The sequence below is a fragment of the Thamnophis sirtalis genome, unplaced genomic scaffold, assembly GCF_051295495.1.
Source record: "Thamnophis sirtalis isolate CommonGarterSnake01/CBP01778 unplaced genomic scaffold, rThaSir2_p1.2 scaffold_2, whole genome shotgun sequence".
NCBI classification, from domain to species: domain Eukaryota; kingdom Metazoa; phylum Chordata; class Lepidosauria; order Squamata; family Natricidae; genus Thamnophis; species Thamnophis sirtalis.
In genome coordinates, this window is record NW_028261382.1 from 51,512,295 (window position 1) to 51,647,286 (window position 134,992).

The 134,992-nt window shown below is 45.1% G+C and overlaps 5 protein-coding genes across 18 annotated transcripts in view; 4 read left to right on the forward strand and 1 right to left on the reverse strand.

The window, feature by feature from the left end:
• KNTC1 (kinetochore associated 1) overlaps window positions 1-12,395 on the reverse strand; it is a 63,505-nt gene extending 51,110 nt beyond the window's left edge. The window contains exons 1-10 of the mRNA XM_087703468.1: window positions 11,562-12,395; window positions 9,961-10,081; window positions 7,658-7,773; window positions 5,997-6,069; window positions 5,660-5,737; window positions 4,461-4,495; window positions 3,366-3,476; window positions 2,032-2,125; window positions 652-704; window positions 12-127 (exon numbers count right to left, since the gene is read on the reverse strand). Of these exons, the coding sequence (XP_087559594.1) occupies window positions 12-127; window positions 652-704; window positions 2,032-2,125; window positions 3,366-3,476; window positions 4,461-4,495; window positions 5,660-5,737; window positions 5,997-6,069; window positions 7,658-7,773; window positions 9,961-10,081; window positions 11,562-11,693 (929 nt within the window). The 5' untranslated portion in view covers window positions 11,694-12,395. The remainder of the gene's footprint in view (window positions 1-11; window positions 128-651; window positions 705-2,031; window positions 2,126-3,365; window positions 3,477-4,460; window positions 4,496-5,659; window positions 5,738-5,996; window positions 6,070-7,657; window positions 7,774-9,960; window positions 10,082-11,561) is intronic.
• Window positions 12,396-14,285: 1,890 nt separating this feature from the next.
• Window positions 14,286-26,380, forward strand: RSRC2 (arginine and serine rich coiled-coil 2). Of its 4 annotated transcripts, none has more exons than XM_087705482.1 (10): window positions 14,286-14,436; window positions 17,094-17,247; window positions 17,617-17,660; window positions 20,240-20,455; window positions 21,578-21,721; window positions 21,849-21,971; window positions 22,576-22,655; window positions 22,883-23,115; window positions 24,017-24,106; window positions 24,918-26,380. In XM_087705482.1, the coding sequence occupies exons 2-10, from the start codon at window positions 17,170-17,172 to the stop codon at window positions 25,104-25,106; spliced, it is 1,197 nt and encodes a 398-aa protein (XP_087561608.1). In that variant the 5' UTR covers window positions 14,286-14,436; window positions 17,094-17,169; the 3' UTR covers window positions 25,107-26,380. The 4 variants fall into 4 exon arrangements, with proteins under 4 accessions (XP_087561608.1, XP_087561607.1, XP_087561609.1 ...); XM_087705481.1 differs by having other exon boundaries at window positions 20,262-20,455; XM_087705483.1 differs by lacking the exon at window positions 14,286-14,436 and adding an exon at window positions 18,828-18,905 and having other exon boundaries at window positions 17,152-17,247.
• Window positions 26,381-26,704: 324 nt separating this feature from the next.
• On the forward strand, window positions 26,705-38,438 carry ZCCHC8 (zinc finger CCHC-type containing 8). Of its 2 annotated transcripts, none has more exons than XM_087705497.1 (14): window positions 26,705-26,967; window positions 28,790-28,832; window positions 29,120-29,194; window positions 30,608-30,713; window positions 30,892-30,969; window positions 31,280-31,383; window positions 32,090-32,155; window positions 33,210-33,270; window positions 33,378-33,514; window positions 33,737-33,879; window positions 35,846-35,967; window positions 36,435-36,518; window positions 36,660-36,774; window positions 36,971-38,438. In XM_087705497.1, the coding sequence occupies exons 1-14, from the start codon at window positions 26,808-26,810 to the stop codon at window positions 37,777-37,779; spliced, it is 2,103 nt and encodes a 700-aa protein (XP_087561623.1). In that variant the 5' UTR covers window positions 26,705-26,807; the 3' UTR covers window positions 37,780-38,438. The 2 variants fall into 2 exon arrangements, with proteins under 2 accessions (XP_087561623.1, XP_087561622.1); XM_087705496.1 differs by having other exon boundaries at window positions 26,794-26,967; window positions 37,139-38,438.
• A 3,651-nt stretch (window positions 38,439-42,089) lies between these two features.
• CLIP1 (CAP-Gly domain containing linker protein 1) lies at window positions 42,090-121,337 on the forward strand. 10 transcript variants are annotated; one of them, XM_087705485.1, is made up of 30 exons: window positions 55,293-55,597; window positions 55,934-56,055; window positions 58,323-58,502; window positions 60,026-60,591; window positions 65,313-65,437; window positions 66,398-66,614; window positions 69,574-69,588; window positions 71,615-71,812; window positions 72,990-73,093; window positions 73,940-74,000; window positions 76,586-76,621; window positions 79,255-79,359; window positions 81,099-82,043; window positions 84,636-84,752; window positions 86,067-86,124; window positions 86,314-86,397; window positions 86,976-87,132; window positions 87,880-88,033; window positions 90,327-90,542; window positions 93,336-95,621; window positions 96,893-97,030; window positions 99,840-99,946; window positions 103,102-103,216; window positions 105,005-105,057; window positions 107,359-107,379; window positions 112,844-112,961; window positions 113,642-113,783; window positions 117,680-117,729; window positions 119,532-119,656; window positions 120,787-121,337. In XM_087705485.1, exons 3-30 carry the CDS (start codon window positions 58,409-58,411, stop codon window positions 121,007-121,009), a joined length of 6,630 nt encoding a protein of 2,209 aa, XP_087561611.1. In that variant the 5' UTR covers window positions 55,293-55,597; window positions 55,934-56,055; window positions 58,323-58,408; the 3' UTR covers window positions 121,010-121,337. The 10 variants fall into 10 exon arrangements, with proteins under 10 accessions (XP_087561613.1, XP_087561612.1, XP_087561616.1 ...); XM_087705487.1 differs by lacking the exons at window positions 55,293-55,597; window positions 107,359-107,379 and adding an exon at window positions 42,090-42,194; XM_087705486.1 differs by lacking the exons at window positions 55,293-55,597; window positions 69,574-69,588 and adding an exon at window positions 42,090-42,194.
• Window positions 121,338-125,651: 4,314 nt separating this feature from the next.
• The window catches only part of VPS33A (VPS33A core subunit of CORVET and HOPS complexes), a 21,539-nt gene continuing 12,198 nt past the window's right edge, over window positions 125,652-134,992 (forward strand). The window contains 8 exon segments of the mRNA XM_087705498.1: window positions 125,652-125,779; window positions 126,707-126,772; window positions 128,791-128,918; window positions 130,205-130,394; window positions 130,525-130,641; window positions 132,932-133,040; window positions 133,043-133,105; window positions 133,668-133,861. Of these exon segments, the coding sequence (XP_087561624.1) occupies window positions 125,678-125,779; window positions 126,707-126,772; window positions 128,791-128,918; window positions 130,205-130,394; window positions 130,525-130,641; window positions 132,932-133,040; window positions 133,043-133,105; window positions 133,668-133,861 (969 nt within the window). The 5' untranslated portion in view covers window positions 125,652-125,677.

Consider the following 134,992-nt stretch of genomic DNA (forward strand, 5'->3'; position numbering starts at 1 on the left):
AAGGGGAGACCTTACCCCCCCCTGCCGAAAAATCCGATTCGGAGGTCAAAAGGAATTCTTCCATGTGGACGGAAGGGCAGTGCCAAGTCATCGTCAGGGTGGGGAGATCCCACAAGGAGAGCACGGCCTACAAAAGAAGAAGAAAAAGACCCATTTTTACATTTTACGTGACACGTTAAAGAGGACTCCAGGGGGCGCTGCTCCTCTCCGTTCCAAAGCCGAAGAGCCAGCGCTGTCCAAAGACGTCTCCGTGGTCATGTGGCCGGCATGACTCAACGCCGAAGGCGCACGGAACGCTGTTCCCATCCCACCAAAGGTTTCTATTTTTCTACTTGCATTTTTTACCTGCTTTCAACCTGCTAGGTTGGCAGAAGCTGGGACAAGTTATGGGAGCTCACTCCGTTACGTGGTGCTAGGGATTCGAACCGCTGAACTGCCGACCTTTCTGATCGACAAGCTCAGCGTCTTAGCCACCTTGTCACAAGTATAAGGTTGTGGATTACAGGTGGCCCTCACCTTACGACCAGAATGGACCCTGGGAAATTCTTTTTATTTTTAAACTTATCAATGGTTATTAAACCTGGCTTACGGAAGATGTGGGAAAGAGCGCTCCCATCAAGCCATGTCTAAAATCAACCCAAACATACATGCCTTTTTGTCTAAGACAAACAGCAAGTTTTCCACAACTTGAAGATTCTTTGCAGCTGGAAAAGAGGAGAAACACATCAAAACCCAAAAGAGAAATGTCCTATTTAGAAAGCCAAGCATTTGAAAATCAAACAGTAAAGGGCCCCACAGAGGACAGCACTGAAAATAATAGAACAAATTAACCAATGGAACAACTGGCCTCCAGAAGTTGTGAATGCTCCAACACTGGAAGTTTTAAAGAAGATGTTGGATAACCATTTGTCTGAAGTGGGAAAGGGTTTCCTGCCTAGGCAGGGGGTTGGACTAGAAGACCTCCAAGGTCCCTTCCAACTCTGTTATTCTATTCTACTCTATATTTCTACTCTATTCTATTCTACTCTACTATATTTCTATTCTATTCTATATTGCTATTCTATTCTATTCTTCTATGCTATTCTATATTTCTATTCTATGCTATTCTATATTTCTATTCTATTCTATATTTCTATTCTATTCTACTCTACTATATTTCTACTTATATTTCTTTTCTATTTTCTATTTCTATTCTATTCTACTATGCTATTCTATTCTATATTTCTATTCCATTCTATTTATTTATTTTTACAGGGCTGTTTAGGTTTCCCATCTTTGGGGGCTGGTTTAAAAGGCCAAAGATTGATCTAAAATGCCTTATATGTTTGTGTTAATTCATACAGGCAGCCCTTAAGTTGCGAAAACAAGATTCTAATAGAATGGAATGGAATGGAATAGAATAGAATAGAAAAGAAAATAGAATAAAATAAAATTCTTCATTGGCGAAGTGTGATTGGACACCCAAGGAATTTGTCTCTGGTGCATAAGCTCTCAGTGTACATAAAGAAAGATAAAATAGAATACATTCATCACAAATCAAAAGATACTACTTAATGATAGTCATAGTTTACTAATAAGCAATCAAATTATACTAGGAAAAAATAAAACAATATAAATTTTATAGATTTTTTAAAATTATTTTTCCCTTCTACAACACCTTATAGTCATTACATCAACACTGTTATGTCATCATACCTGTACATGTATATAATATTTTGCTTCTATATTTACACACAGTTCCATATATATTTATATACATTGTTTTTTGGCTTAATTAATTTTATTCCTGTTTTGCAGCCATTTGTACCAATGGTTCCAAATTTCATAATATTCCGACTCTTCTTTATCTTTTAATTTCAGTGTTAATTTGTCCATCTCTGCACAATCTAAAGGTTTTTTCCCCCCACTAATTCACAATATAAAATTTAAAGATACACACAACATGGTTATAGTCCAAAGGGGGGAGAGATGGGTAACCCATATAAAATAAGAGATTAAATCCGGAGGGCTGCAAATGCCAGAATCTCCCACCTTCAATCAGGCTAGATTCAGCCACATCTTGAATGGAAGCCAACTTTTTATCAGGATTCACTTCCCAGACTGACACTGCGCAGCTGCCAGACCCCTGAAAGACAGACAACGTTGAGGTTAGAAACCTTTTGCTTCAAGGCAGACTTTCGCAAATCAAGCCAACTCCTATTTCTTCTCAGTCACTATCTAAAAGTGCGCATAGCCAAGGCTGTGGTTTTTCCCAGTTGCAACGGATGACTGTGAAGGTTGGACCATAAGGAAGGCTGAGCACCAAAGAATGGAGGCCTTTGAACTCTGGTGCTGGAGAAGACTCCTGCATTGAGTCCCTTGGACTGCAAGGCCATCCAACCGGTCAGTCCTAGAGGAGATCCACCCTGGCTGCTCTTTAGAAGGCCAGATCCTGAAGAGGAAACTCAAAGACTTTGGCCACCTGATGAGAAGGAGGAAGGACTCCCTGGAGAAGAGCCTCATGCTGGGAACGATGGAGGGCAGAAGAAGAAGAAGGGGACGGCAGAGAAGGAGGAGGCTGGATGTAGTCACTGAAGCAGCTGGCGTGAGCTTCAATGGACTCCAGAGGATGGGAGAGGACAGGAAGGCCTGGAGGAACGTGGTCCATGGGGGTCGTGATGGCTCGAACACAACTTTGCAACTAACAACAACAACATAGAAAAGATGAGATAGATAGATAGATAGATAGATAGATAGATAGATAGATAGATAGATAGATAGATAAAGAAAAGATGGACTGCAAGGCCATCCAACTGGTCAGTCCTAGAGGAGGTCAACCCTGACTGCTCTTTAGAAGGCCGGATCCTGAAGAGGAAACTCAAAGACTTTGGCCACCTAAGGAGAAGAAAGGACTCCCTGGAGAAGAGCCTCATGCTGGGAACGATGGAGGGCAGAAGAAGAAGAAGGGAACGACAGAGAAGGAGGTGGATGGATGGAGTCACCGAAGCAGTCGGGGTGAGCTTCAATGGACTCCAGAGGATGGGAGAGGACAGGAAGGCCTGGAGGAACGTTGTCCAGGGGGTCACAATGGATCAGATTTTGCAAAGCAATAAACTTTGCAATTTACAACAACAAGCACCTAAAAGGCTCCCTCCTCAGACCAAGGAGTTTAAAGTTTAAAGTTTAATAACATTTATATGCCGCCCCAATCCCGTAGGACTCCGGGAACCTCGAAGATAAGTAGACAAAAGTTTTGACAACTTTTCCTACCCTCAATTCAGGGCTAAAAGCAGACATGATATGACAATTTCCACACTTTTGGGGGGGGGGGGAATAGCCGGTGGAAATTGTACCTTAACCCAACATTCAAATAATGTTTGTGTTACTCCTATTATCACCGCAAAGGAGTTCGTGGAGTCCTTCGTCACACAGGTAAAGCAGCCGGCAGTGAGATAATCTTCTACTGAAATGAAGCAAGTTTCCACCTGACTTTGTAACTGTAAGAAAAGACAGCCATTCAGACAGACTAGCAAGCAACTCAGACTTTTAAATAAAATCTGGGACAATTAAAGCAATTCAAGCAGAAAAACCGCACAGTTCCGCAAGCCATCTCTTAGACTTAAATGCGTATCGTTTATTGCTGAAGCAAGAGGCATGCTCAGCTGGGCCTAAAGGTGTTGTGGTCCACCAGCTGCTGGAGCTGGCAGTACATTCGGAAAGTGAGGAGGTGGGGGAGGAACATGGGGAATCTGGGGAAGGGCTCGGATGAGGGGTCTTCGTCAGAGGCAGAGAGGGGGCCAGGGCCATCTGGGAGTTATGTGCTGTGTCAGCCTCTGCTTTGCTGCTGCTTCGGCTGCCATTGAAACGGGGAGTGGGGGGCATGGTATTTGGGAGGGGTTACTAATTGTGCTGGAGGAAGATTCTGGAGCTCTGCTGCCTGTCGGACTACGCATGCGTGGGAGGTTCCCGCCAAGGCCAACGGCACCGACATTCCATCTTGGTGATACCTTTCGAAGTTATCTCACACCTGACACTTGGGAGAATTATGATTGGACTGTAACTGGGATGCCAAGGGGTGGGGAATGGGTTATTCTATATATCCATCGCTTTCGCGCCTAGATAATCAGTCTTCGCTTTGCTACGCTTCTAATCATTTATAATTAGTAAAAGTACACTTGATTTCTACCTATGGAGTCTCGTGGTCTTCTTTCCTAATTACTCAATGAAGAGGTGCTGATATGCTGCCTCTGGAGCCTCCAGAGCAGCGAGGCAGAGGAACAAGGGGGCCTGTTCCCAGCGCACACATGCGCAGAGCTGCCAGAAGGCAAGAACAGTTAAGATGAAAGGGGCAACTCGGGAGTAGAAACATCCGTCAGAGAGGCAAAAAAAGGTGATCTAAATTTGGAAATTGCAGTCCCACTCGGATATTTTTTTTAAAGCAACATTTGCGACACTTATAATGATCAAGAGCCTCAAGATACCTTACTGGCAGCACTGATGTCCATTTCGGTAATGGCTGCATAAAGGAAAAACACGTGCATTTTGATCAGAAATACTTTAGAAAAGCTTTTTGGAACATCCTTTCATAATACATTTGTTCAACATCTCATTTTTTTCCCCAGAAATATTTATCCCTCACACAGCAGTGACGCGTTGCTCTGTAGCATTTCTGACGGGCCAAGAACCCACAAAGCAGGAAAAATGCACACTGAGCATAAAACCTGATAGCTAAGACAATGTTGAAGGACTCACGGAAAGTCCCCAACAGCTACCGCTTTCCAAGGAAACTCAAGGGACAGTTTGGCTCAAATCTGGAAACCACAATTGTGAATTCTGTCCGCGGCTATCAAGTTTTGCAAAACACCCAGGAAAAACACACACACGGGCTGAATCCCCCAACACGCTGTGACACATAGCAGCTAAGAATATATGAATGCACCTCCCACCAGCTACATCTGCAAAATTCAGATATTGTTATATTTGGCACAGAAAATGTGAAAAAGGAAGTTTTGTCTGGACTACTGCAACGCGCTCTACATGGGGCAGCCCTTGAAGAGCGTTCGGAGACTTCAGCTCGTCCAGAATGCAGCCGCGCGAGCGATCGTGGGTGCACCTCGGTACACCCACGTTACACCTATCCTCCGCGAGCTGCACTGGCTACCGATCGGTCTCTGGATACGCTTCAAAGTGCTAGTCGTAACTTATAAAGCCCTTCATGGTATTGGACCTGGGTACTTGAGAGACCGCCTGCTGCCAATTACCTCCCAAAGACCCGTTAGATCTCACAGGGTCGGCCTCCTCCGGGTTCCGTCCACCAGCCAATGCCGACTGGCTACTACCCTGGAGGAGGGCCTTCTCTGTGGCAGCTCCGGCCCTTTGGAACGAACTCCCCGCGGAGATTCGGACCCTCACCTCTCTCCAGGCCTTCCGAAAAGCTGTTAAAACCTGGCTGTGCCGGCAGGCCTGGGGTTGATGAGTTCCCCTCCCCTCTCGACTGGTATGGCTGTATGATTCTTGTTTATTTTAATCACGCGTATTGTGTTTTTATGTTCCCTTTTTCCCCCTTTGAGTTGTTCGCCGCCCTGAGTCCCTCCCGGAGAAGGGCGGCATACAAATAAACTAAATCTGATCTGAATCTTAATGCCCTGTATGGTTAGAATCTATAAAACTCTTGGCTTACCTTTTTGAATGTTAGCAAGTGGAAGATGCAAAATGCAGAAAAAACCTTTGCTGGTGAGAATAAAAGCATGGTAGGTGCCTGTGAATTAAGCAGAGAACGTTATCAAGCAGCGTTCCCAACCCATCTGTGCACTTTTGATTAATCTCCAACTATGAACAAGGAATTAGAACAACTCCACTTCCCCTGAACAAAAGCCGGAAGAATTACACTGGGTATATAAACAGAAGCCCAATTTTAAAATTTTGCAGAAGGCAACAGAAATGCTCACGGTTTCTTTATGGGCTGGATTCTGACCACCGTGACTTACAAAATATAGTTTCCAAGGTACCAATCTTACCTTGAACGGAGCTGTCCCGTTCTAGGATGAGATCCAAAAAGGCCTTTTCATCGAAAGAGCTTTGAACTAACGCCTAGATGTGGTTTTCCCGAAAAAGAAAAGAAAAAAGCATCATTGTAATGACAGCTGGGGAGGTTGGGAATTAAGAGTAAAATCATGATTTTATGCATCTGAATACACTGATGGATATTGGACCTTCTCAGGGCATCTCGTTCGGCTTGTATGAAAAAGTGAGAAGCGGTTCGGAGAGGGCACAAACACGAGAGGTCGTATTTTCTATCCCACCTGCACAGGAGTGTGAAGGAAGCAGAAGCCCTTAATTCTATTTTCAAATTAAACATCGTGGCTGTGGTTAACGTTTATTGTATTTTGGAGAAAGACGTTTGCTGCAAAATTAAAAGGTAAAAGGTTCTCCTCGCACATATGTGCTGGTTGTTCCTGACTCTAGGGGGTGATGCTCATCTCGTTTCAAAGCCGAAGAGCCAGCGCTGTCCGAAGACGTCTCCGTGGTCATGTGGCCGGCATGACTCAACGCCGAAGGCGCACGGGACGCTCTTCCCTTCCCACCAAAGGTGGCTCCTATTTTTCTACTTGCATTTTTTAACCTGCTTCTGAACTGCTAGGTTGGCAGGAGCTGGGACGAGTCACGGGAGCTCACTCCGTTATGCGGCACTGGGGATTCGAACCGCCGAACGGCCGGCCTTTCTGATCGACAAGCTCAGCGTCTTAACCACTGAGCCACCGTGTAAGAAGCAGAAGCCTTTAATTCCATTTTTTCATGGCTGTGGTTAAAAGTGAATTGTATTTCGGAAGAAAGAAGTTTGTTGCAAAATCAGGGACCGACTTTTTCTTACGGTTGGTTTTGGTGGAAAACAAAACTTTCAGCCTCTTTACAGACCTGCGGAAACGGGACTCGGGAACGGGTGAGCTCCCAGCCTCCTTGCTTTGTGGTTAAAAACTTGCAGCTTGGCATTCTGTAGCCCTTATTTCTCAAATAAAAGAAGGCCCCCGTGTGTACAAGGACCGTGACCCGTCAAAACCGCGCTCGACAAAACCGCGCTCGACGAAAGCGCGTACCTGACGTCATCAGCAGCGCGACGAAAAAAATTAAAAATAAATTAAATTGAAATTAAAATAAAATTAAAGCAAGCCGATTCACATAAAGGTAAGGGTTAGGTTTAGGGTTACGTTAAGTGTTAGGGTTAGGTTTAGCGTTAGGTTAAGGGTTAGCGTTAGGTTTAGCGTTAGGTTAAGGGTTAGGTTTAGGGTTAGGTTAAGGGTTAGGTTTAGGTTTAGGGTTAGGTTAAGGGTTAGGTTTAGGGTTAGGTTTAGCGTTAGGTTTAGGGTTAGGTTTAGGGTTAGGTTAAGGGTTAGGGTTAGGTTAAGGGTTAGGTTTAGGTTAAGGGTTAGGTTAAGGGTTAGGTTTAGGTTAAGGGTTAGGTTAAGGGTTAGGTTAAGGGTTAGGTTAAGGGTTAGGTTTAGGGTTAGGTTTGGGGGGGTTAGGGTAAGGTTTTCGCTTTAATTTTAAATTTACCGCTCACAGCGGGATGTTTTCGTCGCGCTGTGATGACGTCACGTACGCGCTTTCATCGATCGCCCTTTTGTCTACCGTGGTTTTGTGGTGGAACCTACAAGGACGGGGAAAGAAATAAGCCACCTGCCTTAGTCAGCAGGATCTGTTTCGAAGATACTTGAATCAGGTGCAAGTTCCCATTTCTTTCGCCCACGACAAGGAATTGGCCTTCTTGGCACAAGGCAACGATGTCCACCTCCGTTTCTGAAAGGTTCGAAAAGCCAGCCAGGCGTTATTGTAATGCGCTCTACATGGGGCTGCCCTTGAAGAGTGTTCGAAGACTCCAATTAGTCCAGAATACAGCCGCGCGAGCGATTGTGGGTGCACCAAGGTACACCCACATTACACCTATCCTCCGCGAGCTGCACTGGCTACCTATTAGTCTCCGAATCCGCTTCAAGGTGCTGGTCGCTACCTATAAAGCCCTACATGGCATTGGATCTGGGTACCTGAGAGACCGCCTCCTGCCGATTACCTCCCTCAGACCAATTAGATCGCACAGGTTGGGTCTCCTCCGGATTCCATCTGCCAGCCAATGTCGGCTGGCGACTCCCTGGGGGAGAGCCTTCTCTGTCGCAGCTCCAGCCCTCTGGAACAAGCTCCCTGTTGAGATCCGGACCCTTACTACCCTCCCGGCCTTCTGCAAAGCCACCACGTCCTGGCTGTTCCAGCAGGCTGGTGGGAGCTGAGAAGCATCTACCTCCACGGAAATTGTGAATGTTGGTTTTGTTTTTAATATGTTGTCCTTGTCTCGTTTTCCCTCTTTCCCTTGTCTTTTGTGAGCCGCCCGGAGTCCTCCGGGAGTGGGCGGCATACAAGACAAATAAATAAATAAATAGTGGGCGATGACGAGAAGGCCAAAATGAAAGCATTGCAGCACAGGAAATTTAAGAACAACCACAGGATGACTAAAAACATCACCAAGGAAAGGGCAAAAGCTGTAAACCTTTTATTTATTTATTTAATTAATTTGTATGCCGCCCACTCTCAAAGAGACTCAGGGCGGCTTACAAGTAAAAAAGGGGAAGGGAAGGACATACAAAAACAAGACAACATTAAAAGATCCACAACATTCACAACTTAGGATGGGGTTGGACAAATTCAACAGCCCCAGGCCTGCTGGAGCAGCCAGGACTTGGTGGCTTTGCGGAAGGCCGGGAGGGTAGTAAGGGTCCGGATCTCCACGGGGAGGTCGTTCCATAGGGCCGGAGCAGCAACAGAGAAGGCCCTCCCCCGGGGGGTCGCCAGCCGACATTGGCTGGCAGATGGAATCCGGAGGAGGCCTACTCTGTGTGATCTTATAGGTCCCAGGGAGGTAATTGGCAAGAGGCAGTCCATGTTACTCAACTTAAGATCATGTAGAATTACTGCTGAAAAATATCCTAACATCCATCTATCCATCTACCTTATCCATCCATCCATCCATATTACCCATACATTCATATTATCTGTCTGTCTGTCTCTCCATTCTATGTATCTACCCATCCATATTATCTATTTATCCATCCATCCTATCTATCCATCTTATTATCTATCTATCTATCTATCTATCTATCTATCTATCTATCTATCTATCTATCTATCTCTATCTATATATCTATCTATCATCTATCTATCCATCCATATTACCCATCCATTCATATTATCTGTCTGTCTGTTTCTCTCTCTCTCCTCTCTATCCATCCATCCATATTATGTATCTACCTATCCATATTATCCATCCATCCATCCTATCATCTATCTATCTATCTATCTATCTATCTATCTATCTATCTATCTATCCATCCATCCATCCATCCTTCCAATCTATCTATCTATCTATCTATCTATCTATCTATCTATCTATCTATCTATCTATCTATCTATCTATCCATATTACCCATCTATTCATATTATCTGTCTGTCTGTTTCTCTCTATCTCTCTATCCATCCATCCACTCTATCCATATTATATATCTACCTATCCATATTATCTATCCATCCACTCTATCCATCCTATCATCTATCTATCTATCTATCTATCTATCTATCTATCTATCTATCTATCTATCTATCTATCTATCTATCTATCTATCTATCTATCCAATCTATCCATCCATCCATCTATCCATCCAACCTATCATCCATCTATCCATCTATCCATCTATCTATCCAATCTATCCATCCATCCATCCACATATTCCTATCATCACGCAATAAAAAGGAACACAGGAGCAAAATACAAAACTTGGAATATAAAATCCGAAATCTTACGCAGGAAGGTTACAGATACATACATACATACATACATACATACATACATACATACATACATACATATGTTTGCAAATATAATTTTTTACTTCGTCTGCCGCAGAGATCCATACTTCCTGGCCCCAGCCGGAAACTCACCAAAAGGAATAAACATTTGAAGAGACTGGCAAACATTGTCAAGTACCACCACCGTCCTGTCAACCGCCAGCAGGCAGCCGTCACTCAAACTGTAGGCCTTTAATTCCGGGTTAGAGAAAACCTGAACAATTCAGAAGACAAAAGTAATGGGAAGCCCATGTAGACGGACTGAATAAAGAAGCTCCACAAGGGACCAATGAGATCTGCGTGCGTGGCATATCTGTGTCAACAGATTAAAACGAAAGGATTAGTGCAGCTGTCAATGCACATGGCAGCTATACATCAATGGCAGTCCTCGGGTTGTAACCATAATGGAATCTGGAACTTCAAATCTAGGTGGCAAGTCCCCTTCCTCAGGTGCGTCGTAACTCCGAACAGTCGCTAAGTGGCCAGCCATAAGCCCAGGACAACCTCTACTCTTATATAATAGAGTTGTAGCGCTGTGCATTTCCTTTGTATAGTTACTAGATCTTTGGACTGACTGAGGTGGCGCAGTGGTTAAATGCAGCACTGCAGGCTACTTCAGCTGACTGCTATCTGCAGTTCGGCGGTTCTAATCTCACCGGCTCAGGGTTGACTCAGCCTTCCATCCTTCGGAGGTGGGTGAAATGAGGACCCGGATTGTTGTTGGGGGCAATATGCTGACTCTGTAAACCGCTTAGAGGGCTGAAAGCCCTATGAAGCGGTATATAAGTCTAACTGCTATTGCTATTGCAATCTATCTATCTATCTATCTATCTATCTATCTATCTATCTATCTATCTATCTATCTATCTATCTCTATATCTCTGTCTGTCTGTCTGTCTGTCTATCTATCTATCTATCTATCTATCCATCCATCCATCCATCCATCCATCCATCCATCCATCCATCCATCCATCCATCCATCCATATCTCTTATCTATCTATCTATCTAGAGCCAAGGTGGCACAGTGGTTAGGGTGCAGTACTGCAGGCCACTTCAGCTGACTGTTATCTGCAGTTCAGCGGTTCTAATCTCACCGGCTCAAGGTTGACTCAGCCTTCCATCCTTCCGAGGTGGGTGAAATGAGGACCCAGATTGTTGGGGGAGATATGCTGACTCTGTAAACCGCTTAGAGAGGGCTGAAAGCCCTATGAAGCGGTATATAAGTCTAACTGCTATTGCTATTAAAAAGGCATCTCACAGCCCTCTCACAGTTGCTGCACTAAAGGATAAGTTTTTCTGGGTCAGAACTGGCCACCATTCAACCCATGGAAGAGGCAACAGCATTATGGGCTTGTCCTGGTTTGAGCCTTGTGGTTTCTCCACCGCCCCCAGAGCTGTTGTGATGGGATCCTTTAGGTTTATTTGATTTATATGCCGCTCTTCTCCCAAGGACTCAGGGCGGCGTACAACATTAAAAGAAACACATAATACAAAAGTTAAAAAGAAATTAAATAGGATATCCCAAACCCAATTAAAATTGACAATGACATTTTAAAAAAAAAGAATTAAAATTAACAGTAATCAATAATTTGTTTTGTTTTGTTCAGGCCAGGCTGGCTTGTTGGAAAAGCCAACTTTTTAGGGTGGGTCGGAAGGACCGGAGGTCGGGGATTATACGGGTCCTTAAGGCTACCTTTTGGGACGAGGTTATTTTCACCAGCGTGTTCATCTGATAGAGCGCGCTTCCACATTCTTGCCTGGAGCCTATGCTCAGCTGCCCACTGCCCGTGTCGTCGCTCGTCAGGAGCTCAACGTTGTCCCACATCTTCGGTTAGGACGACGTTTCTGTCCAGCGAAAAAGTCAGAAGACAGACAAGGGAGGCTGTCACGTGCATTAAAGCAAATGGAATTTTTGGTATTAAATATTATGGATGTTCAGCTAAATTAGGATATGAGGATTTGATGTTAATATAGGATTTTACAAACAAGTAAATGAAATGTCAGCAGGTGTTATGGATTGAATCTTTGACATAGTTAAGGATGAAGGATGTTTAAATAACTGCAGTCAACTAAAAGTGGAGGTATAATGATGTTAATATGGTAAACATTTGAGTTAAGATATTTGAATTAATATGAATTAATGGAAGAGATGCACCAAAACATGTTGTAACCAGCTGATATACTTTTTTTATATATAATATATACCTGTGTTCTTTTTTTTTTCTTCCCTGCCTTGTCTTTTGTTCTTTTTGTCTTTTTTTTTTTTTGATTTTTTCTTTTCCCACTGGTGTGGGCATGTATTGTTTAAGATTATTATTTTTACTAATATTTTTAAATAATAATTACAGTCAAATGAAAATGGATATGTGATGATGGTGATATGTATGAATATTTGAGTTAAAATGCTCGAGTTAACATGAGTTATGTTTGTTGACTGTGGAGGAGATGCACAAAAGTTTATTTGTGACCGACTGACACACTTCCTATAGCATGTAAAGAAAGATGTTGTACTTGTTTTAAATTAAAAATTAAAAAAAAATTTAATTAAAAAAAAAAAGCAAAGGAAGCATTTAAATCTGGAGATCTGGGTTTGCAATGCTGCAGGATGCAACCTGGGTCGATCATCGGGACCTGATGACCCACCCAGATTTCAATCCTTCAACGTTATCCTGGGACACGAATATTTGCCTTCGTTTGTGAGTTTGCAACGTCACCCTTTTCTCAATGCAGCAAAGTTAGGATTTTTGTCTTTTTTTTTTAAAAAGGAGTGCCTGAATTTCTAAACCTCATCTCGCTTCAAGCGAGCTGCGTGGACTTCTAAAACCCTCTTAAGAAGCATAATAATTTTCACTTGATGCTCCAGAGCTCCATTTCTTTAAAAATACTATTTTCCCCCTTCACCCACAAATAACCACCTGCACAAGCACTCCAGGGACAGAGGTAATAATGTCATTTGTCTGGATTGCACCTCTCCGGTTTAATCATGGATTTTCCCAAAGCCTATTTTAAGTTTTTTTCATAGTGACTTTTTATTTTAAATCAAAGCAAAAGAGAAGGTATCAAGCAAAACAGACACGCACATCCCAAAATATGGGGCGGGGAGACTATTTGTGCAACCCCAGGCAGGGGCACCGTTTAGTACTGTTTTTTTTTTTTGGTAAGGAAGCAGCCAGGCAAATATCCAACAGGTCTCTTCCCTGTGCTGGCAAAACTTCACCAGGTGAACTCCCACCTGTTACCTGAGCAAGACTAGCCCAGGGAGGTGGGGGTGGGAAGTGTCATATCTACCCACTTTCCTCTCATTCACTAAATGCTTTTTACTAGCTGGAGTAAAAGATGAACCTCTCAAGGAGTGAAATTGAAACTTTTTAAATTCAAAAGTTAAAAAGTGATTTAAAAGTAGAGTGGGTTTTTTTTTAAAAAAAAGGATAAAAATAGAGAGTAAAAAGATCAAAGTCAAAAGTGGATTTAAAAGTAGATTTTTTTCAAAAAGAGATAAAAATAGAGAGTAAAAAGGGGATCAAAGTCAAAAGTTAAAAATAGATTTAAAAGTAGATTTTTTTTAAAAAGGGATAAAAATAGAGAGTAAACAGAAGATCAAAGTCAACAGTTAAAAATGGATTTAAAAGTAGATTTTTTTTTTAAAAAAGGGATAAAAATAGAGAGGAAAAAAAGAGAGAAAAAAAACTCACTCTCCTTCCATTTATTCTCAATACTTCCTCCAAATAATAAATGTTCAAGGTTGCAAATGGCAGTGGCCGCTTATTGCAAAACAAGAAGCGCCAGCCGGCAAAAGATCGCTTACCTCCTTACTGGCCTTGAATGCCGGTGGGATCTCATCAACGACCGCCAAAGTTCCAAGGGACCTTTTGGATTTCGCGCGAGTTCTCCCTGCGGTCCGCAGGCGGGACTCAGCCTGCTACGGCGGTCCGCAAGGGCCAAACTTCCTCCTTATGAGAAGGTGCGCCTCCACGGAAATAGGAAAAGTGCAGAGATGTCCTGTCCGTCGTCATTCCCTTTTCCCCCTTTTGTGAGGGGCGCTTGCGGGGCTCTTTGTCTCCCAATTCATCCAAGGGCAAAACTGGAGGAGGATTGGGCGCAACCGAGACCAATCACTCCGACATATCAAGGGAGGCATATCTTCTCTTTATTAAAGACAAAAATGGAGAGAGAGAGAGAGCGGACCAGATCATGATATAAATGTTGAAACGTTAAAGCTCCTTATTCGGAGCCCGCCCCGGGTTCTTTGAGGGCAGGAGAGCCTTTAAAAAAAAAAGCCAAAGCAGGGAAACCACAGAGTGCCTTCTCTAACAGGTATATCTCTATACTTCCCCCCCTCGCCCGCGCAGGCGCAGCGGCGCTCTTCTGCCTCCCGCCGCTCTCCCGGCTACATCCGGGCATCTCCCAGGCAGGGGGCGGGGCCGAGCTGAGAGGGCTGCTCGCCCAGTCGGTTGCGGAGGCGCCGCGCGTCGCTCGCTGAGGAGGAGGAGGAGGCCGAAACCGCGGAGGAGCCGGAGGTCCCGCTCGGGGCCCGCTTTTCACCCCCGACCCTGTTCCCCGACATGGCGGTGAGGCTCCCCGGACGGCTTCCCGGGCTGGCGGAGAGCGAGGCCCAGGCGGCGGGCGGAGCCGCCTCGGGTGGAAGGCGCCAGACAAGATGGCGCCCGGCCGCCATGATGGGCCTCCGTGAGGGGGGGGAGGGGGAGGCGCCGCCCCCTCCCCCAATTCCCCTCCCCCCCCAGCGCGGCCCCTCCTGGCACCTTCAATGGGGAAGGAGCGAGTGCCCGCATCCCCACGTTGGGCTGACACGCCTCATACACGTGTAGATGGTGGTGGGGGAGGATTTTTTCTGGGGTTAAAGCGGGTATAGATGTGTGTGTGGATGGATGGATGGATAAATATAGAGAGATAGATGAAAAATAGATAAAGGAGAGAGAGAGATAGAAATGGAGAAAAAGAAAGACAGATAAATAGAAATAGACAGATAAAAGAGAGAGATTGATAAAAATAGATAAAGAAATAGAGAAAAAGAAGGACAGATAAATAGAAATAGACAGATAAAAGAGAGAGATTGATAAAAATAGATAAAGAAATAGAGAAAAAGAAGGACAGATAAATAGAAATAGACAGATAAAAGAGAGAGATTGATAAAAATAGATAAAAGAGATAAAAGAGAAATAGAGGTGAAGAAATAGACAGATAAAAGAGAAAATAGAGATAGAAAGACATAAAGGAGATAGATAAAGAAATTGACAGATAAAAGATTAGAGAGATGGAAATAAAGAAATAGAGGCAGATAAAAGAGAAAGACAGATACAAGAGATAGATATATAGATAAAAAATAGATAAAAGAGAGAAATAGAGGTGAGGAAATAAAAGAGAAAATAGAGATAGAAAGACAAAGGAGATATAGATAGATAAAGAAATTGACAGATAAAAGATTAGAGAGAAATAGAGGCAGATAAAAAAAGACAGACAGATACAAGAGATAGATATATAGATAAAAAATAGATAAAAGAGAAATAGAGGTGAAGAAATAAAAGAGAAAATAGAGATAGAAAGACATAAAGGAGATATAGATAGATAAAGAAATTGACAGATAAAAGATTAGAGAAAAATAGAGGCAGATAAAAAAGAGACAGATACAAGAGATAGATATATAGATAAAAAAATAGATAAAAGAGACAGTTACAAGGTAGATTAGATAGAAATAGAGATAAAGACAGATAAAAGAAATAGAGGCAGATAAAAAATAAAGACAGATACAAGAGATAGATATGATAGAAATAGAGATAAAGACAGATAAAAGAAATAGAGGCAGATAAAAAAGAAAGACAGATACAAGAGATAGATATATAGATAAAAAATAGATAAAAGAAACAGTTACAAGGTAGATTAGATAGAAATAGAGATAAAAACAGATTAAAAGAAATAGACAGATAAAATAGATATAGTTATATATAGATAGATAAAGAAATAGAGATAAAAAGACAGGTAAAAGATAGATGTGTATTTAGATGCAAAAATATAGGTTGTGTATGTATAATGTATATATGTTTATGTGTGCATGTATGTATATATAGATGTGTACATAATATACATCTTGTATATGTATTTACATTTATGGATGGATCCGAAGGCTTTCTAAAGCAAATTTTATTATAGGATGTAAATGTGGAAAGGAACAGGGTGTGTTTAGAGATGCAAAGGCTTGGAGGGGAGGTGTTTATGGTTTATTATGGGATTGGGAGAGGAAACAGGCCCATTTGTGGCTGTTTTATAAATATAACTCTAAGAAAAGAAGCTGGCATGGAAGAGGAGGATGTAAGGCTACGTGAATTGTTTTAAGGTATCTTTTCGTGACCCTGGGGGTTCTGTCTTATCAGGAGAAACAAAAAAAGTGGGGGGGAATCCTACCCCCTTTCCCTTATTTGTATTCATGTTGTATTTTGCCTTAGACTGTTTTGAGTGCAATTTGTGAAAAATAACTTACAGGATAACCAAGGTGGGATGAGTAAAAACTCATCCAGTTGAATTAATGGCACCAAGTTCCAACAGCTTTCTGAGTGGAGGGTCTATTAACTTCAGAGGGGCTTGCATTCTGAGTAAATATTTTAACCTGGACATCAAAGATTTGGAATAAACACATGACATAGGTTGTATAAAACTAAATGTTTGGGAGCTTTATAGCTTAGCATTTATTTAGCAGCGAGGCTTTTTTTAAATCGATAGTTGATAATACCATTGTAATGGCATACAATGCTAGTCTTCGTTGCCAATGTTAAATATTGTTTGTGACCTGGTTTTAAAGCCCTTGGGGTGCCCCAGCTCCAGTTAAGTGCTGTACTCTCAGCTGGGGTTTAATTTGTTTGGAATATTCCTAAAATATAAACAGGTTTTCCATCCCAAGTAAAAGTACAGCTGTCATAAAATCCTTTGCATTTTTTTCTACCTAGTTTTTCACACCTATCTAGTTATTCATTCAGCCTGATAAATTATTTAATGACAAAATTGTGTTATTCAATTTTGCTGCAATAGTCATGAGGAATTTTGTAGAGAAATCTATTAAAAGAGTTGTCTACCTTAGTGTGAAGAAAGTCAGAAATATTGTTTATCGTTAAGGGGTGCTGTAGATTGAGTAATTTAAAGAACTCGAGGTAGTATCAGAAGAGGAGTAGACAGTCAGTGTACTGCAAATATTAAAAGTTATTTCGTTTTAAATTAGGCTAGTGATTCTGAGCGAGAGGCAAACCCCCCAGAGAAATCATCTCCAGAGAGAGAGAAGAAAAAGGAACGATCAGATGCATCCAGTTCACCTAGAACTTCAAAACACCATTATTCAAGGTCACGTTCCCGCTCAAGAGAAAGAAAACGAAAAGGTAGGAAAGCCTCTTAAATTTTGCTCCTGGACACATCCTTGTAGTTTAATGGTTGCCTTAATTAAGGTAGTAATTTGCTACAATCTCTTTGTTACACTTTGAAATAAAGGTTTCAATTCAAAATGTAACTTTTTGGAATATAAGTCATAAGTGATAACATTCTATTATTCAAGATAGAATGGTGAATGGACTAAGTAGAATTATGTTGACAACCTTGTATCAAGGAAGGGAGTTGCGAATATTAACCGTTCCAACTATTTTAAATCTGTAAAATAGCTTAAGTGTTAATATCATTGGGATATTATGTAAATGGGGAGGATTTTTTTTTTAAAAAAAACTTGGGTGACTAATAGATGCTTTCTTCTTTAGATAATGACGGGAAAAAATACAGAAGTCGGAGCAGAAGCAAAGAGGTAATTAATTCTTTGTAGTGCTTGGGTATTTGTGCAGGACATATTTACAAGTATGTCATAGCATGTATAAATCTTAAGATATAATTGTCTAAATGGTAAGTACCAAAAAAAAAAGGAAAAAAAAAGTAAATTCAGAAAGTGCTTGGAGTGAGAAGCATGAATGAAGCCATCTTTATAACAAAAAGGTAATAGTTGACCCAAAAAAAAAAAATTCATGCGGAGATTTATTGTGGAAAAATACCATGATAACAATTTTAATAATAATAATTGATTCTCACAGAGCTTCCATTCGCCAGAGTTCAGTTAAGCACTTGCAAAATTCTTTGCCCATCTCCTCCCTTCCACCTCCACCCCAAGGTTTTTGTCACTGTTTGGGCGAGGACCCAGTTGGAGTTCTCCCATGGTGGGTTTTCTCCGTTCAACAGGAGTCAATGGAGATGGAAATAAATGGTTTTGAAGGCAGAGCGAGGGGATCGGTTCTACCACAAAACCGCGGACGACAAAATCGCGGTCGACGAAAGCGCGTATGTGACGTCATCACAGCGCGACGAAAAAGATCGAAAAATGTAAAAATAAAGCTAAAACCTTCCCCTAACCCCCCCCCCAAACCTAACCCTAAACCTAACCCTTAACCTAAACCTAAACCTAACCCTAAACCTAACCCTTAACGTAACGAAAAACCTAACGCTAACCCTTAACCTAACACTAAACGTAACGCTAACGCCCTAACCCTTAACCTAACCCTAACCCTTAACCTAACCCTTACCTTTATGTGAATCGGCTTGCTGTAATTTAATTTTTATTTCAATTTTTCGATCTTTTTCGTCGCGTTGTGATGACGTCACATACGCGATTTCGTCGACCGCACTTTTGTGAAACGCGCTTTTGACGGGTCACGAGGGGATCGAGACGAGGAAGCCATTGTAGGAACATTGAAAGGGAAATGAGCAGCCTCTGCTGCAGAGGTGGAGCATCAGCTGTAGCTAGAAAATTCTGCTAGATACGAGCTTTAGATGAAATTTCTGTAGCTGGGATCGGAGACTTTTTTTTTGTCCCCCCCCCTTTGCAATGGAAGCTCTGTTTAAAAAAAAAAGTAGGAGAGTATATGTGAAATTGACTATATTGTTTAGATCACATGATAACATTTCTATAATAAATCATACTCAGCGTGCTAATGCGCGAAGAGACTGAACTGAAGACGCTCCAGACTCAGATAGCAAAATTATAAGCCTACTTCATGATAAGGTAACTATTAGTCATTCAAACTCATATTTCCCTTGCAAACAAATTTAAAACAGTTTTATTGGATGTAATGGTGTTTTTAAAGTACATGCTATATGTTTAGAAGACTATTGCATTGTTTTCAAAAACGTATTTCACTCTTAATGTGGAAATCATTTAAAACTAGTTAAGAACTGTACTGTTTTTGATCTTAAATTCCAGGGGAATAACTGCTGGTAGAATTAGATTTTTCTGTTGATGTTTGATCCAATATTTAGGTAATTGTCCTAATTTGTAAAGGACTAATTAAGTAAAGGGTCATTCCTAGTTCTCCTTGTAATTTTCCATGTTCAAAAAAGGAGGAGGATAGAATAATATGGACCTCACACAGTATTGGAGAAACATCCACCACAGTCCATAAAAATACCTCTACCTTGGCAGTTGGGTTTGTTCCACCTTTGTGAGCTTTCCCCATTTTTGGTATGCAACAAGAAGTATTTGCACTCTTTCTTTAATCATCAGTGGATACCCAAATAATTTCATGTTTAAAAAATTAGCCATAAAAGTTAAAATAATAACTGTGGTGGCTTAACATTTAGAAAAAGATGGTGTAATGAATGAATAAATAAATAAATGGTTGAATTATGTGTATGTAATATTGGCTTTGAGTGAGGTTACTAGGACCTGGGAGACATAAAGAATTACATGAGAATGCTAAGGATTCCCTGTGCCATTTCTTCTTATTATTCCAGTACAATTTATAGAGAAAAATGTATCTTGAGTAGTAAAAGTACAGAAAAGGAAAGTTGCAGATAATCGTAGCTAAAATTTTAGAGAGCTAAACACTGAATGGTAAAGTGTTTTACAAAAGAGCCCAGATTGTGGCAGATTCAAAACATGATCCGGCCTGAACGCTGGTTCCCCGACAGGCAAGGTTTTAGGCTGGGGATCTACTGTATCACCAAACCTCAGTTTGGCCGTTTTAGGAGGATGGCCTGTAAATCTCCTGCCATGTTGCTGGAGGAGCTCTTTAAAAAATTTTCCCTGGGGTGGGTGCCGAGGGAGCAGCGTGTTTTCTTTTGTGGACGAGGCCATGCAGTCCCCAGAACAGCTGTTCCGCCTCTTGATGTAAACCTGGCTTGTGGCAGGAGATGTTTTAACCTTGTGGAGCAGGGGGGGGGGGGTTGGGGGATGGTAGGGTCACCTCTGCAACGTTGCGTAGATGGTGGTGGTGTTAAAAGATATCTCAGTTGCCTGGGGCCACGCGCCTAAGGTTACTAATGTTGCATCATCACAACGTATCATTCTTGATCTTCTAATGCCCATACTAACTCTTTGTTGCACTATTTTCCTGAAAGAACCAACTTCTTCTTAAAACAGGCACGGAGACACGGTTCCAAAGAGAAGTCCTCCAAGAAGCACAGGCCCGAAGAGCATAACGACAAGGACCACCCTTTGGATAAAGGGAGGGAGAGCCTGAACTCTTCTTCGGAGAATGGCGAGGATCGGCACAAGCGCAAGGAGAGGAAGCCCTCCAGGGGACGCAGCCATTCAAGGTCTCGTTCGCGGGAAAGGTAGACGCATAGTTTCCTGGTTGAGCCCACTCACAAAAGAAGGGGGAGCGTTGAGTTTTGGTCTTCTAAACCAGTGTTTCTCAACCTTGTCAACTTGAAGATGTCCGGACTTCAACTCCCAGAATTCCCCAGCCAGCGAATGCTGGCTGGGGAACTCTGGGAGTTGAAGTCCAGACATCTTCAAGTTGACAAGGTTGAGAAACACTGTCCTAACCACTGCTGGGGAATTCTGGGAGTTGAAGTCCGGACATCTTCAAGTTGCCAAGGTTGAGAAACACTGTCCTAACCACTGCTGGGGAATTCTGGGAGTTGAAGTCCGGACATCTTCAAGTTGCCAAGGTTGAGAAACACTGGCCTAAACTAACCTGCGGTGGTGGTGGTAGAACATTATGCGCCTTTGTAACTGGACTTTGTGGTCACCACAGGCAGTCCTCGACTTACCAGTTCGCCTAGTGATTACAGGTGCATTGAAAAATGTGACTTAAAACCGTTGTTCACCCTTAGGTCATGTGATTTACATTAGAATGCTTGACAGCTGACTCGTATTTATGACGGTTGCAACGTCCCGGGAGTCACACGATTCCCTTTTGCGACCTCCTGGCAAGCAGTCAGTGGGGAAGCCAGACCCACTTAACAGCCGTGTTGCTAATTTAACAACTGCGGGGATTCACGTATCAAATGGGGCAGAAAAAGTCATAAAGCGGGGCAAAACTCACTTAAAAGATTTCTCTCTTAGCAACATAAAAGTCGGGCTCAGTTGCGATGGTAAGTCGAGGTCCACCTGTGTTTGTTTCTTCAGCCTAGTTCCAAACTCTTACACTTAACTAGATTGGGGATCTCGTGGATTCTTTTTTCTGACAATAGTTACGCCTTGGCCTCTGCCACTGATTTTTCTGTAGAATGGCAATGCTGACTCGTGTTTCTGCACTCATTCCAGGGGAATATCTGCTAAATAATATAAGCCTTACAACTTTCTCAATTATCTTCTTTTAAAAAAAATACGCTCTAAATTACCTTCTTTTAAAAAAAATACACCCTAAAGACAACATAAATGCTTTTATTTGTGGGTAATTAAACGGGATATCAAGGAAACATTAACAGGGATTTGGCGTGTGATTCCAGGCGGCACCGTAGTCGAAGCCGCGATAGAAAAAAATCCCGCTCCCGAAGTCGAGAGAAAAAGCGGCGCGTGAGATCCAGATCTCGATCCAAATCCAGGCACAGGCATAGAAGTCCCAGCAGAAGCAGGAGCCGCAGCCGGAGCAGGTGCGTTGACGTTTTTTTCAACGATAAATAGTAGAGGGGGTGATGGCGAACGGGAGAACAGGCTCGTTTGCGGTCTGATAAGTAATTGTGAGGAGAGGAAAAAATCAAACTCTCTGGTTCTGAGCAGGGAAAGAAAGAAGAGACCGGAAAAACCACGAAGGTTCAGCCGAAGTCACAGCCGAACTCCAAGCCCCCCGCCTTTCAGGGGGCGAAACACAGCGATGGATGCCCAGGAAGCCTTGGCCAGGAGGTATGAGACGTTCACATATTTTGATTGTAGCTTCCTTTGATATGTTTTCTAAGATGGTTTTCATCACACACACACACACACTCGCTGTGCAAGTGGAAGTGGGAAAGTATTTCACGCCCTTTATCTTTCTCATCAAATGTATCTGTCGAAATCAGGATTAGGATTAGGATTTATTTCATTTATATGCCGCCCTTTTCCCCGAAGGAGACTCAGGGCGGCTCACAATTCGGTCAGGGAAGGGGGTACAGACGGGGGATAAAAAGACGAACATAACAATACACAATTTAAAAACACACAACAACCATACCATTCGAGGAGGGGGGCAAAAAGTTCTTTAGCCCCAGGCCTGTCGGAACAGCCAGGTTTTAAGGGCTTTGCGGAATTCGGAGGAGGCCTAATCTGTGGGATCTGATCGGTCTTATTGGAGGCAATTGGCAAATCAAACTTAAGAAGGAGCAATAGAGTAAAGGACTAGATAACCTTTGACCTGTGTGCAGCTTTGTCAGCTTCTCCTTTGCTGTTTCGTTTCTGAATGAACAGTAACAGTAGTGAGGTTGGGGAAAACCCCCTTTTTCACGTCTTTCTGCATTTGTTATTTTCCTAGGTTGGAAAGAGCCAAAAAATTGCAAGAACAGAGAGAGAAAGAACTGGTGGAGAAGCAGAAGCAACAGGAAATGGTTGCCGGTAATTGAATTTCCCTTTCAAATAAATGGAGATAGTAACACTGCACCACTTTTACTTCACTTTGATCTGTCTCTAGAGACTTTCTACTCTTCTACCGTTGTTTAAAAAAATACCAGTTACGTATTTGGTAAAAACTGCCTACCAAGAGAGACGCTATCAATTTTTATGGCTTTAAAGCTGGCGTATTAGGCGGGGCCTTTGGAAGAATAACACTTTCTTGGTTTCAGCGGCTGCTGCCACCGGCGGGTCCGTCATCAACGTCGCGGCTCTCCTGGCTTCTGGGACACAGGTCACTCCGCAAATAGCCATGGCAGCTCAGATGGCAGCCCTGCAGGCGAAGGCTCTGGCCGAGACGGGGATAGCCGTTCCCAGCTACTACAACCCGGCAGCGGTGAACCCCATGAAGTTTGCCGAGCAAGAAAAGAAGAGGAAAATGCTGTGGCAGGGCAAGAAAGAAGGGGTAACTCTCCTCGCGCCTCTATCTTTCTTTACCCATGGGGGAGTCTGCAGAGTAATGTTTTCAAAGGCGGGTCAGGGTTACGCCTGGCTGTGCAGCTCGTGGCCCTTTGGAGTTTTTGGAATTGTAAGGTTCAAGGTTCATTTTGAATGAGCCGAGGTGGCGCAGTGGTTAGGGTGCAGTACTGCAGGCCACTTCAGCTGACTGTTATCTGCAGTTCGGCGGTTCTAATCTCACCGGCTCAAGGTCGACTCAGCCTTCCATCCTTCCGAGGTGGGTGAAATGAGGACCCAGACTGTGGGGGCAAGTTGCTGACTCAATTTGCTAAAAAATTTGTAAACCGCTTAGAGAGGGCTGAAAGCCCTATGAAGCGGTATATAAGTCTAATAAATAAATAAAATTTATTTATATGCCGCCCTATTCCCAGCGGGACTCAGGGCGGCGCACAAACCCAAAGGAGGGGAAGGGAAACACAAAAACTACAACAGAAAGTACAGGGCATTTAAAAAACAACCAACAGCCAAACGATTCGAGAGGGGAAGGGAACTCATCGACCCCAGGCCTGCCGACACAGCCAGGTTTTAACGGCTTTTTTGAAGGCCTGGAGAGTGGTGAGGGTCCGAATCTCTGCGGGAAGGTGGAAATAGCTTTAATAGGCTCATTCGCAGGGCCAAGCCGATATAGTAACTAGATGCTAAATAAGCCCTTGTGCTGAAAAGTTGGGGGGGGGGCGGACACAGACCATGAGAAGGGGTGAATGGGTTAGAGGGGAACGTTGAAAAAAGAGGAAACTACCTTTTTGCATGAGAAATCTTTTTCCAGTTGCTACATGTTGATTTGTCTAGGATGAAAATACTTCGGTATGCAACCTATAAAAACTCACTACTTTTTTATGTTTTTATAGGATAAATCGCAATCTGCGGAAATCTGGGAGAAGCTGAATTTTGGAAATAAGGACCAAAATGTCAAGTTTAGGAAGTTGATGGGCATTAAGGTAGGTGTTTCTAAAATTATAGCTTTGTCTTTACGCAAGATCGATCAGCCTGAAGAGACCTGGGTGGATTTGGACAAGGAAGGCCTACAGGCTGTGAAACAAAGCTTTAAAGGAGTGAAGTCACATTCTCCAGGTTAGCTGGATGAGTTAAGAGAGACAAGCTCAAACAGTGGGGAAATACAGACTTGGATTAAAATGATCTCCCGGGGATCTGATTTTATTATGTATACCCTGCAAGAACCCTACCAACTTTCCAGAGCAGATTTGGAGAACCTCAGTTGGGGAAGGGACGCGGTGGCTCAGTGGCTAAGACGCTGAGCTTGCTGATCAGAAAGGCCAGCAGTTTGGAGGTTCGAATCCCCAGCGCCACGTAACAGAATGAGCTCCCGTGACTTGTCCCAGCTTCTGCCAACCTAGCAGTTCGAAAGCACGTAAAAAATGCAAGTAGAAAAATGGGAACCACCTTTGGTGGGAAGGGAACAGCGTTCAGTGCGCCTTCGGCATTGAATCATGCCAGTCACATGATCACGGAGAGACGTCTTCGTACAGCGCTGGCTCTTTGGCTTAGAAACAGAGATGAGCACTGCTCCCTAGAGTCGGGAACGACTGGCACATATGTGCGAGGGAAACCTTTACAGTTGGGGAAAGACTGTTTATGCTCCACTACTTGGTAACTGGTGAAAATTAAGGGAACATTGGTGGAGACTTCACAGCAACGCTTTGTATCTGAATCTCTGTTGTGCGCCATTGTTAAGCTGGATGCCGTGTATCGGTGACTGTTCGGTTGATGCTTTCTGTCTGTTTCTCCCAGCACGAGGAGGAAGCCGGGGGAGCGGCTAGCAGTTCAGTGGACGAGGAGAGTTATAAGACTTTGAAACAGCAAGAAGAAGTCTTCCGCAATCTGGACGCACAGTACGAAATGGCCAGGTCGCAGACGCACACCCAAAGAGGAATGGGGCTGGGCTTTACGTCTTCGATGCGAGGAATGGACGCCGTTTGAGGCAAAGGCCTTTTCGGACAGCTTTTGAGACTCCCGACCAAGGTTTTGTGGTTGCGGTGTGTTGGCTTCCTTGTTCACCGACAGCTGGCATCCTAGCTTGCATGGGTGTTAACATTGACTTTTAATTTATTGACATTACAATTTTTTTTTTTTTTGTAAATACCAGATCAGTGATAACTGGTGGTTCCATGTTGTAATCAGGTTACTATACTCAAACTTCCATTATACGCGCCAGAGCTCCAGAAGGGACGCTTCTACTTCTGTGGTTTTCGAATCGGAGCAGCCGAGGGTGAACGCCCCCCACACGGATATTTTGTGTGTGTCCACCACCGTCTCTCTCTCTCTTGTGTACTTTTTTGTACTTTAAACTTGTACAGTTATTTTCAACTCTTGGAACATAAAAAAAAACAAACACATTGTGTTGGTGTTAAAAAACTAGCAGATCGAGCCCGTGGGTAGATAAATGCAGTGCAACAACCTGGTTAATAAAACATGTTTGTTTTTTTTCCTCAAGTAGTATATTCTATTTAAGTTTAGTGGATAAATCATTCCGCAGTTAATTTCACGGAGTATATTTTTTAAAATGAGTGCTCAGCCCGATGCGGGAAAGTAGAGGATAGGATTTAAGTAAGTAGAGGATAAAAGAATACTGCAGGCTGTTAGCTGTATCAAAATACTATATCCTAATTATGCTCATCTTCCTTACCGAGCAATTCTTTCCTCCTTGATTTAAAGCAGTTTTGTTCTGTGAAAAGCTCTTAATACCGTAGAGGCAAAACCTGGGTTTTAATAGCCGTTGCCAGATTAACCGAATGTAAAAAGTGAAATGTAAACTCCTGTGCTAATTATAAATATAAGATGAGAGATGAGCAGCAGTTGTTAAGAGGGAAGGACCTCAGATAAGGTGAGAAAAGAGTCTCGTAAATAACCAAAATTTGATCTTGGTGGATGCCCCAGGGCTGTAGTTCAGTCCCCACTTTTAATCTGTTAAAAGAGATTTTAGATTGAGATTAATCCGTCCTATGAAACCTGAATAATCTCCCCACACCCAACAGAGGCAGGTTGAGAACAGGGATGGCGGACGGATTAAAAATCCCCAACGGAATGGAGGACCCCAAGTGTTAAAAGAGTTGCAGTTTTTTGGAATTTGTGGCCGGGGAAACCAGGAAGAATTTGTGCTGCGTGTGATTGATGGTGTCTGCAGGGGCAGTTTTATATCAAAGAGAGTAGCAGGAACTGATAAAATATTCCATTAAAGCGTTGAAAATCTATAACGTGCATGGTCTGTTCTTAAAAATAACATTTTTGCACGCCTTTCCCGGCGCCTCTGAATTTGCGGCCACCCTGTCCCATCATCCTGGGCTGGAACAAGCAGCCCGCGCACCCATTCCCGACCTCCCACCGGAAACGCTCCCTCCCCTCGGCTCCCAGCATGCATCGCGATCCCGCGTCCAACTACAACTCCCGGCATCCTCGAGGCGCTGGAGTCAATGGGCGGCCAGCGTAACCGTCGCCGCGTTGCATGACGGGCGCCGTAGTCTTGTAGCGCTGAGAGGCGGAAAAAAAAACAGGCCTCGGCCGAAGCCCGAGACTAGGTTGAGCGGCGGAGCCCGGTTGCCGAGCGCTTTCTCCGGGCCTCCCCGCGACGGGCGGCAGCGGCGGCGGCGGCCTTCGCCTCCTTCTCGCTCCCCGCTCGCCAAGATGGCGGCCGAGGTGGACTTCGGCGACCGCGAGCTCTTCCAGCAGCTGGAAGCCGACGAGGAGGCGCCGGGCCTGGAACCCGACCCGGCGGAAGAAGCTTCGGAGCTCCGCGAGCGGCTGAGGGAATCCGAGGAGACCATTAGGCAGCTGCGGGAGGAGAATATCCTGCAGCCGGGCGAAGGGCAGCGCCGCCCCGGCTGGAATAGGCCGCCTCCGCCCCAGCTGGGAGCGGCCTTCCTTGGGGGAGAGGGAGGCAACCGCTAAGGGAGGGGTCCCTATCCATCCCCCCTCCTCCTCCCCAATGGGATTTCTTCCCCAAACCCGGATTAAATACAGGCAGTCCTCGGTTTACGACCACGGCGGAGCCCGACGTTTAGGTCGCTAAGCGAGACACTCGCTGAGGGCGTTTCGCCTCATTTCGCCCGGAGTCCTTTTGGATTGGGCGGCCTATAAATTCATTAAATACTAATACTAATTTGCCACCTTACTGGCCACTGTCGTTTAAGGGAATTGTTAAGTCGGTCACACGGTCGTTAAGTGAATCTGGCTTCGCCCCATTGCTTTTGCTGGCCAGAAGGTCGCAAAGGGGGGGATTCCCCCCCCCCCGGGGAAGATGCAACCGTCCCTAAGCACAAACCAGTTGCCAAGCGTCCTAATTTTGATGGGGTGACCGGGAGGAGGCAAGCAAGGGGGGGTGCGGAAAACGGTCACAAGTCCCTTTTTCCCCAGCACTGTTGTAACTGTGAACGGTCACTAACTGAATCAAGGGTTGCCTGTAGATAGGAAAGCCATTTGAGGGATTTAGGGCTGCTCCTCTCTCTCTCTCTTAGCTCAACCTACCTCACAGGGCTGGTGTGTGTGTGGGGGGGGGGAAATAGGCAGGTGGATTTATTTTATAAAATGTATAGACCGCCTATCTCGCTCCCAGAGCATCCCTGGGTGGGGTACAATTAAAAACATAACCATGTACGACTGTTATATCTCAGTAAAAGGCATATACAAATATTATAGGAGGCAGTTGAAAACAAGGATGGGATGTGGAGGGAAGAGCCTTCAATGGGCTAATTTATAAAGTCATAATAGTGCGCCAACAACAACAATAATAATAAATGTATAATAAATACAGTATAAATGTATACTGTCTTCTCTTATATTTTCATTACTATCATTATTTTTTCTTTAAAAGTAGGATATGCTAAGTATATTGATATGAAGCGGAAATACACCAATGAGAGGAGGAGTGGGGAACAGAAGGGAGAAGAAAGATGGGAAGAGAGGGATAGGAGAGAGGAAGAGTGGGAAACAAGGGAGAAGAAAGATGGGAAGAGAGGGATAGGAGAGAGGAAGAGTGGGAAACAGAGGAGAGAAGAAAGATGGGAAGAGAGGGATAGGAGAGAGGGTAAGGGGGGAAGATGAGGAGGATAAGGAGGAGTGGAATGTAGAGAGAGGAGAAGGAGAAAGGAAGGGGAAGTAGATTAGAAAAGGATGATGGAGGGAAGAAAGGAGGTAGGAGAGAGGCAGAAGAAAAAGGTGTATGGAGAGCAAAAGAGCTATAACGGGTTTTTATTTTTATGGGCATTGTTGACAAGAGGAACTGATGTAATTATTTAATACTATAGGATATTGGCTATGTATAGTATACATGTGATTGTATGTTACGAAAATGGAAATAAAATATTTCAAAAAAAACAACAACCCCAATAATAATAATAATAAACAAGTAATCCCAAGTTTGTGTGGCAAGATCTGGGCAAGTAGCCAGAACCAGGTCTTCAAATTAGGTTTAGGTTTATTGGATTTAAATTCTTTTTGAAGGCCAGAAAGGTGAGGAATTACGTATTTTCTCTGCCTTGGGTCATAGGCAAAAAAAAAAAAAAGAGATAAAATAAGAATGAAGGAGGAATGGAGAGAGGTAGCTGCACAGGGATTTTCCTGGCTTCATTCCTTGTTATCTTGCCTTGCAATTCCTTAACCATTTTCACATCAGGAACTCCGAAGAAAACTGAACAACCTGGCTCGACCCAGGTAGGTTTCACCCTCTCAATTATTTGCAAGTGTTTTGGCCAAGCAGAAGGTCTTTGGGTAGATTTGTAATTGTTGGCCAAAGCTTGGAGAAGAGATTTTTTATGAGAGATCGAGGGAGGAAACCAGATCTGATCTCTCTCCAAACTCTCCAAACTCTCTTCGTAGTGTAAAAATAACAGAAGGTAAAACAGAAAATGAAAGACATCTAAGGAATTGACAAAGTTATTCCATAAGGGTCAGGAAACTACTTTCGTACTGTAAACTTTATGCTTTTCTTTTTTTTTTAGCGGACTAACAGTGGATGACTGTAGACTTGATGGGCCTTTGTTGCAAATCTTGTTCATGAATAATGATGTTTCAAAGTGAGTACCTTCCTTTTATTGGCTGAGTTCATTTTCAGAATGGTGTGCATCTTACCTGTGGATCTAGATTTACAAGTATGCTGGATTCTTGTTAAAGGGTACTGGGTACTTGAGAGACCGCCTGCTGCCAATTACCTCCCACAGACCCATTAGATCTCACAGGGTTGGCCTCCTCCGGGTTCCGTCTACCAGCCAATGCCACCTGGCTATTACCCGGGGCAGGGCCTTCTCTGTGGCAGCTCCGGCCCTCTGGAATGAACTCCCCGCAGGGATCCGGACCCTCACCTCTCTCCAGGCCTTCCGGAAAGCCGTCAAAACCTGGCTTTGCCGGCAGGCCTGGGGGTGATGAGTTCCCTCCCCTCTCGACATGTATGGTTGTGTGACTTTTGCTTATTTTAATTATCTGTATTTTGTTTTTTTTATGTTCCCCTTTTTCCCCCTTGAATTGTTCGCCGCCCTGAGTCCTCCCGGAGAAGGGCGGCATACAAATAATAAAATTCTATTCTATTCTATTCTATTCTATTCTAAAGGAGATTTCCCATTAGTAGCTACCCACGTTTGGTAGATTCGTGTTTTTCATTGTTTAAAAAAAAAATGGAAGAGACTTTGTAGACTTTGTACTAAAACCTGGCTGTTCCGACAGGCCTGGGGCTGTTGACCCTAAAATACGGTCCAGCCCCATTTAGAACGGAGTGTATGGTGTGTTGTTTTTTAAATCTATCTTTTCTTTTCCTCTGTATTTTATTTTTGATTTTATTTCTGTATTGTAAGCCGCCCGGAGTCCTACGGGATTGGGGGCATATAAATGTTATTAAACTTTAAACTCTAGTAAGTCTTTGCAGTAAAGGAGAGAAGACATTTTTTTAAAAAAATATAGTTTCCGTGTATCCAAGGTTTTAAATGTTTGAAATTTGTTTCTATATGCAGTTCGGAAAGAAATTTGAATTTGTGCAATGCTAGCAGGAAGTTACTCATATTTTTTTTTAAAATTACCTGTCTAGCTTTCTCTTTGGGAATTCAATCCACCTCTTCTTTTGTACTAGAGAAGTTTGCAGCACAAAAACACCAGCATTCATTATGTATTATTTGTATTGTATTGTATTTGTATTTATTAGTTTTGTATGCCGCCCGCTCTCGGAAGACTCCGGGCGGCTTACAATAAAAGGGAAGGGGAGCATATAAGACAATGCAACAATTTAAAAGTTCAGCAACATTCATAACTTAAAGTGGGGCTGGATACTTCAACAGCCCCAGGCCTGCCGGAACAGCCAGGTCTAAATAGCTTTACGGAAGGCTATTTATTATGTATAAATGCAATATCAGAAATCCTTAGTCTTGCCCTGTTGGCTTTAAAAAAACAACAACTAAACAGAACAATTGATCCGCTCTACATTTGGACAATCTGTTATATAGGCAATATCACCAAGAAGTAGAAGAGTTTGTATCGAGTTTAGTTCAGAAATATGAGGAGCAACGGAGGAGTGAACTGGACAAGGCCTGCTTCAATGTGAAGCCACAGGTATCTCTCTCTTGATTCATTCGTCATGTGATGAAAGATAACTGGTATTGCTGTCTTAGAGATCTCTTATTTCTCTTCATGGGGTTGGTCCATCACAAACCCCTCACCGTGCTGATACTTCTGAACTTGATTGAAGAACATTGATGTAACTTTGCAAACTTGATTTTCATTTTGTTAGCCTTCTAGCTTTGTCCTGGAAGAGGATCATAAGATAACGAGCTCAAACGTGTCGAAAAAAATCAAAGAGGCTTTTAGCGTAAGTTCCTTTTTGTTTCTGTGCTATGAGCGGTTTGAGTTTTTCTAGTTTATGGCGTTAAGAAATGATTGATAACTGGTAAAAATGTTAATTTCGTTTTTTGTTGTTGTTTTTTTTTAGTCCTGTAACTTTGTTTTTCCATTAATTGGTTGAACGTATAATTACTACTTGGGAATCTCCATATTCTCAAGTCATTTATTTAATGTACTTAATTATGTCAGAACGTAATATTTATGAAATATTTAAGTACATTTTCAGTGTGATGTTTTAGTCTGATTAAAATACTGACACTTTTTGACTCTTTCTCCAGGTTGTAGGAAGTGTTCTCTATTTTACCAATTTTTGTCTTGATAAACTGGGGCAGCCTATATTAAATGAAAATCCTCAGCTCACAGATGGATGGGAAATACCCAAGTATCCTATTTAGTTAACTCTCGTTCCCTCTTCCTATTAAGCCTTGCTACTTAACGCAATACGTCTAAAACAGATTGGGTTCCGTTTATATATCTTCCAACATCTTAGTGCCCTAAGTCTCTCATCATTTGTTTGAATGAAAAGTTTCCAGGGGGGGGGGGATTTCCTGCTCTGATTTAAAATGCTGTCGCACCTTAACGTTGCATTTCTGGAAAGGCAGGGGACTGGCATTAACAGAATAACAAGAGTTGGAAGGGACCTCAGAGGTCTTCTAGTCCAACCCCCTGCTCAGGCAGGGAGCCTACACCATTTCAGACAAAGGGTTGTCCGATCTCTTCTTAAGAACTTCCAGTGTTGGAGTACTCACAACTTCTGGAGGGAAGTTGTCCCACTGATATAATCGTTCTCACGATCAGGAAATTCCTCCTTAGTTCTAAGTTGCTTCTCTCCTTGATTGGTTTCCATCCGTTGATGAGCCATTGATCGGATAAAATTAGCAGAGAAAAGAAACATCCAGTCTTGAGACTTGCTAAGCTTTCAGTCAAGCTTTTTATCGTAATGTAGCTGATAATAATTCTGATCGTGGCCCTGTTCTGAAAAGCAATTAGTAGTGCCTTTTGGGTGGTGGCTAATATTATCTAGGCATACAAACCCCTAGGATTGCATTTTGCTTGATACGATGGCAATTCCTTATTGAATTCTTAAGATACCAGCAAGTTTTCACGCAGATTCTTTCTCTAGAAGGACAAGAGATACAAGTAAAGTCTAAAAGGTTTGTATTTCTTTAAATCTACAAATGTTTCTGGTTTTATTTTTAAAAGTATGTTAGGAATAGATAGGATTAGGGAGGGAAGTAAAAAAATATATGCCCAGTTTACTTCCTAATGTAAATTTTTCAGTTGGACCTTAAAATGGAAAATGAGCATATATAAAAAAGAAAACATAGATAACACTTGTGTCCTCAAAACTCCATAGAGGTATAAAAACAGGAGTCTTGATGGCCACCTGCCTCTTTCAAGAGAATCAGAATCTTGAAAGCACCTGTCACAGGTGGCCTATAGAATGTCTTTTATTATCTCAGTTAAAGGTTCTGTCTTCCAGCTCAAAACTTTGATAAAATACTTGTTTTTCTTGAGAAAAGCATGGCTGCGAATATTCCTTGGCAGCCACGCAACACTTAAGAGCCACACTATTCCTCGCTGCCTGCCTCATAGTTGGCTTAGAATTTGTCCTGGCATCCAGTGCGTAACTATCACTTCAGTGGTGGGTTCCAGAACCCGTTCCGGGCCCGGCGTCATCCACATAGACGCCCACAGCGTGTGTGCACACATGCGCAGGACGTGTGTGCATCTTAGCGCCTCGGCAATGCTCCAGCTGCTCAGCGGAGCGTCACACAGGTGCTGTACGCGCCATGCGCGTGTGCGGAAGCCCCAAAGACTTAAAAGACCAGTTAGGACTTCAGGCGGGCAGGTGGGCCCTCCGGAGCATCGTACCGGAATGGTATCCGGTGCTCCGGGCAGGCTCTGGTACGCCCGTACCGGGGCATACCGCCTGCAACCCACCACTGTATCACTTATTCATTTGACATCAATTTTTTTTTGCTCGTTCATATATCCTGTACCATTTCATTGCTTTGGTGGTGTGACTTTCTCCACCTTTAAAGCTGTAATGGGGCATTATTGATTTGCTACATCTAATGAGGCACCAAGAAGATTAGAGCAAGTGTTGATGTTGTTGTTTTTTGAATAGTCACCGAGAGACTGTTAACAGCTCCAAATGTGTCCCTGTGTGTGTCTGTGTGTGTGTTTTTTTTTTTAATAAAACAGGCTCAAATCTCACTGTTTCAATTGTGGCTCTGAAGATCACCAGATCAAAGATTGCCCGCAGGTAAAGATGTATATTTCAAGTCTGTGCTTTTCGTAGCCTTATCGGCACCCATTGGCGCTTATTAGCGTCCCGGCGGCCATTGTTCTTCCCTCCTATCTTTATTTTAGCCGCGAAACGCTGCCCGCATAAACGAAAAAAGAAAAGAGTTTATGGACGCTTGTGGGGAAAGCCCAAATTTCCAGCAGAGATACCATGCGGACGAAGTGGAAGAGCGGTTTGGACGCTTCAAACCAGGAATAATCAGGTACAGGTGGATCTCGACTTAATGGCCGCAGTTGAGCCCACAATTTCAAATTCAGAAAAAAAAGGGGCACACGTAAGGAATGGCAGATCCAGCCATTCCTTTTAAGTCTAAACGTGCACCATCCCTGCGTTTTCTCCCCCGGCAGTCTTGAAGCCGAATGGCCAAAACTGCGGCTCAGTTTTGTTGTCTTCTAACCGGACCTCCCTTCCCATCCCCCCGCAGCGAGGAACTCCAGGATGCCCTCGGTTTCACCGAGAAGACGCTCCCTCCCTTCATCTACCGCATGCGGCAACTGGGTTATCCGCCAGGCTGGCTGAAAGAGGCCGAAATGGAGAAATCTGGCTTAACACTCTACGACGGGAATGGTAAGAGGGGTGGAGACTCTCCCGTCTGCTCATACAAAGCTGGCATTCCGGGAGCTGGCCCAAGGTCTTCAAGTTGCCTAGGTTGAAAAACATTGACATGGTTGTTGTTTTTTTCAAATATACATTTTTATTTTCTATTTTCATAACATACAATCACATGTATACTATTACATAGCCAGTATCCTATTGCATTAAGTAGTAATTAAATCAGTTCCTCTTGTCATCAACGCCCAGAAAGATAAAAACCCATTATTGGCTCTTCTGCTCTCCATACACCTCTTTCTTCTGCCTCTCTCCTACCTCCTTTCTTCCCTCCATCATCCTTTTCTACTCTACTTCCCCTTCCTTTCTCCTTCTCCTCTCTCTTCATTCCACTCCTCCTTATCCTCCTCATCTTCCCCCCTTACCCTCTCTCCTATCCCTCTCTTCCCATCTTTCTTCTCTCCTCTGCTTCCCACTCTTCCTCTCATTGGTGTATTTCAGCTTCTGAGCAAACTCCATTCTATATTGATGGTATTTATGCTTCCATATCAATATGCTTAACATATCTTAGTTTTAAAGAAAAAATAAGAGAGGACAGTATACATGTGCAATCATATTACATTAATATACAACATATAATCACATGTATACTATTACATAGCCAATATCCTATTGTATTAAGTAGTAATTACATCAGTTCCTCTTGTCATCAACGCCCAGAAAGATAAAAACCCATTATTAGCTCTTCTGCTCTCCATACACCTCTTTCTTCTACCTCTCTCTTACTTCCTATCTTCCCTCCATCTTCCTCTCCTACTCTACTCCCCCTTCCTTTCTCCTTCTCCTCTCTCTTCATTCCACTCCTCCTTATCCTCCTCATCTTCCCCCCTTACCCTCTCTCCTATCCCTCTCTTCCTGTCTTTCTTCTCTCCTCTGCTTCCCACTCTTCCTCTCATTCACTTTGTGTATTTCTGCTTCTGAGCAAACTCCATTCTATGTTGATGGTATTTATGCTTCCATATCAATATGCTTAACATATCTTAGTTTTAAAGAAAAAATAAGAGAAGACAGTATACATGTGCAATCATATTACATTAATATACAACATACAATCACATGTATACTATTACATAGCCAATATCCTATTGTATTAAGTAGTAATTACATCAGTTCCTCTTGTCATCAACACCCAGAAAGATAAAAACCCATTATTGGCTCTTCTGCTCTCCATACACCTCTTTCTTCTGCCTCTCTCCTACCTCCTTTCTTCCCTCCATCATCCTTTCCTACTCTACTTCCCCTTCCTTTCTCCTTCTCCTCTCTCTTCATTCCACTCCTCCTTATCCTCCTCATCTTCCCCCCTTACCCTCTCTCCTATCCCTCTCTTCCTATCTTTCTTCTCTCCTCTGCTTCCCACTCTTCCTCTCATTCACTTGGTGTATTTCCGCTTCTGAGCAAACTCCATTCTATGTTGATGGTATTTATGCTTCCATATCAATATACTTAACATATTAGATCTTCTGCTCTCCATAAACCTCTTTCTTTCTGCCTCTCTCCTACCTCCTTTCTTCCCTCCATCATCCTTTCCTACTCTACTTCCCCTTCCTTTCTCCTTCTCCTCTCTCTACATTCCACTCCTCCTTATCCTCCTCATCTTCCCCCCTCACCCTCTCTCCTACCCCTCTCTTCCCATCTTGCCCACATCCAGAGTTGGAAGGGGCCTTGGAGGTCTTCCAGTCCAACCCCATGCTCAGGCAGAACTGTCTTCTGCAGTAGACCGTGGCTTAGCGTGACATGTTGATTGGACAGCCTGAGCTCTTTTTTTTTCCAGCCCAGTTTCAACCCGTGGCTCAGGGCAGAGATGGGGAGCTTGCTCCTCGGAGCTCCTTAGGCCTTGTCCAATTCATGAGAGGTGTCCACGCATTCCACCTGAGAATGCATTTTGCCCGTCATGCCCTCCAGGACTGATGTTGCTTTCTTACAGCGTCGCCCAGCAGTGAGGGAGAGGAGGAATCCCACCAGCAGAATCCGTGCGTCTCTTACGATCTCTCCAAGTTGATCAACTACCCAGGTTTTAACATGTCCACGCCGAGTGGGGTCACAGACGTAAGTGCCCGTTGCCCTGGCTGCGGTCTCTGCCCTTCACGTTTCCCGCCATTCGCGGCGTACCACAGTCACATGATCACCATTTATAACGTTTTCGGCTGGAAAACTTTTGCTTCCGTTTTCCAGCCAAAAAAAGAAAAATCTTTGCAGACAATGGATTTACATTACAGCTGCAGCAAGGAAGGCTTGTAAAATTGGTCATGCGGTGGGCTGCTTAACAACCTGCACGGTCATAAGACGAGGTGCATCTGTAGCTCCTATATTGCCTTCAATGCCTTTGGGAAGGACTGTCGGAAAGACTGTGGGTTTATTCCAGCAATAAATTAGAGTTTATTCTTTCTTGCCTCAGTTCTTTTTATGCAAGATAATACAGCAAAGCTCTGTTGCGTGGGGTATATAAAGCTTGGACATATATACTTTTGATTCCCTAACAGTTTCTTCCTTTCTCTTTTTGTGGGGGAACACAGGAATGGAGGATGTTCGGCTCGGTCCCTCTTCAGCCATCCCAGCAGAAAGAAATTTTTGCTCATTATCTTTCCACTTACCATTCGGTGAATATTTTTTTAAGCACGTTGGTCTATTTCCCCCGAAACAAAGCCGCCTTTTTGGGGGGGGGTGTGGGGGAAGAGGGGATTCCCCTCCGGGGTTCTTACTTTCTCTCCTTTGTTTCTCACCCCCCCCCTCTCTCCCAGGCCAATCTCAAATCCAAGCCCAAAAGGCCCCCCCCTCGCCAGAGCTCACATCATTCGAAGCGGCAGAAAGGATCCAGCGCTGAAGTTTCGCCAGCCGACATGGAGATCGACTCCGGTATAACTTTCCTCTTAAAAACCCATCGCCATTTTAAAAAAAAATTCGCCCCCATTTTGCTTCTTTCCTTCCATCCCATGAGCCCCCAGTAGAAACCCACCGTCATTTGTTCAAAGCGCCCCCCCCCCGCCCATCTTAGCTCCGACATGAGGCAGGCGAGTGATTAAAGCCATTGCTCTTCTCCTCCTCCTTTCAGATCTAGAAATGCCCCCTAGCTTTCCTGATTACGACGGCTTCCACTTCCAACCTCCGTTGCCTCCGGGGTCTCCGCTGACGGCCACTCCCCCCCCTCTGCCACAGGGCACCCCTCCAGCTACTCCCCCCAGCCTGACACCTCCTCAACCGCTGTCTTGTGTGCCAGCAGCCCTGCCTTGGACGCCGTCTGCCCCGCGGCCGGAGGATTCCGCCATGGACGAAGACACCTTGACCCTGGAAGAATTGGAGGAGCAGCAGCGGCTGATTTGGGCAGCCCTCGAGCAGGCGGAGAGCGGCAACAGCGACTCGGACCTCCCTGCCGGGACCCCCATGGCCAGCAACTCCGGGACGTCGTCCCCCTGCAGGACGGAGCTCCCCGTTGCCCTGGAGCAAGCGGGCCCCCAACAGCTGGAGGAGGTCTCCAAAGCTGAACCCACCGACAAGCCCGAGCAGATACCCCAGACTCCCGAAGAGCCCCCCGAAGAGCCCGGCCCTCAACCGGCCATTGAACTGGTGGATTTAACAGCCGAGGGGGAAGCCATTCCCACGGACTCCGGAGGCCAAATCTGCTCCTCCTCGGATCCTGGCGGCCTCCTGAACCATAGCGACGCTCCTGAGATTCCCAACGCCAGCCAGCCGCCCCCCTCCACCCCTCCCGGCCTCGTTCCCGACATGAGCAAGTTTGCCGCTGGGATCACTCCTTTCGAATACGACAACTTGTCGGAATCCACCGGGACTTACCTCCGAATACGGAGCGCGCTGAAAAAATACCCAAGAAGCCAACTGAAGAATAAGAAGCTTTCCCTTTAACAGCCCGACTGGGGCCAGGGACAAAAAAAAAACCCCAAACACAATCAGGATTTGGGTGCTTTGCCCTTAAAGCACAAACGAAAGAGCCAGAGACGGAAAGTGGGTGTTGTTGCATTCTTCCTAAAACCAAGTAATTTTGTTTTTAAAGAAAAATCTGGGGGGGACAGGCTTCCACTTCGAACCAGGACTGATACTTCAAAGGTTTTGTGAATCTCCTCCAATCCTGCATTACAGATACCCCTGAACGTTATTATTTTATTTTTATTTTTTTCCCAACTTGGGGTCAAATACACCCTTGCCTCTCTCTCTCTACCAACCGAGGTTTTTGTCTCTGGCCAGACTTTCCACAGGGAGCGGATAGTTCTTAAAATACGTCGACTGCCCGCGGCTTTTTAAAAGGACCCCCCGTTTTTTTTAAACAAAATGCTTCCCCTCAAATTGTTGTGGTGATCCGACGGGAATAATCAGGGATGAATCAACCATTCTCTTTACATCCTTTTTGAAAAGGGATTTTTTAAAAAGTGATTTAGGGGATTTACATTTCTTTTTTAAAAAAAAACGACACCGGCTTTTTGTTTTGGTAACATCGTCATCTTTGAACTTGCTGTACATATATTTGTGCTTGTGTACAGGGGTTTAATAAAACGATTTTTTTCATACGTTTGTGTACCTATGTCAGCCTTGAGATGACCGATTCCTGGAAAATCAAACTTCCAGGTTTATGGGGGATAAATATTGTGGGTTTTGTGCTATTTTTCCCTCCTCCGTGCCTTTTTAAGGGAGTTAAAGGTAAAGATTCCCCTCGCACATATGTGCTAGTCGTTCCCGACTCTAGGGGGCGGTGCTCATCTCCCTTTCAAAGCCGAAGAGCCAGTGCAATCCAAAGACGTCTTTGTGGTCATGACTCGATGCCGAAGGCGCATGGAACACTGTTCCCTTCCCACCAAAGGTGGTCCCTATTTTCCTACTTGCATTTTTTAACATACTTTCGAACTGCTAGGTTGGCAGAAGCTGGGACAAGTCACGGGAGCTCACTCCGTTACGCGGCGCTGGGGATTCGAACCGCCGGCCTTTCTGATCAACAATCTCAGCGTCTTAGCCACTGAGCCACCACGCCCCTATAATTTTTTATTGATATAAACTGTTTAAATAGCCAGCCATCTTTCAATCACCTTTGGGCATCTTCCGAAGGAAAATTTGCATTAAAAAATATGGACAGAAAGCCATAAATAACCCTCCTTGATTTAATCCTGCATGCGTGGAAGAATTAGCTGTTTATTCAGAGTTGCTTCCAATGTTTGTTTCGTCACAGGTTTCTTGCAAGATATTTAGATGGCCTTCCCTCCATTCTCCCAAAATGCGTTTAGGCCAGTGTTTCTCAACCTTGGCAACTTGAAGATGTCTGGACTGCAACTCCCAGAATTCCCCAGCAGTGGTTAGGACAGTGTTTCTCAACCTTGTCAACTTGAAGATGTCCGGACTTCAACTCCCAGAATTCCCCAGCAGTGGTTAGGACAGTGTTTCTCAACCTTGTCAACTTGAAGATGTCTGGACTTCAACTCCCAGAATTCCCCAGCAGTGGTTAGGACAGTGTTTCTCAACCTTGTCAACTTGAAGATGTCCGGACTTCAACTCCCAGAATTCCCCAGCAGTGGTTAGGACAGTGTTTCTCAACCTTGTCAACTTGAAGATGTCTGGACTTCAACTCCCAGAATTCCCCAGCAGTGGTTAGGACAGTGTTTCTCAACCTTGTCAACTTGAAGATGTCCGGACTTCAACTCCCAGAATTCCCCAGCAGTGGTTAGGACAGTGTTTCTCAACCTTGTCAACTTGAAGATGTCTGGACTTCAACTCCCAGAATTCCCCAGCCAGCATTCGCTGGCTGGGGAATTCTGTGAGTTGAAGTCCAGACATCTTCAAGTTGCCAAGGTTGAGAAACACTGGTTTAGGCCCAGAAAAAGGTGTGCATAATTATAATTCTTCCCCTTCCCCCTGTAACCTTGGGTGACCCTGCTCCTGATACCCATTGACCCCGAATTCTCTCCCGTCCTCGAAGACCTGGTCATCCAAAACAGGCCCCGTGGTTTGAAAAACAGAAAAACAACTTCACACCCTCACTTCCCAGCGATGAATGTCTCGATGTACAAAGCCGTGCCAAATATTTTATTGTGGATTCAAAGGTGTGGTTTTAATTAAACGTTCAAGTCTGCTAGGGTGGAGATAAAGAGGGAAGCACGTCGACCTGAAGGGGGTGGCTGGCTTTTAACGATCGAAGTTTCTAATGGAATGGATCGGTTCGAGCTTCGTTCGAACTCGCCCAGCCTGCGACAGGCTTGCCCGGACAGGAGAGAGCCCCGGCGGTTCACGCCTCTTGTTTCTGGTTTATTTTGTTTTTCTAACTTTATTGAGCGCATCGTCAAATTTGTAGAAACGTGACGTCTCCAAAAGAAATGGCCACCGACTTGACGTAGTCCAAACTTGGTGGCTTTTAAGACTTGTGGACTTCAACTCCCAGAATTCCCCAGCCAGCCTTGGCTCCTGCCCAAATTGGTGGTTGTGGGGAGGGGGACACCTGGGAAGAGTAAATCTCTCCCGGAGGGAAGAAAATGTAATGGGAGAGGAAGAAAGGAGGGAAGAAAATGTAATGGGAGAGGAAGAAAGGAGGGAAGAAAATGTAATGGGAGAGGAAGAAAGGAGGGAAGAAAATGTAACGGGAGAGGAAGAAAGGAGGGAAGAAAATGTAATGGGAGAGGAAGAAAGGAGGGAAAGAATGTAATGGGAGAGGAAGAAAGGAAGGAAGAAAATGTAATGGGAGAGGAAGAAAGGAGGGAAGAAAATGTAATGGGAGAGGAAGAAAGGGAAGAAAATAATGGGAGAGCAAGAAAGGAGGGAATAAAATTAATGGGAGAGGAAGAAAGGAGGGAAGAAAATGGGAGAGGAAGAAAGGAAGGAAGAAATGTAATGGGAGAGGAAGAAAGGGAAGAAAATGTAACGGGAGAGGAAGAAAGGAGGGAATAAAATGTAATAGGAGAAGAAGAAAGGAGGGAATAAAATGTAATAGGAGAAGAAGAAAGGAAGGAAGAAAATGTAATGGGAGAGGAAGAAGTGAGGAGAAGCAGAAGAATAGAATTCCTTATTGGCCAAGTGTGTTTGAACACACAAGGAATTCGTCTTTTGTGAATAAGCTCTCAGTGTACAGAAAGTAAAATAAAATAGAATCCGAAGGTGCCACGTTCAGTGATAGTCAAAGGTTACTAATAAGCAGTCAAATTATACTAGGAAACAAAACAATGTAAATTTTAAATCTACAAGCAACATGGTTAGAGTCATAAGCGGGAGGAGAAAGGTACTAGGAAGGATGAGAAGAAGAATAGTAATGCAGTCTAAGTAGATAAGAAGGAAAGGAAGAAGAGGAAGGAAGGAAAAGAACAGTTGGAAGGGACCTTGGAGGTCACCTAGTCTAACCCTCTGCCCAAGCAGGAGACCCTTTCTGACAGGTGGCAGTCCAGTCTCTTGAAAGCTTCCAGGGATGGAGCTCTCACGCCTTCTGAAGGCAAACTAGGAAGGAAGGAAGGAAGGAAGGAAGGGAAGGGAAGAAAGAAAGAGGGAAGGAAGGAAGGAAAAAAGGAAAGGAAGGAAGGAAGGAAAAGAAAGAGGGAAGGAAGGGAAAAAGGAAAGGAAGGAAGGAAGAAAAAGAAGAAAGAAAGGGAAGGAAGTAAGGAAGGAAAAGAAGAAAGGGAAGGAAGGAAAAGAAGAAAGAAAGGGAAGGAAGTAAGGAAAAGGAAAGGAAAGGAAGGAAGGAAGGAAAAGAAGAAAGAAAGGGAAGGAAGGAAAAGAAGAAAGAGGGAAGGAAGTAAGGAAGGAAAAGAAAGAGGGAAGGAAGGAAAAGAAAGAGGGAAGGAAGGAAAAGAAGAAAGAAAGGGAAGGAAGGGAAAAATGAAAGGGAAGGAAAAGAAGAAAGAAAGAGGGAAGGAAGGAAGGGAAAAAGGAAAGGAAGGAAGGAGGGAAGAAGGAAAAGAAAGAAAGAGGGAAGGAGGGAAGGAAGAGAAAAAGGGAAGGAAAGAAGAAGGAAGAAAGAGGAAAGGAAGGAAGAAAGAGGGAAGGAAGGAAAAGAAGAAAGAGGGAAGGAAGAGAAAAAGGAAAGGAAAGGAAGGAAGAAAGGAAGGAAAAGAAAGGGCCGGAGAAGAGGAGATGGGAGGAGAGGAAGGCAGGAGGGGAGAAGGGGCGGCGGCAGCCTCCTTCCTTCTCCCTCCCTCCGCCCGCCCTTCCGCAGTCCCCGCCTGGCGGCCGCCCCTGCCCGCCCCTGCCGCCGGGAGGGAGCCGCCAGCAGCGCCGCCGCGCCTCGCCTCGCCTGGCCGGAGGAGGACGAGGAAGCAGGGCAGGCGGGCGAGGGAGACGGAGCGCAGCCGAGCAGGGTGAGGGGCTGGCAGGAGGCGGCGGCGGCGGGCGAGTCGGGGGTCTTGGCCGGGAGGAGGAGGAGGAGGAGGAGGGGGGGCGCCTTTGTCGGGTCCTCGGGCGGGGAGGGGGGCCGAGCGGGGCCTGTCTGAGGCGGGCGGCGCCCCCTCCCCAATTCCCGGGCCGCGCTGCAGCCCCCTCCCCACTTTGGGGGCTCCTCCCCTGCCCCCCTTTGTTTCTGAGGGGTGGGTGGGCTGGGTTTGGGGCTGGGGGAGACCTCTGGATCCCGTCCCCTTTGGAAAGGGGCTGGGTCTTTTGGGGGGTTCAGGAGGACCCCTTTTACACTACCTCCCTTGCAGAGGAGCTGCTGGGCCCAGAATATTGGGGGGGGGGGGAGGCAGCCAGGACAATGGGGGGAGATCAGGCCTGCAATGGAAAGACGGGGGGGGGGGGTTTGAGGAAACCCAGGATTGGCTAGCAATTGCTCAATTGTGGTTAATTTGGGGAGGGGGACAAAGGGTGACAGAAGAGAATTGGGTGAGAAAACTCTACGTCTGATACTCTCCCCAAATTTGCCATGGCTGCCCCCTCCCCACAAATGGTGTGTGTGTGAGAGAGAGAGAAAGCCAAGCTCTGGCTTTGTGGGGGGGCTGTTTCGTTTTGGGGTGTCAGAGGGTGTGAAGGAGATTTGTGGGGGGGGCCTTCTCTGGGGAGACTCCCCCACCTGGCCTTGTGTGAAAGAGCGGGGAGGGATGCTTTTGGATGTGAAGGTTTTGACTTTGTGGCTTTTGGGGGTGGGGGGCTTATGAGTCGCCCCGGGTTCTGCTCCCCCCACCCCAAAAATGGGCGCCCTGTGAATCTTTTCAATCAGGAAACAACATTAAAACGGGGAGCGCCTGGTGGTCCCTTTTGAGATCATCCGGTTGATCCCTAGATTTCTCCCGCTTTTGGGAGGTCCTTTCTCAACTTTGGCAAGTTGAAGAGAGGGGTGGACTTCAACTCCCAGAATCCCCTTGGCTGACTGGGAATTCTGGGAGTTGAAGTCCACCCCTTTGGGAAACTAGGCCCATTGGGACCCCGGGCTAAATTAGCGACACCCAGGAGTCAAATGGAGGGGGCCATTGCAGGTGGAGAAGCCAGAGGGGTGCAAATCAGGGGGGGGGGGGCTCAAGCCCAGTCTTCCTCTCAAGGGGTCCCAATGGGGTGTAGGGCCGAATAAAAACCGAAGATCCCCACATCATTTGTTTTCCCTCCTTAATTTGTGGGAAGATTGCGCTGATCTCCTGCCACATAGGATGACATCTGTCCTGCAAGGATAATAAAAGAAAATAAAAGGAAGGGAAGGGAAAAGAAGGAAAGGGAAAAATAAGGGAGAGAACGAAAGAGGGAGAGGAGGAGGAAGGAAGGAATAAGGGAAGAAAGGAAGAAAAAATAAGGAAGGAAGGAATAAGGGAAGAGAGGAAGAAAAAATGAAGGAAGGAATAAGGGAAGAAAGGAAGAAAAAATAAGGGAGAGGAGGAAGGAATGAATAAGAGGGAAGAAAGGAAGAAAAAATAAGGAAGGAAGGAATAAGGGAAGAAAGGGAGAAAAAATAAGGGAGAGGAGGAAGGAAGGAATAAGGGAAGAAAGGAAGAAAAAATAAGGGAGAGGAGGAAGGAAGGAATAAGGGAAGAAAGGAAGAAAAAATAAGGAAGGAAGGAAGGAATAAGGGAAGAAAGGAAGAAAAAATAAGGGAGAGGAGGAAGGAAGGAATAAGAGGGAAGAGGAAGAAAAATAAGGGAGAGGAGGAAGGAAGGAATAAGGGAAGAAAGGAAGAAAAAATAAGGGAGAGGAGGAAGGAAGGAATAAGGGAAGAAAGGAAGAAAAAATAAGGGAGAGGAGGAAGGAAGAATAAGAGGGAAGAAAGGAAGAAAAAATAAGGAAGGAAGAAATAAGAGGGAAGAAAGGAAGAAAAAATAAGGGAGAGGAAGGAAGGAATAAGGGAAGAAAGGAAGAAAAAATAAGGAAGAGGAGGAAGGAAGGAATAAGGGAAGAAAGGAAGAAAAAATAAGGAAGGAAGGAAGAAGGGAAGAAAGGAAGAAAAAATAAGGGAGAGGAAGGAAGGAATAAGAGGGAAGTAAGGAAGAAAAAATAAGGAAGGAAGGAATAAGGGAAGAAAGGAAGTAAAAATAAGGGAGAGGAGGGAGGGAGGAATAAGGGAAGAAAGGAAGAAAAAAATAAGGGAGAGGAGGGAGGGAGGAAGAAAAATAAAGGAAGGAAGGAAGGAAGGAAGGAGAAAAGGGCCCCTCACTGCTGGGCCTTCAGACCCCAGGGCAATTTTTCCGGCCTTGGCCTCGCCAGCTCCTTGGGGTCAGCTGGAGCGCCATCTGAAGGGGGGGGGTATGTGTGGAGGAGATGCCGCAATCAACTGGTGTCCAAGTTCTCGCATGACATCAGTTGGGGGGGGGGGAGAAGCCTCATTGGATGAAGACTGGCGGGTGAAACACTTCCTTCCTGCCACGAGGGTTTAAAAGGTTTATTTGGGACGTCCTTATCCAGAGCGGCCAGAATTTGGAGGAGGGGGGGCCCCCCAGGTAGAGGATACCGAATTGCATGCCTTCATTTTGCCGGTGGCTTAAATGCCAAAATGCATTTTGTGTGTGTTTGTGTGTTGTGTTTCGGGGACTTTCTCTTATGACTTCACTTTATTCTGTCACTCTGGGAGAGCGACAGACGGCGGTGTAAACTGCTATTTTGCAATGCCGGATGTAATTGTTCTCTTTGCACTCAGTGAAAGCTGGGTTGTTGTGTTGTGTTGTTTTTGTGCAGCTCCTTCGTACTTCGTACGTTAGTAAAAATTAAGATAGCGTAGCTTTCTCTTTCCTTTTCAGCCGAGTAGATTTTGTGTCTTCTAAAGCAGAAGGTGCATTTCGTTGCGGGAGGTAAATATGACCGAAAGCTATATAGGATAGCTTCGTAAATAATATCTAGGCTCTTGAGATAAAAAAATCCCAAAATAGTGAAGTTTTAAGGAACAGAAGCGGAGAAATTGATTTTGCAGTAAATAAAAACAGGCAGAGCAGTTCCTGTCTTGTATTATATCCTCTTTTAACCTCATAGATCCAGGGAGAGAGAGATTTATAACATTAAGCGTGCACGTATGCTTGTGTGAGATGCTATTAAAGGAACACGTATGTTTCCCGTTGCACTTTGAAATGGAGGTACCCATTATCAGTGTTGTGCCAGTGTTAGAAAAAAATGTTTGGGGTTTATCTGGCCTTTGTAATTTGGGAGGGGGTGCGCACGATATCTTTAACTCTGCAAAAGAGAGAAGGCATGTGAAATTTAATTTTCCTAAGGGAAGTTAAGTAAAATTAAGTGTTTGGAAAGCTGCAATTAAGCTTGCAGCTGAACTGTTTTACGGTTTTGCATTTAAACTCAACCATTTTGGATGACAAAAATATTCTCATTCCCCCCACCCACCCCAGTCTATTAAGGAAACGTCTTACACTTGCGGTATTCCTATCTTAGAGGGCTGAGTATCTTCATAAAACCAAAGAGTTTTTCTAAATAAGCGGAGTTGTTTTGCACCAAAAAGTAGAATCATAACTTTAAGAAATGCTAGATTGGATTCTGCAGGGGTTGAGCCAGTTTCTGAGCTCCTGATGCGGAGACAACTCCACGCCCGTCTTCATTAGCGTCGATGAAATCAAAATACAGGTTTTGTAACTCGACAACGCTGTTGCCGTGATGAAAACTCAGCGGGTGGTGGTGACACCGAAGGTGTTTCTGCCCTGTGATTCATGGTTTTATTGCGTTGCCTCTTTTGCAGCAAAACATGATCAGCGGCAGGCAAGAGTTGTCGTGATTCCCTAATGCAGGTGGTCCTCGACTTACGACCGTGAGGAGGGCGGGGGGGGGGAGCAGAATTCCCATTGCTACCGAAGGCAGTTGTTAAGTGAGTTTCATTTTATTTTGGTGCTTAAGCGAAAACAGAATCATAAATCCATGCAGGTTGCAAATGCCTGGATTTTTGACTGCCAGGATGCTGCGGTGGTTGTAAGTCTGAGGACTGGTCACAAGTCGCTTTTTTCAGTGTTTGTTGTAACATCAAACAGTTGTTAAACAAATAGTTGTAGGTCAGATATGTCTAAAGAGAAGGAGACTTGCAATGTTGAATTGTTTTATTGACATCTCTTGCTTCGGGATCCCAGCCATGGTGTTCTTATCATACAGGTTAGCTCCTCGACTTACGACCGCAATCGAGCCCGACGTTTCTGTGGCTGAGCCAGGCATTTGTTAAGGGAGCTTGGTCCCCATTTCACGACATTCCTTGCCACAGGCGTTAAGTGAACCACTGCAGTGGTGAAATTACATAGTAAGGTGGTTTGTAAAGAGAATCCAGCTTCTTGGCTGGTCGGGGGGGGGTCGCGAAAAAGGGATTCGACGTGACCCCGGGGACGCTGCAATCGTCGTAAATGCGAGTCAGTTGACCAGCGTTCACGTTACCGTGGGGATGTTGCAAAGGTGGTAAGGGTCAGCTGGTTTTTTCAATGCCGTTTAAGACTGACCAGTCTTTGGATGAACTGTGGTATGTGAAGAACTCCCTGTAAAGGTGGCAGGTGAAGTTTATTAGATGCTCCTTGTCTCTGGAATGTCTCCTTGGGAAGATGTAGGAGTCCCACATTCTTTGCAAAAAATCCCAGCAAGCATCAGATACTGGGAGGGACGCTAAATCATTTTGCATTTGGGAGGGATTTTTAAAGACGATTCTTCACTCCTTAGAAGTCAGCCTATCCAGAAAGGCGCTTTAAAAAAAAAACCACATCTCCCTCTTAGCAATAGCAGTTAGACTTATATACCGCTTCATAGGGCTTTCAGCCCTCTCTAAGCGGTTTTACAGAGTCAGCATATCACCCCCACAGTCTGGGTCCTCATTTCACCCACCTCGGAAGGATGGAAGGCTGAGTCAACCTTGAGCCGGTGAGATTTGAACCGCTGAACTGCAGATAGCAGTCAGCTGAAGTGGCCTGCAGTACTGCACCCTAACCACTGCGCCACCTCGGCTCTTTCCTTCCATACAAGCTTCAGAAGTATTCATTTACATGCTTTTTTTGTGTGTGTGTGTTTTTTGAAAGACTTCAAACAGAGTTTTTGCAGGGGGGGGGGGGGGAAGGCTTAGACGCTGACTAAGATATGGTTTTCCCAGTTGCAATGGATGGCTGTGAAGGTTGGACCATAAGGAAGGCTGAGCACCAAAGAATGGAGGCCTTTGAACTCTGGTGCTGGAGAAGACTCCTGCATTGAGTCCCTTGGACTGCAAGGCCATCCAACCGGTCAGTCCTAGAGGAGATCCACCCTGGCTGCTCTTTAGAAGGCCAGATCCTGAAGAGGAAACTCAAAGACTTTGGCCACCTAATGAGAAGGAAGGAAGTCAAAGAATGGAGGCCTTTGAACTCTGGTGCTGGAGAAGAAGACGCCTGCATTGAGTCCCTTGGACTGCAAGGCCATCCAACCGGTCAGTCCTAGAGGAGATCAACCCTGACTGCTCTTTAGAAGGCCAGATCCTGAAGAGGAAACTCAAAGACTTTGGCCACCTGATGAGAAGGAAGAAGGACTCCCTGGAGAAGAGCCTCATGCTGGGAACTATGGAGGGCAGAAGAAGAAGACGGGGACGGCAGAGAAGGAGCTGGCTGGGTGGAGTCACCGAAGCAGCCGGCGTGAGCTTGAATGGACTCCAGGGGATGGGAGAGGAGAGGAAGGCCTGGAGGAACGTGGTCCATGAGATCGCGATGAGTCGGACAAAACTTCTCAACTAACAACAACAACAACATAGAAAAGATAGATAGATAGATAGATAGATAGATAGATAGATAGATAGATAGATAGATAGATAGATAGATAGATAGATAATAGATAGATAGATGATAGAAAGATAGTTACATATATGATAGATAGATAGATAGATAGATAGATAGATAGATAGATAGATAGATAGATAGATAGATAGATAGATAGATGATAGATAGATAGAAAAGATGGACTGCAAGGCCATCCAACCAGTCAGTCCTAGAGGAGATCAACCCTGACTGCTCTTTAGAAGGCCAGATCCTGAAGAGGAAACTCAAAGACTTTGGCCACCTGATGAGAAGGAAGGACTCCCTGGAGAAGAGCCTCATGCTGGGAACGATGGAGGGCAAGAGAAGAAGAAGGGGACGGCAGAGAAGGAGGTGGATGGATGGAGTCACCGAAGCAGCCGGCGTGAGCTTCAATGGACTCCAGAGGATGGGAGAGGACAGGAAGGGCTGGAGGAACGTGGTCCATGGGGTCGCGATGAGTTGGACACAACTTCTCAACTAACAACAACAACAACATAGAAAAGATGATAGATAGATAGATAGATAGATAGATAGATAGATAGATAGATAGATAGATAGATAGATAATAGATAGATAGATGATAGAAAGATAGTTACATATATGATAGATAGATAGATAGATAGATAGATAGATAGATAGATAGATAGATAGATAGATAGATAGATAGATAGATAGATAGATAGAAAGAAAAGATGGACTGCAAGGCCATCCAACCGGTCAGTCCTAGAGGAGATCCACCCTGGCTGCTCTTTAGAAGGCCAGATCCTGAAGAGGAAACTCCAAGACTTTGGCCACCTGATGAGAAGGAGGAAGGACTCCCTGGAGAAGAGCCTCATGCTGGGAACGATGGAAGGCAGAAGAAGAAGAAGGGGATGGCAGAGAAGGAGGGGGCTGGATGGAGTCACTGAAGCAGCCGGCGTGAGCTTCAATGGACTCCAGAGGATGGGAGAGGACAGGAAGGCCTGGAGGAACGTGGTCCATGGGGTCGCGATGGCTCGAACCCAACTTCGCAACCAACAACAATAAGATATGTCAGGAGAACCAATTTAGGCTGTATCCGCTATTGTGTCTCCTGTCCTACTTCGGAATGGCAGAAAGAAAATCTCAATTCCAACCCTCTGGCTGGTTGTCAAAAGCTCTCGTTCCTTTCTCCACCCCTGCTTGAAATGCAGGTGGGAAATCTATAAAATCCCACAGAGGCTTTGGAGATGGATTCTTCTCAGCTCCTTGCTCAAAAGTTTATCGCCTCTCTCTCCGTCCGTTGCAGTTCTGGAAATTGGCAAAGGAAAGGCACCTTTGGCGTTCCTGGCCTCGGGAATTGCGATCGGTTTAACCGGTTGTTGTTGTTGTTTTTACGGGCTGGGCCATGGAGAGGAGCTTTGTGGTATTCCGATGCAGTTGGCCACGATCTGGGTTTGCTGCAACCTTAATTTTGGAGGAGCTGCGAAGTTCCATTCTTGGCCGGCCTCTGAAATAGCAAACATTTTTGGAGCCTGGCTTAATTCTCCTCCGTCCGTTTCAGAGCAGAACTGAAGGAATCCTAGAAGGCATGTCTGGCTCATGACATATTTTTCCCCCTTCCTTTTCTTTAGTCTAGTGAAAAAAAAAGGACTAGGACAGTGATGGGGAACCGGGTGCCAAAGAGGTCGCACGGAAATGTTACGTGTGCGCAAGAGCTGGGAGAGGATGTAGAACTTGGCCCAGCAACTTCCAAACTTCCCTGCCGGCTTCCCCAGTGACTTTCTGGGGAAGCCAGCAGGGAAAAGCCAAACTTCCAGGTTCTAGCACCCGTGATCAGCTGCCCAGCGCGGCCGGGTTTCAGCACCGCCATGCGCACGTAGGACGGCTGATCACCACGTGCGCATGCGCGCCAGAAACCTGGAAGACAAACAGGCCAGGCCACGTGTGGTAGGCCACATGACTTTATGTGCCACATTGGGCACGCGTGCCACAGGTGTGCCATCATGGGAGTAGGACACATGATAGCAGGCTTCCAATATTTGAAGGGCTGCCCCCAAAGAGGAGGGGGTCCAGCTGTTTCCCATAGCACCCGAAGGCAGGAACAGGAAGCAGCGGGTGGAAGATTGCAAATCACTTGCAGTTGTTAAATGGAACGACGGTTAACTTACGACAGTTTGTTTAGTGACGGTTCAAAGTTACAACAGCCCTGGGGGAAATGACATTGCCATTTTTCACACAACTGTGGAAGCCTTCCCACAATCACGGGATGATCAAAATTCAGACAATTGACTCACCTTTATGACGGTTGCAGTGTCCCCGGGTGTGTGTGTCCAAGACTTGTGCTTTCTCCTTCCTTGTTTTGCATGTCAGGGAGGAGGAGTTCTTCGAAACCACAAGCGAGGAGGAATCGGATACAGAGAATGGTAGAGGTGAAGTTCAGGTGGTGGATGTTGAAGATCTGGGCTCAAATGAAGAATTTCGCCCTTGATCCGAAGACCTTTCTGCTTGCACATGTGTTCCTTGACTTACAACCATTCAGTCACCGTTCAAGGTTACAGCCGTGATGGTCGTGACTGGTCCTCGGAGCTCCACGGGAGCGTGATCTGGGTGCTTGGCAACCAGCGTGCGATGGAAACCAGTGACAAATGCCCTATGATCACGTGATTGCCATTTGCAACTTTTCCTGCTGGCTTCCCCAGAAAGTCACTGGGGAAGCCTGCAGGGAAGTTTGGAAGTTGGCTGGGCGAAGTTTTACAACCTCTCCCAGCTCTGGCACCATTCAGGCCATTTCCCCAAGCCTCGTCCAGCCTCTCTCGCACCATACGCCTTGGCGACATTCTGACAAGCGAAGTCAACTGTGTTACTAACTGAACAACGGCGGGGATCCCATTTAACAACGGCGGCAAAAAAAGGTCGTGAAACGGGGCAAATTCAACTTAACAGATCTCCCACTTAGCAGCCTGAACTTTGGAGTCCGTGGTATGTTGTAAGACGAGGATGCTTTGCGGTGAAAGAGAAGCACTGAGCTAAAGCACTTGAGGATATGAGAAAACCATGCCCCCCCTCGCTGATAAAACATTCAACGGATCTAGACAATTGGAGGCCAAAGTGTTAGCACCTCACACCCCTTAGTTCTCTAGAAACCGATCTGTGATTGTGTTAATTAAAAGTGGGAATTCCCCCCCCCCCCATTTGTCAGTTACTCTTTTGAAATAGCGTCTGCATTCACGCGCAAAATTAGCACATTGTTTTATTATTACCCGAGAAGCCGTTCTCGAGCCCTGATTTATTGGTTATCTGGTATCTCTGGACAACTTTGAAACCTGTTTATCGAAATATTCCCGCTGATTGTCTCCGATGGCCCTTCCAAACTCCGCTTGTCTATTTTTAACAAAGAGTTGTGTAAAAACAAGCTGTATTTTTCTATTAATAGCAAGCTGGGTGAGATATAGCTTCAGAGAGAGAAGTCAAGTCAGTCCAGATGCATGGGGTGAGTTTTTATGTTGCTGTTATTTTTACGCTCGGAGGTGCATATAGAAATTTGCTCCCCCCCCCCCTCGAAAGAAAACTAGCTAAAGACTTAAGCTTTGCCAAAAAAAATGAGGATTCTTGTCATTAACCTGTTGCTGTAGCAACAGTTAGAATCCATTTCGGGCCTGATTTGCTAAAGCCAAAAAAAAAAAATTTAAAATGGTGATTTAAAGCCGGGGTCTCCAAGCTTGGGCCCTTTAAGACTCGTGGACTTCAACTCCCAGAATTCCCCAGCCAGTTGAGGAATTCTGGGAGTTGAAGTCCACGAGTCTTAAAGAGCCCCAAGTTTGGAGACCTCTGATTTAGAATAGAATAGAATTAGAATGGATTTAAATAGATTTAGAATAGAATAGAATTAGAATAGATTTAAATAGATTTAGAATAGAATAGAATTAGAATAGATTTAAATAGATTTAGAATAGAATCGAATTAGAATAAATTTAAATAGATTTAGAATAGAATCGAATTAGAATAAATTTAAATAGATTTAGAATAGAATCGAATTAGAATAGATTTAAATAGATTTAGAATAGAATAGAATTAGAATAGATTTAAATAGATTTAGAGTAGAATCGAATTAGAATAGATTTAAATAGATTTAGAATAGAATCGAATTAGAATAGATTTAAATAGATTTAGAATAGAATAGAATTAGAATAGATTTAAATAGATTTAGAATAGAATAGAATTAGAACAGATTTAGAATAGATTTAGAATAGAATAACAGAGTTGGAAGGGACCTTGGAGGTCTTCTAGTCCAACCCCTCTGTTTAGGCACTACAAAAGGTTATCCATCATCTTCTTAAAAACTTCCAGTGTTGGAGCATTTACAACTTCTGGAGGCAAGTTAATCAGTGGAACAACTTGCCTCCAGAAGTTGTGAATGCTCCAATACTTAAATAAATGCTCCAATATTCTATTTAAAGAATAGAAATGGGGCCTCGTGAAAGGACAGCTCCTTAATCCATCTGGATTGATCAACCAATTGTTTAGCAGTCAAGCAAAATGGACCCACCTCTTCCAATCCAGTTCTTTGTGGTATTCCCATCTTCAGTGGTATCTTGTCTTCCTTTGAGATGTAGACTTTCCGTGTGTGAAGGTCTCTGAATCTCTGAGGGGGTGGGCTTCCACAGAAAATCCCTAGTTATGAATGGTGGTCTCCGCGTGTTGGGTGCTACTGGTGAATAACCAAAGTCAGTCACTTTATTACCTATCACCTAAAGGACAAGAATCTGCTTGCCTTCCCTTGGGAACAACAGAGAAGGCTTCATGATCTAGCACGAGATCCATGTCGTTTGCGGCTACACAGCGATGCTAAGCTAGGCCCTTGCTTGACGCCTCCTTCCAGCCTAGCCGGCAGTTTCCCAACACAACATTCTGAGTGTTTCCAGTTAAGCTTAGGGTTAATCCCTCCTACCTTTCCTTTCTCTACACCTGAATCCCCGAGGCCACCCCTTTCTTCTTCGCCCCAAGGCGCGTCTCCAAACTCAACTCTTGGGGCGAAGTTGACGCTGCCTACTACAGCTAAGCTTAGGATACTTGTGGTTTCATTGAAATATTTCCCTTCTTATTCTTGCTTCTCTTCCCTCCTCTTTATTTGCCATTCCCGGCGATAATAGAGGGATTGTTTCCTGCTTTTGATGGTATGGACGGCATCAGGAACCTTCTATTCTCCCGAGGGATGTGGCTAACAAAGCTAGTAGTGTTGGGTCGCAGTGCCCGTCTTTCTGTGGTGGCATTCCGAGGAACGTGGTGGGCATTCCTGAATGCTTGGTGGATGATGTCAGAGCCAGTGACGTCATAATACAAAAGGGAGGAAGGGGGAGAGAATCAGGCTGGACTGTGCATTGTGGTGTTATTAATTAAAGAGCGCCAGCTAAGGGAATTCTAGGTTGCGCCCATCAAAACCCTCCTGAACCGTTCAAGAATCCAGAATATCTTGGATGTTAACCCTGCCCTACCTATCAATGCTGGGAGAACTTCTTCACGGTTGAGGCCGGTAATGTTCACAGCTATCAGATCTTCACTTAGGCTTTAAGAGGAGGTTCTTGGACATCTGCAAGTCCTCAACTTACAGCAGTTCATTTCGGTCAGATCCGATTTGAACTGAGCCTGCTGTTTTGCCAACTCTTTCTCCCGGTGGCTGCTTAGCTCCAACAACTGCTTCCTGTTGGGGTCCTAAGGTGCCCAGATGGGCAGGCGATGAGTGGCTGGGAGGGGAGGGGCAAGGAGAGGCCGGAGAGGTGCCCCTTGACGTGAGTGACATCGAGTTGGCCACGCCCACAATCATTTAAGACAGCCGGTGGCTTTGAATGGTGGGACATAAATCAATAGCAATAGCAATAGCAGTTAGACTTATATACCGCTTCATAGGGCTTTCAGCTCTAAGAGGTTTACAGAGTTAGCATATCGCCCCCAACAATCCATAGATAGATAGATAGATAGATAGATAGATAGATAGATAGATAGATAGATAGATAGATAGATAGATAGATAGATAGATTGCAATAGCAATAGCAGTTAGACTTATATACCGCTTCATAGGGCTTCCAGCCCTCTCTAAGCGGTTTACAGAGTCAGCATATCGCCCCCAACAACAATCCGGGTCCTCATTTCACCCACCTCGGAAGGATGGAAGGCTGAGTCAACCCTGAGCCGGTGAGATTTGAACAGCCGAACTGCAGAACTGCAGTCAGCTGAAGTAGCAGTGCTGCATTTAACCACTGCGCCACCTCGGCTCTCAAATTAATCAAATCAAATTAAATAAGGAAGGCCACAGAGCTAAAGGATCAACGTACAACAGGGAGATTGGGTTGAGTTGATAGTGATCCGTGGACCTTAGCAAATAACCGTCCTTAGTCTGATTGGAGAGACAGAATGAGTACCCAGCCTTCTCCAGCCCGGAGCTCTGTAGATGTTGACCTTGAATGTTGGGACTTGCAAGCCAACGAGGACATGATGGGGAATAGATGTCAACCACAGCAAGGGTGTAGCGAGTGTCTACATCACACAAGAAGAGGAGAAGGCACCTGTAGTTTCTCCGTCCTCATGGGGAAGGTCCTACCTTTATGAACCTTCAAGTAGTGGGCTTCTTCCGGCATTGTCTTAACACAGAAGTCTCCAAACCTGGCAACTTTTAAGTCTTGTGGACTTCAACTCCCAGAATTGAGGGATGCTGGGAGTTGAAGTCCACAAGTCTTAAGGTTCTCAAGTTTTAAGTCTTGTGGAATTGAGGGATGCTGGGAGTTGAAGTCCACAAAGTTCTCAACTTTTAAGTCTTGTGGAATTGAGGGATGCTGGGAGCTGAAGTCCACAAGTCTTAAAGTTCTCAACTTTTAAGTCTTGTGGAATTGAGGGATGCTGGGAGTTGAAGTCCACAAAGTTCTCAACTTTTAAGTCTTGTGAACTTCAACTCCCAGAATTGAGGGATGCTGGGAGTTGAAGTCCACAAGTCTTAAAGTTCTCAACTTTTAAGTCTTGTGGAATTGAGGGATGCTGGGAGTTGAAGTCCACAAGTCTTAAAGTTCTCAACTTTTAAGTCTTGTGGAATTGAGGGATGCTGGGAGTTGAAGTCCACAAGTCTTAAAGTTCTCAACTTTTAAGTTTTGTGTAATTGAGGTATTCTGGGAGCTGAAGTCCACAAGTCTTAACGTTCTCAACTTTTAAGTTTTGTGTAATTGAGGGATTCTGGGAGCTGAAGTCCACAAGTCTTAAAGTTCTCAACTTTTAAGTCTTGTGGAATTGAGGGATTCTGGGAGTTGAAGTCCACAAGTCTTAAAGTTCTCAACTTTTAAGTCTTGTGGAATTGAGGGATTCTGGGAGCTGAAGTCCACAAGTCTTAAAGTTCTCAACTTTTAAGTCTTGTGGAATTGAGGGATTCTGGGAGCTGAAGTCCACAAGTCTTCCAAGTTTCTACTTTAACACAAGGGCGTGCAAAAACTCGGGCTGTCAACAGCAGGCTGCCTTCCACTACTACTCTTAAGTCAAGGTTGAAGAACAGGGCTGAGTGAGCAAACGTTTTCTTCCCACCTACTCACACCTCCTCCTCTTCCTTTTGGAGCCAGCGACGGCTTGTAAGTCAGCGATTTCCCTGTCTCTTTTTCCAGTGCGTCACCCGCCCTGGTTCGCTCCTTCCCAGGCCCTGCCTGTTTTGCCAAATACCTCTCGGCTCTCTCTCGTGCAAATAATCCAGTTACTCGAAGCTCCTTGATCAGATGTTATTGTTGCTGCTGCTTGTTGTTGGTTCTGAGTTGAAGATAATCCCTTCCTTTCCTCCCTCGCGAAGAGTTTTCTTGCAAGAAAAGGAAATAAATAAAGCCTCCCAACGCAATCTCACCTCCTACGGCTTCTTCTCTTTCTGCACGGATCCATCCAAATTATTCTGTGTTTTTTTCTCCCCCCCTTCCTAGCAACCAAAGAAGGAGGAAGAAAACCTCGTTTTATCTCCCAAGGATCCAGACTGGGGCACCAGACGGGGACTCTGCAAATATGCTAAGCCATCTCGTGACCTTCACCAAGGAATTCTAGCCCGGTAGGTGCGAAGTTGTGAGTTGTCACGATGTGCTCTGCTCGGCCGTCCTCGGGCCACAATCTTGTGCCTTAAACTTGGATTTTTCTGGTGCTGGTGTGGAGAAGGGAAGGAAGGTTTGGTTATCGGCTTCCTTGTTCTCTTGCCTGCTTTCTTGAGGACTTGATTTAACTTTTTTTGAACCATCGTGTTTTGAAATGCAACATGTAACTTAATGCATGATATATATTAATATATCAATATTAATAGCACTCTGCTGAACCACTGATTCCCACAACACCGTCGAACTATTTACTAAGGCTGTATTACTATTCTTCTTCTCATCCTTCCTATGGCCCATCTCCTTTTCTACTTGAGACTAAAACCTTCTTTAAGGTTTTATATTGTTTTGTTTTGTTTCCTGGAAATGATTTGATTGCTTATTTAGTATCCGGTGACTATCACAAAGTGTTGTGTCTTATGATTCTTGATGAATGTGTTTTTATGTACACTGAGAGCTTATGCAAATTCCTTGTGTGTCCAATCACACTTGGCCAATAATGGTCTCGGTCTCTGTCTGTCTGTCTGTCTGTCTGTCTGTCTCTCTCTCTCTCTCTCTCTCTCTCTCTCTATCTATCTATCTATCTATCATCTATCTATCATCTATCTATCTCATCTAATCCCTTTCTTTCTTTCTGTCTGTCTGTCTATCTATCTATCTATCTATCTATCTTGTCTCTGTCTGTCTGTCTGTCTATTTATCCTGTCTGCCTATCAATCTGTCTATCTAATCTAATCTATCTATCATCTATCTATCTATCTATCTATCTATCTATCTATCTATCTATCTATCTATCATCTATCATCTATCTATCTATCTATCATCTATCATCTATCATCTATCTATCTCATCTAATCCCTTTCTTTCTGTCTGTCTGTCTGTCTGTCTATCTATCTATCTATCTATCTATCTATCTATCTATCTATCTATCTTGTCTCTGTCTGTCTGTCTGTCTATTTATCCTGTCTGCCTATCAATCTGTCTATCTAATCTAATCTATCTATCTATCTATCTATCTATCTATCATCTATCTATCTATCTATCTATCTATCATCTATCATCTATCATCTATCTATCTCATCTAATCCCTTTCTTTCTGTCTGTCTGTCTGTCTGTCTATCTATCTATCTATCTATCTATCTATCTATCTATCTATCTATCTATCTTGTCTCTGTCTGTCTGTCTGTCTATTTATCCTGTCTGCCTATCAATCTGTCTATCTAATCTTATCTATCTATCATCTATCTATCTATCTATCTATCTATCTATCTATCTATCTATCTATCTATCTATCTATCTATCATCTATCATCTATCTATCTCATCTAATCCCTTTCTTTCTGTCTGTCTGTCTGTCTATCTATCTATCTATCTATCTATCTATCTATCTATCTTGTCTCTGTCTGTCTGTCTGTCTGTCTATTTATCCTGTCTGCCTATCAATCTGTCTATCTAATCTATCTATCTATCTATCTATCTATCTATCTATCTATCTATCTATCTATCTATCTATCTATCATCTATCTATCTATCTATCTATCATCTATCTATCTCATCTAATCCCTTTCTTTCTGTCTGTCTGTCTGTCTGTCTATCTATCTATCTATCTATCTATCTATCTATCTATCTATCTATCTATCTTGTCTCTGTCTGTCTGTCTGTCTATTTATCCTGTCTGCCTATCAATCTGTCTATCTAATCTATCTATCTAATCTATCTATCTATCTATCTATCTATCTATCTATCTATCCATCCATCTATCTATCCTGTCTGTCTATCAATCTATGTCTGTCTCTTTGGCTTTGGAACGGAGATGAGCCCTGCCCCCTAGAGTCAGGAACAACTAGCACCTCTGTGCGAGGAGAACCTTTGCCTTTATCAATAAAAATAAATGTTAGCACATTTTATATCTTTACCAAGGAGTGAATAGCTTCTAGGGTGAATGATTGCTTACCCAAAGCAGCCTTTCAAACAGCAGGCCCTTACTATTTTTTAAAACTCCTATTCTCTTTAATTAAAAGGAAAAGATAGAAAAAGAAGTGAATAGTTTAGATTTTTTTTTTAAAAATAGGAACAGATTTCTAGCAGGTGCCATTGGCCAGCTGGCTGCAAAAATCCTCCCCCCCTCCCCCCTTTGCTTAGGGCCCCGGGATGGCGAGCGGAATTCCTTCGCAAGCTGGTTCGGAGCAACAGAGGTTAATGTCTCTCCTCTCGGTGCCCTTGATTGACAGGTTGAACCCGGAGGCGAGAGAGAGAGAGAGAGCGAGCGATCCATATGTTTGGGGAAAGATAGTGATTGCGTTGAGACCGGCTGACCATGAGTATGTTGAAGCCCAGTGGGCTGAAAGCCCCCAGCAAGATCAGCAAACCGGGAAGCGTGCTGGCCAAAACAGCCACACCTGCGGCAACAGGTAAGGCCGTAAGACGATCGCCTTGGGGACGGTAGAAGCCGGGGGAGACCTCCTCCGTGTCATCTCCGGTTTCTGTCGCAGGCTTCGGGGTTTAAATAGCTCTGGAGGGAGGGAGGATCGCAGCAGATAAAACTGGAGAGAGTTAGAGTTAGAGTTTAGAGTTTTATTTCATTTGTATGCCGCCCTTTTCCCCGAAGGGGACTCAGGGCGGCTCACAACTCAAAGAAGGAAAAGGGGGATACAGACAGTTTAACAACAACACAAAACAATACATAGTTAAAAAACGCAACAATCATACCATTCGAAAGGGGGCGACGAATCTTTAGCCCCAGGCCTGTCGGAACAGCCAGGTTTTAAGGGCTATGCGGAAGGCCTGGAGGGTGGTGAGGGTACGAATCTCCACGGGGAGTGCGTTCCAGAGGGTCGGAGCAGCCACAGAGAAGGCTCTCCTCCGGGTAGTCGCCAGTCGACACTGGCCGGCGGATGGAATTCGGAGGAGGCCTAGTCTGTGGGATCTGGTCGGTCTAGTGGAGGTGATTGAGAGTTTCCAGTTTCCAGTTTAATAGAATTTGTATGACGCCCATTGGGACTCTGGGCGGCTCACAAGCAAGATAAAAACAATTTTAAAAGTTTAAGAAGAGATACAATTATTAAAATAATACACCATCCATTCAATCTAAGTGGGGATTGATATAATCAATAGCTCCAGGCCTGCCGGAACAGCCAGGTCTTGGTTGCTTTACGGAAGGCCGGGAAAGTAGGAAGGGTCCGGATCTCTACGGGTAGATCGTTCCACAGGGCCGGTGCAGCTACAGAGAAGGCCCTCCCTCGGGGAGCCGCCAGCCGGCATTGTCTGGTCGACGGCACCCGGAGGAGGCCCAACCTGTGCGATCTTATTGGTCGTTGGGAGGTGAATGGCAGGAGGCGGTCTCTCAAGTAGCCAAGTCCAATACCATGTAGGGCTTTAAAAGTAACGACTAGCACCTTGAAGCGCGTCCGGAGACCAATGGGGAGCCAGTGCAGCTCGCGGAGGATAGGTGTAACATGGGTGTATCTAGGTACACCCATTATCGCTCGCGCGGCTGCGTTCTGGACCAACTGTAGTCTTCGAACACTCTTCAGGGGCAGCAAAAAAGAAGGAAGTTAATTCATGTGTGATGTAGTTGGACCTCGATTTTACAGCTAATAATTGAGCCCCGGGATTTCGGTCGCCGAGCGAGACATTTGTTCAGTGGGTTTTGCCCCATTTTACGACCTTGCTTGCCACGGTTGTTAAGTGAATCACTTGCGGCTGTTTACATGAGTATCATGGAGGTTAAGCAAATCTGGTTTCCCTGCTGATTTTGCTTGCCAGAAGGTTGTGAGGCGGGTCAGTCACATGACCGACTCAATTTTATAACCCGCTTTGCAGCAGCCGTTAAGGGAAGCCGTGGTTCGCTATGGGCCAGTATGTCGTAAGCGTAGGCCCGCTCTCGTTAACGGGGTGACCTATCCTTGACCTTCTACTTCTCCTTCCGTTTCAGCCTCTCCGGAAAAGAGCCCGGCCGCGGAGAAGCCTCCCGCCACAGAAGCTCCAGATGAGTTTGTGGATGACTTCCGAATCGGGGAGCGTATTTGGGTCAACGGGAATAAACCCGGCTTCATCCAGTTCTTGGGGGAAACCCAGTTTGCTCCGGGCCAGTGGGCAGGGATCGTGTTGGACGAGGCCATTGGCAAGAACGACGGTTCCGTAGCCGGAGTGAGATACTTCCAGTGTGAGCCCTTGAGGGGCATCTTCACCAGACCTTCTAAGCTCGCCCGGAAGGCCGTTTCCGAGGATGAAGCCAACGGGACCCAGGCGTCTCACGCCTCTCGGGCCACGTCACCCACCTCCACCTCGGCGGCCAGCCTCGTGTCTTCTCCTTCGGCAGCAGCCCACCTCCCGCCCACCGGCATACCTCAGAAGATGTCTCCTCTGGCCACCAAGGAGATGCCCGCTTCTCCCGTGACCAACCTCTCCAAAACCACCAGCGAATCCATTTCCAACCTTTCGGAAGCTGGCTCCTTGAAGAAAGGCGAAAGAGAACTCAAAATGGGAGACAGAGTCCTGGTAAGTTGTTGAGTTGCCGCTTTGGGGTTGCGTTTTGTGGACGTTTTGGGCTTAACGCAACGAGCTTCAACACCAACAAGATCCTTGCGTTCCTCTGGCATCTCCAGCTTCTCGCACGGAGCTCTCTGTGGGATCCTTGGAGATCTAGCGGCCCCAGAGAAGCGTTGTAGATGCTGCGCGATTGTGGTCTCTTCATCCACAAGAGATCTTTACCGTTGTAAATATGGATTAGTTGTTTGGGTTAGTATTTAGGAAACTGAGACTTATTTTGCATGGAAAGGTATCTTCTCAATCCTCCCTTTGTTCAGGCCAGCATCAGCCAAAGGAGGCTATTTATGGAGGCCTTTCAAGAGACGTGGTTATCTTTAGCTTGTCTTCTCAGCTCAGTAAAGGCAGGAGAGAGATGGTTGGAAAATGTCCTGGGTGTTTTGTGTTTTTGAAGGCTGTGGAGAAGGGAGGCCGAAAGGCATCTATAGCAATAGCAATAGCAGTTAGACTTATATACCGCTTCATAGGGCTTTCAGCCCTCTCTAAGCGGTTTACAGAGTCAGCATATCGCCCCCACAGTCTGGGTCCTCATTTCACCCACCTCGGAAGGATGGAAGGCTGAGTCAACCTTGAGCCGGTGAGATTTGAACCGCTGAACTGTAGATAGAAGTCAGCTGAAGTGGCCTGCAGTACTGCACCCTAACCACTGCGCCACCTTGGCTCTGCAACACTATTGGTCAACCTTGGCATCTTTTAAGACTTGTGGACTTCAACTCCCAGAATTCAACACTGGCCGGGGGGATTCTGGGAGTTGAAGTCCACACATCTTACAAGATGCCAAATTGAAGAATATTGTTCTAGATGCCTTTAAACCATCTAATCCCGTGATGGCAAACCTGTGGCGAGCGTCGCCAGCTGGTGCTGGCGCACTGGAAAATGGCTGGGAAAATGGCCAAAAAAGAGGCCATTTCTGTCCTTTTTTCAGCCTTTTTTTGCCCCCCCCCCAAAACCTGGTTTTTGGACATTTTCCGGGCTATTTTCAGTCCATTTTTGGCCCGGAAAATGCCCCCCAAAACAGGCAGGCGTGCGCCGGCTTAGCTGATCTTCGGGTTTCCCGCACTGGCGCATGCAAAGAAATTCTAGTTTGGGCACTCGGTGCGAAAAAGCTTTGCCATCACTGATCTAATCTAATCAGGAACTGGGTGGGTTTTTTTTAAAGTGCAATGTAGACTAAATAAGGAGAGATATCTATTTCTCTCCGCTCCACTTTACGGAAAGAACATTCTGTTTTTTTTATTTTAATTTCCCAGTGCACCTTGATTCACCCTTCGAGCCATAATTCAGGTTGCAAACCTTTATTATTTTTCTTCCTTTCTTCTACTTACCATCCCATGCCCAGTTGGGGGGGAGGGAGGGAGGGAATATAAATGTCTTTTGATCTCAAGTCATCTGTTTTGGCTCGTTAGGACGTTGCATCACCCCCCTCTTGAGTTATGTGGTGTTGTCATGCTTTGCTAAAAAAAGATTTGGCAAAAGCTCTCACTGTTCTTTCATATATATATATTTTTTAGCACTTTCTCTCTCCCCTGGAGAGAGTAAAAGTCACCAGCTTTCTTGGTTTAGGTTTATTAGATTTATATGCCGCCTTTCTCCCAAGGACTCAGGGCGGCCTACAACATTAAAAGAAACACATAATACAAAAGTTAAAAAAGAAATTAAATAGGATATCCCAAACAAACCCAGTTAGAATTGACAGTGACATTTTTTTTAAAAAAGAATTCGAATTAAAATTAACAATGATCAATTAATTTATTTTGTTTTGTTCAGGCAGTGGTGAGTTTCAAAATTTTTTGGAACCTACTCTGTGGGTGTGGCCTCCTTTGTGGGAGTGGCTTGCCAGCCATGTGACCTGGTGGGAGTGGCTTGCCGGTCATGTGTTTTCTTTCTTTCTTTCTCTCTCTCTCTCTCCCTCTCTCTCTCTTTCCTTCCTTCCTTTTGTCTCTCTGTCCTTTTTTTCTCTCATCTCTCGCTCACTTTTTCTTTCTTTTTTCTTTTTTTCTTTATTTCTTTCTTCCTTTCTCTCTCTTTCCTTCCTTCCTTTTGTCTCTCTGTCCCTTTTTCCTTTTTTTGTTTCATCTCTCGCTCACTTTTTCTTTCTTTTTTCTTTTTTTCTTTATTTCTTCCTCTCTTTCTCTTTCTCTGTGTGAGTCTGTGTGTGTGTGTTTGAGTGTGTGTGTGTGTGTGTGTCAGTGGTGGGTTTCAAATTTTTTGGAACCTCTTCTGTAGGTGTGTAGCCTGCTTTCTGGCGGAACCTCTTCTAACCGGTTCGATAGATTTGACGAACCGGTTCTACCGAACTGGTGCGAACTGGTAGGAACCCACCTCTGTGTTCAGGCCACATTTTCTTTCCAAAATGTGGTCAGGATGCCCTCATTTGGGGGTAAATTTACTAAATTGGGGAGGGGGAGAGACAGAAAAAGAAGGAAATCACACGCCTCCCTATACCTGCGTGTTTAATTAAAATGGAAGGAAATGTGAATTTCCCTTGGCAGGGTTTCCCCCCCCCCCTTAAGTTTTTCTATACAGGTAACCCTCGCCTTACAAACACAATTGCGCCCAAAATTTCTGCCGCTAAGCAAGACATTCGCTAAGTAAGATTTGCCCCATTTTACCACCTTCCCTGCTGCAATTGTTACGTGAATCCCTGCAGTTGTTAAGTTAGTTGTTAAGTATATCTGGCTCCCCCATGGATTTTGCTCGTCAGGAGGTCGCAAAAACGGGGGATCAGACGACCCCGTCGTAAAACATGAGTCAGTGGCCAAATGTCTGAATTTCGATTCCGCGATGCTGCCACGGGTCGTAGGTGTCGAAAACCTTACGTCGGCAGTCCCTTTGTTTTAACTTTCAACGGTCACTAAACAAACTTTTATCAAACTGATTTAGCGAATCCCAAAATGAGGACCAATCTCTCCGTGTGATGCAGAAGCCCATTATTTCGGAATATAATTATCTCTAGGTGGAGTATGACGACAACTTCGCCTCCACTCGCCCTGCTTCTGCAGCCGATGAAAAGAGCATTTTTAATCCACCCATTCAGAATTTTGTTTTAAAAAGGCAGATTAAGTTTCTTCCAAAGACAACCTCTTTGAGGAATGATTTCATTTGTTGGTTCAGTTTGGCAGCTTCCAGGGAGGCTGGAAATTGCCGTGCCTGCAAATTTCGTGTGCCAACAGGTTGCTCGCCTTTTGGGCACAATAGGTAAAAAAGGTGCAGTCGTGGGGAGGTGATTCTTTTAATGCCAATAAAATCGTCCTGCAGGCAAGATATTATCCAAATATTATAGGGTTTGTTTTTCTCTTTGCTGAACCAGGAGAAATGATTTTGAAGTTAGCTGCATAAAGTATGTGTTTCTCCAGCTTTGGACAGCTTGAAGATGGGTGGACTTCAACTCCCAGAATTCCCCAGCCAGCCAGAATGGCTGGCTGGGGAATTCTGGGAGTTGAAGTCCACCCATCTTCAAGCTGTCCAAAGATAGAGAAACATAAATATTAAGCCTAATGTGAATCCAGCTGTGCTTGTGGCTGTATGCCGGCGGGAAAGAAACCTCCAAACTACCAAATAAACTAAAATAATAAAATAAAGCTTCACGCTTTCGTTTCCTAGCTTGGTCTTCAATTCAAGGTTAAACCGCCTAAACTGTTTCTTGGCCAAAGCAAACACATTTCCAAAATAATTCACGCGGAAGAGGAAATCCTGAAGAGCTGGTTATTATTTTAGGTCTGGCCTTTATTAGAATTGGCTAATAATAAGTTTGGCGTCTTTATTTTGGGCAAGGTTTTGGCCTGGTGAGCAGAAAAATATAATAGGAGCGCCAGTTTTAGTTTTGGTTCTAATTTAGCTGGTGGATATTTTGTTTTTTTAAAAAAAGGTGGTGCAAAATTCTTTTCAGCTTTGTTTCTTTTTAACTTTCTTTTCAAATTTCTTTTTCTCTCTCTTTCTTTCATTCTTTCTCTATCTCTTTTTCTTTCTTTCTCTTTTTCTCTGTCTCTTTTCTCTCTCTTCTCCCTCTCCTCCTTTTTCTTTCTTTCTTTCTTTCTTTCCTTCTCTTTCTGTCTCTTTTCTCTCTCTCTTTTCTCTCCTTTCTTCCTTCCTTTCTATCACTCTTGCTCTCTTTCTTTCTCTCTCTGTCTCTCTTTCTTTCTTTCTTTCTTTCTTTCTTTCCTTCTCTTTCTGTCTCTTTTCTCTCTATCTTTTCTCTCCTTTCTTCCTTTCTATCACTCTTGCTCTCTTTCTCTCTCTCTCTTTCTTTCTTTCCTTCTCCTTCTGTCTCTTTTTTCTCTCTCTTTTCTCTTCTTTCTTCCTTCCTTTCTATCACTCTTGCTCTCTTTCTTTCTCTCTCTCTCTTTCTTTCTTTCCTTCTCTTTCTGTCTCTTTTCTCTCTTTTCTCTCCTTCCTTCCTTTCTATCACTCTTGCTCTCTTTCTTTCTCCCCCCCTCTCTCTCTCTTTCTTTCTTTCCTTCTCTTTCTGTCTCTTTTCTCTCTCTCTTTTCTCTCCTTTCTTCCTTCCTTTCTATCACTCTTGCTCTCTTTCTCTCTCTCTTTCTTTCTTTCCTTCTCTTTCTGTCTCTTTTCTCTCTCTCTTTTCTCTCCTTTCTTCCTTTCTATCCCTCTTGCTCTCTCTCTCTCTCTCTCTCTCTCTCTCTCTCTCTCTCTCTTTCTTTCTTTCTTTCCAGGTGGGGGGAACGAAAGCCGGCGTGGTGCGTTTTTTGGGGGAGACGGATTTCGCCAAGGGGGAGTGGTGCGGCGTTGAATTGGACGAACCCCTGGGCAAGAACGATGGCGCCGTTGCTGGAACAAGGTAAGATCCCGTCCGGCTGAGAATTGGGATAGGCTGCTTCCAGATCAGCCCGCCCTCACTGCGTTCTCATTCTCGGTTTCCTTGGACTTCCTTTTTGGGGAGGGGACTATCTCCCGGTTCCTCTTCGGGGGTTTCCGCCTCCTCTTTTCCGAAGCAGGAGGATCGTGAAAAAGGTCGACGGTGAGAAAATACCTCTGGAGTTTTTGGTTATAGCACAAAAGAAAAAATACTTATCAGACATGGGAAATCCCTGAAAAAGACGGTACCAATCTCGTTTTCTGGATTGTCTGATTTGCATAGACACCCCCAAAAATTCCGTTTCCGTAGCAGAAAGCGGTTTTTCTCAACCTTGAAAACGTGGACTTCATCTCCCAGAATCCCGCAGTGGTGTTTTTTTTAAACATGGCAACTTGAAGACAAATGGACTTCAATTCCCACAATTCCCCAACCAGCATGGCTGGCTGGTGAATTCTGGGCATTGAAGTCCATAAAACTACTACAAACTTTACAAAACCTGGGAGTTGAAGTCCACACTTTTGATTCTGCGAGTTAAAAGTCCGCAAAACTATTATAAACTAAAGCCTCTTTACTAAATCTCCCGCAAACGGACAGATATCAAATACGGCGGGGACGATAATCCATAAATAACCCTACCCTTTTGTTCAAGGAGGCTTATAATTCGCTAAGACAGTGTTTCTCAATCTTGGCGACTTTAAGTCTTGTGGACTTCAACTCCCAGAATCCCCCAGCCAGCTGTGCTGGCTGGGGGATTCTGGGAGTTGAAGTCCACAGGACTTAAAGCCGCCAAGATTGAGAAACTCTGCGCTAAGACGTCTCTCCTTCCGACGCAAAGCATCGATGCCTCCGTCTAAAGCCGGGGTTAATGTCGGTTTGTCGCCGTCCCGAGTTTTCTCTGCGGGCCGTTTTCGTGATTGGTGTCTCGCCTCCTCTCCGCTTCAGGTACTTCCAATGTCAGTCCAAATACGGCCTCTTTGCTCCGGTGCACAAAGTGACCAAGATCGGTTTCCCATCCACCACTCCGGCCAAAGCCAAGCCCGCCGTCCGGAAAGTCCTCCCCACGCCCACCAGCCTGAAACGCAGCCCCAGCGCCTCGTCCCTCAGCTCTCTGAGCTCGGTGGCCTCTTCCGTAAGCGGCAAGCCCAGCCGCGCGGGACTAGTAAGTTTCTTTTCGTATTGCGTGCTCGACAACCCCGGAGCCAGGGCCCCCTTTTGTGGGTCTCGCGCACACGCATTTTGCGCTGCTCGTTTTGGCTGTTTTGCGCTGCTCGTTTGCCTCCTAACGGTGTCGCTGTCTCAAAGCATGCATGAAAAAGCAACTTGGCTAGCCCTGTGCAATAGAAGCATTTCTGTTTAAGCCGTTATCCTAACCTTTAATCCAAACTAACCACGTTTTTTTGTTTAAAAAAAAACAAGAGAGAGGTTATGTTTTGGTTTGGTTAAGCGAAGGGGATCTGGCTTGCAATCTGCCACACGCATAGAGTAATATTTCTGCATGCCAACGCATAGAGACACAGCAGTGGTGAAATTCAGTTTTTTTTTAACTACCGGTTCTATGGGTGTGGCTTGCCCGGCGTGGCAGGGGAAGGGTATTGCAGAATCCCCATTCCCACCCCATTCTGGGGCCAGCCAGAGGTGGCATTTGCCGGTTCTCCAAACTACTCAAAATTTCCGCTACTTATTCTCCAAACTACTCATTTTTCCGCTACTCATTCTCCAAACTACTCAAAATTTCTGCTACTCATTCTCCAAACTACTCAAACTTTCCGCTACTCATTCTCTGAACTACTCAAAATTTCTGCTACTCATTCTCCAAACTACTCAAAATTTCTGCTACTCATTCACCAAACTACTCATTTTTCCGCTACTCATTCTCCAAACTACTCAAAATTTCTGCTACTCATTCTCTGAACTACTCAAAATTTCTGCTACCCATTCTCCAAACTACTCATTTTTCTGCTACTCATTCTTCAAACTACTCAAAATTTCTGCTACTCATTCTCCGAACTACTCAAATTTTCTGCTACTCATTCTCCAAGCTACTTAAAATTTTTGCTACTCATTCTCCAAACTACTCAAATTTTCTGCTACTCATTCTCTGAACTACTCAAAATTTCTGCTACCCATTCTCCAAACTACTCATTTTTCTGCTACTCATTCTTCAAACTACTCAAAATTTCTGCTACTCATTCTCCGAACTACTCAAAATTTCTGCTACTCATTCTCCAAGCTACTTAAAATTTTTGCTACTCATTCTCCAAACTACTCAAAATTTCCGCTACTCATTCTCCGAACTACTCAAAATTTCTGCTACTCATTCTCTGAACTACTCATTTTTCCACTACTCATTCTCCAAACTACTCAAAATTTCTGCTACTCATTCTCCAAACTACTCCAAATTTCTGCTATTCATTCTCCAAGCTACTGAAAATTTCCGCTACTCATTCTCCAAGCTACTCAAACTTTCTGCTACTCATTCTCCAAACTACTCAAAATTTCTGCTACTCATTCTCCGAACTACTCAAAATTTCCGCTACTCATTCTCCAAACTACTCAAAATTTCCACTACTCATTCTCCGAACTACTCAAACTTTCTGCTACTCATTCTTTAAACTACTCAAAATTTCTGCTATTCATTCTCCAAACTACTCAAAATTTCTGCTACTCATTCTCCGAACTACTCAAAATTTCCGCTACTCATTCTCCGAACTACTCAAGATTTCTGCTACTCATTCTCCAAACTACTCAACATTTCCGCTACTCGTTCTCCAAACTACTCAAGATTTCCGCTACCGGTTCTCCAGAACCTGTCAGAACCTGCTGAATTTCACCCCTGAGACATAGGTATACCTGCAATAATACGTCTGCAAGAAATATGTATGTGCAGGTGTGTGCACACCTGGGGAGGTATTCTTCGTAGGTTAAAAAGAGGGTGTCAAATCGGAAAGCCCTGAATTGAAAAAGGCATCCCTCTGAAACCACTGGGCTTTTTTTTAAAGTATACAGGGAGACCGAATAAAGCTTTAAAGTTGCACTTTTCAAACTTCACTGTGGGTTCACATTTCTCTGCCGATTGAAGACAAAAACGCAACTACACAGTATGCACGCTTAAGGAAGAGAGGGAAGTGATGGTAGCTTTAATTTTTTTATATCCACATGCTGGTTTTGAGCATTAGTGGGGGGGTTTTTCCTCCAGAAACATGATTAAATTCACCTGACCGATGGACAGGTAGACCTCGACATACAACAACTGAACCCAAAATGTCTTAGCAAAGACAGTTGCTTAAGTGAATTTCGCTCCGCTTTACGGTCTCCCTCGACAGGATTGTCAAGTGAATCGCTGCAGTCGTTAAGTTAGTAACCCGGTCGTTAAGCGAATCGGGCTTCCCCGTGGACTTGGCTTATCAGAAGGTCTCAAAGGGGGAACACTGACCCCGGGGCCGTCATAAATACGAGTCGGCTGCCAAGGGTCCAAATTTTGACCACGTGGCTTCAGGGAACGCTGCCGCGGACATAAGTATGGGGAAACGGTCGTAAGTGACTTGTTCCAGTGCCGTTGTAACTTTGAGAGGTCACTAAAAACAAACTGTCGTAAGTCGAGGATTTCCTGTATTATCTAAACGGGAGGAATGCCTTACACCAAAAGAGAGCCTCTTTCTTTACTCTCTTGAGTCGCGAACCACAAACGTATCTGAGAATCCCCTGGTCGCCTTGGCAAATTGTACCTTTTATTAACTTTGTACTCACCATATATTAATACTTAAATGGCCGAATCTTGAATCACCTGCAGGAAAATTTGCAGCGCTACCCCATCGAGTGAGGGCTTAGAATTGGGAATTTGCAAGCCGGGGGTGGCTAGCTTCTTCTGCCAAATTTGGCAAGGCCCCCGTGGTGTTTGCTGCATGTGATCCCAGGTTGCGGCTCGGATAAGAGAGCAAATTCTTGGGTTTAACCGAAGGATGGTTTTTATGTCTAGCGAGAAAACCCTGGCCAGAGAATGCTTAAGCAGCTTAACCGGCTAATCTGCTCTAGGCTCCTTCCGCTTAGGGTTGAGGCCAGCTACCCTCTGTTTCTCTTTGAACTCTTCTGTTTCCTATTCTCCCGAATGCTGCATTAAGAGTCTCGCTATGCAGGTATGTTCCCTTCCTTTCTTGACTACTAGGAGGGTGGAAGTACGTAGCACGGAAGCAAAGTTAGGTTTTTCCTAAAATGGGGGGGGGGGTGCACATTCGGTTAGCTCGGTGTTTCACGGATTTTAAGAGGCACGGACTTGAACTCCCAGGATGTCAGAGTGCGCACAGTGTGAGTATGTGAGGCAGCCCAGGAGCAAATACAATCAAAACAGAGGTTTGTATTTAAATAGTGGTTTTTATCGACAAAGAATATATACATACATCTACTTTAGTCAGACCTCAAACAAACAGCAATTACAGCACACACAGAGGGATACACCCCCAACAGGGCCTCTTCTTATTATAGGCTCTTAAAGTGATATCAGCCCAAAAACCTTGCTGACTCATTCCTAGCATTACATCATCATAGCAGCTGGGTCAATCGTTACCCTGACGCGGGATTCCCCAGCCGTGGGGAATTCTGGGAGCGGAAGTCCGTGCCTCTTAAAAAAGGCCCCGGTTGAGAAACACACAGCTGATGGTGTGTGGAGCTGAAGTGGCAGAGCCGAAGAAGCTTCTTGGATGAGAAGCGAAACATCTTCAAGGGAAGATAAGAAAACCCAGTTGCCTCTTGAAAAAGCTCCGTTTGGGGACAGCTGATGGCCAATCTTCTTTAGCCACTACTTACCGTAACGCATACCGTATTTTTCGGAGTATAAAACGCACCTTTCCCCCTCAAAAAACGGGGTGAAAATCTCGGTGCGTCTTATACACTGAATACAGCATTTTTGACCTCCCGAAACCCCTAACCCCTAACCCTTTGCAAAAATGGCCATGTATAGCCTTTAAGAGGCTTCCAGAGTGCTCCCGGGGGCTGGGGAGGACAAAAATGAGCGAAAAATGGACCGTTTTTTGCTTGTTTTTGCCCCCCCCCCCCCAGCCTCCAGGAGCACTCTATAAGGCTCCTAAAGGCTATTCATACCCTTTTTATTGACAAAAAAAACGAGCCCGTTTTTGCGAAAAACAGGCTGGTTTTTGCTCATTTTTGCCCCTCCCCAGCCCCCAGGAGTAGTCTATAAGCCTCCTAAAGGCTATGCATGCCCTTTTTTTTGGACAAAAATACAGCCCGTTTTCACAAAAAACAGGCCGTTTTTGGGAGTTCTGCAGAGTGCAAAACAATTTACCGAAACATACGGTAATTCTCCACTTTGTATAATAATATGGGATTGTTCTACAGCTTATGCCCCGAAGTTCACACCAAGCTAGATAAGGTCTGTGATCATAAATACACCTTTGAAAAGATTGTTTGCCAGGCCTTTTCCTGAAGGTGAAGGAGAGGAATTCACATTCATTTTAATAAAAGGGGATTTGTCGGGGGGCCAGGAATCTGCTTCGTACTTTTGGGGGAAGATTAGGTCAGGAAAAAGACGTTTCATGGCCCAGCTAGTTAGCATCATCAGTGCTAGGACAGTGGCACTGAAGCTGTGACCTAGTTGAGTGATGAAGCATCTACAAGAGAACCACCAAGCTCAGAGAGAAACAAAGACCCCTTCATTTCAATCCTAAAATACAAATATTCTTTATTTCCCTGCTGAATATTTGGTCCTACCTGGGCAGATCTGCTGGCCAGCCGTGACCCGACAAAAGCGTGAACGTCAAAAGCGTGCCGACAAAACCGCGGCGCTAAAACCGCGATGTCAAAAGCGCACCGACAACAGCGCGCCGACAGAAGCACGATTTAAGTTAAGGTTAGGTTTAGGGTTAGGTTGAGGGTTAGGTTGAGGGTTAGGTTACAGCGCGCTTCTGTCGGCGCGCTGTTGTCGACGCGCTTCAGCGCTCATTTGTCGGCGCAGTTTTGTCACCGCGGTTTAGTCAGACGCGCTTTTGTCCTTCGCGCATTTGTGGTGGAACCTTGGCGAACACCTGCAAAGCTGCACCGATTCAATCCAAAACTCGAGACGCCGGTGGTGTTCGCAACACCGGTGTGTCTTTTTGGACCATTCCAGCACTGGCTGGGCTGTTCAAAATCCCTCTCTCGTTCTTGTAGTTGACAGAGACGTCCTCTCGGTACGCCCGGAAGATCTCGGGCACTACCGCCCTGCAGGAGGCACTGAAGGAGAAGCAGCAGCACATCGAACAGCTCCTGGCGGAACGGGATATGGAGAGGGCGGAAGTGGCCAAGGCCACCAGCCACGTTGGGGAGGTAGAGCAGGAGCTCGCCTTGGCACGGGATGGGCACGATCAGGTGAGCTGAGGGGGGGGGGGTTAGCCTGTTCGGAGCCACTCTGGCAAGTCAAAACCTGCAACTTTATTGCCTTCTGCCCCTAGGACAAGAATCTTCCCTTGGGAACAAACAGATAAGCTCTAGTGGGAGTTAAGAAGGATCAGGCTTAATGTCCCTTGTGGCTGCATAAAGACTCAAGGCTCAAGAAGAAGGGGGTAGGAAGGAGGGAGGGAAGCAAGGAGGGAAGGAAGGAGGGAAGGAGAGAAGAAAGGAGGGAAGGTAGGAAGGAGAGAAGAAAGGGAAGGAAGGAGGGAACGTAGGAGAAGGAAGGGGGGAAGGAAGGAGAGAAGGAGAAAAGAAAGGAAGGAAGGAGGGAGGGAGGGAAGGAAGGAGAGAAGGAGGGAAGGAGGGAGGGAAGGAAGGGGAGTAGGAGAGAAGAAACGAGGGAAGGAAAGAGGGAGGGAGGGAAGAAGAAGTAGGACCGTTGTAAGATAAGATGGATCTATGGGATGATAAAAAAGCAATCTTCAAGTATATTGTCAACAGTAGGGAAAAATTGTTATAAATACATATTATTAATAACAGTTATGAGATTATATAATTGTGAATGTATATATGAAATTGATAAAATAAAAAAACTTAAAAAAATAAAAATAAAATAAAAAGACTCTAGGCTAGTTCCCCGCTTGACTCCTCCTTCCCGGCTAGCTGGGAATTTCCCAAGCTCAGCTGGCAGATGGAGACGATCAGATCTCTCTTCTGTACAAAAGAGCCCCCCCCCTTTTTTTTTTACGACCTTGTAATTCTTTTAATTTGGGGTAGTAGGGTCAGGGTGGCTGGATGGAGCCGAGCGTTTACTGGCACCACTTTTCCGTATGAAATCTTTTCTGCGCAAAAGATTAAGGGAGTGAAACAATTCCAAAATCACCAAGACTGTTTTACCCTGAGAGATTTCATCCTTTTAGCAAACGTTTGGGAAGTCCGTTTGCCAAATTAATTGCTCGTCCTTTCTCTCCACTCCACGAGCTCTGAAAAGTTGCCAGATTTTAGTTAAATTTCGGGTCAAAAGGGACGTAGGATTTGGGGGAAACGAAGGCTAGGCCTCAGGAGGACCAAATTCCTCGGGTTGGTTTGGGAAGCAGCTCGTCCACCGTAGCCAAAGAGGCATTTTTCACACCTCTGCATTTCTGTTCCTCAGCGAATACTGGAAATGGAGGCCAAGATGGACCAGCTGCGAGTCTTGGTGGAAGCAGCTGATAGAGAAAAAGTGGAATTGCTGAACCAGTTGGAGGAGGAGAAGAGGTAAAACAGATACAAACAAGCCCGCCCCCAAAATTGGAAAAAATCTGCACAGGCGACGTACTTTTCTACGCTAGAATTATAATCCAGGAATGGCTGGGGAGGGGATTCTGGGGAAAATCAGCAGTGAATTGTCTCCATGCATTCAATCCTCTGTCTATAAGACCGTGGGGGATCAAAAGAGATCACGCAGCTGCTGTTTTTTTCGTGGCACGACAAAACCGCGCTCCACTAAAGCGCGCCCGATTAAACCACGTCGCTGACGTCATCAGCAGGGCGACAACAGCGACCGCGGAGAAAAAAAGGGCGCTTTAAATAGCGCTTTGAAAGCAAGCCGATTCAAGTTAAGGTAAGGGTTAGATTTAGGGTTAGGTTAAGGGTTAGGATTAGGTTTAGCGTTAGGTTAAGGGTTACTGTTAGGTTTAGGGTTAGGTTAAAGGTTAGGTTTAGGATTAGGTTTAGGGGGGTTAGGTTTAGGGGTTAATTTTAGCTTTAGCGTTTACAGCGTGCTTTTTTCGTCGCGCTGTGATGACGTCAGCTACGCGGTTTCGTCGAGCGCGCTTTAGTCGAACGCGGTTTTGTGGTGGAACCGTTTTTTTTTTTTTAATCTTCTACGTGGATCTTATAACACAATCCAGGTAGAATTAACAACCGTTTTCCACAAAGGGGGCAGAGAAACGGTAACTTATCCGTAGGCGTCTGGTTTGAATCTTACAAGACCTCGAATCTCTTCTCGAAAAAATAATAATAATATCAGAATTATTCCGCTGGGATGCTTAATTCTTAATTCTCCCCAGAATAGGAGAAATAATCTTGTTGTTGTTTTTTTTTTTTTTAAATTGTCCACAGGAAGGTTGAGGATCTCCAGTTCCGGGTGGAAGAAGAATCTATTACTAAAGGCGATTTGGAGGTAAACATGTCTCCGATTCTCTTAAACCGGCTGCACGGAAAAAGGAATCATTTATACCGTAGCGAGCTACCAAGAGATTAGAGAAAAGAGGTGGCTGCTTTATCACGTCTGAAAGGACCCCGGATGCGGCTTAATTTTTGCTAGCTGAGTGTTCTCGCATTTGACTTGATTTTTCTTTCTAATTCTTTTTGTCTCCGCTGTGAGTAAGTAACACTCTTCATTCTTGTGTTTCGCTCCCGTGTCTCTCGATAACCTTTCTTGGATGCCTTCCCCCAAAACCCCTAATGAAAACCGCTCGTTAAAAAACACCGCCCCTGGAAATTGGCGCCAAAGCTTTAAAAACTCGCAGCGGTTCGCTTTCGTCTCTGCCGAAGCGAAGACCTGAAGATCAGTAATTCTAAAATGAGGGCTGAGAAGCCACCCCCCAGCCAGAGCTAAGATTTGATGCTCAATTATCACCTTTTCCTTCTTTGGGAAGTTTTTCCAAGAACGCAAAGGTTTAAAGCAGTCAGGTGGCTACGCGAACGTCTGAACTGTGTTCCCAGCCTTCTTTCGCCTACACAACCCTTTGCAAACTGGTCTTCGGCAGGGAAGCCCTGCTGGTTTTGCACGCTAAAGCCACACGTCCTGTTTCTGCCTGCTTTGTGGCACGTTTGATGCTTGATTTTCAGAAACGAAACTCTTTTTTAAGATGTTCAGTAAATGCTTTTCCCCCTCCCCTAACCTCGTGTCTCATGCGAAAGTTGGAAACTGACATGCTTGAGCTGCAGATAATCCAGGCTGAACTCAGGAGGCTGGAAGAGTTAATATTTCATATATTAATAATATCATCTTTAGTTCTGCTACTTTTTATGTTCTCCGACCATCCATTTTATCTGGATTTTTTTTTCAAGGAATGCTCATTTTCAGCTTCTGGTTCTTTTGTCTGTTTTGTGTCTGTGTGTGGGATGCCTGTGATCTGTAAACAGAAAAAAAACTGTATATTGTTATTACTGTTATGATTAGTTTGAAATACAATGCCTACAGGAATGCCCTGATTTAGCCAGTGTCCTGTTTAGTGACTGTTTGCAGCCAGGATGGTGATGAAAAAGCAACTTCCTCCTCGCAGGCCTGTGAAGTCAGATCCTAAGCACAGTCATGGTTTCATTTAGCGACGGCATGGCTTAACAACCGAGTTGCCTGTCGCTGAGGGAGGGGCAACCTGTGCTCCAGCCCTCTGTATCCCTAAGACAGCTGGTTCGTGAACGTCAGAATTGCTCGATCTTTTCCCCTTGACCACAAAGAACTCGCCATGCCTTGTGGAACATGGATGCCCATTAAGACCGTTGAGAAGTTTCAGAAATTAGCTCCGTGAGAAGATCTGAGGCCTACATACTACTTCCAAACTTGCACATTCTGGTCACTTCACACAATGACTTGACCACAGGTCACACTGCTTGCCCTGCCCATCCATTCTGACCTAGGTTTTCCCCAACAGTACGAAGCCCTCGTCCCGATAAACCCCTTTTATTTCATTTACATGAATTCCTCTCCAGCAAACTCTTTCCCCTCCTACGGTCTTTCAAGATAGTTCACAATTACCACCCTTGGAGAGCGGCCAGGCTGATATCTTTCAGACGCCGCAATATTTGGCAAGAGTGCAGGAAGGAACTAATTATTCTCCTGCAAACTCCACTCCCCTTTCGCTCCCCTCTTACATCCTTTGAGAGCGGCCATTCACCGTCCACCTGTGGCCTTACTCCCAAGCTGTACCAGGGGCCAAGCATCTCCCAGCCTCACTCCCGAGTCGACTCTTGTTTCCTTAATGGTTCTTGCCTTCGCAGACTGGGAACAGGCTCCAGATGTTCTTCTGCATCACTGCTGTCTGACTCCGAAGCCAGCTGATAACTGGCATACGGCTCTGTCCCCCTCTCTGCCTCCGACACAGAGCCCTCCTCAGAGCCTTCCCCAGACTCCAGGACTGGCCCAGGTTCCTCCCCAACCCTCCTCACTCTCCAAATCTGTTGCCAGCTCCTCTGGCTGCTGGCGGGCCACAACACCATCACACTCACAGGCACTCTGCGGCCACAAGGAGACAAAAAACACGGCAGGTGCTGTATCGCCACCCTTTCTGGAACACACCTGAGCACTGCAACCTACCAATAATTTGCGTTTGATTGAGAGCTGCTAGCCGTGTAGATGTCAGGGTTCCAAATAGCATCCATGATCCTGCCCCAAGACCCACAAGTTCATCACATGGCCCGGTCTTCCCCTGCCACAGATTCCAACCCCCTCCAGTTCCAGCCAGGTGCAGAGACAAGAGATGACCTTGAGTTTCTGAGAAGAATGTTGTTATGGCTACATATCGCCTAGTCTCTGTATAATTCCCCCCCCCCACTCCCGTTTTCCCCGCAGTAGAAAGTAAACAAGTAGAAAGTGTGGCAGACTTGGAAGTCCAACGATGGGTTGCAGGCATGATTGTAAATTTCTCCTATCTCAACTCACGGGGGTGGGTTTGCTTCCTTTTTTTAAAACAAAACTTGTGTTTTCGAACCGTCACGTTGAATGTTCCTCTGAACTCATGTTGTCTTAATTTTTGCTGATAGCCAAAGAGAGACATTTCTGAAGAACCTGAAAAAAATGTAAGAGGACTTTTCCTTCTCCCACTCTTTACCCCCCACCCCGATTCTTTCCCCATAAAGCATTTTGCCGATTGGTGCTTTTTTTTAACCACTAACAACGCAGATTGGTCTCGGGGGACATTCGCTCCCCTCTGTGGCTGCATGGAATTGGAAGAACCCTCGCGGCTTTTAAAACACGTAGGACCCTTGACCAGAAGTGGGAAGTTGAGAACAGGGAAGCGGGATTCCTAAAAGCTTTTTATACAAACCTTCTAAACTTAGCACGGCGTCCTCCTTTCGTGCTTAAAACTTTGCAAGCATCTCGTAAGAAACTTCGCCGCAGAGATTTGCTCCGAAATCTTGAATGGGTTGATTAGCCAAGTGGGTGATTTCCTCGGGCTTCATTCCCAAAATTAATAAGAGAAAGTGAGAAATGGAGCTAGGAGCCAAGGTGGCGCAGTGGTTAAATGCAGCACTGCAGGCTGACTGCTAGATCAGCAGTTCAGTGGTTCAAATCTCACCGGCTCAAGGTTGACTCAGCCTTCCATCCTTCCGAGGTGGGTGAAATGAGGACCCGGATTGTTGGGGGCAATATGCTGACTCTGTAAACCGCTTAGAGAGGCCTGAAAGGCCTATGAAGCGGTATATAAGTCTACTGTTATTGCTATATTGCTATAAGAAATCAGGATGGAAGAAACCATTAGCTTTCTTCATTCCCCCCCCCACCCCACCCCCACCGGTCCCCATAGCTTTGCTTTCCAATTATTTTGTGAAAGATCTTCAGGATGTTTTTATTTCATACATCCCCCGTATTGTGCGTTGCACGTGTGTGTAGTGTGACTCCTAGGAAGAACTGAAGGACGTTTTAGAGCCTTTTCCTACACACACAAAAAAACACGTCAGCCTCATTTCCATGATCTCTGGAGGGTCCTGCCTGCTTCTTCCCACCCACCCCTCTCCCCGGTGCAGAATCAAATCCTCAAGCTGGCACTTCTGGCCTTGTGAGTTCTGATTGCACAGCGAAGTATTGCGATGGTGATGACGGTGGTGATGATGATTTTGGCTCTTCTTAAATCAAGGCAGCGGCGTCGCTGAGTGAAATCTGCATGCCACATCCTTTTCCGTTTCCCTTTTTTCGCGAATGCTTTCTTCCTGCACCCAAATTTCTTTTCTAAGCAGGGTGTACGTACCCCATCCCGGTTGAAACCCTTTGCTTTTGAGTATTGATTGAATTGAGCATTTGCAAAAAAACAACAACCCCAGAACAGTCCACTTCTCCGATCCTCCCGTTTTAATCGATTTGCCAACTCTTGGGAGAAAATGAGGGTCTTGTGACACCTAAAAAAAAACAAACCCTAGGTTTGAAGACGACTGAAGGCCACGAACACCTGTGAAGTTCTTCATTGATTGGAGCAAGGTCTCATCGAGTAGGATCTCCAGTTCTCCTGGATTACAACTCCTGTAATTCCTAATCCATAAACTAATCCATGCTGTCTGGAGACCACCACGTTCTCTATCTTCTCCAGGGCTTGTTAGCCAAAATAGGATATCGACCTTTGCATAGGCTGGTCTCCCCTTCTTCAACCCATCTAGCGTGCTTCTGGAGTAGAAGGTTGAAGGGCCAATTAAATTTGGGGTGTCACCTGTGTTGCTCCCTTTATCATCCCCAACCTGTTTGACAATGTTCAAAGATCTTATTCTCAAGGATTGGGGAAGGATGTATTTCAAGGGCCATCGTAATGACCTACAGCGTAGAAGAGAGAGATTCCTCTGGTTCCCCGTTGATTTTGAAGACCTTTAACCCTAATTGCCCCCCATTAGTTGGGCTTCCTTTCAATTGTCCCTCCTGTGAAATCTGAAAACCTCGCCGAGAAACATCTAGGAAAGCTTTTGAGAAGGATCTGCTCCTTATAGTTGAGCTCTTTTCATCCAATGAGGTTGGCCTGAGGGAACCTGCCAGAGCATCATCTGGGCTCATGTTGGGACCACCTAGTCTTAACTCCTGGTTCAACACTCAAGAGCCATGTCATCCCCAACATCTGGCTTGCCACCTTCTCCTTGGAGACCTTCGGCGAGAGGGTTTGATCACCCTCTTCATAAAGAGCTCTGATCCTGCAGGGTCTTCTCTCAAAATGTTCCCCGTGCCCAGAAAAAGCCCCTCTTCACCTTCCCCCGAAGGTTCTCCTCCTCCCAACATAATCAAAGAGTCTCTTCCTGGCCCCCCCACCACCCCACCCCTGGTAAAACGAGTCGTCTTCTAGGGAGAGGCCACCGGGAGCATCAACCGTGACTGACAAGAGCATTAACTCTTCCTAATTTGCGCTGATGAAACGTCACGCCGATCAGTAACTTTTGGCTGCATGGTTTTGTCGCTTTTTGATTGTGTGTTGTGTCCCTCCATAAATCCACCCTTTGACTCTCGGCCTGTCGGCCCCGAGTCCCACCTTAGTCCATCTTTCGCCTGGTTCATTTTTTTTCTTTCTTTTTTTGTCACTCTCTCCCTTCTTCTTCCATCCACCCCTTCCATCTTCTGCTGCTCCTCACTGGTAGAAGTCAGCCGCTGGCACCTCCTGCATGTCGCTCCTCTTTCTTCTCATGCTGGCATGTGATGGTGGCACTGTTGTGTTCTCTTCCTTTTCCTTTTTTACTAACAGACGCAGACCAAACTGGAACATGCCCGCCTTAAGGAGCTTGAACAGTCTCTTCTCTTTGAAAAGACCAAAGCTGGCAAACTCCAGAGGGAGTTAGAAGACACTAGGGTAATGGACTTCTCTATGTCTCAATCAAGGGGGCCTCGATGTGGCGTGAGAGCGTGTCTGTGTGAAAACAATGTGAAGGGTTTTCCGTGGGGAAGGTTTGTGACGTTGGAGCTAAGTGGCCCGCGTGACCCGACAAATGCGCGCACGACAAAAGCGCGCCGACGAAACCGCGGCGCGGAAAACCGCGACGTCACCAACGCACCCACAACGGCGCGCCGACAGAAGCGCGATTTAAGTTAAGGTAAGCGTTAGGTTCAGGGTTAGGTTCAGGGTTAGGTTCAGGGTTAGGGTTAGAGCGCGCTGTTGTCGGCGCGCTTCTGCGCTCATTCGTCGGCGCGATTTAGAACTCACGGTTTTCTCGCCGCGGTTTCGGCGGGCGCGCTTTTGTCGGGCGCGCATTTGTCGGTGAACCAGTGGCCGGTTGTATTTTGGAAACCCTGCTTCTTGAGGGGTCCATCAGAGGTCCCCAAAGACCCCGCCCTTCAATCCTGAGCTACGAATGTTCTCTTACGTTGCTTCGAGTCGATTTTTGCCGTGTCTCTCAACGTTCAGCCTTGCTAAACTTAAAATCCCTCTTTGTGGACTAGCTTTCAGGCTATTTTGAAGTCCCAGTAAAATGATTTCACAGAAGGGAGCAAGGAATCATAAATGTAAAAGAAGCCCAAGAGATGCCAGAACCTCAAGAGGTAACCAGTTTTCAGGAGCTGATGGACATTCAGTTGTTCCTTCATCTATATGGTGAAGACCATCTTAGCTTCCTGGTTGAAGGTCTGGAAGTCTTCCAAAAGGGGCTGGACAACCATTTGGCTGAAACGATGGAAGGTCTCCTGCCTAAGCAGGGGGTTGGAGCAGAAGACCTCCATGGTCCCTTCCGACTTTCTTATTCCGTCTTCTGAGTCGTGTGAAGAAAGCTTTGGTGGGTAATTGTTCACGGAACGGGTTGAAACTCCCAATTTTCTACAATAGTGGAACTAACACATTGTTAAGAGTTTCACTTTTTAAGGAACCCTTAAAGGTGTTCTATAGGGATACGGTGGCTCAGTGGCTAAGATGCTGAGCTTGTCGATCAGAGAGGCCGGCTGTTTGGCGGTTCGAACCCCTAGCGCCGCATAACGGAGTGAGCTCCCGTTCTGCCAACCTAGCAGTTCGAAAGCAGGTAAAAAATGCAAGTAGAAAAATAGGAACCACCTTTGGTGGGAAGGGAACAGCGTTCCGTGCGCTTTCAGGGTTGAGTCATGCCGGCCACATGACCACGGAGGCGTCGTCGGACAGCGCTGGCTCTTCGGCTTTGACACAGAGATAAGCACCACCCCCTAGAGTTGGGAACGACCAGCACATATGTGCGTGGGGAACTTTTACCTTTAAAGGTGTTCTACAAACCTGTAATCATGTGCCAACTGCAGCTGTAAGCTTTAGATCTTTAGATCTAACAGCCCTCTTATCCCAAATTTCCGCTGATTGACTTTTTTCTTGGAATTAAGATTTACTTCTGAATGCACAAGAGGATGTCTGCTTTAATCAAGAAGCAAAATACATTTTGCCTCAGTTGAAAGTTGTTATTTTATAATAATCTGTGGGATTCCACTAACAGCATCCTAAAAATAGGGAAACGTAGATTATCCGGTCTCTTTCGAAGAACTGAAGGTGTCGTGTTAGTACCGAAGTATTTAGAATACCTGTGAATGCATCCTTTTATAATGTCTTCTCCTCTTTTTTTTGAAATGCTGTTTTTTTTCCAGGTCGCCACCGTGTCTGAGAAATCTCGAATCATGGAACTGGAACGAGATCTGGTACTGCGGGAGAAGGAAGTCGCTGACCTGCAGTCAAGATTGGAGTCCAGTAAAGTGACCAGCAACGTGGACACGTCCCTCTCGCTCCTACAGGAAATCAGCACCCTGCAAGAGAAGATGGCCTCGTTGAACAAGGAACACGAGGTGGAGAAGAAGTCCTTGCGGGACAAACTTGGGGTCACGGAGGAGTCCTTCCAGAAGGAAATCAAAACCCTGTTGTCCTCCAACGAAAAGATGGCGAAGGAGAACCATTCCTTGAAAGCCAAACTGGACACAGCCCGCAAAGAGAACTTGGAGGCGATCGAATTGTGGAAATCCAAGTTGGAATCTGCCGTTGCTTCTCATCAGCAAGCGATGGAGGACCTGAAGACCTCTTTCAGCCAAGGAGCCGGGGTTCAGGCGGAGGAGTTTGCGGAGCTGAAAGTGGAGGTGGAGAAGTTGAGGGAGCACCACCAGAACGAAGCGTCCAGCTGGAAGATGAAGCAGGAGGCCGAGCGGTCGGTTTTCGCGAAGGAGATCGAAGCCCTGAAGACGAAGCTTCTGGAGGCCACCGAGGAGAAGGAGAGAAGCTTGGAAGCCCTCAAGACACAGCTGGAGAACGCAGAAGACCAGCACCTGGTAGAAATGGAGGACACGCTCACCAAGCTGCACGAATCCGAAACAAAGGTAAAGGAGTTAGAAGGCCTCCAGGAGAAGTGCGTGGAGCAAAGCCAGGCCGTGGATAGCTTGAAAGCCAAAATCAAAGCTGCTGAAGCAAAGCTCGTGAGCCTGGAGGGTCTTCAGAAGGCCCTTTCGGAAGGTAAATTGGAGTTGGAGAAACTCGGCGAGGAACACGAGGCCGCCCTAAGAAAGATACAGAGCTTAGAAAATGACAGAAATAATGAAAGTAGCCAGGTTGGTACCCCAACATCCATGTTTGTTTCATTTTGCTTTAATGTTCGGCATTTGTTTTTGTTTTTCCCCCCCCATTCATTCCATTGATTTGTGTTGAGTTGAGGAATTCTATTGTTTACACGTTTGAAAACTTATTTCAAGGTTTTTGAACGAATTAATAGACACACACCCCCCAAATAGCAATAGCAATAGCAGTTAGACTTATATACCGCTTCGTAGGGCTTTCAGCCCTCTCTAAGCGGTTTACAGAGTCAGCATATCGCCCCCAACAATCCGATAGATAGATAGATAGATAGATAGATAGATAGATAGATAGATAGATAGATAGACAGACAGACAGACAGACAGACAGACAGATAGATTGCAATAGCAATAGCAATAGCAATAGCAGTTAGACTTATATACCGCTTCCTAGGGCTTTCAGCCCTCTCTAAGCGGTTTACAGAGTCAGCATATCGCCCCCAACAATCCATAGATAGATAGATAGATGATAGATGATAGATAGATAGATAGATAGATAGATAGATAGATAGATAGATAGATAGCAATAGCAATAGCAGTTAGACTTATATACCGCTTCCTAGGGCTTTCAGCCCTCTCTAAGCGGTTTACAGAGTCAGCATATCGCCCCCAACAATCCGATAGATGATAGATAGATAGATAGATAGATAGATAGATAGATAGATAGATAGATAGATAGATAGATGATAGATAGATTGCAATAGCAATAGCAGTTAGACTTATATGCCGCTTCATAGGGCTTTCAGCCCTCTCTAAGCGGTTTATAGAGTCAGCATATCGCCCCCACAATCTGGGTCCTCATTTTACCCACCTCGGAAGGATGGAAGGCTGAGTCAACCCTGAGCCGGTGAGATTTGAACCGCTGAACTGCTGAACTAGCAGTCAGCTGAAGTGGCCTGCAGTACTGCACTCTACCCACTGCGCCACCTCGCCAAAATAGGTATTTTGTCTACAGGAGGGTTAAGGTTAGGGAAATATTTAAGAACAGCAGAATCCTTCCATGGGATGCGGTGGCTCAGTGGCTTAAGACTCTGAGCTTGTTGATCAGAAAGGTCGGCGGTTTGAATCCCCAGCGCCACGTAACGGAGTGAGCTCCCGTGACTTGTCCCAGCTTCTGCCAAACGAGCAGTTCGAAAGCACGTTAAAAAAAAATGCAGGTAGAAAAATAGGGACCACCTTTGGTGGGAAGGGAACGGCGTTCCGTGCGTTGAATCACGCCGGCCACATGACCACGGAGACGTCTTTGGATAGCGCTGGCTCTCCGGCTCTGAAGCGGAGATGAGCACCGCCCCCTAGAGTTGGGAACGACTAGCACGTATGTGCGAGGGGAGCCTTTACCTTTAATCCTTGGTGGGGTTTTATTTCGGATTTAGACAAATCTGTAAAAAGAGATGTAAAAAGAGACTCTCTGCTTAGCTTCCAAATGGCCTTTAATTATCCATAGGGAGACGAAAGATTTTGGTTGAAATGGGTCTTCAGTTTTAACTTCAATGGAAGACTGTTTAGGGTGACATCTTGATTGTGGGATAATATTGAGCAGGGATCTCCCAGCTTGGCAACTTTTAAGACTTGTGGACTTCAACTCCCAGAATTCCCCAGTCAATGTAGACTTGACGTCCACAAGTCTTTAGAGTTGCCCAATTGGGATATTCCTTGATATTGAGCGTAGTTCCAAATCTGAAACTCCGACTAGCAAAAATGGGGTCTGGATTTTTCCCTCTGATCCCGGAGGCCTGCAAGGCAGAGCGAGCTTCAAAAGCTTCCATATTTGTCTTCTTCACTTTGAGGAGAGGACAACCAGAGGCCTTACTTTCAGTTCAAGAAGCCTAGTCCTTCCTTCAAAAGCAAGTTATGGGTTTCAGAACTTAGAATAAAAAATAAATAAATTCCAGATCTCTGTAACGGTTGCCCTCTTCCTGAAGGTCTTCAGATGCCCTCAACGTCATGTCTGAAGGCCATCCCAGTTGCATTCGTGACCCGTCAAAACCGCAGAGGACAAAATCGCGCTCGACGAAAGCGCGCATGTGACGTCATCACAGCGCGACGAAAAAAATTAAAAATTGAAATAAAATTAAAATTAAAGCAAGCCGATTCACATAAAGGTAAGGGTTAGGGTTAGGGTTAGGTTAAGGGTTAGGTTTAGAGCGTTAGGGTTACGTTTAGCGTTAGGTTAAGGGTTAGCGTTAGTTTTAGCGTTACGTTAACGGTTAGGTTTAGGGTTAGATTTAGGGTTAGGTTTAGGGTTAGGTTTAGGGTTAGGTTTGAGGGGGTTAGGGTAAGGTTTTCGCTTTATTTTTACATTTTTCGATCACAGCGCGATGTTTTCGTCGCGCTGTGATGACGTCAAATGCGCGCTTTCGTCGAGCGCGGTTTTGTCCTCCGCGGTTTTGTGATGGAACTGCTTCCCTTCATTTGCATTAACCGCTTCCCTTCATTTTCTCTTCCTCGATGTGTTTTCTTTTGGCTTGCCATTTCTACTTGTCCTTCTCGCAAAATGCTTTGGTTTGCTTTTTCCGTTTCCTTTTGGGTAACTTTTCATTTTTACATCCATCACCCGGTCCACCTGGCTAGGCTGCTAGTCTAGTCAAAGAACTGCAAGCGAGGGAGAAAAAGCTGCTGGGCCTTGAGCGTCACTTGGGCACAGTCAACCAACTTAAAGATTCTTTGGAGAAAGAGCTGGAGAACCTGGTGAGTAAACCGCCAGGGCGATAGGGGGGGGGGCGATCCACTCCAGAGCTTTGCTTCAGGGCTTGGAGGGGGGCAGTTAGCAGCTCCTCAGCTACCCTGTTTCAGAGGCGTTTAGTTCTTTTAAGGTAAGACAGTCCAAAAATTTAAAAAAAGCACTTTTGCAGTGGTGTGATCAGAGCACCCTGGGACAATGCATTCTATCAAAGCATGCAGCCATCCAACGTTTGAACAGGAGATTTTGCAATGAGCCAGTGGTGGGTTGCAGGCGGTTCCCCCCCCAGTACGGCCTGGAGTACCGGATACCTTTCTTTAAACCCTTCGGCGCGTCTGTGCGCGCGCATGGCGCATACAGCACCTGCGCGACGCTCTGAATGGAAGTCCACAAGTCTTAAAGTTGCCAAGTTTGAAGACCTCTGCTTTAATCCTTAAAGACTAGCCAAACGTTGGAAATAATCGAAATTGCATTTTTTTTCTGATCCTGGCGTTTGCATCTCAAGGGGTATCATTGCAACTCGCTGTTCAGTGTGGGTCTCCGAAGTGAGGCGTGTGGGAGGTATCACACATTTGATTTGATTGATTGATTTGATTTGATTATATTTATATGCTGCCCTTTTCCCCCGAAGGGGACTCAGGGCGGCTCACAATTCAAATCAGGGAAGGGGGTACAGACAGAAAATAGAAGACAAAACATAACAATACATAATTTAAAAACACACAACAGTCATACCATTCGAGGAGGAGGGGCAACAGCTCTTTAGCCCCAGGCCTGTCGGAACAGCCAGGTTTTAAGGGCTTTGCGGAAGGCCTGGAGGGTGGTGAGGGTTCGAATCACCACGGGGAGTTCGTTCCAGAGGGTCGGAGCAGCCACAGAGAAGGCTCTCCTCTGGGTAGTCGCCAGTCGGCATTGGCCGGCGGATGGAATTCGGAGGAGGCCTAATCTGTGGGATCTGATCGGTCTATTGGAGGTAATTGGCAGCAGGCGGTCTCTCAAGTGATCCTGGCGTAAAGTTGCTTCGGGCTGTTTGCATCTCAAGGGGTATCATTGCAACTCGCTGTTCAGTGTGGGTCTCCGAAGTGAGGCGTGGGAGGTATCACACATGAGTATTAACACAGCCCTTTTGCCCTGGAGACTGAGGTAAATCTTGAGGCCACGCCTCCATTCCTCTATTGACCTCCCAGATTAAACTCAGTCTTCGGCCCAGAAGGAGTGTTTACCTGACTCTCCCTCACTTCATAGACTTCTAGGTTTTTTTCTAGGTTTTTTTTCCCAGTTAGTCTGTTCAGCCAAATGTCCTTCTCCCTCTTGTTTCCTAGAAAGAAAAATTCACGAAGAGTGCTGACGAGGCCAAAATTGTACAGAAATCTATGCAAGGTAGGTGTTTTCATCCACGCAACCTTCCTTTGATATTTTTTTTTTAAAAGATGGGTCAGGAGGAAGAACGGATGAAATCCCTCTTCTTTTTAAAAATAATATAACCGCTTGCTCTTTTTTAAGAAAAAAAAAATATCTTTAAGAAGCCGGACTCAGCTCTGACCAGCTTTGCAATGTCTTCCTTTTTAGAAAGTCTTGAAAAACTAAACCAAAAAGAGATTCAGTTTACACAGCTGTCAAGCGAACTCGATCAGCTGCGATCTCATTTAGCGGGTAAGAAAAAGATTTTTCGTTTTTTCCCCACTGCAGTCGAATTCAAAACGAACGCACATTATTGGCCCACACTAGCATTTGCAAAACCATTCCAACCTCAAATCCAACTTTCGTACTTTTTTCTCCCAATTTTCGAACAAGAAGTCCAGAAGTGGGAAAATAGGTTCCACCACAAATGCGCGAACGACAAAAGCGCGCCTGACTAAACCGCGGTGACAAGACCGCGCCGACAAAACCGCGCGACGAAGGAGCGATGAATGAGCCCTGAAGTGCGCCGACAGAAGCGCGCTGTAACCTAACCCTAACCCTAACCCTAAACCTTACATTAACTTAAATCAGGCTTCTGTCGGCGCACTGTTATCGGCGCGCTGTTGTCGACGCGCTTTTGACATCGCGGTTTTAGTGCCGCGGTTTTGTCAGCGCGCTTATGACGTTCGCGCTTTTGTCGGGTCACGGGAAAATAGCCCGTGACTTACGACAACAATCGAATCCAAAATCTCTGTGGCTAAGCGAGAAAAGGGGTTAAGTGAGCCTCACTCCGTTTGATGACCGTTCTTGGTTCTTGTCTCCTTGTCCAGCCATGGAGAAGGCGCTGAAAGAGCGAGAAATCCGGGAGCAGCAGCTGGCGGAGGCCAAAGCGAAACTTGAAAATGAGGTGGCGGAAATCATGAAGTCCTCCGGCGACAGCTCTTCCCAGCTGACCAAGATGAATGATGCCCTACGACTCAAAGAGAAGTAAATCCAAAGGAACTTAGCCAGGCTTCTGCCCCCTCGCCCCCTAGGATAAATAACGTGGGGAGAATCTTCCACGTTTTTTTTTAAACTATATTTTGTTTTCTTTTGCAAACAAAAACAAATATGTCAATCAGACTTCTTTTGTGGTCTCCAGCTCTTGAATAATATTCCGAGCATGGGTATCTCAATTCGGCTCCTCTAACAGGAGTGGACTTCAACTCCCAGAATTCCCCAGCCAGCAATTCTGGAAGTTGAAGTCCCCCACATATTTTGAATTCTGGGAGTTGAAGTCCACACATCTCCCCCCCCCCCCTTGCTGGCTGGAGATTTCTGGGAATTGAAGTCCACAGATCTTAGAATTATAAGAATCGAAGTCCAGACACCTTAGTATTATGGGAATCGAAGTCCATATCTAAGAATTCTGGGAATTGAAGTCCACAGATCTTAGAATTATAAGAATCGAAGTCCAGACATCTTAGTATTATGGGAATTGAAGTCCATATCTAAGAATTCTGGGAATTGAAGTCTACACAACCTGGAATTATGGGAATTCAAGTCCACACGTCAGTGAGTTGAACTCCGCACACCTTCCCCATGTTGGTCTAGATGAAATAACGAAGCCAAAACCTTGCCCATACGAGTGCCCATCTTGGAAGAACGATTTCACCACCGCCTTCGCTCGTGTGTTCTCCAACCCGCCCGCTGGGATCGTCACCCTGACCCTCCTTGTGCTGTTGTCCACTTTAGGCAGGTGGAAGAACTTCAGGTCCAGCTCACCAAGGCCAATACGGGGACGGCTCAGTTGCAGGAGAACCTGGAGCAGGCTGAAAGGAAGCAGGAAGAGACTCTTGCGCGACATCTGGAGGAACAGCAGAAAATGAAGAACAAATTAGGCAGCCTGGTAAGGACCGAGGGAGGGCGGGGGGGGGGGGCGGAAGGCTGGTGGGCTTTTGGGGTGGAGAGGGGGGAGATTTCCCCAAAGAATCAAAATTCAGGTAATCGAGAAATCCTTGTGAGTTTAACAACAACTGTAAGCAATCTAGTTTAGCAGTTAGCAGTTAGACTTATATACCGCTTCATAGGGCTTTCAGCCCTCTCTAAGCGGTTTTACAGAGTCAGCATATCGCCCCCACAGTCTGGGTCCTCATTTCACCCACCTCGGAAGGATGGAAGGCTGAGTCGACCCTGAGCCGGTGAGATTAGAACCACCGAACTGCAGATAGCAGTCAGCTGAAGTGGCCTGCAGTACTTCACCCTAACCACTGCGCCACCTCGGCTCTTTACAGATGCAACTCTGGATTTACGACTGTAGTAGAGCGGTTGTAAGCCATGATGGCTGTAAAGCAAGCCATCATGTCACCAACCTGATTTTACGACTTAAATCAACATCCCAAAGGTGCTTCCCCCCCCCTTTGAAAACACTTCTCACGCTTCTGAAGAACTGAAGAAGCTTTCTGGATGAGAAGCAAAATGTTTTCAAAGAGAAAAAAAAACCCAGGAAAATCCAGTTTGGGGGAGAAAAGGAATCTTTGGGACGACCCTAACTTGGAGGATTGAGAGTCTCCGTAGACCAGGGGTGTCCAAACTTGGGAACTTTAAGACTTGTGGACTTCAACTCCCAGAATTCCCCAGCCAGCGTGAGACATTCAACCGAAGTGGATCCAAAACGCTCTATAGCAGGGGTGTCAAACTCGATTTCATTGAGGGCCGCTGTCAGGGTCCCAAGGGACACCCCCAACGAAAGAAGACTCCGAGGCTTTTGAGTTTCCTCAAAGTTCCATTTTATTAGAGACGTCATATTGGCACATCTGGGGAAACCCGAATCTGAAAGCTCCCACCCAAGTTTTCCCCACCCAAGTGAAAGTCCATGCCCCTGCCCAGCACCCACATGTCCATCCCGTGGCCCAATCAGGCACCATCCAACACTGGAGATGCCTCCCTGTCATACCATCGCAGCTGCGTGGCCAAATGACCTTGACTTTCTGAGCAAGAATGTTGTTATGGCTACATATCACCCATACTATGTATAATCCCCGCTCCCGGTTTCCCACAGCAAGAAATGTGGCAGGCTTCCAGGTCTGACAGCCGCATCAATAGCAATAGCAATAGCAGTTAGACTTATATACCGCTTCATAGGGCTTTCAGCCCTCTCTAAGCGGTTTACAGAGTCAGCATATCGCCCCCAACAATCCGATAGATAGATAGATAGATAGATAGATAGATAGAAAGATAGATAGATAGATAGATAGATAGATAGATAGATAGATAGATAGATAGATTGCAATAGCAATAGCAGTTAGACTTATATACCGCTTCATAGGGCTTTCAGCCCTCTCTAAGCAGTTTACAGAGTCAGCATATCGCCCCCAACAATCCGATAGATAGAGAGATAGATAGATAGATAGATAGATAGATAGATAGATAGATAGATAGATGATAGATAGATAGATAGATAGATAGATAGATAGATAGATAGATAGATAGATAGATTGATTGCAATAGCAAAAGCAGTTAGACTTCTATACCGCTTCATAGGGCTTTCAGCCCTCTCTAAGCGGTTCACAGAGTCAGCATATCGCCCCCAACAACAATCCGGGTCCTCATTTCACCCACCTCGGAAGGATGGAAGGCTGAGTCAACCCTGAGCCGGTGAGATTTGAACAGCCGAACTGCAGAACTGCAGTCAGCTGAAGTAGCCTGCAGTGCTGCATTTAACCACTGCGCCATCTTGGCATCAGAGTCGTGTTTGACCTTGGATGGCAGGGGGGGCGTAGCCAGCTCGACGTCATTCGTGTCCGGGGCACCTGTGGTTGCTCGAGCGCTCTGCCAGGCTCCCAAGCTCCATTTCAGCTGTGACGGCCTCCTACAATCCTTTCCCAGTGAAAACGGAGCTTGGGGGGGGGGGGGGAATTCCGCAGCTTGCATGAGTTCCGTTTTCGGCTGCGACAGCCTCCTGCAAGCCTCCGCCAGGGAAAATGGCGCTTGGGTGGGTTGCACGCATCCCTTCCGAGCTCCCGTTTTTCCTGGCAGAAGCGCCACAGGCTGGTCCTTTGCTGTTTCCAGGACAGCCCGAGAGCCAAATCCGGCCCCCGGGCTTTGAGTTTGACACCCCTGCTCTATGTCTTATAAAACAGGGGAGCGGGGGGACGACGACTCCCGCCTTCCACCCAAGGTCCCTCTGTTTTTTTTTGCAGGAGAAGAAATTAGCTGCTCACCAAGAGGAGCATAAACGCCTCCAAGCCGCCAGTGAGAAAGCGCAGTCGGAAATGGGTGCCCGGCACGAAGAATCCCTGAAGGCACTCCAGGAAGAGCTTCAGAAGAAGGAGCAGCTGCTGGCCAAGACTCAAAAGGCCAACGGCGAGTTAGAGAAACAGGCCAAGGAACTGAAGAAGGAAGCCGAGCATGCCAAGGTAGGCATCCGTCTTTGGCGTCCGCGGGGCGGTTTGTCCTGACGAAGAAACGGCCCCGTGTTGAGATGTTCCTTGATGTTCTCCGAGCTTGGCGGTTTTCGCGCCAACGTTTCATCACCGTGGCCCTGATGGCGTTAACCTAGTTGGCTCGTGAAACGCCCGCGAGAACACCACCAAGCTCAGAGGAGCCCGCAGTCCTCCTTCCTTGCCCCTCCTCCTCCACCTCTTTCCCCTTCTAGCACTGATGGTGTTGCCCAGTTGGGTCAGGAAACATCTTCAAGGAAACCACCCAGCTCAGAGAGAGAATAACGGCGTTGGAAGGGGCCTTGGAGGTCTTCTAGTCCAACCCCCTGCACAAGCAGGAAGCCCTGTAACAAATGATTGTCTGGTCTCTTTTCAAAAGCCTCCAGCGATGGAGCGGTGAATCCAGTGTGGTGACCTCCAGAATCCCAGAAAGGATGTGACTATCTTCTAGGACAAGATTTTCCAATTTTGGTAACTTTTAAGACCCGTGGACTTCAACTCCCAGAATTCCCCAGCCAGCGATGCGTTGAAGTTCACAAGACTTAAAAGTTGAGAACTTTGTGGACTTCAACTCCCAGCATTCCTCAATTCCACAAGACTTAAAAGTTGAGAACTTTAAGACTTGTGGACCTCAACTCCCAGCATCCCTCAATTCTGGGAGTTGGAAGTCCACAAGACTTAAAAGTTGAGAACTTTGTGGACTTCAACTCCCAGCATCCCTCAATTCTGGGAGTTGGAAGTCCACAAGACTTAAAAGTTGAGAACTTTGTGGACTTCAACTCCCAGCATCCCTCAATTCTGGGAGTTGGAAGTCCACAAGACTTAAAAGTTGAGAACTTTGTGGACTTCAACTCCCAGCATCCCTCAATTCTGGGAGTTGAAGTCCACCGTTCTTCAAACAGCCACGGTTGAGAAACTCCATTCTAGGCCTCCCAACTCCTTCCTGATTCTGCTGCTCTTCCCTTTTGCTAACATTTTATAAGCTTTCTTGGGATGCTTTAAAAAACTCCTTATTCCGCTCCTGTGCCGGAAACAAGGTTAGCTTAATGGTGTTTAACTGCTTAACTTCCTACAGCAATTGGTCATTTTTCCTTCCTGGCTTGGAACAGTTTTGGTTCTATTTGTCTTTTTATTTCGCCTCTCCCTGCCATCCATCTCCCATTATTATTGTCCACTGTGCTTTAAGCTTTGTGTTTGGCAGTTCCTATACCTGAATACGAGGTGTATATATTGACACACAGATTAGGGGTAAGATGCTGGTGCTTTATATTCATTGGCAAAGTGAGGCAAAAGCTAAATATATATATATTTAAAGTCACAACCCCTGGTATGCCCAAATATGGGAGGAAGATCACTACTTCTATTCTCTGTCCTTCGGCTCGTCACAAGAGACCATCCAGACAGAAACCCAATATTTTTTACTGTTGCCTTTTTGTTACATTTGTTATATTTGTGCTGATAAATAAATAAAGGGAGACTAGTATAGATCTATTTCAAGCTATTTAGCTCTCATCAGCTAGCTCAATCAACAGGCTAGATTCCCAGTAAGGGTATGGCTAGCTGATGAGAGCTAAATAGCTTGAAATAGATCTATACTAGTCTCCCTTTATTTATTTATCAGCACAAATATAACAAATATATATATATTTAAAGTCACAACCCCTGGTATGCCCCAATTATGGGAGGAAGCTAACTGCTTCCATTCTCTGTCAATCGGCTCGTCACAAGAGTCCATCACGACAGAAACCCAATATTTTTACTGTTGCCTTTGTTATATTTGTGTTTTTTTATTTGTGCTGATAAAAAAATAAATTTATTTATTTATCAGCACAAATAAACACACACACACACACACACACACACACACACACACACACACATATATATGTCCTCACATTCCAAAGGATGGACTTTTTAGTCTTCCTTGGTTAAGAGGAAGCTTCACCTTGGAGACTGGAAGGGTCCTTGGAGGTTTCGCTTCTCATCCAAGAAGCTTCTTCAGCTCTGAAGAACAATTGAAGAAGCTTCTCGGATGAGAAGCGAGACCTCCTCAAAGAAAAACCAGGAAGTCCAGTTGAGCACCTATCGGGTTTCCAAACAGCATCCAAAATTAAATCGGAGTCCAAGGCAAAAGATTCCTCAAAGTCCCAATATATGAAGAGAGCCATGTTGGCACATCTGGGGAAACCCGAATCTGAAAGCTTCCCGGTTTTTTCCCCACCCAGTTGAAAGTTCAAGATCTTGCCCCCCCCACACCCACAAGCCCACCCCATGGTCCAGTCTCCCACTGCCATGCTGGCAGCTTCTACCCATCCAGTTCCTGTCAGACGCAGAGGCGCAGAGAACAAAGGATGACCTTGGCTTTCTAGAAAGAATGTTGTTATGGCTACATAGCATCTAACTCCGTACAATCCTCCCTCCCATTTTCCCACAATAGAAAAAGGCATAGTAGAATAATAGAAAGTGTGGCAGGCCAAAGACCAAAAAGAAAAGAGGGCTACAGGCCTAATATCAACTTTGGGATAACCATGGCCTGGGTGACGGAGAACCTCCATAGACACCTGATGTAATGCCTTACTATTACACGCAAGCATTCCTTGCAACACGCCCAATGACGTAGATGGTCAATACTGAGTGTCAATATAGGAACCGGCTCTTAACTTTATTTTGGGACAGTCGTGCTATTTATTAATCCACGTTTGCCTGCTTGAACTTCATTCTTCTTGTGTTTTGTCTCCCTTCCTCCCTGTCCTTCCTTCGTTCATGTAGTCCTTAACCTCTATGTTAGCAGCAGCCAGGAAAGAGATTGAACTTATGTCAGATGAGATGAGGGCCTTGATAGCCGAGAAGGAAGTCTTGGCGCAGGAAGGGAATGCTTTGAAGTTAGAAAAAGGTTCCTTGCTATCCAAGCTGGTAGACTTGGAGTCCAAGATCGGGCTGTTAAAGCAAGATCAGGAGAAACTCTGGACCGTGAACGAGGAGCTGAACCTGGAGAACAAGAGGACGGTCAAGGAGAAGCAAGACGCCGAGAACAGAACCCAGCAGGAGAAGGAGAAGAACGACGAGCTCATCTCCGAAAAGGGAAGCCTGCTCCTGGAGATCGAGGCCGCCCAAGAAGACCTCCTCAAGATCACCAGAGAGAACGACGCTCTACGGACGTCGAAGGCGGCTCTCCTCGGTGAGGTTGAGGAGCTCCAAGCTCGCAGCGAGGCCTTGGCCCAGGAGTGTCGGAAGCACGTCAACCAGCGGGAAGAACTGGAGGACTGTCAGAGGAAGCTGTCCGAGGAGAACGCCGCCCTCCTGAAAGATAAGGACGACGTCATCCAGAAGCTGAAGAGCTCTTACGAAGACATGGCCAGGGACCAGAAGGAGCTCCTGCAGGAAGTAACTACCTTGGCGGCGGAGAGGGACTCGCTCTTGGGGAAATTTCTGGACCTGGAAAACAAGCACGTCTCTTTGAAGAGGGAGCGGGATAGTCTTCTGCAGACCAGCCAGGATCTGCAGTCGGACAAGGAGGCCCTCTTGAAAGCGGAGGAGGAGAGGCGCCAGAACTTAGAGCAGGCTCTAGAGGAGAGACGGGAGCTTCAGCTGAAAAGCGAAGGCCTTCACTCCCGACTGGAATTATCCGATAAAGAGCTTAGAAGGGTCACCAAAGAGAAGAACCAACTGGAGGCCTCTCACGCTAGCCTCTCCAAATTTCTGGAAGAGATTAAGGCCAGCAGGGCGTCGACCGACACCGAGTTGATCCAACTCCTTCAAGAGAAGGAAACCTTGGTTTGCTCCGAGAGGAGGCTGGCGGCTGAACGGGAAGAGCTTTGGAACGAAAACAAGAACCTTTCGGAGAAGCTGGCCCAGACCTCCGAAGAAGCCGCCCGCGTGGAGAAGACCTTGAACGACAAGCTGAGCCAGCTGAGCGCCGAGAAGGAGGTGGCCTCCCAGAAGTCTTTGAAGTTCAAGAAGCAGAACGAGGGCCTGGTCAAGGAGAAGGCCTCCTTGGAAGCCAAGTGCGCCGAGCTCTTGGCGGAGAAGCAGTCCGCCACCAAAGCCGTGTGCGAATTGAAGAAGAAGCACGAGCTGGACATTTCCTCCAAGAGGATGTTGGTCCAAGAGAAGGCCAAGCTGCAGGGCAGCGCCGAAACCCTGAAGCGAGAGCTCGACCAGAAGATAACGGAGAACCAGGATCTGGTCCGATACAAAGCGGAGCTCTCCAAAATCTTAAAAGAAACCCAAAGCGCCAAAACCGTGTTGGAAAACGAATACTCCGCCTTGCTTCACGCCAAGCAGCTCCTCTCCGCTTCCTTTAAAAGCAGCTCGTCGGAGAAGGAGGTCCTGAACAGAGAGAAGGTCCAGCTGCAAGAGGAATGCCAGAAGTTGAGCAAAGAGCTGAAGACCATCTACAACAACCTGACCATCGAGCGGGAAGGCCGTACGTTGGAGAAGGAGTCGTTCCTGGTGGAGAACACCCAGCTCCACAACGCCGTGAGTCGCTTGGAGGCGGAGAAGGAACAGCTGAGCCAGAAGAACCAGGAGCTGTTGGCAGAACGGGACCAACTGAAAGAGGAGAAGTTGAAGAGCGAGTGCCGTTTGGAGGAGATTATGAAGGAGAAAGAGGTCCTCGGTGCCGAGACGGACCAGCTGGCCTCCAACATTGAGAAGCTGAAGAAGGACTTTGCGGCTCTGACCAAGTCGAAAGCCGAGCTGCAGGAGCTTCACAGTAGTGTCTCCAAGATCTTGGAAGACCTTCGCTCCAGCCACCAGACCAGCGAGCTGGAAAGATCTAAGCTGCTCCAAGAGAACGAGGTGTTGCTTCTGGAGCAGAAGCATCTCCTCGCCATCAAGGAAGAGATCCTGAAGGAGAAGGAGACGTTCTCCAAGGACTACTACAAGCTCCACGAGGAGATCACCCTTCTCGCCCAAGCCAACAGCGAGATGTCCGGCAATCTTCTGGCGGCTCAGAACAAGACCCAGGCCCTGCAGAAGGAGAGGGACGAGCTGGTCTTCAAACTGGAAGACATCGAAGGACTGCAGGCCCAAGCCGTCATGCAAAGATTTGAGGTATCGGAGCGGCGAAATCAATCCCAATTGCAGTTACTAACACCCACCACTAAACGGTTCCTGTGTCTGCACTTAATTTTTTTGCACGATCGCTCTGCACCCTCGGAGCACCCTTCTCAATCCTCCTACGGAAAGCAAATCCAGTTGATTTCTTAGGGTGAGGGGCCCACCTTCTCTTCAACAGCTGGAATGATGTGGCGGAGGTGCCTCATCATCACGGCTGAATATTCCAACCCAGCTGTGAATAAAAAGGCGTGCGAATTTTTACGAATTCCCAATTGGATTGGAAGCGGTCTTATTTTAAATTGGGGGGCCACGGAACCGATGGTGACGCCGATTCGTCCCCCTGGAAAAGCAAAATGAAAAGCAGACCGATTCTAAGCAGCCTTCGCTTGCGAAATGGACGTTGCAATGCCAGTTGCCTTTTTATTCACAATTGGGCTTGTGTTCACCACCAACAGAGGACAAACTAGGAGGCTGAATTTCGTCAAAACCTCAAAATTTATTCCAACCGCTATTCGGTCTTAACTAGCCCAAACTTAAAGGTTCGAAGGCTTTATTTGAAACATTTCAATTATCTCTTCTTGTCCCCCAAATTTAGAGGCGCGGTGGTTACTCCTCTGATTTCTAATATTCTTTTTTTTAAAAATAAATAAATGAGTGGAAATCTGTTAGTGGTGAAGCTCTCCCCTGAATGATTAAGAGTAATTAAATAATAATTCACGAAGATAATTGAATTGGGAGCCACGAATAAGCATGGGATTGTCGTTGAATTTCTGCATGGAACAATGGATTTAATTGTGCTTCTGGCACGAAAAAAGGATTGGTTTCACGCTGGAAGCCGCGGCTGGATTTTAGCCTTAATTTGCTGCCTACTCAAGAGGAATACTATTGACTAGAGCAGTGTTTCCCAACTTTGGGGGCTTTTAAGAAGTGTGGACTTCAACTCCCAGAATTCTCCAGGCAGAATTCTGGGAGTTGAAGTCCACACTTCTTAAAAGTCCCCAAAATTGAAAACGCTGTTATAGGTAGGCAGTTAAAAAGGCAGGCAACCTGGACACCTGGCAGAGAGCTCGGATGACAGCTCCCATCATCCTCAGCCCCCATCCCCGTGGCTCCTCATATGGAAGAGAGAGCTTCGTAAGGCACCAGGTTGTCCCTCCGATGGTCAACCTGCCACTATCTTTTCTCAAGGACCTGACCTGGGTTTGTTTTTTTAAAAATAAAAGAAATAAAATAAGATTTTAAAAGATTTGTTTCCAACCTCTTAGACTGCGAAAACAGCAGAAGACGCTTTGCAGATAGTGGAGCAAGTGAGCAAAGAGAAGGAGACTCTTCATAGAGAGAAGACCGAAATCTCGGCCTCCTTAGAAGATGCCAAGCAGCTGAACCAAAAGCTGAAAAAAGAGGTAAATGAAAAAATTAAATCTCTGCTAAACCTCCCTTCCTTCCGTTCCGGGGGGCGACATTGTCGTGGTTCCAATAGCAATAGCAATAGCAGTTCGACTTATATACCGCTTCATGGGGCTTTCAGCCCTCTCTAAGCGGTTTACAGAGTCAGCATATCTCCCCCAACAATCCGATAGATAGACAGACAGACAGACAGACAGACAGACAGACAGACAGACAGACAGACAGAGATATAGAGATAGATAGATGATAGATAGATAGATAGATAGATAGATAGATGATAGATAGATAGATGATAGATAGATAGATAGATAGATAGATAGATAGATAGATAGATAGATAGATAGATAGATAGATGATAGATAGATAGATAGATAGATAGATAGATAGATAGACAGACAGACAGACAGACAGACAGAGATATAGAGATAGATAGATAGATAGATGATAGATAGATAGATGATAGATAGATAGATAGATGATAGACAGATAGATAGATGATAGATAGATAGATAGATAGATAGATAGATAGATAGATAGATAGATAGATAGATAGATAGCAATAGCAATAGCAATAGCAATAGCAATAGCAGTTAGATCTATATACCGCTTCATAGGGCTTTCAGCCCTCTCTAAGCGGTTTACAGAGTCAGCATATCGCCCCCAATAACAATCCGGGTCCTCATTTCACCCACCTGGGAAGGATGGAAGGCTGAGTCAACCTTGAGCCGGTGAGATTAGAACCGCTGAACTGCAGTTAGCAGTCAGCTGAAGTGGCCTGCAGTACTGCACCCTAACCACTGCGCCACCTCGGCTCCAAATTGAACACCCCCAATGCAGGCAGGAGTCATGCTTTGAATACAGGGGGGGTCCCAGGTTCAACCCCCCCAGATAATGCTCTGACTTAGAGAAAGGCCAAATCACAATCTTAGTCCCAAACCCCCTCTTTTATTTACACGGCTGTGAATTATGGTCATTCACAGCCTCACAAACAGCCTGGGAAGATCCCGACAGATGTCTGCTCGAGTTGCCAGAGTCCTTCAGGGGAATGTTGATCAACCTTATCTCCCCGGGAATTCTGCCAGAGACCTCGTGGCCAAAGGCAGAGCAAGGCCAAACTTAGCAGAGAGTCAAACAGAACTTTCCAAAGCTTGAACCGACCAGATGAACCAATTGCTTCCTGCAAAATCTCACGTCCCATTCGCTCCTCTTTTACGTCTTATGGGAGGGGCCAATCATCTCCCGAGTGGACCCTGTTTTCTTAATGGTTCTTGCCTTCTGGCAGCCTCGCACACTGGGAACAGGCTCCTGCTGTTCTTCTGCCCAGTGATGTCTGACTCTGAAGGCAGCTGATAACTGTCAGACAGCCCTGGCCCCTTCTCTGCCTCCGATGCAGAGCCCTCCTCGGAGCCTTCCCCAGACTCTAGGACTGGCCCAGATTCCTCCCCAACCCTCCTCACTCCCTGAATCTGCTGCCACTGGCGGGCCACCCCAGATAACAAATGATGGGGAAGGACTTTTGTCTGAACAGTGCAATGGTCAATGGGAATGGCCTTGAGATACTAAGGAAGAGTCCCCGCCAAATATATTGAGTCCTCAGGTTGCAACCACAATCATGTCCAACATTTCTGTTGCTAAGCGGAACATTTTGTTAAGTGCATTTCGCCCCATTTTACGACCTTTCTTGCCACGGTTGTTAAGTGAATCTGGCTTTCCCTTGACTTTGCTTGCCAGATGGACACAGAAGGGGAGCGAATGACCCCCTCCCCATATAAATGCACTTATAGCAATAGCAGTTAGATTTATATAGCGCTTCATAGGGCTTTCAGCCCTCTCTAAGCGGTTTACAGAGTCAGCATATCACCCCCAACAACAATCCGGGTCCTCATTTTACCCACCTCGGAAGGATGGAAGGCTGAGTCAACCCTGAGCCGGTGTGATTTGAACCGCCAAACTGCAGAACTAGCAGTCAGCTGAAGTGGCCTGCAGTACTGCACCCTAACCACTGCGCCACCTTGGCTCTATGACACTGCAGCGGTCAGAAGTATGAACCGAGCATCTGAATTTTGATCACGTAACCATGGGGATGCTGCAATGGTTGTTAAGTGTGAAAACCGGTCATAAGTCAAGTCTTTTCAGCGCCGTTTGTTAACTTCGAACGGTCAGTAAATAAAACTGGCTGTCTTTAATCAACTTGAGATCTGGTGAGAAGCTGCTAATCCAAGGCCGAGATTCAACGGGCAGAGATCTAGTGCCCATCCATGATCCCCGCAGATTTCAATCCAGGGAATCTCCTCTCTCTCTCTCTCCCCGGGTTCCGTGGAGGAATTGAGGGTGAAGGAGGAGTTAGTGTATGAAATCCACTCCGTGGCTTCCAGACAGATGGCTAAATCCACCCACTCCTTCTAATTCCCCCCCAGAGGAGCTGGAGATTATCTGTTATGAAATGAAATACATTCCCCCACAAACACACACACATAACCCACCCAATGCTTATGGACGGAGGAGGCTTAGAGGCCGATGAGAAGGGGAACAAAATGAAAACATGGGAGGTGATTTGAACTGGGCAGAACCAGCAAATTCCACCCACCCCCAAAAAAGAGAGATAATATTTTCAAAATTAGCTCCTTCCCCATTAAATAAGCCGCCCTACATCCTCACGCAGTACTGCATAGCTGCTTCAGCAGAGATGGTGGGAAAAGGGGTCAAGGAAAGACTGGGTCACGCTTCTTCTTCACTGCTGGGACCTCTTGAGTTAATTTGTTAATTTTTTATTCCCCCCCCTCCCTCCCTCCCTCCCCGGTCAAGCTGGACGCTCTTAAAGAGAGCCACCGAAAGAACCGAGAGGCGCTCACCAAATCTCAGGAACGCCTGAACAACGAGAGCCAAAACCTGGATGAACTCCGGAAAGAATTGTGAGTCTTTTGTTCTTACTTTGGGGGGAGGGAAACTTTCATTCGGGGTGGGGGGGCCAACGTTTATTCATGGAATGGGAAGGAGAGGAAAAAACGCAGAGGGAAAAAAACCAGCATGCCTAAAGCGGTGCGTAGAACAAAAATAGCTAGAATTTGCAGCTGCTTCTGGATTGTAAGAACAGAGTCGGAAACGGGGTTGCATTTTTAAAGAGGCGGGGCTGCAACCAAGATTGTTATTTCGGTCCCACTTGGCGGAAAAGGGCACATTTTTCCACAGTGTTCCCTTTGTTTTCCCTTGTGGGTTTTCCCCAGCATTAAACAAAATTTCGAGGAAATGCCAGACATGCTTAAAACTATCATCATTAATGGCAGATTTTGTGCAAGAATATTCCCCCGGAACAGGACTTTTCCAAATTGCGGTATAATAAACCGCCTTCATTGTGCATTTTGGTCATTTTACCAATGGAAAAGATTCCTCGCAGTGGGTAGCAGAAATGGGTTGTTGGATCCTTATTCCGAGGTGACTATTATGGGCCTTTCACTCTCTTGATTCGGGGAACTGCAACACCCGTGCTTTTCGGAGAGCGTCGTGCGATTCTATACGGAACTTAAATCTTTTACAGCACAATGGAAGTAATCCTCGAATTACGGCCGCAATGGAAACCAGAACTTCTGTTGTTAAACCGAGACAGTTACGAGAGTCCCACCCAATTTGACGCCGTTTTTTTTTTTTTTTTGCCACGGTGGTGGAGTGAATCGCTCCAGCCGTTAAGCGAGTCGCACGGTTGTTAAGTGAACCCTGACTAGGTGACTCAGTGGCTAAGACCCTGAGCTTGTCGATCACAAAGGCCCGCAGTTTGGCGGTTCGAATCCCTAGTACAGGTCTCCTGTGTGAGGGGGGGGGGGGTTGGACTAAATGACCTCCAAGGTCCCTTCCAACTCCGCTACTGTTTGCCTTCCTGGGTGGGAGCCAGCTGGGAAGGTCGCAAATGACCTCAGTTTGTTAAATACTCACCCGTTGCCAAACGCCAATCATTTTGATTGTTTATTTATTGGATTTATATGCCGCCCTTCTCCCAAAGGGCTCAGGCCGCGAACAACATTAAATATATATATATATATATATATATATATATATATATATATATTAGATTTTTACAACCCCTGGTAAGCCCCAATTATGGGAGGAAGCTAACTGCTTCCATCATCTGTCAATCGGCTCGTCACAAGAGTCCATCACGACAGAAACCCAATATTTTTACTGTTGTCTTTGTTATATTTGTGTTTTTTATTTGTGCTGATAAGTCTCCCTTTATTTATTTATCAGCACAAATAAAAAACACAAATATATATATATATATATATATATATATATATATATATATATATATATATATATATATATATATATATATATACATACATACATACATATACATACATATACATATATATACATACATACATACATACATACATACATACATACATACATACATACATACATACAGGGCGGGGCATAACCTTTTCCTAGGGGGTCACAGCAAGATCGACAGCAGTTTACAACTTCCGCGACACCTCATTTTAAAGCCCATAAAAAACTGAATTGAATGAGCTATTAAATGTTAAATTTGTTTCGGTTGAAACTTTGAGAATGAATTTGGAAACTGTGTTGAAAAATCTGGAAAATCAAACGGAACTGTTTGAAGATTTGTTGTGTTCTTATCCACCTCGTTTGAATGCTGTTCGAAGGGCTAATGGTGGTCATACTGACTATTAAATCGTGTCAATAAACTCAGTTTTTGATGGGCTTTCGAATGGTGTATGAATTATTTGTGTTGTTATTACAAGTGTTGCTGTGACCCCCTAGGAAAAGGTTATGCCCCGCCCTGTATATATATATATATATAAACAAAAGAAAATTAGATAGAGTATCCAAAAACAAACCCAATTAATATTAACAGTAACATTTTTTTTAAAAAAATTAGATTAAAATTAACAATTAAATCAATCGTTGATTTTATTTTGTTCAGGCCAGGCCGGCTTGCTGGAAAAGCCAATTTTTTGGCCATGGACCACCTCAGTGTGAGGATTGGTCAGAAGTAACTTTTTCAGTCCTGTTTTCACTTTGAAAGGACATTAAAATGGATGGGCGTAAATCGGGGAGTAGAACGGCAGCCTTTTTCTTCCCGGACGGCGATTCCGAGGCTCCCTTCCCGTTATGCACTATAGAAAATGCGTTTTTTAGTGTCTAGGAGTGTGTGTGTGTGTGTGTGTGTGTGTGTGTGTATAAAATCCCCCCCCCTTTTTTCCCCCCTACAAATCTAACGCCCGGCTGCTTGCAAATCTCATCAAATCTCTTCTAAAAATAGAGAGCCTGAAGATGCGTGCAGCTCGCGCACGGCAGCCCGGAGAAGGCAAACGGTAACTCCCACTGCCTCCTTTGATTAGGTTTTAGCCCAGACTTTTTTCAAATCAAATTGTCCCCCGAAACGCTCGCTTCGGCCAATGTAGAGAGCAAGGAATCTAATTTTGCAGCGAGTTCGTTTCCCTGGCGAGGAATGTAGGACGCCGCTCGAGATGCAGCTGGCAGGGAGACGTTGCGCTCTAAAAATATCCAGGTTTGGGGAAGATGCTCGGGGGACCCAAAATTCGCACGGTTTCTGGACACGTCCTGGGCTTGTCCTCCCACGGGAGTAAATGCTCCCTCCCTCTCCAAAGCGTGAGGGCCCGCCGTTGCGTCCGTCAGCCTGCGTGAACGGGATGTTTTAGTGAATGGAGCTTTTATGAACCAGCCCTGCTCGCTTGGCAGAATTGATGGCTGCCAGCCAAGAGAGAGCGGGCACGGGCCGGCGGTCTTCGAACCCAGCGTGGCAGGGAGCATCCTATAACCTCCGATAACCGGATGATCTGGCAAGAGCATTTAGGATTTACTCGGATGGCTGTATTGGGGGGGTCTGTTTCCAAAGCGAGCAACGAGAAAAATGAGCCCGTGTGTGCTCTTTGGTGAATGATACCTGGGTGGGTGGGCTGCTTCTTTACCTCGGCGGCCTCGTCAAGCCGTGACGCGGGTTTGCACGCCAGCCTGTCTTCCCTCTCATCTCGCCCCCTCCTCGTTCCTATGGTAACCTCTCTGCCTTCCCCATCTCTCCCAGAGAAATCCTCAAACTGGCGGAAGAGGAGAAATCCCAACAGCTCGCCGTATTCCAGGAGGAGAACCTCAAACTTGCGAAAGAGTTGGGGAAAGGGGATCTCGCCAGTCACCAGAAGGTAGGTCAATGTTTCGGCCTCGGATTTGGGTGGGAAAGGGATGGAAGTGGTGGTGGTGGGGGGGAGAGTTTAGAAGGGTCCCGGAGATGCTGGACAGGTGGGTGTGGGAGAGAGGAGGAGGAGGAGGGCAAGGCACCTCCTGTGGTGCCAAGGTCAGGGGGCACGTTGTTAGGAGTTAAGGCAACAAAGAATCTCGCGCTCGTCCTTGGGTGAAGTTTTCAGGGAGGCAGCCGTGTTCACCAGCGAGGGGGAATTAAAGCAAGCCCTTTGTTTTAAGAGAGTCGGATGCCACCTCGACCCAAAACTGGGGTGGGTGGGGGGGCCCTGCCTGCACCTCCTAAATATATCTTAGGACGTTGGCATCCAGAACTCCCAGGTGGGATGGTTTTTCCTGGAGCAGATTTGGAAACCAGGCAGGTGTTCAAGGATCCACGCAGAGTCACTCTGAAGTTGCACCCGAAGGAAATGGCTTTTTAGGAGAAGATTATGTGGAAGAAGTGTTGGTGTGTGTGTGTGTGTGTGTGTGTGTGTGTGTGTGTGTGTGTGTAAATCCCTACACCTGTGCTGTGAGTCTCGCTTTAAGGGCAATGAATGAGGGTTCTACCACAAAACCGCGGACGACAAAATCGCGGACGACGAAAGTGTGTCTGTGACGTCATCACAGCGCCACGAAAAAGATCGAAAAATGTAAAAATAAAGCGAAAACCTTACCCTAACCCCCCCAAACCTAACCCTAAACCTAACCCTTAACCTAACCCTAAACCTAACCCTAAACGTAACGAAAAACCTAACGCTAACCCTTAACCTAACGCTAAACGTAACGCTAACGCTCTAACCCTAACCCTAACCCTTAACCTAACCCTTACCTTTATGTGAATCGGCTTGCTGTAATTTAATTTTTATTGCAATTTTTCGATCTTTTTCATCGCGTTGTGATGACGTCACATACGCAATTTCGTCGACCGCCCTTTTGTGGAACGCGGTTTTGACGGGTCACGATGAATGAGTGTTCATTAACCTCGACTCCTTGAAAGGTGTGTGGACTTCAACTCCCAGAATCCCCCAGCCAGCAGTTTAACTGGAACTTAAATGTTTGTTTCTGATTCTTCGGGCTTTTGACAAGAGGGTTATTTTAGATTCTGGCATATTCTTGGCCTAATAGGATAGAGGTTTTGGATCTTTAAATGATTCACAATCTTTTATTTTGCTCTCTTTTTACATGAGCAGTAGAATGTCTTAATGGGGCTTAAGGTTGGAAGATTCCCCCTTGCCAAGAAGAAGGTGGGAGAGATATGATTTAAAAGGGGGGTCTTTCTAAAGCTTAAATTTGTAATCATAAATAAGTCTATGAGAAGGAAGGCCGGGTTCTATTCCCTTGTGTGTTTGTGTGTTGTGTTGTTGTTGCTGTGGTTGAGTTTATTAATGAGACCTGCCATGTTTCGTTTCATGTTTTTAATTCTATTTTTGGATCCGCTAACCTGCTGGAGTCTTCAGAAGTGGGTGGCGTTGTAAATACGAAATTAATAATGAATGAAATTATAAGAAGGGAGGGCTGGTTGCATAACTAGGTTCCAAAAAGCCTAGCTAAATAAAATCTTTTTTTTTTTTAATTCCAAAGATGTGGAATAGATTCAAAGACTCCCAAGAATTTTTTTTTTTAAAGGTACATGGTTTGAAAGTGAGTCCTTAATGGACAAGTAAAATCCCTGTACATGGTTTGAAAGTGAGTCCTAAATAAAAATAAAATCCCTATTTTTTCCCCCCTTCCTTTCTCTTCTGGTTTTCCAGCTGGAAGAAGAGAGATCTGTCCTCAATAACCAGCTGCTGGAGATGAAAAAGAGGTGAGTTGATTTGCACACAAGCTCTGGGGCACTTAGAAAGGGGGGAAAAAATAAATAAGATTGACATAAATCTCAACTAGAATTCTTTGATCCCGGGTTCTGCGCTTAAAATAATCTTAGCCTTGCACCTGGACTGTTCAAAACGTCTTCGGCAGGTGGAACATTTACGTTCAAAATACATCAAAGGCATTATGGTCTCCTTCCCCTCCCTAAAATGTGGGGAGGGGGGGAGTGGAAGCCTTGATTTCTGGAAACTTTTATATAATCCTCAGAACTTGGTTGATCTCTTATATTTCCCTGCCTTTCGATCCCAGCTTAATTCAGAGCGATTTTTAGGATCCCTGGGAGGATTTCCACAGGGGCATCTCAAAATCCCCTAAATCCAGCTTCTAAATTCTTCACGGAGAGTCGTGTCCCCACCCCCACGAAAAAAAAATCATTGCCAAACTTAGGAACCCAAAATCTCCCTTTTGACTACTACTAAGGATATTTTATATAGGGCTCTCAGGGGCTCGAGCTCGTCGATTCAGAAAGGTCGGCATTTCGGCGGTTCGAATCCCCGGCGCCGCGTAACGGAGCGAGCTCCCGTGACTCGTCCCAGCTTCTGCCAACCCTAGCAGTTCGAAAGCATGTTAAACAAATGCAAGTAGGAAAACAGGAACCACCTTTGGTGGGAAGGGAACGGCGTTCCGTGCGTTGAGTCATGCCGGCTACGTGGCCACGGAGACGTCTTCGGACAGCGCTGGCTCTTCGGCTTTGGAACGGAGATGAGCAGTGCCCCCTAGAGTCGGGAACGACTAGCATATATGTGCGAGGGGAACCTTTACCTTTAAGGAGTCCCCCGGGATTGGGCAGTCTATAAATCGATTTAATAAATAAATAAATAATGAGGATATTTTTAATTCAGAAAAGACCCAAATCCCCAATTATTGAGGGTTATTTATCCTGCTAGGACTAGGAGCCTGTGAGTTCTAGTTTTTCTTAGACATGGTGCTAACTGGGTGGCCTTGGGCCCCTCCCTCCCCCTTTGTCAAGTTGAAGAGTTGAGTCAACTCAACTCAAAATCAATGGAAACGTCTATTCGAGGTACCATATTCAGCTAGTTCTCGACTTACAACCGTCTGTTTAGTGACTTTTTAAAAAAATACTTACGACCATTTATCACACTCACAACCGTTGCAGCATCCCCGTGGGTCCAGACCTTTGGCAACTGGCTCACACTTATGACGGTTGCAGGAGTCATTCGATTCCCCCTTTTGCGGCTTCCTGGTGAGCCAAGTCAACATGAAAAGACAGATCCGCTTAACAACCTGCTTAACTTAACCAGCGGCGGTGAATCCCTCCCTAACCGCCAAGGAAGGCCATTAAACGAGGCAGAGCTTAGCCGCTGTTCCTCTTAGCGGCGGAAATGTCGTGCTCCCTTTTTGATTGTGAATCGAGGTCCCCTCTGTATCGTATCCGTTAAAACGTCCCTTCTTCGGCTCCGGTGTTATCCGGGAGGGATGAATTATTGATTGATGTTGTTGCACCTCAAATGTCGTCCCCCCGTCCCCCGAGGTTCTGGTCCTGTAGCGTGTCCTGCTCCTGCGGGGGGTTGGACTAGATGACCTCCAAGGTCCCTTTGTCATTCTAGGATTCTAAGCACTTGGCCTGGCCTTGGCAGGCAACAGGCAGCCTTGGCAAGCGAGAAATAGGGGTGTCACGCTGCACCCATCTTCCTCATCCCCTTCCCTTCCATAAGGACCCTATTTCCCCCTTCCCCCTTTCTCTATCCAGCCCTGGGTTGCAAGGTGGAGGTAAGAAGCTGCCGGGGGGATTCGATGTAATTTCAGCTCCTTGTTGTTGAGTTTGCTGTGTGATTTGGCTCTCTGCGCTGTTTTCTGAATCTCTTCTTCCCTTCCTACCTTCCTGCTTCCTTGCTTATATCTGTGTCTTTAATGGTAAGACTAAAGAAAGTCTATCCGCGTTACAATAAATAAAACGTTTTGTTTTTATTTTATTTTTTTTGCCCTCCAATGAAATCGATGTACATATATATTTTATTTTTGGGCTGCCTTTTGTCTTGCTTTTTTATTTTTTAATTTCTCGGTTTGTTTCTGGTTTTGAATTTGTTTATTCTTTGGAGTTTTGGTTTTGTAAAATACTCGGCAGTGTTAAATCTTTATCTATCTATATATCTATATTTTAATAACAACAAACAGAACCGAACTTGGGTGCAAATTTAGTTCTTCCTTTACTGTTATCTCGCATTTCTCTGCCATGTTTCTAACATGTGATTCTTGTTATCTTGCATTTTTAAAGCTTGCCCAGTATTACTTTAAGGTACTTGCTCCGTTATTGCAATTTCTTTTAAATTTTCTTTTTTTTCCGTGGCAAGGGGGAAAAAAATCTGGGTGGGGTTTCTAGCGGGAGATGCTTGGAATTAACGCTTTTGCGATCGTGCCCAAACGAATCATCTTCAGAAATGAAGCAGGCTCCAAGTCCTTTTTTGGTGGAAGGTGAAATTTACTCCTACTCGAGAGATGTTCCTGGTGGGATGAGCTTTGACATAAAACTCTCTAAAACGAACAAGCTTTGAATCAGTTCAAAGCTGTTTGTAAGTGGCTCTTCTCATCCATGAAGTTAGGCTTCTTGGTCCTCAACTTAACGACGGTTCTTTTAATGAGCCGGCACTGGCGAAAAAAATGACTTACAACCAGTTCTTGCAGATACAACAATGGGGGCCCTCGTTGGTCTCTGAGCTGGGCGGCTTTCTTGCAGACGTTTCGTGAGCCATCCTAGGTAACCTCAGCAGTGCGACGAAAATGGTTGTAAAATAGGGGCGGTGGCTTCCTTAATAGCCTCATCGCTTAGTGACAGAGCTTCCAGTCCCAACAGCAGTCATAAGTTGAGGACTGGCTGTAACTGCAATTTTCAATAAGAAAATTGTTGGGGCTTCGTTGCATGAATAAGTTTGCAAACAGCTGGGATCTGCATTTGGGTAGGACTGTAAGCAGAGAGAGATAAATCAGGAAATGTCTTCCAATTTTACAGAAAGCCAGAGAGAGAGAGAGGGAGGGAGGGAGGGAGGGAGAGAGAGAGAGAGAAGGAGAGAGAGAGAGAGAGAGAGAGAGAGCAGGAAAGAAGGAAGGAAGGGAGAAGAAAGGAAGGAAAGGGAGGGCAGGAAGGAGAGAAAGAGAAAGAAAGAAAGGGAGAGAGAAGAAAGGAAGAAAGAGAGAAGGAAGGAAGGAAAGGGAGGGCAGGAAGGAAAGAAAGAGCGAGGAAAGGAAGAAGGAAAGAAAGGGAGGGAGGGCAGGAAGGAAAGAAAGAAAAAGAAAGAAAAAGAGGTAAGGAAGAAAGAAAGAGAAGGAAGAAAAGAGGGAGGGAAGGAAAGAACAAAAATGAAAAAGAAAGAAAGAGGGAAGGAAGAGAGAAGAAAGGAAGAAAGAGAAGGGAGGAAGGAAAGGGAGGGCAGGAAGGAAAGAAAGAGAAAGAAAGGGAGAGAGAAGAAGGGAAGAAAGAAGGAAGGAAGGAAAGGGAGGGCAGGAAGGAAAGAGCGAGGAAAGGAAGGAAGAAGGAAAGAAAGGGAGGGAGGGCAGGAAGGAAAGAAAGAGAAAAAGAAAGAAAAAGAGGTAAGGAAGAAAGAAAGAGAAGGAAGGAAAGCGGGAGGGAGGGAAGGAAGGAAAGAATGAAAATGAGAAGAAAGAAAGAGAAAGAAAGAAAGAGGGAAGGAAGGAAGAGAGAAGAAAGGAAAGGGAGGGCAGGAAGGAAAGAGCGAGGAAAGGAAGGAATAAGGAAAGAAAGGGAGGGAGGGCAGGAAGGAAAGGAAGAGAAAAAGAAAGAAAAAGAGGTAAGGAAGAAAGAAAGAGAAGGAAGGAAAGCGGGAGGGAAGGAAGGAAAGAATGAAAATGAGAAGAAAGAAAGAAAAAGAAAGAAAGAAAGAAAGAAAGAAAGAAAGAAAGAAAGAAAGAAAGAAAGAAAGAAAGAAAGAAAGAAAGAAAGAAAGAAAAGACTCTACTGGCCACACATCTCTAAACCTGGGATAAATGCTGATGGAGGTTTGTCTGAAGCCATTCGATGCCCTGACTTGTCAACCAGCAAATCTCCTGGTTGGGATCATTTGCTGGATTGGGGAGCCGGTTGGGATCCCCTCCACTAGGGATCCGGTCGGGGTTTGGGGTTGCCCGTTTCATTTTGAGATGAGCTTGATTTTGAGGAGTGAACGACGTTGCCCCCCAGAAGAACAACTGTGTCCCACCAGATTCTCCCGTGATTCGTTCCTTCCTTCTCGTTCTCAATCCGATTCCTAGTCCTGAAGATTGGCAGGACACTTACGGGGTCTTCTGACCTTCCCCAACAAGCTGACCCCCCCTCCCCCCCACACAACGGAGGCCAGAGTTACCCCATGATGTCCTCCTCGTAAGAACCTTCTCGTCTCTCCGTCAAGGAGTTGACCTGCATGCAGACAAACCAACTTTCCCGGCTCCTAAATGCTCACCTGTTCAATTCTAGCTTGCAGTTTGGCCGATGAGACCCACCCTCACACCGAACTCCTCCCACAAGTAGACCCAGCCAGGTGGCCGAGCTTCCTTCAGCCGCCCAGTCGGTCCTTCCTTGACCGCCCCCCCCCCCAAAAAATCCCCCTTTTGCAGCCAAGCTGACTCCTTCACCGCTTATTATTTCTGTCCCCCGGGAGGAAAACCACAGGGTTCCCGATCCGTAGGAGTCCCGCTCTTTGGGGAACAGTAGCCTTCTATCTCGGCGTGACAAAGACCCCGTCCGTCTGTGACGCGGTGCGCCTCGGTATCATCCACCGCGGATTTTTCCCTTGCCGCTTCTGCCACCCGGGACGAACATCTGCATCGCTTCTGAAAGGCCTTCTGTGATGTGCCTGCTCTCACTCCTTGTTTGCTAGCTGTCCTGGAGGTGGGGGGGGAAGGGTTGGGGGGGGACAGCAACCATCCCACCCAGTGGTGAAATTCAATTTTTTTTTTTACGACCAGTTCTGTGGGCGTGGCTTGCCAGGTGTGGCAGGGGAAGGATACTGCAAAATCCCCATTCCCTCCCCACTCTGGGGCCAGCCAGAGGTGGCATTTGCCGGTTCTCCCAACTACTCAAAATTCCCACTAATGGTTCTCTGAATTATTCATAATTCCCGTTACCAGTTCTCCAAACTACTCAAAATTTTCATTACCGGTTCTCTGAACTATTCAACATTCCCACTAATTGTTCTCTGAACTATTCAAAATTCCCGCTACCAGTTCTCCAAACTACTCAAAAATTTCACTAATGGTTCTCCAAACTACTCAAAATTTCCACTACCAGTTCTCTGGACTATTCAAAATTCCCGCTACCAGTTCTCTGAACTATTCAAAATTCCCGCTAATTGTTCTCTGGACTATTCAAAATTCCCGCTACCAGTTCTCTGAACTATTCAAAATTCCCGCTAATTGTTCTCTGAACTATTCAAAATTCCCGCTAATTGTTCTCTGAACTATTCAAAATTCTCGCTACCAGTTCTCCAAACTACTCAAAATTTTCACTAATGGTTCTCCAAACTACTCAAAATTCCCACTACCAGTTCTCTGAATTATTCAAAATTCCCGCTACCAGTTCTCCAAACTACTCAAAATTTTCACTACCAGTTCTCTGAACTATTCAAAATTCCCGCTACCGGTTCTCTGAACTATTCAAAATTCCCGCTACCAGTTCTCCAAACTACTCAAAATTCCCACTACCGGTTCTCTGAACTATTCAAAATCTGATCCCTTTAAGCTTGGTGAGGGGTTTTTTTGCAAACGTTTTATGACCCAACAAGGTAACTTCATCAGGAACATCGAGGTAACTTAAGTGGCAAAAATTGTGGAAATCTTTTTGGGACAAGCGCACAGTATTTTTGAGGTTTGATGACTAATAACACCACTTTTTTTTTTTGAATAGTGCCATAAAATTATATATCAGTGGAAAGATAATTTAGTCAAGGATGTGATGCAATACCTTTTATGAAGGATTTGCTGTCAGAATAGCGGTTATAAAGAAGAAAAGGGAAACAGGCAGAAAAAAATGAGATATTCAAAAATCGTGACCCGTCAAAACCGCGGTCCACAAAAGCGCGATCGACAAAAGCGCGCATTTGACGTCATCACAGCGCGACGAAAAAAATTAAAAATTGAAATAAAAATTAAATTAAAGCAAGCCGATTCACATAAAGGTAAGGGTTAGGGTTAGGGTTAGGTTAAGGGTTAGGGTTAGGTTTAGAGCGTTAGGGTTACGTTTAGCGTTAGGTTTAGCGTTACGTTAACGGTTAGGTTTAGGGTTAGGTTTGGGGGGGTTAGGGTAAGGTTTTCGCTTTATTTGTACATTTTTCGATCACAGCGCGATGTTTTCGTCTCGCTGTGATGACGTCAAATGCGCGCTTTCGTCGACCGCGATTTTGTCGTCCGCGGTTTTGTGGTGGAACCTCAAAAATGATCACCATAAAGAAAAACCAGATATACAAAAATGTTCACCACGTCAGTTAAATACTTAGTTGGGTAACCTTTAGCGTGAATTACGGCCTTACGACGTCTTCCCACAGGGGGAACCAAGCCTTTGAATTCTGCAGCTGTTGGAAGCTATTTGAGATCAACATAACCACGTTGCGTTTCCTTTTTCTGGTTATTTGGCTATAACATTTCGCAGAATGCAGATAATTGAACAATCTTTGCTGCATTACGTTCTTGATTAAATTATCTTTCCATTGATATATAATGTCCTGGTGCTACTCCAAAGGAAAGTGGTGTTATTAGCCATCAAACCTCAAATTCCCAAAAGGTTTCCACAATTTTGGCCACCACTGTAGATAGACACTGACAGATAGCGCTGATGATGTTACCTAGGTGGGTTGTGAAATGTCTGCAAGAAAACCACCAAGCTCCGAGAGCACCAAGGACCCCCGTGGTCCTCTTTCCCCTCCTCTCCCTCCCCCTCCAGTTTGCAAACCCTCCTCCCTTTATACTACTCCAAAAGAAAGTGGTGTTATTAGCCATCAAACCTCAAAAGATTACGCTTTTCCCAAAAGGTTCCCACAATTTTGGCCACTACTGCAGATAGACATAATAGGTAACAATATCAGCACTGATGATACTACCCAGCTGGGTCATGAGATGTCTGCAAGAAAAGAGCCACAGTTGCATCCTGAACCCCACTTCTATCCTTCTTCTATTGGAGTGACTTTTTTAAAAAAATTCTAATTTTAAACGTCCAGAATGGCCCTCCAAAAAAAAACAACGGAAGCAGGTTTAAATTAACAGAATTTTGGGGAGGACCAGCCGATAATTCCAGCACAATCTCTGCTTTGCATGACAACTGTGTATGTTGTGTGTGTGCGTGTGTGCGTGTTGTGTGTTTGAGCTTTGCATGCCTCTCTGTCGTCTGTTCAATACTGTTCTGAGGAATAAGCCATCTGTGACCCTCTTTTCCCCCCCTTTCGATTCTCTGATCCCCCAATCCTATTAACATCTTTCTTTAAAAAATAAAAAATTAAAAAACCCCCCACTGAAATGGATACGGTGATATGCAGATTCTGGCATGAATCTCCCTAGGTAAAAAAGCCTTTTCACTTTGTCTCCCTGGGGTTAAAGTTTCCCACCCACCCCCCAACATCCTTAAGGCCAGCTGTGAAACTTCCTTCGGTTAAATCAAAGGGCCATTCAAGTCCCGGAAAGCCCCTTTGCTGATCATCCTCCCCTTCCCCCCCCCCAGACGTGGTTCTTGAACCAGTTGAATGCCACAACTCTTCTGACTGTCGCCTGCCCCTCTCTTGTAGGGAAGCCACGTTAATCAAAGAGAACGATGAAGAGAGAGCTTCCCTGCAGAAATCCATCAGTGTTACGAGTGCCTTGATTACGGAGAGAGACGAAGAGCTGGAAAAACTCCGGAATGAGGTAGAAACAGAGAAGGGGGTGAAACCCCCACCCCCCCAGCATCTCCTCCTGTATGGGTGGCCCCCCCAAAACAAGACACCTTCCTTCCTCCCTCCCTTCTACCCTTCTTTCCTCCCTCCCTCCTTCCATCCCTTCCTCACTCCTTCCTTCCTCTTTCCCTCCCTCCCTTCTCCTTCCTCCCTCTTTCCCTTCCTCTCTCCCTCCTTCCATCCCTCCTTCATCACTTCCTCCTTCCTCTCCCTCCTTCCCTTCCTTCCTCCCATTCCTTCTTTTCCCTCCCTTCCTTCTCCTTCCTCCCTCTTTCCCTCCCTCTCCCTCCTTCCATCCCTCCTTCCTCACTCCCTCCTTCCTTCCTATCCCTCCTTCTTTCGCCTTCCATCCTTCTCTCCCTCCCTCTTCTTCCATCCTTCCTTTTTCTTTCCCTCCCTCCCTCCTTCCTTCCTCCCTCCCTCCCTCCGTCCTCTCCTCTTCCATTCTTCCTTTTTCTTTCCTTCTCTCCCTCCTTCCTCCCTTCTCCCTCCTTCCATTCTCCCTCCCTCCCTTCCTTGGGGGTTCACTTAGCAATAGAAACGTAAGGGCTCAATTGTGGTTAGACCATCTTCACGCCCTTCATTTCTTCCCTTCCGTGGCCTTATTAAATCCACACTGTGTCCCCTTCTTTTCTTTTGGGACTTCTGCAGGTCTCGGTGCTCCGTGGAGAAAACGCCACAGCCAGGAATTTGCACTCGGTCGTCCAGTCCCTGGAGTCCGATAAGGTGAAACTGGAGATCAAAGTAAAGAATCTGGAGCAGAAGCTCAAAGAGAGCCAAAAAAGCTCTTCAGGTAACGCCAACCCTGCAGTGTAGGTCTCCTCGGGTAGCCCAGGTTCATTGGGGGGGGGGTTCCCCAGGTGGGGAGAGCCGACGTCGCCAGGTGTGGACTTCCAGTCCCCAAAATCCCAGCATTTTGGAAAAGTGTCTCTCAACCTTGACTGCTTGAAGAAGGGTGGACTTCAACTCCCAGAATCCCCCAACCACCTGTGCCAGGGACAAAATGCTAACGCTTGAGGCTGGTTTGGCCAAACTGGTAGTAAAAACTACTAAAAGAAGAGCCGAGGTGGCGCAGTGGTTAGGGTGCAGCACTGCAGGCCACTTCAGCTGACTGCTATCTGCAGTTCAGCGGTTCAAATCTCACCAGGCTCAAGGTCGACTCAGCCTTCCATCCTTCCGAGGTGGGTGAAATGAGGACCCCAGACTGTGGGGACAATATGCTGACTCTGTAAACCACTTAGAGAGGGCTGAAAGCCCTATGAAGCGGTATATAAGTCTAATAAATAAATAAATAAATAAATAAATAAATAAATAAATTATATATATATATATATATATATATATATATATATATATATATATATATATATATATATATATATATATATATATATATATATATATCTGTGTGTGTGTGTGTGTGTGTGTTTATTTGTGCTGATAAATAAATAAAGGGAGACTAGTATAGATCTATTTCAAGCTATTTAGCTCTCATCAGCTAGCCATATGAGAGCTAAATAGCTTGAAATAGATCTATACTAGTCTCCCTTTATTTATCAGCACAAATAAAAAAACACAAATATAACAAAGGCAACAGTAAAAATATTGGGTTTCTGTCGTGATGGACTCTTGTGACGAGCCGATTGACAGATGATGGAAGCAGTTAGCTTCCTCCCATAATTGGGGCTTACCAGGGGTTGTAAAAATCATATATATATATATATATATATATATAGATAGATAGATAGATAGATAGATAGATAGATAGATAGATAGATAGATAGATAGATAGACAGACAGACAGACAGACAGACAGACAGACAGACAGACAGACAGACAGACAGACAGACAGACAGACTCATATATATTAAAAAGTTCCGATGCTCATACGTCGCGCAGCTGATCTTCGGAACTTTTTTTTTTTAGATATATTTTTATTCTTTTTTAAACAAAACAACACTTACAAAACAAGGCAAGAGAAGAAAAAAAGAACAACTTTCTTCCATTTCATCGAGCATGTCGTTTGATTACAAGTTTTTGTGCATCAGTTCTTAAATTTAGGATTAACATCAGTGGTTTGCGTCAAACATAACTGGATGTTTCCCTGTCATTGAGCATTATACGTTCAGATTATCGTTAATATTCTTTCATTTGTAACAGTCCTTGTTTCCTTAAATTCATAATTATCTATCAAATAACAATAAGTCTTTAAAGTATTATAATATCACCTATCTCCAAGGAGAAAAAGCGAAGATTAGAACAAAGAATTCCCATTAATTTATAATATACATTCTTATTTTCAATTAACCATAGTGTCACCAATCATCCAGAATTCCAAGAATAGATTCCCATTATTAATTATTAATCCATATAGTGGTTAAGTATTTCAATTCATGTATATATCAATAATTCCTTACATCATCATTGATCTGCTTAATATACAAAGATCTTTCTAATATAAAATGGTCACTACATACAATTATACCAAAGTATTCAAATCATCCCACTCTTATACATTAAGATCATTATTGTCCTTTATACATCATATAAGTCATACTCTATATCGTAACAGAAAAAATAAAGACAAACTTTTTTTTTAAAGTTTTTAAACATTTTTTTTACTACAGGTTCTTCAGAAATGCGGGAATATGGGGGTTTTTTTTGGGGGGGGTGTCCCCCCCAACATGCTTCCCTGAAGCCTGATAGGCCAAAAATGGGGGGGTGTTGGGAAAGGAAGGAGAGCAATAGCAATAGCAGTTAGACTTATATACCGCTTCCTAGGGCTTCCAGCCCTCTCTAAGCGGTTTACAGAGTCAGCATATCGCCCCCCACAGTCTGGGTCCTCATTTCACCCACCTCCAAAGGATGGAAGGCTGAGTCAACCTTTGAGCCGGTGAGATTTGAACCGCTGAACTGCAGATAACAGTCAGCTGAAGTGGCCTGCAGTACTGCACCCTAACCACTGCGGAAGGAAGAGAGAAAGAGAGAAAAAGAAAGGGATGGAGGGGAAAAGGAGAGGAAGGAAGGAGTACGAACCTGGCACTAGACACAGCTTCAGAGGATAATCCAGGGCTGGGAGGGGACCTGGAGGTCATCTGGTCCAACCCCGCTCCAGCAGGACATTGTTAAAAGTGAGTTTCTGTCTTTTGACCCCCCCACCCCCAGGTACATGACTACATAGCCACGCCCACCCAGTCACATGCGCCACCAGGCCACGCCCACAGTAAAAAAAATAGATTTCACCACTGAGCTGCGCTGTCTCCACCCCTCTTAAAATGCAGAAGGTGGAGAAACATTGACGTTACATTACGTTAATACCCAACTTCAAAATGCTGGGCAGGTTTGGCATCACCGATGGCTGAAGGCAAAACTGGAATGCTGCCTTAGATAATGTTTCTCAACCTTGACCACTGTAAGAAGGATGGACTTCAACTCCCAGAATTCTGGGTTGTTGAAGTCCACCCCTCTTAAAGTTTCCAAGGTTGAAAAACGTTGAGTATCTAGCTCCATCCACCATAGAGTTTGTTCCCTAGAGAAGCCAGACCCTGAGGAATTCTGGGAGTTGAAGTCCGCCCCTCTTAAAGTAGCCAAGGTTGAAAAACGTTGACTATCGAGCTCCACCCACCATAGAGTTTGTTCTCTAGAGAAGCCAGACCCTGAGGAATTCTGGGAGTTGAAGTCCACCCCTCTTAAAGGAGCCAAGGTTGAAAAACGTTGACTTAAAGCATTGGTGCAACCAGTCTATCGAGCTCCACCCACCATAGAGTTTGTTCTCTAGAGAAGCCAGACCCCGAGGAATTCTGGGAGTTGAAGTCCACCCCTCTTAAAGTAGCCAAGGTTGAAAAATGTTGACTATCGAGCTCCACCCACCATAGAGTTTGTTCTCTAGAGAAGCCAGACCCTGAGGAATTCTGGGAGTTGAAGTCCACCCCTCTTAAAGGAGCAAAGGTTGAAAAATGTTGACTTAAAAGCATTGGTGTAACCAGCCTATCGAGCTCCACCCACCATAGAGTTTGTCCTCTAGAGAAGCCAGACCCCGAGGAATTCTGGGAGTTGAAGTCCACCCCTCCTAGAGTAGCCAAGGTTGAAAAACGTTGACTTAAAGCATGGGTGCAACCAGCCTATCGAGCTCCACCCACCATAGAGTTTGTTCTCTAGAGAAGCCAGACCCTGAGGAATTCTGGGAGTTGAAGTCCACCCCTCTTAAAGGAGCAAAGGTTGAAAAACGTTGACTTAAAAGCATTGGTGTAACCAGCCTATCGAGCTCCACCCACCATAGAGTTTGTTCTCTAGAGAAGCCAGACCCTGAGGAATTCTGGGAGTTGAAGTCCACCTCTTAAAGTAGCCAAGGTTGAAAAACGTTGACTATCGAGCTCCACCCACCATAGAGTTTGTTCTCTAGAGAAGCCAGACCCTGAGGAATTCTGGGAGTTGAAGTCCACCCCTCTTAAAGGAGCCAAGGTTGAAAAACGTTGACTTAATAGCATTGGTGCAACCAGCCTATCGAGCTCCACCCACCATAGAGTTTGTTCTCTAGAGAAGCCAGACCCTGAGGAATTCTGGGAGTTGAAGTCCACCAGTTTGAGAACATCCCATCTGTCTCTGATGAAGGTCATGTAAAATCGGGGAGTCTTTATTTCATCTCTTTCTAACGTGGTTTCCTCCCCCCCCCTTTCCTCTTGTACCAAGATGTTTCATCTAGTGGCGACTTTCAAAAGGAAGACGCTCAAGAGAGCCAGGTATGAGTCCGTCCTCTTCGTTGTATCATTCCATCATATTTTTTTTTTTAAAAACAATTGTCCAGAGACTGAACTCCCCCTTCCCCCAAATGCTTCAGGTCTAGTTTATCATGTTCTTTTTTTAATTTTAATTTTCATACACTCACATGTATACTGTACATAACTCAACGCCATACAGCATTAAAACAATAATTGCATCAATTCCTCTTGTCAACAATGCCCCAGAAAATAGAAACCCAATATACCTCTTCCGCTCTCCGTACACCTCTTTCTTCCACCACCCTCCAACTTTCTACCTTCCCTCCATCATCCCCCTCTACCCTACTCCCCTTCTACCACTCTTCTCTCCACATCCACTCCCCCCCTTCCTTCTCACCTTTCCCTCCCACCCTCTCTCCCATCCCTCTCTGCCCATCTTTCTTCTTTCCCACTCCTCCGCTCCTTGGTGTATTTCCGCTACGTGTCAATATGCTTGGCCTATCCTATTTTTAAAGAAAAGTTAAGGGGAAAAAAAGTATAGTTTTTATCAAGAGTTTATCATGTTCTTAACATACTAATATTTGGTTTCTTGTGTTTTTTCCCCCCTCTTCCTTCCTTCCTTTTTCCCTCTCCCTCCGCTTCGCCTTTTCGCTCTTTGCTTTGATCTGCGGCTGGGGATAATCTTCTGCCATCAGCAAATGGTTGGTTTCAACTTTCTCTGCTTTTTATAAATAAAAATATATATAAGTTTTCTCAGTTATAATAACCTCGGGGACCTTCTGCAAGGGAGCGGCTCTTCTCCCCCCCCCCCCCTTCAGCCTCCGAGAGAGAGGCAACCCCCTCGTTCTTTTCGGTGCCAAAACGGAGGAAGAGAAGGAGAGACTATAAACGGGTGGCTGAATTTGGGGGTGGTGGTGGTCTGCTGGGGGGGGGGTGTCCCTTGGCCTCTTTCCTCCCTGCTCTCTTTCTCCCCCTCCGAGGAGATGGAGCGATTGAGGCTGCGATTCTGGGGGGGTGTCCCATTTTACAAATCAAAAGATGGGTTCTGCAGTTGAGCCCAATATTTTGTGGTTGTGAAACGAGACGCTTGTTAAGTTAAATTTGCCCCGTTTTACGACCTTACTTGCCACGGTTGTTAAGTGAATCTGGCTTCCCCGTGGACTTTGCTTGTCTGGAGGTGGCAGAAGGGGATCATGTGACTCCCGGAACTCTGAAACCGTCATAAATGTGTGTGTCAATTCGAACTGCTGTTGCGTTTTTCTTTTCAAGAAAAAGACCACAGGCCATCTTTGACTTAACAACCATAATTAAGCCAGGAATTGTGGTTGTTGTTTGTTCAGGTTGTTAGGAAGGTCCGTGCTTGGCTTTATGACATTTTTTTCTTTTGCAACGTCACTAAGCAAAACCCAAACAACATTTTGCAGGGACTCTGCAAATAGCCATAAATGTGAATTTAGTATTTAGTATTTAATAAATTTATAGGCCGCCCAATCCCGAAGGACTCTGGGCGGCTTACAGAAAATACAAATGCATTGGTGCAGCCTGAATTAGTTGCCAAGCACCCCAAAACCCATCGGGTGGCTTTGAAGCTGGTTTGATGGACAGAACTTCAAATCCCTTGGGAGGTCAGCCGTCCGCTAAGTGGTGAGGACTACCTGCCACGCACTGAGCGGGCGTTTTAGTTTTGCTTTCGTTTCAAGCGGAGGTGAACTGAGAGGAGACATCACAAGAGGTTTTTAGCCATGTTGTTGGGAGTTCAGTAGGTCCAACTGGCCTCGTCCGATGAGATTCACTTCTCCTCCTTCTCATCCTCAACCCTTCAGATTGACTTCCTCAATTCGGTCATTGTGGACCTTCAAGAGAAAAACGCCGAACTGAAATCGAAACTGAACAAGATGTCTGAGGCCGCTCTCAACGGAGACGAGGAAGAAGTTATTAACTACGACAGGTGGGTGGTTGGAAAAATTGGGGGTTCGGGTGGCCGTTTTACTTGGGAGTGGCTTATGGGTAGACACAGCTGGATGGCGTAGAGCGGTCTTCCTCAACCTTGGCCACTTTTAAGAAGTCTGGACTTCAACTCCCAGAATTCCTCAACCAGCAGAGCTGGGAGTTGAAGTCCAGATCTCTTTAAATGGCCAAGATTGAGAAACATTGGCTTAAAGCGTTGGAGTTCCAGCAACCATAGAGTCTGCTCTCCAGAGAGGCCAGATCCTGGGGAATTCTGGGAGTTGAAGTCCTCACCTCTTTAAATGGTCCAGGTTGAGGAAAATTGGCTTAAAGCCTTGGATAAACCAACCCGCTGAGCTCCAGCAACCATAGAGTCTGCTCTCCAGAGAGGCCAGATCCTGGGGAATTCTGGGAGTTGAAGTCCAGACCTCTTAAATTCTGGAAATTGAAATCCAGACCTCTTAAATTCTGGGAGTTGAAGTCCTCACCTCTTTAAATGGTCCAGGTTGAGGAAAATTGGCTTAAAGCGTTGGATAAACCAACCCGCTGAGCTCCAGCAACCATAGAGTTTGTTCTCTGGAGAGGCCAGACCCTGGGGAATTCTGGGAGTTGAAGTCCAGACCTCTTGAATTCTGGAAATTGAAATCCAGACCTCTTAAAATTCTGGGAGTTAAAGTCCTCACCTCTTTAATGGCCAAGGTTGAGGAACATTGGCTTAAAGCATTGGAGTTCCAGCAATTATAGAGTCTGCTCTCCAGAGAGGCCAGACCCTGGGGAATTCTGGGAGTTGAAGTCCAGACCTCTTAAATTCTGGAAATTGAAATCCAGACCTCTTAAATTCTGGGAGTTGAAGTCCTCACCTCTTTAAATTGCCATGGTTGAGGAACATTGGTTTAAAGCGTTGGAGCTCCAGCAACCATAGAGTTTGTTCTCTAGAGAGGCCAGACCCTGGGGAATTCTGGGAGTTGAAATCCAGACCTCTAGAAACGGCGAAGGTTGAGGAACATTGGCGTGAATAATTGAAAAACCAAAATCCCAACTTCTTGCTCGCTCTTGGTTCCTCAACCGCGAGTCTCCCAACACGACCCGCGGGCGCCCGTCGGCTTTTCTAAACCGTTTCTGCCTCCACAGCGAGGAAGACAACCAAGTCAAGAGGAAGCCTCGTCTCTTCTGCGACATTTGCGATTGTTTCGACCTCCACGACACCGAAGATTGTCCCACGCAAGCCCAGGCACCCGAGGAACCCCCCCACTCCACGTACCACGGCAGTCGGAAAGAGGAACGCCCGTACTGCACCATTTGCGAGATGTTTGGCCACTGGACCGCCAATTGCAACGACGACGAGACCTTCTGACACAGGGCAGGAGCGGAGAGAACGGACGTTGCTTCGGGCGCTAGTTGGACCTTGTCCTCCAACCACCAAGTCTCCTAGGGTGGGGCCAGAAGGAGAGGAGAGAGAAGGGACCGGCACTCTTTCCTCCCAGAATTCCTTGCAGCAGCCGCCCAGCTTAGAAAGACGCAGTGGGAGATCTGGTCTTCCACAAGCAAGATAGTTTATTCTGCCCTTCTTGAGATGGAATTAAAATAAATAATTTAACAGGGGCTGCCAATTTTCATTTAGAAATTTCATTTCCTGGGTTTTGCATCCAGAAAACTTATTTCCGGTCGCGTGGCTTAATTTGGGGGGGTGGGGTGCGGGGGAGGAGGTGGGGGTGTCAAACCAGCAGGCCCCGAGTTCTATTTTAGCTCACTTAAAAGCTCTTTGAAATGATGCTGTTAATGTCTCTTATTTGCACTACGTTGCTCCTTTCAAGCTGTACATTTGTTTCTGTCACGTTCTGACACTGGAATGGGTTCACGAGATGAGCTCTTATTTTCTTATTTTCCCAAACGTTTGTTCGTTTCTGTTTTTCCTCGGCTTTGAGGAAAGTCTCGATCAACCGAACACGCGTGAGCGAAAACCTTCGCGCGTGTGCTACTGGTGCAAGATCTAGAAGTAGTGCCTTCCTGTCTGCGAGATTTCTTTTTTAACAGTGCGAGATTTTGTTGAGGCAAAAAATAAAAATACCCAGAAAAGAGTTCAGCCACTGTGGGGGAAACATATATATATTTCGCGGGTGTTAGTATGTAGGTCTCTAGTTATTCGGGTTTTCTCCCGCGTAAAATTGGAGATGTCTTGGCGACGTTTCGACGAAGTCTCATTCGTCATCTTCAGGCTTCCTGGAAGCACCACGCCTGAAGAAGCCTGAAGATGACGAATGAGACTTCGTCGAAACGTCGCCAAGACATCTCCAATTTTACGCGGGAGAAAACCCGAATAACTAGAGAGCTACATACTAACACCCGCGAAAACCTCAGAAAACATATATATATATATATATATGTATATATATATTTCCCCTAACAAAACCTCTCCAGCTGTGCGTTTGAGAAATCTCCCTCCTGTTTTTTTCAGCTTCTGTAGAGTTGTACATAAGTACATATATAAATATATTTAAGAAAAACAAAGATTTATATTTTGGAAAACAATCCGATTGTCTTTAGTGTTTCTGTCATTCTGAAAAATGAGGGCTCTTGTGTACCGTAACTTGATTCAATGACTTTAAAACAGCCTCAAAAAAACTTTTCTGAATTTAGGTGGGTGGGTTTGAGAGGGGGGGATAATGGGGCAAGTTTGCATGTACCAAAAAAAGGACAAAAAAAAGGGAAGGGATTTTTTTTTTCTCATCAAAAGTCCGTCCTGAAATCAAGACCATTTTTTTTTATTTAAAAATTACATTTAAGATGTAATTACATTTAAGATGTAATTTATTTATTTTCCCCTGAGTTGGAATTTTGTTCCAGGTGAATGTAAAATAGGAAACTCAATGTTGAAATAATAAGGGGAAGTTTCTAAGAAGCGGATACCTTATGAGAACATTTTAAGAAGTATAAAACGGAGCAGATTTCTGAGTGGAAATTCAGTTTTCATGCTAATTTAGTGCCCGGGGCGTTCCTATGGAGTTACTCCGTCACTCTGAGTAAATGCTTACCGAGTAAATGCCGCATACTCAGAGAGAGAAAGAGAGAAAGATGCCACCGCACTGGTTTTGCTCTCTTCTTTTGAATGTCACAAAAAGAAATGTAAAGAAAACACTACCAGCCTTCCTTGCATAATGGAAGATTTTAACTCTTCTATAACCATGTTTGGGTTTATCTGTGTTTCTTTTTAACACGCGCACACACACAGATCTAGAGAGAGGCACATAATCTGTGCTAGTTATTAATTATTCCCAGATTACAATCAGTATTTGGCCTATGAGGTTTTTTTTTAATAAATCAATGTAACTGAACTTTGGAGTAAAGAATGTATTATAGGGATAGTCATTAAAAAAAAGCAGGGAAATCAGTATTAAACTAAACCAACTGTACTGTATCTTTAATAAAGGGATTATTCTCTACTCATTAGCCTTGCGTCCTGCTTGATATCCTCGTGCAGCGTGATTACTATTAGGAGACAAGAGCAAAACACAGCACACAGAGACTTCCACATTTAACAGTGATTTATATACAACATATACAGAAATATACGTGGTAGCAAATACCTGACAAGCAATCAATCTTCTTAACACTACCTGAGAAATTAGAATTTACCGGACACAAGGAGAGAGATACATTAGGAGAGAGATAGACTCTGTCTCTCATGGCCTCCTTTATATAGACCGCTTCTTAAAGGGGCAATAATCCGGCTTCTTAAAGTGGCAATACCTCTGCTGACTCATCCTCATTTCATCATCAGGTTACAGCCTTACATTGGCTGGTCAGCTTTAAATCATCATTACCCTGACTTGTTCGAACAACAATGCTGGCCAGCCTGATGATAATTTGCCAGAATGAGTTATTTAAAGGCACATCAACTTCGAAAGTGTTAAGCTGTTAAATTTGTTTGTTTATTTAGCATATGGCATCTACAGATGTCATACAATTGCTGATGTACAACACTGTAAAGCACATTAAACATACAAACACAAATATAAGGTTAAAGCAGCAGATAGGCAGATGATAAGTTAGGTGGGTGGATGGACGATAGGCAAACAGATATGATAGATATAGAGGATGGATAGATGGATGAGATAGATAAGAGATGATGGATGGATGATAGGCAGAGATAGACAAAATGCTGCTAAAGGATGGATGGATATAAAAATGAGATAGATAATAGATTATGATAGGTAGGTAGACATGGATACCTAATATACATATATAGCAATAGCAGTTAGACTTATATACCGCTTCATAGGGCTTTCAGCCCTCTCTAAGCGGTTTACAGAGTCAGCATATCGCCCCCACAGTCTGGGTCCTCATTTCACCCACCTCAGAAGGATGGAAGGCTGAGTCAACCTTGAGCCGGTGAGATTAGAACCGCTGAACTGCAGATAACAGTCAGCTGAAGTGGCCTGCAGTACTGCACCCTAACCACTGTGCCACCTCGGCTCTATATAAAGAAAAAAAACATGGGCAATACTTAGAGCCACCATAATATGGGACCACAGAATTGCAATAGGACAGATACTATGATTCAACATCAAAGAGGTTGTGAAAGATCGGGAGATGTGATGCACGCCTCCTTACAGACCGAAAGGGAATCCTGGCCAGCGGCCATCCTCCTGCCTTGGCCTCTACTAGTGGTGTCCAACCTCAACCACTTTGAAGACCTGGGGACTTCAACTCCCAGAGTTCCTTTGCCAGCTGGAGGATTCTGGGAGTTGAAGTCCACAAGCCTCCACAGCACTAAACCAAGCTCACTTGCTGGCAGAGAACAGCCAATCAAAGCCAAGCTGGCTGTGGGGATTCTGGGAGTTGAAGTCCCCCCACTCTTTTCAAAAAAGTTGCTGGATTGCGCAGAGGTGGACAGGTTAACAATGGAATTAAAAGACAAAGAAGAAACGGATTATTATATGATTTGGAACATATGGTATCATTGGCTAGAACATAGTTGTAAAGATCACGCGTAAAGCTTACTTAAGAGTTATATCAAAATGGAAAGGTACTCTATATATTTGTAAATATTGATCCAAGTTATAACTAAAAGGTACGATGTATAGATATATGAATAAATTATACCATGATGTATATCATTGGAAAGAAAGAAAACTGAAATAGCCATGATGTAAACATGAGCAATACTGACACCGAAACCCTGTGAAGAGTGGAGATGCGGTGTAAATGTTGAAATACGATTAATGAAAATATTTTGAAATAAATAAATAAAATAAATAAATAAAATAAACAAAATAAAAATAACAAATAAATATAAATATAAATAAATAAATAAAACAAATAAAAATAAATAATAAGCAAAATAATAAACAAAAAAATAATAAAATAATAATAAACAAATAAACAAAATAAATAAATAAAACAAATAAATAATAATAAAATAAAATAATAAAATAATAAAATATAAAATAATAATATAAAATAAAAAATAATAAAATAAAACAAATAAAATATAATATAATAATAAATAAAATAAAGAAAATAAAGAAAATAAATAAAATAAATAAAATAAATAAAATAAATAAAATAAATAATAAATAAAATAAATAAAATAAAATAAATAAAATAAAATAAAATAAATAAATAAATAAATAAATAAATAAATAAAATAAAATAATAAAATAAATAAAATAAATACATAAAATAAAATAATAATAAAATAAAACAATAAAATAATAAAATAAATAAAATAAAATACATGAAATAAATAAAATAAAATAATAAATAAAATAAAATAAAGTGGCAAAACTAAAGGCCTCTTGCCCACTTTCCTCCCCTTCCCGGCAGCGGGTCAGGACCCCCGCCCCCTAAGCAGCCTCCTTCCTCCTCCTCCTCCTCCTCCTCCTCCTCCTCCGCCCAGAGCCTCACCTGAGCGCCCAGGTAAGAGCCAGGAACGCCTCGAATCGGAGGGAGGCGTGGCCACGCATAGGCCCCGCCCACTGGCGCCTCACGTGACCGGCGTGGGCGTGGCGGCGCATCGGCCATGGCGGCTCATCTCAGTTCGGGCCGCGTCCCGTTGACGGCGCTGAGGGAAGCCGGGCGGAGGGAGCTGCGCGCCTTCCTCGACAAATGCGCCGGATCCAAGGTGAGCCGGGACGCGCCCCGCCGACGGGGGTGGGGGGTGGTGGCGAAGACCCATCCTCCACTGCCGGCCAGGGATGATGGGTCCCCGAGTCCTCCCCCCCCGCCCCTCCTCTCTCTAACCTCTTATTATTTTTCATGATTATCCTCCCCCTTCCGTGTAATTGGTCGGCATTTCTTATGCATTCAGACTATTCCGCCTTGGTATTTTTAAATGATCGTCTTTCATCTTGCATTGATGTCATTCTGCATTGGTATTTATTCTGAATTGATATTTATTCTGCGTTGATGTTTATTCTGCATTGCTATTTATTCTGCATTGATATTTATTCTGATATTCTCAAGCATTATTTAAATCATCTTTATTTGTTATTCATCGATAGTATAGTGCAATGCTATTATTCTGCGATATATTTATTGCCTTTTGGTATTTTTCATTATCATTCTTTGCTATTCAGTGAATAATATACACTGATGCTCTAATCCGATATTTATTATGTGTTGATATTTTAAATTATCATTTGTTATTCATTGGTATTATTCTAGATTGATATTGCAAATTGCTATTTTAAATTAACATTTGTTATTCATTGATATTATTCCGTTGCTTTGCATGTACAATGAGAGCTTCTGCACCAGGGATAATTGTGTGTCTAATCACATTTAGCCAAATAAAGTATTCTATGTCATTGTGTGTTTGTATGTTTATGCATTGATATTTTTATTATTAATCATCAAGGTTCAGTGTTTATTATAGAATAGAACAGAATCCTTATAGGTTGATATTCTTGTTAGTCATTGATATTTTAAATTCATTGATTTAATTCATTGTTACTTATTGGTATTTATTATACATGGATATATTTATAGGTCCTTCAAAGTGTTTTTCAGTAGGTTGTGATATACTTAAATCTGTTTTTTCCCTCCTTAGGCCATTGTGTGGGACGAATATCTTACTGGGCCCTTTGGATTGATTGCACAATATTCTCTTTTGAAGGTAAGATATGAGCAAGGGTTATAAAAAATGCTAGAAATGTGATAATGCACTAAGTCTTTCATTTAAAAAGTTTGCATGTTCTCTCCCTGTGGAATTTTTTAAAAAACCACATTTAAAAAAAACACACAAGGAGAATACAAATACATTCAAGATTTAAAAGATGCAACACTTAGTGATATCAAGGTTACTAATAAGCTATCAAACCGTACTAGGAAACAAAACAATATAAATTGAAAGATGCATGGTTATAGTCATAAGTGGGGAGAGATAGATACTAGGAAGGAAGAGAAGAAGAATAGTAATGCAGTCTTAGTAAATTATTTGATGGTGTTGTGGGAATTATTTGTTTAACAGAGTGATGGCGTTCAGTGGATAACTGTCCTTGTGTCTAGTTGTTCTGGTGTGCAGTGCTCTATAGCGTTGTTTTGAGGGTAGGAGTTGAAACAATTTATTTTCTTTTTGACTCGTGCAGTGTGCAGGTCCTCAATGGAAGGCAGTTGGTAGTAATTGTTTTTTCTGCCCTTCTGATTCTCCTCTGAAGTCTCTGTCTGTCTTGTTATGGTTTATGGTTTATTAGGATTTGTATGCCGCCCACTCTCGAGAGACTCAGGGCGGCTTACAGATAAAAAGCAGGAAGGGGGAACATATAAAAATTAAAAAGAACAGACATTAAAATTTCACAACATTCATATAGCTTGGAATGGGGCTGGATAAATCAACAGCCCCAGGCCTGCCGGAACAGCCAGGTCTTAATCGCTTTGCGGAAGGCCGGAAGAGTAGTAAGGGTCCGGATCTCCACGGGGAGATCGTTCCATAGGGCTGGAGCAGCTACAGAGAAGGCCCTCCCCCGGGGAGTCACCAGCCGACATTGACCGGCAGATGGAATCCGGAGGAGGCCTAGTCTGTGCAATCTTATTGGTCGTTGGGAGGTGAATGGCAGGAGGCGGTCTCTCAGGTAGCCAGGTCCTAAACCATGTAGGGATTTATAAGTAATGACTAGCACCTTGAAACGTGTCCGGAGACCAATGGTAAGCCAGTGCAGCTCGCGGAGGATAGGTGTCGCTCGCGCGGCTGCATTCTGGACTAACTGAAGTCTTCGAACACTCTTCAAGGGCAGCCCCATGTAGAGCGCGTTACAGTAATCCAGTCTTGAGGTGACGAGGGTTGTTGGGTGTTGGGTTGCAGAGCCAAACCAGACAGTGATGGAGGTGCAGATGATGGACTCAACCATTCCTCTGTAGAATGGAATCAGCAGCTTTTTGGAGAGTTTGAACTTCCTGAGTTGGTGCAGGAAGAACATTCTTTGACGTGCTTTTTTGATGACATTATTGATGTTAGGTGTCTGTTCTGTCCCTCCCTTCACGGCTTGAGAACAAACGGCAAGGACAAACTTAAAAGGAACTTTTCTTTATCAGTTCACAGTTCAAACTGGCTTCCAGCCCAAAAAATAACATAAATACCAGTCTTTGACCAGATAACGTAATGGAAAACAAATCTTTTTTACGGCAACTCAACTTGTACAAAACGAAGGCAAAACACTTCGTCCCAAAGTCTCTGTGAATCAGGGTTACAGACATACAGAGCACTTATCCAAGTGAATCTTACATAAACCACGGCTGATGATCAAACAATGTTGTACAAACCAAGGCACGCACGAAGGAACGTTGACTCCAGCGACTAGGGCATGGAAGCAGCCGTCCTTTTATCTCCAAACTTGCTTCTAACCAGCCCCAGCTGCATACTGAATCTTGTATCCCGAAAAGACTCTCGGCAGACATCTGCTGAGTCACAACAGCTGCCCATTTTAGGTCTTGAGATATGGTAGAAGCTAGAAATCTGTTGATACTGTGTTGTCTAGTATTGCAAGAGGTGGTAGTATGGGAGGGTTTCTCCTAAAACCCTATTTTATATTCTATATATGCTATTGCCTCTAGTTTGAGCCCCCAATCCCCTCTCTTCCTCAAATATTCAGACCAAATTGAATGCCTTCAGAGTTGTTTTTGTTCGTTTCCTTCCAGGAACATGAGGTGGAGAAAATGTTCACCCTCAAAGGAGGCCACCTCCCACCAGCGGATGTCAAGAACATTATTTTCTTTGTCAGGCCCAGGTTAGAGCTCATGGACATCATCGCTGACAATGTGCTCAGGTAAAGGTCACCTGGGGATTTTGAAGGCCAGGCTGGACTTTTTCACAGGGGCAAACTTCACCATTTATGTTGGCGGAGGAAGCTCAGAATATGTATTTGTTCCTCAGTTTTGCTTATTCTTTTTTTAAATCAGATTTTAGGGCTTGTGTCTGTTTTTAGGCTCTCTCCCACTGTCTAATTTTGAATTGGGGTTCCTTATTAATCTAAATCAGTCTTGGCAACTTTACGTTGTGGATTTCAACTCCCTGAATTCCCCAGCCAGCCGTGACTCATGAATTCTGGGAGTTGACGTCCACAAGTCTTAAAGTTGCCAAGATTGGACACCCCTGATCTAAGTAGCGATGACTTAATATTTAATAAATTAATAGAATGGAATTTTTATTGCCCAAATGTGTTTGGACACACAAGGAATTTGTCTTCGGTGCATATGCTCTCAGTGTACATCATTCTTCAAGGTACAACACTTAATGATAGTCATAGGGTACAAATAAGCAATCAAATCATATTAGGAAACAATCAATATAAATCATAAGGATACAAGCAACAAAGTTACAGTCATAGATAGTCCTAAGTGGGAGGAGATGGGTGAGAGGAACGATGAGAAGACTAATAGTAATAGTACGGCAGCCTTAGTGAATAGTTTGACAGTGGGGAGAATTATTTGTTTAGCAGAGTGATGGCGTTAGGGGAAAAACTGTCATTGTGTCTAGTTGTTCTGGTGTGCAATGCTCTACTAATGTTGTTTTGAGGGCAGGAGTTGAAACAGTTGATGTCCAGGATGTGAGGGATCTGTAAATATTTTCACGGCCTTCTTTTTTACTAATAAATGAATGGAGTGCTATATTGAATGAATGAATGAATGAATAAATGAATGAATGAATGAATGAATGAATGAATGAACGAACGAACGAACGAACGAATGTTTATTTGAACTGGTCTAGAGACTATTAAAATTGCGTGACCCGACAAATGCGCGAACGACAAAACCGCGCCGACAAAACCGCGGCGCTAAAACTGCGATGTCATCAACGCACCGACAACAGCGCGCCGACAGAAGCGCGATTTAAGTTAAGGTAAGGGTTAGATTTAGGGTTAGGGTTACAGCGCGCTTCTGTCGGCGCGCTGTTGTCGGCGCACTTCAGCGCTCATTCGTCGGCGCGCTTTAGAACTCGCGGTTTCGTCACCGCGGTTTAGTCAGGCGCGCTTTTGTCGTTCGCGCATTCGTGGTGGAACCTAAAATGGAGCTGGGGGAGGCTTGATCGGATAAAAACCTTCTCTCTTTCCAGTGAAGATAAAATCCGCTGTCCGCAGCGGGATTTCCACATCTTGTTCGTGCCGCGTCGCAGTTTGTTGTGCGAGCAGCGCCTCAAAGAATTGGGCGTGCTGCACTGCTTCGTTCACCGAGAGGAATACAGCCTGGACCTCATCCCCTTCGATGGAGACCTGCTGTCCATGGAGTCAGAAAACGCCTTTAAGGTCAGAACCCGCGCACAGAGCTGAGGAGGCCACTCCTGAGACGGAGAACCCCGGGCGCTCCACGCCTCCTTTCTAATGGCAGGAAGTGCTGGCTTCCTGGAAGATTGAGAGTGACTTCCCTTTCTCGTAGGAGTGTTACTTAGAAAATGACCAGACCAGCCTCTACCACGCGGCGAAAGGACTCATGACGCTCCAGGCTCTCTACGGGACCATCCCGCTCATCTTTGGGAAAGGAGAGTGTGCACGGGTAAAAAAAATACGCTGGGAAGTCTGTCCTTATTTGTGGCTCAGTTTGGCTTCCTGCCAGCCTCTTTTGCAACGAGGGCCCCTTTGTTCTGATAACTTAAACCAGCAGCGTCCAACCTTGGCAACTTAAGAAGACCTGTGGGCTTCAACTCCCAGAACTCCTTGGCCAGCTGGAGAATTCTGGGAGTTGAAGTCCGCAAGTCTTACGAGTTGAGCATTGAAGTCCACAAGTTGAGACAGTCCACAAGTCTTAAGAGTTGAGACTTGAAGTCCACCAGTCTTAAAAGTTGAGACTTGAAGTCCACCAGTCTTAAAAGTTGAGAGCTGGACGTCCACCAGTCTTAAAAGTGAGAGCTGGACGTCCACCAGTCTTAAAAGTTGAGAGCTGGACGTCCACCAGTCTTAAAAGTTGAGACTTAAAGTCCACCAGTCTTAAAAGTTGAGAGCTGGACGTCCACCATTCTTAAAAGTTGAGATTTAAAGTCCACCAGTCTTAAAAGTTGAGACTTGAAGCCCACCAGTCTTAAAAGTTGGGACTTGAAGTCCACCAGTCTTAAAAGTTGAGACTTGAAGCCCACCAGTCTTAAAAGTTGGGACTTGAAGTCCACCAGTCTTAAAAGTTGAGACTTGAAGTCCACCAGTCTTAAAAGTTGAGACTTGAAGTCCACCAGTCTTAAAAGTTGAGACTTGAAGCCCACCAGTCTTAAAAGTTGGGACTTGAAGCCCACCAGTCTTAAAAGTTGAGACTTGAGGTCCACCAGTCTTAAAAGTTGAGGACATGAAGCCCACAAGTCTTAAAAGTTGAGACTTGAAGTCCACCAGTCTTAAAAGATGAGACTTGAAGTCCACCAGTCTTAAAAGTTGAGACTTGAAGCCCACCAGTCTTAAAAGTTGAGACTTGAAGTCCACCAGTCTTAAAAGTTGAGACTTGAGGTCCACCAGTCTTAAAAGTTGAGACATGAAGCCCACAAGTCTTAAAAGTTGAGACTTGAAGTCCACCAGTCTTAGAAGTTGAGACTTGAAGTCCACCAGTCTTAAAAGTTGAGACTTGAAGTCCACCAGTCTTAAAAGTTGAGAGCTGGACATCCACCAGTCTTAAAAGTTGAGACTTGAAGTCCACTGGTCTTAAAAGTTGAGAGCTGGACGTCCACCAGTCTTAAAAGTTGAGACTTGAAGCCCACCAGTCTTAAAAGTTGAGACTTGAAGTCCACCAGTCTTAAAAGTTGGGAGCTGGAAGTCCACCAGTCTTAAAAGTTGAGACTTGAGGTCCACCAGTCTTAAGAGTTGAGACTTGAAGTCCACAAGTCTTAAAAGTTGAGACTTGAAGTCCACTGGTCTTAAAAGTTGAGACTTGAAGCCCACAAGTTTTAAAAGTTGAGACTTGAAGCCCACAAGTCTTAAAAGTTGGGAGCTGGAAGTCCACCAGTCTTAAAAGTTGAGACTTGAAGTCCACCAGTCTTAAAAGTTGAGAGTTGGAAGTCCACCAGTCTTAAAAGTTGAGACTTGAAGTCCACTGGTCTTAAAAGTTGAGACTTGAAGTCCACAAGTCTTAAAAGTTGAGACATGAAGTCCACCAGTCTTAAAAGTTGGGACTTGAAGTCCACCAGTCTTAAAAGTTGAGAGTTGGAAGTCCACCAGTCTTAAAAGTTGAGACTTGAAGTCCACTGGTCTTAAAAGTTGAGACTTGAAGTCCACAAGTCTTAAAAGTTGAGACATGAAGTCCACCAGTCTTAAAAGTTGAGACTTGAAGTCCACCACTCTTAAAAGTTGAGACTTGAAGTCCACCAGTCTTAAAAGTTGGGAACTGGAAGTCCACCAGTCTTAAAAGTTGAGATTTGAAGTCCACCAGTCTTAAGAGTTGAGACTTGAAGTCCACAAGTCTTAAAAGTTGAGACTTGAAGTCCACCAGTCTGAAAAAGTTGAGAGCTGGAAGTCCACAAGTCTTAATGTTGCCAAGTTGGGACACTCCTGATTTAGACACAAAATTGAGATCCATGGAACTTTTGCCGCTAATACACAGTGCTTGAAGGTCCTAACCCCAGACAGTCAAACCACAAGAACAGTAGATATCCCGCCACCTAATTTGCGCATAGAGCAAACGTAATGTCTGAAGTAGACCGAGGTGGTGGAAACCAGGGTGGGTTGGAAGGACCTTCTGCTTGGCATGGATGTCTAGGAATTGAGAGCTGACTCAGCAGAGCAGGGCGCGAGAAACGTAGCTTTGAAGGCGCCTGGTGAAGTTGAATCTTTGTGGCCTGGTCCGCGAATCTCCTGGATTCTCTGACTTGCAGCATGTGGCGAACATGATGATCCGCATGAAGAGGGAGTTTTCGGGGATCCAGAACCCCATCCTGCCCGTCTTCGATACCCTCCTCCTGCTGGACCGCAACGTGGATTTGATCTCCCTCTGGCTACCCAGCTGACCTACGAGGGCCTGATTGACGAAATCTACGGGATTCAGAACAGTAAGTAAGACGGTGACCCAGGAGGTGGAATCTCTCGATTCCTCTCAGCCTGGCCTGCCTCGCAGGGCCGTTAGGAGGAAAATGGGAGGAAGCAGGTTCCATAGACCGCTCTCAGCTCCTGAAACCAAGTCATATACACGCTGGCTTTCCACTTACAACAGTTCGGTTTAGTGACTGTTCAAAGTTACGACAACACTGGGAAAAGGAACTTACGTTTTTCACCTTTGCGACGTTTCCAGCATCCCCATGGTCAAAATTCAGATGCTGGCAACCGTCTCATATTTATGACCGTTGCTTGTCTCCCTCTTGCGACCTCCTGACAATGGGGAAGCGAGATTCACTTAACAACCAGGTTACTGACTTATCCACTGCAGTGATTCACTTAACAGCAGATGCAGGAAAGGTCGTAAAAAAGGGGCAAAACTCAGTTAACCAACGTCTCACTTAACTGGGTTCAATTGTGGTCATAAATTGAGGACTAGCTGTGTATCTTCAATGTGTCTCTCCCGGGCTTTTCTTTAAAACACCCGGTCTCATTTCGCGTTTCCTCAATGTTTGGCAGCCTACGTGAAACTTCCCCCCGAGAAATTTGCTCCGAAGAAGCAGGGGGAGGCCGCGAAGGAGCTCCCCACCGAGGCCAAGAAGCTGCAGCTGAACTCCGCCGAGGAGCTGTACGCCGAGATCCGCGACAAGAACTTCAACGCCGTGGGCAGCGTCCTGAGCAAGAAGGCCAAAATCATCTCGGCTGCTTTTGAGGTAAGAAAGCAATGGCCAATCTTGGCCACTTGGAAGGCCCGTGGACTTCAACTCCCAGAATTCCCCTGCCAGCCACATCTGCTGTGCTCAGGAAGGGCAGAATAGCAATAGCAGTTAGACTTATATACCGCTTCATAGGGCTTTCAGCCCTCTCTAAGCGGTTTACAGAGTCAGCATATCGCCCCCAACAACAATCTGGGTCCTCATTTTACCCACCTCGGAAGGATGGAAGGCTGAGTCAACCTTGAGCCGGTGAGATTTGAACCGCTGAACAGCAGATAATAGTCAGCTGAGGTGGCCTGCAGTACTGCACCCTAACCACTGCGCCACCTCGACTCGAAACCCATCCTCCATCTTCTCTTAGAATCCAACTGCCGTATTTTTCGGACTATAAGATGCACTGGAGTATAAGACTCACCATGATTTTGAAGAGGTAAATTTAAAATAAAAAGGTTTTTGCACTCTGCAGGCCCCCCAAACTCTGCATGCCTCATTTTTTGCAAAAAAAAAGTGGGGGGGGACATGTAGAGATTTGGATGGCTCTTAGAGTGTTCCTGGGGGCTGGGTGGGGGGAAGGCAGAAATGAGCAAAAAAACAGCCAATTTTTCACAAACTGGACGTTTTTTTGCAAAAAAGGGGAGGCTTTGGGAAGCTTGTAGAGTGCTCCGGCGGGGGGCAGAAAGCCCCCATTTTTTTGCTCTTTTTTTGCCCTCCCCAGCCCCCAGGAGCACCTGGAAGCCTCCTAAAGGCTCTGCACGGCCATTTTTGCGAAGGGGGCGGGGTTTCAGGAGGCCAAAAATGCTGCATTTGGTGTATAAGACGCACCCAGATTTTCACCCTCTTTTTTGGGGAGGGGGGCGGGGAAAGGTGCGTCTTATACTCCGAAAAATACGGTACGTTGTGACCAATCCACTGCAGGTAGTCCTTACAACAGTTCATTTAGGGACGGGTTGAAGTTACAACGGCAGTGAAAAAGTGACATACGACCATTGCAGCCTCCCCTGCGGTCGCATGATCCGAATCCACATCCTTGCTAACTGAACTCATAGTTACGACGGTTGCAGGGTGGCCTTCTGGCAAGCGAAGTCCGTGGAGAAGCCAGTTTATGTTCCCCCCCCCCACATTGACTTA

Bases quoted from the DNA above. Each gene is read 5' to 3' on its own strand.
- RSRC2 (XM_087705481.1), top strand. The intron at 23,116-24,016 runs GTAACTCTCCTC...ATGTTTTTATAG, and splicing joins GGCAGGGCAAGAAAGAAGGG to GATAAATCGCAATCTGCGGA. The intron at 24,107-24,917 runs GTAGGTGTTTCT...TGTTTCTCCCAG, and splicing joins GGAAGTTGATGGGCATTAAG to CACGAGGAGGAAGCCGGGGG.
- ZCCHC8 (XM_087705497.1), top strand. From the start codon at position 26,808: ATGGCGGCCGAGGTGGACTTCGGCGACCGCGAGCTCTTCCAGCAGCTG. The intron at 30,714-30,891 runs GTATCTCTCTCT...TCATTTTGTTAG, and splicing joins GCTTCAATGTGAAGCCACAG to CCTTCTAGCTTTGTCCTGGA. The intron at 33,515-33,736 runs GTACAGGTGGAT...ATCCCCCCGCAG, and splicing joins TTCAAACCAGGAATAATCAG to CGAGGAACTCCAGGATGCCC.
- CLIP1 (XM_087705485.1), top strand. From the start codon at position 58,409: ATGAGTATGTTGAAGCCCAGTGGGCTGAAAGCCCCCAGCAAGATCAGC. The intron at 58,503-60,025 runs GTAAGGCCGTAA...CTTCCGTTTCAG, and splicing joins AGCCACACCTGCGGCAACAG to CCTCTCCGGAAAAGAGCCCG. The intron at 88,034-90,326 runs GTAAGGACCGAG...TTTTTTTTGCAG, and splicing joins AGAACAAATTAGGCAGCCTG to GAGAAGAAATTAGCTGCTCA.